Below are 143,782 nucleotides of genomic sequence, written 5' to 3'. Positions count from 1 at the left end.
GGGTCACTTGCCTTTCTCCAACGAAAATCTACTCTTACTGCTCTTCAGCTTTTGCTCACTTGGAATTATTGATCTTCAATCTTCAAACCGCGATCCTTCTACTCGGAACAATCATCGGGCAAACATACAAAGCAAACAAAAAGATAAAACTAAGAACATTACACCATAACAAAAGAAATGCTTTAAAAGAACGCACTAAAGGATAGGGCTCGCTGTTACTGTTACGACAGCCCAAGAAACACGGAAAACGGAGCTAAAACAGCAATTCTATGGGATAAACGGTGAGATCGAGGGAAAATCGTTTTACTGTTTACCCATAACAGAGATGAATCGTAGTGGCCGGAATTGAAATCGGAAGGAACAGCAGCGGCTTGTTCCATCCTGGGACCAGATGAAAAACATGCATGCAAGGTTGGGCATCTGTGCTTGCGGCAGGGAGGGTGCAGGCAACAGGGCACCTGGCAGGTGCAGGGCAGGCAACAGCGCCGGGCGCAGGGCAGGTGCAGGTGCACAGCATGCAGCACAGGAACGGCAGGGAAATCTGGGGCGCCTGCAGCACTGCGGCAGGGAGCAGGCGGCGCAGGAGGAAAAAGGAGGGGGCTAGGGCCGCCGGCGGCTTGAGCTTGCGCACGAAAAAAAAATAAACAGGGGCGGTGGTTATATAGGGATGGTAGAGAGTTCTTGGCTTGCGCACCAAGAAAAAAAAACGGGCCGGACCGCTGGTTTGGGCCGAATTTTTTTTCCTATTTTTCTTTTTATAAAAAGATTCAAACAAATCTGATTTGAATTTAAACTCCACGAATTCAAATTCAAATCGTACCACAAGCAATAAAACAATGCAAAGCGGCATGAATGCAAACAAACAATCTCATTTAGATTTAGAAAAACAACCAATTTTTTTATTTTTACTAAATTTCTTGTAAAGAAAATAAAATGTTTGCGAAAATTTTAAAATTATGAGAAAATTATTGTTTTATTTTTAATTTTAATCACATCCTGAAATCAAAAAAATTCAGGGTGTGACAGAACTACCCCCTTAAAAGAAATCTCGTCCCGAGATTCACAAGCTAGCAAGAGACAAAGGTTTAGGTGGGTAGCATCCGACACACATTAACTTTCTTCACGATCATTTGTTCTTACCATACATGCTCAAACGTGCTTCTTTATTCTCTGCAACTCACATCAAACACTTCATGGTTACTCAGTCTAATTTCTACTTTAACCATCCATTCTTTCCTCGGCTTCGTTGGCCCATCTGTTGAAGTAGTTCCCTTGTATCTTGATAAAGTGATTTGAATAGAGCTTGGTTGTTTTTTTTCTGGCTTGGAGTTTTGTATCACCTCTCAAGTCTTCATGTACTTCTGTCATTAATTATCATTTTCTTTTTCACACCAACTGGCGAGGTGTCCATCTTCTCCACACTTGAGGCAATATAGTCCGGGATCACGGGATCTAGTCTTCTTACGCTTTGTTGGACATCTATTAGCATAGTGGCCTTCTTTACTACCTACAGAACACATTCTCTTAGCATACTCATCCTGGCTTCCTCGCTTTGTGGAACATCTGCTGGCATAGTGACCCTTTTCACCATATTTAAAGCACACTACTCTTTTAACACGTCCATCCCGACTTTCTTTTTGCTCCATCTCCACTCTTTGTGGAATGGCTTGTGCGTCAGGATTCTTCTCGATAGACATGTCATATGGAGGTTGAACCACTTCAAGCTGTAGTTGGTTGGAACTGGGTTGAACACTTCTATCTGCCAATGGTTGTGGTAACTCCACCTTCTCTTGACTTGCTTTACTAATTTGTTTCTTGGACTGCTTGCTTCTTTTAGGATGAAACTCTTTCAAAGAGATAGTCCAATCGTCGAGGTTTATAGTCTGATTACTATCTCTACCTTGGACGACTTCTTCTAGGACTAGATCCTGGGCAGATAACTTTCTGTTGATCTCTGAATGGTAACGTTGTCTTTCTCCTGCTGTCATTAAGCTATCTTCTTGAAGACATAGACGACCATAATGCTCGCAACATTGGCACGTTCCCAGAGTCTTACTAATCTCATGTTGTTCCTCTATCTGTGGCTTTGGTGCTTCATAGTTTCTCTTACACTTTTCATTGTTCCATGCTTCAGCTACTTGCCTCTTCACTGGTCCAGTGGGGATGTCTGTCTTGGTCATCTCCATGTTATTCGAAGATGTTTTTGTAGATTGCATCCTTCCTTGTAGGACACGAGCTTGCATAGCTAATAGCTTCTCTTTATCAAACGCTGGCAGACCGGTTGGAACTTGATTATCACTGCTAACAGGGTTGTGGCTCCTACGAGAGGAGGCTTGCTCTGTAACATGCTGTTGGTTGTTGACCCTGATTGGAACCATTGCTTGTACTCCTTGAGTTTGTGCTAGAATGTTGATGTCTTCTTTCTCCTTTCTGCTGGGGCTCACCATCTGGTTGCGTGGTAGGGACAAGGTCAGTAGAGAGAAAGAAAAAGCGAGTATCAAGGTAACGTCCATATTATCATTTTCACAAACTCTTGGTGGTTGCAACTTAAATAAATCAAGGAGGAGGTGAGAAAGATATGGGGGTAACAGAAAGGAAAAGAGAGCATTCTTGTCTTCAGCCTCTTTCATTTGTCGATCATTGTAGATGAGTGTTGCCATAAACTTCCTTCTTGACATCCATTAAAGGATTAGGTAGAAAGACAGAGGATAACAAGGAGGGGGAGGTATAAAAGAAGAACCCATCTAGGCAACTGATGTCATTGTAGGTAGAAGACCCACAATACACCAACAATCATTACAAAGATACGAATCAGACAAGGCCATAAAAACAACATCATCATGCAAACACTGAATTCCACCAGTCAACACAATCAAAGACGATGCTAAACGTTGTTAATAGGGCTTCAAGGGGTACTCCTAAGCATGGTTATATCTTCTAGCTTCGTTGTTGATGACACATGCCTCCTTCAACTTGTTCAGCGTTGATTTCACCTTCATGATTGTAGTGGCAGTGAGAGTGTCATAACTTTGCTCAGGCTTGATTCTATGGTAGTGCTCTGAATTCTTCATCCAACATGAACAGAAATATGAGCAGGTGGTATTATTTCCAATTCAACTCGACTCCTTATGATGAACTAGCAGCTCTATTCTTAAGATGACTTGGATCTCAGATGACTTGGACAGGCATTAGTATACATGGCACGTATCATCTAATTTTCTTGAATCAGGAAAGATACTTTGGAATCAAAAATCAAGGGATGATTCCAGAGCGGTATTGTTATTATTATTATTATTTTGGAAAGAAGAGGCACAATGTGAAAACTGAGCACATTGTAAACAAATTAAAAGAAAACAGGCTCAAGAAAGATAAGTTAAAAGAAATTCAAGGATCGAAATTGTATAATCATACATCAAGGAGGATTAAAATCAAGGAGTGATCCAGAAGGGGAAATTAGACCGACCAGAATTGAGGGTCTAACATTTGCGAAATAAAGATGTGCAATTGAAAATAGAGTCAGGTGAGGAAGGGGAGTTATCAAGGCTGATTTAGAAATGAAAATGGTCAAGGAGTGAGAATGTTCACCAAAGAGGTCAAGGGTAAAGTAGGAATTGCTTTTGTGACAAAATAGATCTTAGGAAGCGACCATTGCTGTCTAGGCTTACGTCCTACAGTCGATACAGCTCTGATACCACTTCTGTCACACCCGGTTTTAAGGACAAAACCGAATGCATAGCTATATGTATGCCAGAATCAAGTTTCATACATATAGAGACATCATAAGTGAATAATCAGTAACAGTATCACATAAAAGAGAATTAAAACAAATAAAAGACTATCAGAGTTATACAGCTTATCCTGGAAACGAAGGCTCCAAACTTCACAGGCAATCGACTGGGGGTTGCGTACGCCTAGAACTCAGCATCATCTTCAAAATACTCCACAACAACTTTCCCTTCTGAGCAGCAGTAAGCAAGGGTGAGTACACTTATGGTTGGTACTCAGCAAGGCCACAAGAAATAACCAGAATGTGATTTATATCCATCTTTAAGTTTATTAATCATGTGAGGGTCCAAGCCGCTCTTGACCGTGAGCACGGCTAACCGGTTAGTTTTAACTCTGCAGAGGTTGTACACTTTCACCACAATTCGCGTAAAAGTTCCGAAGAACTTTGAACCCAACCACGCATATGTGCTGATCAGGCACAATACCACACTTCCGAGGTGTGATTGCATAGGGACGCTACGAGGCCTTTACAAAGATTCCCTAACCCATGACAATCCGCTAAGGTTTCAAGCCAAAGCGGTCATAACACTGTCCTAATGAGGTGGTACCTTGCCAAAGGACCATTAAACAATACCAATTGCCCCAAGAGGACCGAGCTATATCCCGTCGATGCATCCCCTCTTACCCTTTCGGTAAGACTGTCACAAGCTAGAGTCTCTAATTAATTAGCCAAGACCTGAGCCATATAGTATTGTGGTTGTACGGTTTTCTTGGGTGGTTCTCCATGTTCCAATTAAATCAAGTACTCTTGTATATAAGCATAGATAGAAAGATGGTTAGGGTCACTTGCCTTTCTCCAACGAAAATCTACTCTTATTGCTCTTCAGCTTTTGCTCACTTGGAATTCTTGATCTTCAATCTTCAAACCGCGATCCTTCTACTCGGAACAATCATCGGGCAAACATACAAAGCAAACAAAAAGATACAACTAAGAACATTACACCATAACAAAAGAAATGCTTTAAAAGAATGCACTAAAGGATAGGGCTCGCTGTTACTGTTACGACAGCCCAAGAAACACGGAAAACGGAGCTAAAACGGCAATTCTATGGGATAAACGGTGAGATCGAGGGAAAATCGTTTTACTGTTTACCCATAACAGAGATGAATCGTAGTGGCCGGAATTGAAACCGGAAGGAACAGCAGTGGCTTGTTCCATCCTGGGACCAGATGAAAAACATGCATGCAAGGTTGGGCATCTGTGCTTGCGGCAGGGAGGGTGCAGGCAACAGCGCCGGGCGCAGGGCAGGTGCAGGTGCACAGCATGCTGCACAGGAACGGCAGGGAAATCTGGGGCGCCTGCAGCACTGCGGCAGGGAGCAGGCGGCGCAGGAGGAAAAAGGAGGGGGCTAGGGCCGGCGGCGGCTTGAGCTTGCGCCCGAAAAAAAATAAACAGGGGCGGTGGTTATATAGGGATGGTAGAGAGTTCTTGGCTTGCGCACCAAGAAAAAAAAACGGGCCGGACCGCTGGTTTGGGCCGAATTTTTTTTCCTATTTTTCTTTTTATAAAAAGATTCAACCAAATCTGATTTGAATTTAAACTCCACGAATTCAAATTCAAATCGTACCACAAGCAATAAAACAATGCAAAGCGGCATGAATGCAAACAAACAATCTCATTTAGATTTAGAAAAACAACCAATTTTTTTATTTTTACTAAATTTCCTGTAAAGAAAATAAAATGTTTGCGAAAATTTTAAAATTATGAGAAAATTATTGTTTTATTTTTAATTTTAATCACATCCTGAAATAAAAAAAAATTCAGGGTGTGACATTGCCTAAGGGTGGTTAAAACCTGCCATAGTTGCCAAATCAATGGCAACTTCGAGCACCAACCACCGATTGCTCTTCATCCAACGGTCCCCTCATGGCCGTTTGATGCATGGGGCATTGAGTTCATCAGCCCCATCGACCCCCCTTCATCATCAGGTCACTGATTCATCCTTGCTACAGCGGACTACTTCTCTAAGTGGGGGGAAGATGTAGCATTGAGCAAGGTGAAGAGTGACAATGCCATCAACTTTCTAGAGCGACACATCATATACCGCTTCGGAGTTCCACATCGCATCATCTCTGACAATGCCAAGGCCCAGGTCAAGTAAGATGCATAGGTTTATGGAGAAATACAAGATCAAGTGGAACTATTCCACCGGCTACTATCCTCAAGCAAACAGGATGATCGAGGTGTTAAACAAGACGCTCGGCAAGATCCTAAAGAAGATGGTGCACAGACATAGAAGAGATTGGCATGACCGCCTCTTTGAAGATCTATGGGCAAACCGCGTCATGGTCTGTACCCCAACTCAAGCCACCATACTCAGCCACCATACTCTCTTGTTTGTTTTTTGATGGGGCTACTCTCTTGTTTTTGGTGTGAAGTAGTTTTGGCCCTGGAGATCCAGCTACCGTCACTACGTGTGGCTCTTTGTGATGGTCTCACTCAAGATGAACAGATCCGGCGTCATTTTCAGGAGCTCTATTCCCTAGAAGAGGTGCATCTCCATGCCGTACAAGACTTGGATCTGTATCAGCAAAACATGGCCCGACCTTACTCCACTGATGGCATTTCCTTGGACAAGAGATCCTTGACGGGATATGTCAGGATGATGGCGACATTTGAAAGGACCGCACCCTCTTTATCTCTTCTCTTCTCCACAGCTTGCTCCAGTAGAGTTTTCACTTCTGCTATATGCTTCTCTAGCTTGTTGGCACTGACGCACTGCGAGTTGACAACATCATTGCAAGTGCTAAGGTACTGAGAGTAGGTTCCCTCGCGCTCTAGGAGTCCTACCTTGTGTTGCCTAGCAGATTTCGCAAGTTGTTCATACTCTGAATCTTGCTTCACATACTCCACAGCCTGTGTTGAAGCTTGCTATAACTAAGAGGCAGCCTTCATGCGCACGGAATCCAGGGCCTCGTGTCCCACCAGCCCGCATTGTATCTCATCACAGTATTCAATTAAGGCGGCGTCTAGCTTCTCCAAGTGCAAGTGCGCCTTCTTTTCAACCAGATTGGCGGGTTCCACAGTAGTGGAAGTGCCCTCCAGGCATGTCGCTATGGCCCCCAGACAGGAAATGAGCTGGCCCAAACTCTCCAGACACACTCCCTTGTAATTATGCACACAATAAGGGACGTACATCTAGATGCGGCATGCAGCAATCTCCTTGTCAATGGATCTTCTTTCAGGAGGTGCTGAATATCCTTTAGCTCAATGTGGATGCCGAGCACAAGGAAGTGTTCACGCTTTGACCTAGTTAGAAGATCAAGAGCGAGATACTACTCAGCCCTGGCTTGGGGACGAGTGTGGTTGGCGAGGCATTGCGGACGCTTGAGGTCTAGCTACAAGATACGTGCGTCTGCTTTGATTTTGATCCCCTCGCTTCTCCGCAACTTGCTCCACCAGAGCCATCACTTCGGCTATATGCTTCTCTAGCTTGTCGGCACTGACACGCCGCGAGTTGACATCATCATTGCAGGTGTTCAGGTGTTGAGAATAGGTGTCCTCTTGCTCTAGGAGTTTCGCCTCGCATCGCCTTGCGGACTTCGCCAGTTGTTCATATTCTATGGCCTGTGCTAAAACTTTCTGCAACTCGGATGCAGCCTCCAAGCACGCGGAATACATGGCCTCGTGTCCCATCAACCTGTGTTGTATATCATCATTGGCTTCAAAGCAGCATCCAGCTTCTTCAAGTATGAGTGCCCCTCCTCTTAGCCGGATTGGCAGGTCCCTCGGCAGTGGAAGTGCCCTCTAGGCATGTTGCCAAGGCCTCCAGATGGGAGATAAGCTGGCTAAAACTCTTTGGGCATGTTCCCTTGTAATTACGCACCCAATAAGGGACGTACATCCTGATGCGGCGTGCAGCAATCTCCTTGTCAATGGGATCTTCTTTCAGCAAGCGCTGAATATTCTTCAGCTCAATGTGGATGCCGCGCACATTGAGGATTTCATGATCTGACTCGGCTGGAAGATCAAAAGGGAGATGCTCCTCAGCCTTGGATTGGGGATGAACGAGCTCGGCAAGGCACTATGGACGCTTAATCCCGTCTCTTCTCCGCAGGTTGCTCCATTAGAGCCTTCACTTGTGCTATATGCTTCTCTAGCTTGTCGGCACTCACGCGCTGTGAGTTGATGGCATCATGGCAGTTGTTTAAGTGTTGAGAGTAGGTGTCCTCTTGCTCCAGGAGTTCCACCTCATGCCACCTTGCAGACTTCACCAGTTGTTCATATTTTGCAGCCTGTGCTGAAACTTTCTGCAACTCGGAGGCAGCCTTCAAGCACGCAGAATCCATGGCGTCGCATCCCATCAACACGCATTGTATATCATCATTGGGTTTGACAAAAGCAGCATCCAACTTCTTCAAGTATGAGCGCGCCTCCGCTTCAGCCGGATTCGCAGGTCCCTCCGTAGTGGAAGTGCCCTCTAGGCGTGTCACCAAGGCCTCTAGACAGGAAATGAGCTGGCTCAAACTCTCTGGGTAGGCTCCCTTGTAATTACACACCCTATAGGGGACATACATCCTAATGCGGCGTGCAACAATCTCCTTGTCAATGGGATCTTCTTTTAGGAGGCTCTGAATATCCTTTAGCTCAATGTGGATGCCACGCAGAAGGAAGCGTTCACGCTCCGAGTCAGCTGGATGATCCAGAGCGAGATACTCCTCAGCCTTGGCTTGGGGATGAGTGTGGTCAGCGAGGCACTGCAGACGCTTGAGGTCTAGCTCCGAGATATGTGCATTTGCTTTGGTCTTGATCCCCTCTCTTCTCGACAGCTTGCTCCACCAGAGCCTTCATTTCTGCTATATGCTTCTCTAGATTGTTGGCACTGACATGCTACGAGTTCACAGTGTCATTGCAGCTGTTTAGGTGTTGGGAGTGGGTGTCCTCTTGCTCTAGGAGTTTTGCCTCACGCCGCCTTGCGGACTTCGCCAATTGTTCATATTCTACAGCCTGTGTCGAAACATTCTGCAACTCAGAGGCAGCCTTCAAGAATGCGGAATACATGGCCTCACGTCTCATCAGCTCGTGTTGTATATCATCATTGGCTTCGACAAAAGCAACATCCAACTTCTTCAAGTATGAGCGCGCCTCCTCTTTAGCCGAATTGGTAGGTTCCTCAGCAGTGGAAGTGCCCTCTAGATGTGTTGCCAAGGCCTCCAGACATGAGATGAGCTGCCTCAAACTCTCTGGGCACGCTCCCTTGTAATTATGCACCCAATGGGGGACGTACATCCTGATGTGGCGTGCAGCAATCTGCTTGTCAATGAGATCTTCTTTCAGGAGGCGGTGAATATCCTTCAGCTCGATGTGGATGCCATGCGCATTGAGGTGTTTAGGCTCTGACTTGGCTGGAAGATCAAGAGGGAGATGCTCCTCAGCCCTAGCTTGGGGTCGAACGAGCTTGGCGAGGCACTACAGATGCTTGAGGACTAGCTCCGAGATACATGCGTCGGCTTTGGTCCTGATCCCATCACTTAACCGCAGCTTGCTCCATCAGAGCCTTCACTTCTACTATATGCTTCTCTAGCTTGTCGGCACTGACGCGCTGTGAGTTGATATTGTCATCGCAGGTGTTCAGGTGTTGAGAGTAGGTGTCCTCTTGGTCCAGGAGTTCCGCCTCGCACCACCTTGCGGACTTCACCAGTTGTTCATATTCTACAGCTTGTGCTAAAACTTTCTGCAACTTGGATGCAGCCTTCAAGCATGCGGAATCCATGGCCACGCGTCCCATCAACCTGCGTTGTATATCATCATTGGCTTCGACAAAAGCAGCATCTGGCTTCTTCAAGTATGAGCACCCCTCTTCTTAGCCGGATTGGCAGGTCCCTCACCAGTGGAAGTGCCCTCTAGGCATGTTGCCAAGGCCTCCAGACGGGAGATGAGCTGGCTCAAACTCTTTGGGCATGTACCCTTGTAATTACACACCTAATCGGGGACGCATATCCTGATGCGGCGTGTAGCAATATCCTTGTCAATGGGATCTTCTTTCAAGAGGCGCTGAATATCCTTCAGCTCGATGTGAATGCCGCACGCATTGAGGCGTTCATGCTCTGACTCGGCTCGAAGATCAAGAGGGAGATGCTCCTCAGCCCTAGCATGGAGTCGAACGAGCTCAGCGAGGCACTACAGACGCTTGAGGACTAGCTCCGAGATACGTGCATCGGCTTTGGTCTTGATCCCATCACTTAACCACAGCTTGCTCCACTAGAGCCTTCACTTCTACTATATGCTTCTCTAGCCTGTCGGCACTGACGCGCTGCGAGTTGACAATGTCATTGTAGGTGTTCAGGTGTTGAGAGTAGGTGTCCTCTTGCTCAAGGAGTTGTGCCTCGGGCCGCCTTGCGGACTTAGCAGACTTCGCCAGTAGTTCATATTCTGCAGCCTGTGCCAAAACTTTCTGCAACTCGGAGGTAGCCTTCAAAAGTGCAGAATACATGGCCTCGCATCCCATCAACCCGCATTGTATATCATCATTGGCTTCGACAAAAGCAACATCCAGCTTCTTCAAGTATGACCGTGCCTCCTCTTGAGCCGGATTGGTAAGTCCCTCAGCAGTGGAAGTGCCCTCTAGATGTGTCGCCAAAGCCTCCAGATGGGAGATGAGCTAGCTCAAACTCTCTGGGCACGCTCCCTTGTAATTACACACCCAATAGTGGACGTACATCCTGATGCGGCATGCAGCAATCTCCTTGTCCATGGGATCTTCTTTCAGGAGGAGCTGAACATCCTTTGCCTCGATGTGGATGTCGCACGCATTGAGGCGTTCATGCTCTGACTCGGCTGGAAGATCAAGAGGGATATGCTCCTCAGCCCTAGATTGGGGATGAACGAGCTTGACAAGGCCCTATGGACGCTTGAGGACTAGCTCCGAGATACATGCGTCGGCTTTGGTCTTAATCGCGTCTCTTCTCCGCAGCTTGCTCCACTAGAGCCATCACTTCTGCTATATGCTTCTACAGCTTGTTGGCACTGACGCGCTGCGAGTTGACGGCGTCATGGCAGTTGTTTAGGTGTTGTGAGTAGGTGTCCTCTTGCTCCAGGAGTTCCGCCTCGTGCCATCTTGCGGGCTTCACTAGTTGTTTATATTTTGCGGCCTGTGCTGAAACTTTCTGCAACTTGGAGGCAGCCTTCAAGCACGTGGAATCCATGGCCTCGCGTCCCATCAACCCGCGTTGTATATCATCATTGGCTTCGAAAAAACAACATCTAGCTTCTTCAAGTATGAGCGCGCCTCCACTTCAGCCGGATTGGCAGGTCCCACAGCAGTGGAAGTGCCCTCTAGGCGTGTCGCGAAGGCCTCCAGATGGGATATGAGCTGGCTTAAACTCTCTAGGTAGGCTCCCTTGTAATTACACACCCAATAGGGGACATACATCCTAATGCGGCGTGCAGCAATTTCCTTGTCAATGGGATCTGCTTTCAGGAGGCTCTGAATATCCTTTAGCTCAACGTGGATGCCTTGCAGAAGGAAGAGTTCACACTTCGAGTCCGTTGGACAATCCAGAGCGAGATACTCCTCAGCCTTGGCTTGGGGACGAGTGTGGTCGGCGAGGCACTACAGACGCTTGAGGTCTAGCTCCGAGATATGTGTGTTTGCTTTGGTCTTGATCCCCTCTCTTCTCGACAGCTTGCTCCACCAGAGCCTTCACTTCTGCTACATGCTTCTCTAGCTTGTCGGCACTGATGCGCTGCAAGTTCACAGCGTCACTGCAGGTGTTCAGGTGTTGGGAGTGGGTGTCCTCTGCTCTAGGAGTTACGCCTTGCGGACTTCGCCCGTTGTTCATATTCTACAGCCTGTGTCGAAACTTTCTGGAACTCGGAGGCAGCCTTCAAGAACGCAGAATACATGGCCTCGCATCCCATCAACTTGCGTTGTATATCGTCATTGGCTTCAACAAAAGCAACATCCAACTTCTTCAAGTACGAGCGTGCTTCCTCTTCAGCCGAATTGGTAGTTTCCTTAGCAGTGGAAGAGCCCTCTAGGCGTGTCGCCAAGGCCTCTAGACGGGAGATGAGCTGGCTCAAACTCTTTGGGCATGTACCCTTGTAATTACACACCTAATAGGGGATGTATATCCTGATGCGGCGTGCAGCAATCTCCTTGTCAATGGGATCTTCTTTCAGGAGGCGCTGAACATCCCTCAGCTCAATGTGAATGCCGCGCGCATTGAGGCGTTCATACTCTGACTTGGCTAGAAGATCAAGAGGGAGATGCTCCTCAGCCCTAGCTTGGGGTCGAACGAGCTCGGCGAGGCACTACAGATGCTTGAGGACTAGCTCCGAGATATGTGCATCGGCTTTGGTCTTGATCCCATAACTTAACTGCATCTTGCTCCACTAGAGCCTTCACTTCTACGATATGCTTCTCTAGCTTGTCGGCACTGATGCACTGCGAGTTGACAGTGTCATTCAGGTGTTCAGGTGTTGAGAGTAGGTGTCCTCTTGCTCCAGGAGTTGTGCCTTGGGCCGCCTTGCGGACTTCGCCAAACTTCGCCAGTTGTTCATATTCTGCAGCTTGTGCCAAAACTTTCTGCAACTCGGAGGCAGCCTTCAAAAGCGCAGAATACATGACCTCGCATCCCATCAAGCCGCGTTGTATATCATCATTGGCTTCGACAAAAGCAACATCCAGCTTCTTCAAGTATGAGCGCGCCTCCTCTTCAGCCAGATTGGTAGGTCCCTCAGCAGTGGAAGTGCCCTCTAGACGTGTCGCCAAGGCCTCCAGATGGGAGATGAGCTAGCTCAAACTCTCTGGGCACGCTCCCTTGTAATTGCACACCCAATAGGGGACGTACGTCCTGATGCGGCGTGCAGCAATCTCCTTGCCAATGGGATCTTCTTTCAGGAGGCGCTGAATATCCTTCAGCTCGATGTGAATGCCGCGCGCATTGAGGCATTCATGATCTGACTCGGCTAGAAGATCAAGAGGGAGATGCTCCTCAGCCCTGGATTGGAGACGAACGAGCTCGGCGAGGCACCGCAGACACTTGAGGACTAGCTCTGAGATACGTGCGTCGGCTTTGGTCTTGAACTCCTTGGATCGCTCCAGGAGCATCTGCACGTCCTGTTCCTTTGTTCTCTCAAGCTCGGAGGGAGAAACCGGCCAGCCATCAACGTTCTTGTTAACTGCAGAGTTAATAGATACATAAGCAAGCTAAAACTCTACGGAAGAGATAGAAACGAGTAGATTTGAATATTTTCCAACCTTTGTTATTTCCTGCCTCACCACCTAGTTGTGCAGGCGATCTCCCTCCGGAAGGCTCCTTGGTTGGAGCAGACGCTTGACAAGGAAGACTCGCCACGCTGCTGGCAGGAGGAGCAGGAGCCTCAGAGACATGAGTTGGGGCCGACGAAAGTGCTGGCCGCTGTCAAAGGCGCCACAATTGAGGCCGAAGATGGGGCCAAAACCTGAAGCTGGCCTGCGCCACCACGGACTTGTGAATCTCGGGCGGCATCCAGGTACAACATTAAGTCATCCAATGAACCATTGTCTGAAAATAAGTGCTCGGGCAGCTCAAAGATGGACACGAGGCTATCCAAAGTCACATCCTCGGGCCGCTTATAGAGAGTACATAAAAGGAATTCACTCCCAAAATCCTACAAAGAAAAGGGATTACGAGACGACACTTACATCTGAGCAAAGTGGAAGATGGTCAAAGTTAGGCAACCCGTTCATCCCTGCTGGCTGGGCGGCTTTATCCTGAATAAAAAAAATGCAATTAGGAAGGATGCATGGCAGTGTGGTGCTCCTCCGTTCAGATCACATTAGCTCAGAAGTGAGTTACCTTCCGTACGGCCGCATGCCCGCATGTGTCTGGTAGGTGTACTGAAGTTTCCGAAGGGTTCAGCTTGATGGATATGCCAGGGAACGAGGAGGCAAAAAATCTAGGCGGTGCAACCAATGCATCTTCCTGAGATTTAGTAGGGTGCGTAAGTTTAGACGAACCCTCAGGTGACTGGCTGGTAGATTCATTGTATCACGAGCACCTCCACCGCTGCTCGCTTTCTTCCCCTTCTTCCTCGAAGGAGCTTCTGTTGGGGACGACGGTCCAGATGACTCATAGTTGAGTATGTTCTCATCAGCTATCATCATAACACCCTGATTGGGCAGATTGCCGTTCCACCGGCTACCAGGAGCACTCCTGTCGTTGCGCGCCCTCCTCCAGCTTGCATGTGCGTCCTCCTTGTCACTGCTCATCCTCGTCCTCGTCACTGCTCATGGTGAGGCGCATGCGCGTCCTCCTTGCCGGAACCTCTCGGGCGCGATGATGATGGGACATTCACCTTCAACTCTGGCGGGCTCCTGGCCGCGCCGATTGGCGCGCGCGTCCCGGCATCACGATCGCATCAGCTTGAAGAACCTTGATCTTCGCGGTCACCATATGGGACCTCCCTGAACGGGGCCTCTTAGCACGCCAATCCATCTCACATTCGTTGTTATTGCGAGCCATCAATGCAAGTCTTGCAACGGAAAGCAGAGGAGAAATCAGCCGATAAATAAAAAAAAAATGAGGGAGATGAAACGGAAGCTCGAGTTGGCTTGCCTGTTGACGGGACATCGGCGGAGGCCTGACCTAACTTCCTTGTCGATGAAAACGTAAATCTCAAGCTCAGCCTAAAATGCAAGCAACGGAAAGATTGTGCCATCGGTGGGATCTATGGGTACTGCGGGGCTGTATATATAACCGGCGAGTCCACATAGATTACAGCACTCCAAAAACTGTGTATATTTCGTCGATGCGTCGGACGTTACCGATTCTTCACCAATTCGAGTTCGGGTCATGTTGTTTGATCGTGTGTCCATGACCGACATCCTCACCACGTTCGGCCTCGACGGGGTCAGAGCATCTTCAAGAGTTTCCAATCTTACTTTCCCATCTTTATTTTTTTGGAAAAAGAGAAAAAAAAACCCTCTCCAATAGTTCCCTATTCTAGTTCTCCATCTCCTAACAATTCGCAAATCCTCCTCTGCCATGTGTAAAAATAGCTCGCCATCGCTCCTCCTGATCGCCCCTCCCAGCCGTGACGCCGAGACAGGGACGGCAGTCCACTCGCCGCCGGTGACCTCGCCGGCGATGAGGCCCAGTTCCATAGCAACCCTGCACAACGACCAAACTCCTCCGACGTCCTCTCCACCTCTCCTCCTTCCTGCGATGACCCACAGCGGCTAACTCTATGGCTGACAGCGACCAAGGCTCTGCTCGCGACGCCCAGTCATATCGAGGTCTTTCGGCCTCAAGCCCCCGCCTAAAAACCAACACAACCACCAGATTCAGCCACGGCCATCAGTCAGGCCTCCTGGAGAGCTGGAGCTCAAGCTCCACGGCAAACCTCCATGGCCGCGGCGGTAAGCTGCGGCGAGGGTCGCATTCTGGCAACCTGAGGCACGGAACCTCCTGGATGAGATCCCCTAACACCATATATGCCTTCTACTCTCCCCTTCAAATCACCCAGAACAGCATCCAAGCACGGGGAAGATCCTTCTCGATCACCAGCAGCCCAAGGAAGGAGACAACCGTGAACTCGGAGCTGCGGTGGTGGATTTAACTGAGGAAGGGCTCAAATGGATTGGTCGTGATCTTGCAAGGCGGCATATGCGAGGAATTGGTCGGAGGTTAAGCAATGGCGACGAATTTCGCCGGAGAAGACAGCTCGGGAAAAAGGGGAAGAATGACGGGAGGGAGTCAGATTTGGATGAGCTCGGGGTCAATTTGTTATTTTAGAGTAAAAATAGGGAATTATTGGAGATGGACTCTTTTTTTCCTCCCTATATCTATTTGGATATAGTTGGCAAACAAGAAGTTTTGGGAAGAAAAGATTGGAAACTTTTGGAGATGCTCTCACGAGACGCGTCGGAGGTCTTCTTGGAGTGCGTCGGGCGCCTGGTTCACGCGCTCAGGGGGCTCGGCATCATCTCCTTCACGTCCATCGCCAACCCAGACGTGCAGTATGTCAACTTCCAGTTCTATGCGTACGCCGCCAACACAATAACGGTGCCGCAGCTTTTGGGACAGACCTGGCCAGCGGCGGGCTCGGGCCTGGGAAGGGGTTCTTCCGGGCACGCTACGCAGGCAGGGCAGTCCATGCCGGCAGCCGTCCCTCGCCACGCACGCGTTCATTGTAGGGAATAAAAAATTATCAAAAGTTATGGATAAATAGGATTAACGCGATATATCGGACCAAATTCAAAATAAATTCAAATTGTTTCAAAAAAATTCATAGAATTTGACTTGAAACTATTTCTAAGCTATTAAACATCACTTGTTAATAGATAAAAATAAAAATAAAAATTATGAGTGCGGGATGAATTTGAGCCGTCTGTGTAGAATCAGGATAAATAGAAAAAAAATTGACTGATATCTAATTTTATCCGACCTTGAGCATAGGAGGGATGTATCGGAAATTTATTCTCGCCGCAGTATACCTACTTGGACGCCAACAACAGCAACATAAGATTGGCTGATCCTTGGGGAGTCGCGTACCCCGCGGGGCCGCCGATGTTGATGCCGCTATGCCCCCTCCCCCGCAGCAGGCGGCGGTCAGTCCTGCCGTCGGGAGCATGTCATTGGCATCCTTTGCGCGGGGATGACGTCGTCACGGTAGCCAGAGGGCACGGCGTAGTCCATGTGCCAGAGGGCTAGACGAAGAAAGAATAGAGGAACAAAAGAGAGAGGAAGAGAGACACAGACGTGTAGGGTCAGGGGTAAATCCGTCTTTCCACACCTCTGTTAACAACGTATATATGAAAAAAGTGATGGAATAACACTAAAGGTATAAACCAAAATTTCTTTGGTACTAGAAGAATTTACTCAAGGATCAATCGATATCTGATCAGGTGAGTCCTTGCTTCTCTCTCTCCTGTTTTATGAACATAGGATGACGACGATGCCTGACTGAAATTCAAACATTTTGCGGGATAAAAAAACAGAGACGACGCCTGAGAGATTCTAACTCTCGCAGGAAAACCCCGTGTAGTTAGCAGGCACACGTGACAGATTCTAACTCTCGCGGGAAAACCCCATGTACTTAGCAGGCACACACGTACATTGGGATTACAACTCGTAATTACCAAAGCTTTGATCTCTGCTACAAAACACGTGAAAGGTTATGGTACAACACAGCAATGAACCCAAACCAACCATGATGATCCCATAACACACGGAACGTTGTCTTCAGAGTTTCAGGTTCCGTGCGAGTACTCCTACTAAGGGAGTCTGTTTTTAGAATCTTTGACGGAACAAAACTGCAGCTCTGAAGTTTGCTTCAGGTTCTTATACTTTGGAAGGCAGGTGCAGGGCGATCACTGATTCCGTTGCATATGAAAGAACTAGTGAAATGTTTCCTTCCATTGCCACTCAGCCGGATTCAGAGTTCAGACTTCAGTGCATATGAAATGATATATGTGCGGAGATTTGTAAAGGGAAAGGATGAGCATCAGGGCAAGAAGATGCCATCTTCCACTAAGGCCCGCCTGTCTACTTCACTTTGGTCTAAGGAAAAGGAAGAAGATTCGTCTTGTGAGTGCACATGCTTTAAGAAAATCAGATATGATCAATAAATACATAACATAGCTAAAGCCTATCTCACGGTGAAGAAAATCTCTGCGCACTTTATTTCATTTAATTTCTTTTACCTCTGCAGCAACGTTGTCTTTTGCTAAAGTGGCAAGACGGACACAGCAGGACAGAACAGATGACCCATGCGTTGCTTTGAGAAAAAAGAAGGTTCCTTTAGTTGGTGCAAGGATGAAAGCAAAAGGCATTATGCCTAATTAAAAAACGCAGGTAAAGGGTATTCTCCACCCCGCTTTTGCAAGAGCTTCCATTGTCATAGAGCTGCTTGCAGCAATTGGCCTGAGGTGTAGGACAGGCCCCAGTGGGCTTGTGTGTCTCTCTCGTCCATTATTTGCCTCCCCTGCGTACCATCAGGCTCTCCGTCCTCCCCCACGACAGCAGCGACTTCTAGTCAATCAAGCTCGATCGGCGACGAGCTGCGGGCAGCCTGACCCGGCGAGGAAGTTCCATACCCGACCAGCATCGACCTGTGAGTGTCATCTCGCTATCTGTTGTTCTTTACAACTCTGCACGACACTGCTTATTGCTGCCCGCGAGGCTGTACTGAGGAACATACACAAAAATCTCAATCCTTGCACTCGATTATTTAGGGGCAAAAAACCATGGAAGTCGTGACGGGGGCTCTGCCAAGCGTCATCACAAAGCTCGCTGGTCTAGCCGCCGGGGAGTACAATCTGCAGAAGGGGCTGAAGGGGGAGATCAAGTTCCTGCAAGAAGAGCTTGAGAGCATGAAGGCTGCGCTGGAGGACATCTCCAGGACTCCGGCAGAGCAGCTTCCCAATAATGACAAGATCTGGTCCAGGAATGTGAGGGAGCTATCCTATGACATAGAGGATAGCATTGACACGTTCATGGTGCAATGCAAGGATAAAGGGCTTGGCAAACAGCACGGGCTAAAAAAGGTCATTGATAGGAGCCTCCACTTGTTGATGCAGCCAAAGGTTCGCCATAAGATTGCCAAAGAAGTCAGAGAGATCAAGAGCCGCGTCATGGAGGTGCACGAGCGGCGGCGCAGGTACGAGGTCAACCTTGGTGTTGATAAACCTGTTACTGTTGACCCTCGTTTATTCACTCAGTACACTGAGATGAAAGAGCTTGTTGGAATTGAAGAGGCAAGGGATGAGTTCATCAATAATTTTTTGACACAAGGGAATAACGTTCCCATGAAGCAAGGGAAGACCGTTTCAATTTTTGGATTTGGAGGCCTGGGAAAGACAACTCTTGCTAATGCAGTTTTTGAAAAGATTAGAGCACAATTCGATTGTTGTGCTTTTGTTTCTGTGTCTCAAACTCCTGACTTGAAGAGATTATTCAAGGGCTTACTCAATGATTTTCGCAAGAGCATTAATGAAGAAATATTGGATGAGAGTCGACTCATAAAAGTACTCAGAGAATTCCTTCAGGACAGAAGGTACGAAAGCACTCCTTTCGCCAATTTATACATATGAAGTTTTTTAGCCACTGATAATTTACACCCTCTGTTCACAATACTCCATTCATCAATTATACACATGAAGTACAAGTCTACATGTGGTTAATGAAATGTTTACATGTGGTTAATGAAATGATCATGCACTCTTGCAAAAAAAGAAAAGAAATGTTCATGCACGGCTGCATTAAATGGTAGAACACCACCACTTAAGCTTTATCACATCATTATTAAGTGCAAATAATTCCCTGACTGGACTACATTTTGTTTTGGCAAAGATTCTGAGTGGACTTATTTTGTTCACGGACTTGCCAATCCAGCTACTCCCTAGCTATTTTAATTTAGTTTAATCATTAAATCTCCAGTAGTGTTCCATGACAGTTAGCTTAATTTGCATCTAGCTGGTATATGAACAATATTAGAACATTTTTCCATCCTAAAATCACAAGTTTTTTTTCTAATAACTTGTGATATGTTTAGGTATATCGTTGTTGTTGATGACATATGGGATATCTCAGTTTGGAAAAGGATTAGATGTGCTTTGCCTGATAATGATGTTGGATACACAATTATTACAACTACCCGTATTGCTGATGTTGCTGAACAAGCTGGCGGTGCTTACAAGCTGAAACCCCTTTCTTCAAACAATTCTCGAAAACTATTTTTTAGAAGAATATTTGGTAATGAAAATAAAGACAACAATGAAGAAATAGAAAAATGTCCTGATGATGAACTTGCGGAAGTATCTGACAGAATACTAAAGAAATGTGCTGGTGTGCCCTTAGCAATTATTACAATGGCTAGCTTGCTAGCTTGCAAAGCAAGAAATAAACTGGAGTGGTACGAGGTGTACAACTCTGTTGGTACTGGCATGGAAAACAATATGGTTTTGGAGAATATGAGAAAGATTTTGTCTTTTAGCTATTATGAGCTGCCATGCCATCTAAGGACTTGCTTGTTATATTTAAGCATGTTTCCTGAAGATTTTGAAATTGACAAGGAACGTTTGATAAGAATGTGGATAGCTGAAGGTTTTGTCCAATGGGAAAAACAGGGGAAGAGTCTATTTGAACTAGGAGAGTTTTACTTCAACGAGCTCATAAACAGAAGTATGATCCAACCAATACAAGATCCATCTGGCATGATAAATAGTTGTCGCATACATGATATGGTGCTCGATCTTATCCGTTCCTTGTCAAGTGAAGAAAATTTTGTTACTGTACTAAGTGATATGGATAGAACATCTCCATCAAATATGATTCGGAGGTTGTCCATTCAAAATGCCAGGAAAAGTCACGTGATGGTTCAAGCTACTAGAAACTTGTTGCAACATGCAAGGTCAGTTGTTATCTTCCCATCTGCCATTGCTCAAGTGCCGGCTGCTGGCAGCTGCCGAGTTTTACGTGTACTGGATTTGGAGCATTGCAATCTTTCCCATACTGATAGCCTTAAGTACCTTGGAAATTTATACCAGTTGAGGTACTTGAGACTATATTATACGCATATTTCTCAGCTCCCGGAAGAAATAGGAAACCTGCAGTTTCTACAAACATTGGATGTGAGGAGCAATCCTATTTCCATCTTGCCTTGGAGAGTTGTCCAGCTAAGAAATTTGATGTGCCTAGACATTAACGTGTCTACAAGAGTGCCAAATGGAATCGGAAACCTAACATGCCTTGAGCAGCTGTCATGGTTATACATTGATGGCTCCACCATAAATATTATAGAAGAGTTGGGCCAGCTAACTGAACTGAGGCAGCTGTGTATTCAATTGGACAAGTGGAATGACAAGTTGTTGGAGTGCCTACACAAGTTACAAAAGATCATGGATCTAGTTATCACAGTCCATCCTGGTCAACGCAGCATCGGTGGATTGGATAGCTGGGTCGCCCCTCGACATCTCCATGAATTGACTACACTAGATGGCTGTTGGTTTTTAACACTGCCGGCTTGGGTGAATCCATCACTTGTTCCGGTTCTCACCTGCCTATTCATCGCCGTGAGAGAGCTACATCAGGGCGACCTCGACATCCTCGGCAGGTTGCCAGCTCTCCGGTCTCTATGTCTGAGGGTGAAACATAAGAAACTCGGAATCCTTGATGGATTTGTTGTTGGTGCTGGTGCGTTCCCGTACCTTGTATACTGTTACTTCTTGCGATTTGTATGGCCAGTGGTATTTCAACAAGGAGCTATGCCAAGGCTCAGAGAGCTTGAGCTGCGGCCATTGTTTTATGTGCGGGAGGCAAGAGGCACTGCCAGCAACGATGGTGGTTTCGACATGGGCCTTGGGAACCTGCCATCGCTGCAGTCGATCATCGCTGAAGTCCGATGTGAAGGCGCTGGCAAGGAGGAGGCTGAGCAAGCCAAGGCTGCGCTGACGCATGCAGCTGAAATGCATCCCAATCATCCCTACCATAACATATATATTGAATGAGAAGGTGCGTTATCTCCTGTACTTATTCCTTGCTGCTCCCATCTCTGTTTCTTCTAAACTTAATTTGCGTTTATTTTTTGCGGGTTTATTTCCTCAGATTCAGATGATGGATCCTGGACTGACAGTGCTAAAGGTATATGAAAGTAATCGGTGCTCGTAGCCTAAGAGCGGGAGTGGGTGAATTAGGCAAACTTAAAAACTTTAACCTTTGGTTCTAACTAGAATTGCACAACATATAAACTAGATCATACTATCTATATGTGCAACTATGGTTCAACTAGTGTGAACCTCTCATCCCAAAACAAATTTTGCAACCTATAGCCAATCCTAACTTGATGCTACTCTAAGAAAGTAGAGCACACAAATTGCAATTATGAAATACGGAAATGTAAAGTAAGGGATGAGGGGAAGTAAACTCTTGACACAAGGATTTATCACGTGGTATCATTCGGCACTAAACCACCACTAGTCCATGTTGTTGAAGCACTCAACAAGGGTATCGCTTTCCGGCCACCAAGTCCCTTCCGGGGACCCCTTGACGTGCCACAAAGTCTAGACCAACAAGGCTCACGCCAACTTCCCCGGTCACCTTGATCCCGCTTTCGACTAAGAAGTTTCTCCACGAAGGATGGAGTTTTCACGTCCCCCACACATGATCGTCGACACCACTCCACACCAAGCCGGAGGGTCGAAGACTAGTCAGTGAGTATCCATGACTCTAAGGGGCTGGCACACCAAGATACAATTTGTGGTTCACTTCTAGAACCAGCCACAAGGCAACTACACCTTGCACACTCAGTCAATCTTGTGCTAGTCTAGTACTCGCTCTCACTCACAAAGCATGTGTTAAACCTAAGAATTTGATGAATGGGCTCTTGAATGGATTGGAGAACTTCTTCAGTATGTGGGTAGCTTCACATAAGCTCCAGCAACCTCAAATGACCCGAGGTGAGGTCTTATAGGCTAGAGATCCACTCATAGCTGTTACTAGCCGTTATGCCAAAAAGGCATATTGTGTCGGTTAAATCGGTCACACGATTTAACTAGTCACACTGATCCTTCTACTAGCCGTTGAGTTGATTGTTGGGTTCCAACTGCCTTCATCTGCTGATATCATTGCACCAACGCGTGTACCAATGCACCATTGATTCTGAAGACTTTGTCCCTCGACCTTAGGACAATGCTAGCACCATTGCACTAATGCTTCTTATTGCACCTTCTTATTGCACCATCAGTTTAATCAGTGCTACTGTCATTAATTTCTTCACTTGATCTCCATTTGCACTATCCAATGCACCGATCAGTTCAATTTCTGACCCGTCAGTTTAACCGATCGTGTTGACCTTTCCAGCTCTTGATCGTAGTTGCAACTTCCATTGTACCGTTTCGGTCATCTTTCACACCGTCGGTCCAACCGACGTATGTATGTATTCATACTGCATTTTGTCCATAGGATTTAGAAATCGTACAACTATGAGGTCACAAATATTGTTAGTCCCATTGATTATGTTGTCACACAATTACCAAAATCACAGACTATGACCTAATGGGATCATGTTTCTTACAGTATATATGCCAGCCTGACTCCTGTTGTTGGATATAGGCCCCTTTTCCTCGTTATCTTAGTTTCGTATATTTGTCTCATAGATAGGAAATTCTTATTTTAAAATAATGGCCCTCCCCTGTTGCCAGCCTGCCTCTAGTTGTTCTTTCCCCATTCCCGCTTTATTTTTCTTATAATCTTAATTCCGTTTTGATTTCTGTCTTAGATTCAGATGGTGAACAATGAAGCAGAGAAAGGATTTGAGTTAACGCCAATGATTAGTTGCTCGTAGATGACAAGTTCCTCTGCTTCGCCACATCTGCAGAGATTAGATTGCTCACCCATGGACAGTACCGAACAACTCAAACCAGTTTCCCATGAAAATGTCACATGTGTGGGTTAGATTTGGTTGGTTAAGCCTTGTGCACGCTTGGACCTGGATGTCTTCCTAGCCGGCTAAATTTTACTCCTTTTTTGCAGTACTAATAACTTTGCTCTCCGACATCAATAATGCGGTGCATGGGGAAGGCAGCGCAATGTGCCAGCCTCAGGAGCCTGCAAACCTTGTATTGTAGGATCTGCTGGTGTTAAGTGCTGCAGCTTGATCTCTTGTGGCCCTCAAAAGCAAAATCTTTAGCTTAGTATTTGTCCTACCGCTTGTTCATATTATTCTTCACGAGTGTTGCCTATGTGATGAAAAAGGTCAAGAAGTTATTTTGCGTAATCTTCCAGTGAGATGTCAGAGAGCATAGGTGTCATTATGCATGCTCGCTCGTTCTCTCTCTTTCTAATACTAGTGGAGACGTACGTGCCACAAACATGTGTTTAAATATTATTTAAAATAATTGGATTAATTACATCAAACAACTGCTGAAAATTAAGCTTGTTTATTAATAATTTTTTTCCTTTGATGTAAGTCTATATGTATAAATAACAAATATCTTTACTCGTGGGCACGGCTGTCCGCTCGACAATATAGAAAACTTAAATATATTTATCAATATCCGTGTTCCATATCGAGTGGAATATCTTCTCGAGTGTTCAAGGCGCTCTTATTAAATGTACATTTCAAGGCTTCAATTAGAAACCATTTTATGAGAATCCCTGAATCCCGTTGAGAATGAAAAATATTAACGGGACAAGAAACGTTGAGTGATAATGGAGAATATCTAATAGATTGTACTAACCACACGGAGCATTTCGGTGTCACTGGTGCAAAAGCCACAACCGTGATCAGGTCCACTTGGGATCCATGCGTTATTGAAATGGCTTCATCCATGGTCATGAAGAAGGTGTACCAAACCATCCTGTCCTAGCTTTTCTTCTCTATCTCTTTCTCTACTACTACTAACAATTTGGAGGAATATATGGTTGTTTTATTTTTCTGTGAACCGTGACTCCCCGTGTAGTTATTTATACTCAAGGAGCCGTATGCAACCAATGGCCATCATTTGAATAGCTGATTGCCCGGTAAAATATTTTCAAATGGATAGAATTGTTAGGATATCAGGATCGACTAGGATGTAGATCGAACTGGAGAAACTCACTTTTTGTGGGTGAAACTCCTCTTTGCCACGATCCGTGGCGCCGCCGTAGAGGTTGACGAGGAGGCGCCGGAGTTGGAGAAGAGGCAGCGACGTCCCTGTGCAGAGGCACCGGCGTCGTGGTGCAGTGGTGGCGGCAGTGGAGCATCCCGTCGCTGTCAAAGCTCCCTTGATCGGTTAGGGTTTCTAGGTGAGGTGTGGCGGCTCCAGTGAACCTCGTATCTTGAGCCTTGGCCCCCACCTACTATTTATTGCGTTGTGCGACGGGGGCCCACCAGCCTCGTCTTGGGCTGGGCCCCCGATCAGGGCGTGAGGTCAAGGGACCAGTTGGCCCAACGGCCAACTGGTGGAGATCAATTCCATCATTCTCCCCCTTGATCTCCTCTTATACTTTCATCTTTACATTTTTTACTTCTTTTCATATTTCATCACAAATTAATGCATAGAGCAGTTTCATCGTCACGGTCGGTTGCCGATAGACTCAACGGCTACAATACATATCTCTGTTCTGAAATAGATACTTTAACTTTGGGGCCCTTTATTGTCCGGAAAGTATAGGCTATACCATAAACCCATGTCGACTGTGTGTTTTCTGTACACACTGGGCGGCAAGCCTTTAATAAGTGGATCCACAAACACATGTCTGTCATTCTTTTACTCAATGCATTTCAACATAATTCCGGACTTTCTCCTTTACAACGTATAACTTTGTGTCAATGTGTTTGGCACCACACTTGACTCGTTGTCATAGGAGCAAACTACTTAAATGGTTATCGCTGTTGTCAACCATTATCAAATTCCGGGTACATGTTCCCTTAACCATTTTGCCTGTCCCTCGGCCTCGTATCATGCTATACAATGTCTTTGCATCACATTGATGTTAATTGTTTTATTTTGGAGATTTTCCACACAAAAACTCCAAGTGTGAAAATTAGCGACAATTGTGGATTTCGCTATATATTTCACAAGCTCTACTTTTGTACTCAGAACCCTTTGAGAGCACTAGTTATTTCTTTCTCAGCATGAGGCCGATATTCTCAATTTCATTCCAGTGATCTATATCTGGATTGAACTTTTGCCAAAATAACCTGGATACACAAAAAATGTCAGGGTAAATTCTTTTCTTGCGCGCTTATAATGCTTTCAGCAGCTGAAGCATTTGGAACTATTTCCATTTCACATTGGTTCCTGGAACACTAAGGTTCCCAAAACTATTACCCTTGACGATAGGAACAGGCGTAGGTTTATTCATATGCATACTTCATTTCTTTAGAATCTTTTCCAAGTATGCCTTTGTTGTAACCAAAATACCCCTTCCTTTTTATCTTGATGAGTTTCAATTTGTAGAATAAAAACCCATCACTGAGATCAAAATTTGAGGACAATAGTTCTTTATCTATAACAATATATTAACACCACCACTAAAAGGCAGGATGTTATCTTCATTAAGGCATGGAAATTAGATTCCCTATTCTTTAACTTTTTCCTTAAAAGCTATTGTCCTCCTCAATCTTTGGAAAACCCAAAATTTGATACAATTTCATTTAAACTTTAGATGCCACCATCTCGTGGCTTTCTTTAATCCATAAACGAATTTACTATTGTGGTATCACGTATGTTCTTTCTTCTCTTTGACTAAAACTTTTGTCATAAATTTTGCTTTATATCTTTCAACATTCCTTCTGGAGTCACATTGCATTTTGTAGGTCCATTATAACCTACTGTGATGGCTCTTTCAGGAATCACATCATTTTCCATAGACTTAACCCATGGTATTCTCGTGACTTCCTCAAATGAGGTGGAATCGACCTCCATTTGATTTTCTTTACTTTGTATAGGAATGATGTTGCTCCTTTTTGCCAAATGGCAATGGACTAATGAGATCCTGTATAACAAGATCATTCTTTATTTTATTCATTTTCTTTAAGAGCTAACAACATGTGTTGTATACAACATCAGCACATATGAGAAACTCATTGTACTTGAATCATCGAAGTGGACACCGTTCCTACTTCTCTTCAAGTCTTAGATATCTACATACTGTGCTCCCCCAGATTTCGCCATCTTTTATAAAAATGGTGTATCAATAAATCTCTTTGTTTGGGTTCCATCTATTAAAAACTTCATATGTGCTCTGTAAGCACAATCTTACTATCTTTGAAGGTCGTCCAGTATGAATGCTGGAATTTAGCTGTTTCTTTACATAGGGGTATTAGCTTAGTGACCGTTGTACTCCCCCTGACTGTCACATTCATTCTTTAATAGATCATCTCTTGCTTTTAATGCATATTACAGGGGAGTATCTTTCTAAACTGTCTCATATTTCTCCCCCTCGAAATGTGGCTTGAACTTTTCTACCACAATTTCGAAAACTATTCACAACTTTCGTGAATGAGGAAACTTTTTATTACCTACTTCATCCACATGATTACGGCATGCAGACTCAAGTAATTTATTACTTCGTATGGGAGTACCTTTAACTCATTTTACTTTGAGAACTCAATAGAGTCCTTTATTCGATATAGTAGTACTTTTTCCTCATTTCACTTCACGAACTCAACAGAGTCCTTTGCTACCAGTACTTTAGCAAGTCACGCTCGCATATCTTTCTCATCTTGAGGTTCGTATGTAACTTTCTATTCTTCTTAAACTCGTTGAGTGCTTAATCACTGTGACACAATAGAAGTGCCGGATCAATTCTAGAATAGCAAAGCTACTCCAAACTTTTCTCCCAGTGTGGGATAAACCAGTACATGGGTCATCACAACTTTCTCCCACCATGCAGGATTAGTATTATGCCAACTTTACCCCGTCATGCGGGTATTATTTCATACTTTTTCCAGACAAAAAAGTCAGGATCGGTTCATATCAAATTCAGAAATAAATCTGAATAATCCATGACATACATGCTTAATCCGACGTTGGTCAAATTAAACATGTATGACTTATCACAACTTTGAACGAACTCAAAATGAATTCTACTTGATGGAGAGTACATAAGAGACATTTCTCAAAACAATCTCTTATTGCTCTATCTTCTTTTCTTTGGATCAATATCCATAAGTATTTTTCTTTTCAAGATATTCTTTAAAGAGAATATTCTCTCTTGTGATGACCTTCCTTCTTTATGAGTCGCAAGTACTCAGTTCATTTTCTTGTCCCTTCAAGAAGGACTACATACAAATCTTTGTCTGGAAAAACAACAACTAAAACTTTAAGTTCTATTCTATATCACCGTTGGGCAGAAATAGAATAATCTTTTACATTAATACCATATCACCGTTGGGCAGAAACGAAATTAACGTATGAAAATCTCAATAACTTTAAAACCATATATCTGCTCCTCAAAATTAAATTCTCCCGTTGGTTCGAATTTAATTAGAGGATAATCAATTTTATTGCAGTGCAAACTAGAAAATACATTTCTCTAGTTTGAGAGCAATTCTTTAGCTATTATCTGAAATGGTCACTTTGATGCAACATTTACTAGAGACCTTAAACTTCAAGGTATGATTGATGAAAAAATATAAAATTATTATCATCAACGTTGGTCAGAAAATAATAAAACCATAATTAACTTTAAATTTCTCTTCCATGAGAAATATCTTTGTGATTCTAGTAATGCTCAACTTTGAGACTTCAAATGGCATAAAATGCCAAAACTTTACTTTGACTTTAAACAGCAGAAGCTTTTCTATCTTTTACCCACAGGGAAAAACTCATTTAAGCTTTTAAAACTATTCTTCCAATTAAATCTTCTCGTTGGTTCCGATTTAATTGAAAGATAACATCACTGTAGCAGCATAAAAACTCTTTTTTCTTTATAGATACAGTACTTTGTACTCATTTTCTCTCTAGACAATTTATCTCGTTGGTTCAAAATTGAATTGAGATAACTGTACAAAACTTACTCAAAGTAAGCTCTTTAATCATGCTCTTAAAATTTAATTTTCCCGTTGATTCTAATTAAATTAAAGAGCAACAATATAAACTTTGCAGCGGAAACATGAAGGAATTTCTATTTTCAGAAGCAATACTGTGATCTTTTATCTCTAAACAATAAACACGTTGGTGCAAAATTGAATAGGGATCAAATTATAAAGTAATTCATTCAAAATTCTATAGAAAATGTTTCTGAAAAATAGAAAAAACATTGAAAGTCATCACTGTGGAGACGGCCCAGCCGCAAATTGTAACACCCGGTTTATAAAAGAACATAAACCGAGCAATCATATACGTGCCAGGATCAAGTCACACGTATATACAACAGAATGAACAGTATATCATAGCACATATCACGTAAAAAGACATAATAAAGCGAATACGAATGTTATTTATTACAATAATGACAAAAATGTCTGATACAGCGGAAGCGAAGTACAAAATACGATAAAGCTCTCCGAAGCTGAAGCAGGGCGCCACAGGGACGTCGACTGGGAGACGAACACCTAGAAGTCCTCGTAGTCCTGGTAGCACTGGACGAACTCCCTCGTGTCGGCAGGAACTGAGCAGCAGTAGCGTAGCCAAGAGGAAAAAGTAGAGAAGAGGCAAGAGTGAGTACACAACTTGTACTCAACAAGTATAACACAAACTATGAGGCTCTAGGCTGGCTGACTCAACTGCATTAGCTTTTAAGTGTTGGCAAAATTTTATTAAAGCTATTTACTACGAGTTGATGAATTACCATTAACCCAGTTACATAGTTATTAATCAAGTTTAATCATGTAAATACTGAGAAACCAAACCAAAACCAAACCACCAAGGTAACCCCGAGAAGCACCTCCCTCGTCGGAAGGAGATAACTTCACTAATCAAAAGGAGGATCTGGGCCGCTCATAACCGTGAGCACGGCTAGTATACCAGTTTTACACTCTGCAGAGGTTGCACATCTTTACCCACAAGTCGTGAGCTACGCCAGAGGTTCATCACACTTCCTTAGGTGAGATGACTAGCGACTCACTACGAGGCCGTTACAAAGAATCTCGTTGGTAAGGCGTAACCGCGAGAGATAGGTCAGCGACGATGGGGCCCACCTCCGGGGGTACAAGCACAGGAGCGCAATCCAAGCACAGACCAGCCGGAGGAGCAGGGACCATTGAAGCTTACTACTCTTGCCCATCAGGTAAGTTACTCCAAACCAAAAAGACCTAATTAGTAAGCCAAGTCTATCCCATTCTAGCCTTGTGGTAGCGCTGTTGTCCCAGGTTGTCGCTCTATGAACCGGTCCTTATGGAGAGTGGTCAACCAGGCAGTAAGCACCGTGCTGGCCCCCTAAACCATGTTTCTAAAAAAACCATCTTTTAACGAGACGTGAGCCACTCAAGCCACACAGAGTGCCACTCTCAGAATTAAGTTCAAGTAAACCATTAATCAATTTAATTAAAAAGGACCAAAGTGTGTTATAGCGCAGCAACCTAGCACAACTAACCAAAATGCAACCCAAAGGTATATTTAAAGGATATAAACTGGCTAGGAAATCCTTAAAGGCATACAGTATTAAAATGCAGTATGAAAATGTATTTAAAAGTGATGGGTTGTTCATGTTATACTTGCCTTCCTCGTACTGCTCCTGCTGCTGCTCAAAGTGCTCGGAAGACGGCTGCTCCTGGTACTGGTACTGGGGCTCCTCAGATGGATCAACGTCTACTCACGAACACATGGCCAAAACAAAGCACAACAATAAGCATACAAGCAAATACTCACAAAAACTAAGAAACAGTACATCAATACATAAAAACAGCACACTAAACTAGTCTAAAACTATTCTACGCGTTACAACGATCGCGTGGACATAAAGAACGCTAAAAACGGAGCTAAAACGCATAAACTAGGCCAAAAACAAGTTCTAGGGGCTTATTTGTAAGAAAACTGAAGTTTCAGGGGCTTTTCTGCTAAAACCGAGGGCTATAACATAATTAAAGGATAAACCTAGGGTCTAACGTGTAAAAACAGCAGCTATGGACGGCGGGTTCTATTTCCAGAAAGGCCAGGGGGCTGCGTGTTAAAAACAGGACCTAACTGAGATTATTTTTGAATAGAGGTGGACTGCGGGTTGATATCAAGAAAACCGAGGGGCTCTTTAACAAAAGCGCCAAGCGAACCGGTACGTTTGGATCCAGGCCGTTGGATTTCGATCTGGTGGTCCAGATCGGATCGGGTTGGGTTCTAATCGCAGGCGTACATCCCTGATCGGACGGATCTGGTGGCTTGGGCGCGCGGGGCGGCGGCGCGGCTCGCCGGCGACTCTGCCCCACGGCGGCGCTGTGCCGGAGAAGACCGAACTCGGTCTTCCCGGGGTGGATTCGAGCGGCGCCTGGGTCGGGAAGCATCTGCGCCACACGGGTGATCCACTGGTAGCTCTAGCGGGCCTCGGGAAAGCCTGGAACGGCAGTTCGTCAACTATGGCGGCACGGCGGTGGTGGAAAGCACTAGCTAACGTGGCCGGTGCACCTAGGGTACGTCACACGTGAAGACATCTAGTGCAACAGAAAGGAGAAGCCGAGGGGATGCTCACCAGGCTTGGAAACGGGCTGTGGCGTGACGTAGCGGAGCCGGCGGCGAGACTCGGCAGTGGGTCACGGCGGCGTAGAGGTCCTGCTCCGGCGGCAAGATGCGGCGTGGAACTGGGGCTGTGGTGGCGGCTGCGGATGAGGATTAGGGTACCAGGGATTGCGACGTAGGTGATTAAAAGGAGCCGGGCCGGAGATCTCGGCGTGCGCGCCCAGGATAGGAAGTTCGGCGAGATTCCCGGCCGGGGATCTCGGCCGTGCGGGCGGGACCGTTGCGCTGCGGAGGGGAAAGGGCTGGCAAGCGGGCCCGGCTGGTCAGTGGGAGCGGCGTGGCGCGGGCGCTCGGCGGAGGGAGGCACTGGCAGGTGGGCCGGCGCATCAGGCGGGTGACGCGCGAGTTGGGCTGCGGGAGGAGGGCGCGTGCGGGTTGTGCTGAGCGTGGGAGCGTCTTGGGCCGGGAAGCGGGGAGCGGGCGTGGGAGTGGGCCGAAGGGGGTTGAGCCGGTTGGGCCGCGCGGGGAGAGGCTAGGCCGCCTTGGGCTGGGCTCGGGAAAAAGGGAAGGGGGAAGTGATGGGCCGGACTGGGTTGGGTTTTGGGTTTTGCCTTTTCTAATTCTCTCTCACTTCTATTTCTAATTCAAACAAGTTTGAATTCAAATAAAAGTTTGAATTCAAACCACACTCAATTAAAAGTATGCACCAGCATGAATGCAACACTAAAATTAAACCTATGATAAATTTTAATTACTTAAGCAACAAAATTGAATTAAATGCCATACTAAACACAATAAATCTTAGAAATTTAAATAAAGCCAATTAAATTTATTGATAAATGCTGAAATTTAAAATTAGGGTGTTACACAAATGCGGCCCACGGCCCGTCACAGCACTTCCTCGCGCGGGCCAAAAGCTCCCTTCCGTGGCCCAGCAGACGCTGCGCCCACTCGGCTCGGCTAGGGCAGTGCATCGCGGCCCGTTCTGCACGCGCGCCCGGCACAGTCAGCCCGGCAGTGCCCGGTCAGCTCCTTTGGACGAGATCTGAACCGTTGATTACGATCGGACGGCTCTCCACTCTTTTCGCTGGATCAAAATGTGGCGGCCCGACCACACCGTCCAAATCCCTAGTCATTTCTTTTCCTCCTCCCCGTCTTTCTCGGACCCGATCGGCGGCGCCGCAGCCGGCGGCTCTCTCGTCGGCGCGCCGCCAAGTCCGGCCACCGGCATGGCTGTGCCGTGGTTGTGCGCAAGAGCCCGGCGCCTTCCCTTCTCTTTCTGTCCACCCCCCTTTCTGCCGCGTCACTCGGAGCGGTGGTGGCCGATTCGGCTCACCGGAGGAGGCGGCGGCGCTGGTGCAGATCCCCTCGCCGGCGCGCGTGCTCGCTCGAGTGCGGGCGTGCCGCCGTCGAGCGGGCTTGCATCGGTGCCCAAGCCCGCATGTGGAGCAGCGGCTCGGGTCTTCTTCCCCCAACGCGGAGGCGATGTCACACCGGCGAGCCGACGCTTTGGCTTTTCTTTCCGCGCACCACGGCTGGCAGTGGAGCAGCAGCAGGTGCGTGCCCTCTGTTCTTTCTTTGTTAGGGTTAGTGATTGCTTTCAGCTTTCAACTTCGATTCGAAATCGAGTTGCATCTTGTTCTGTCTCTGTTTCTGTCGATTCGCAAACGAATCCTTTCCAAATCGATCTACTCGATAGATCGGCTCTGGTACCATTGTTAGGATATCAGGGTCGACTAGGATGTAGATCGAACTGGAGAAACTCACTTTTTGTGGGTGAAACTCCTCTTTGCCACGATCCGTGGCGCCGCCGTAGAGGTTGACGAGGTGGCGCCGGAGTTGGAGAAGAGGTCGTGGACGGCGACGTCCCTGTGCAGAGGCACAGGCGTCGTGGTGCAGTGGTGGCGGCAGTGGAGCATCCCGTCGCTGGCAACGCTCCCTTGATCGGTTAGGGTTTCTAGGTGAGGTGTGGCGGCTCCAGTGAACCTCGTATCTTGAGCCTTGGCCCCCACCTACTATTTATTGCGTTGTGCGACGGGGGCCCACCAGCCTCGTCTTGAGCTGGGCCCCGATCAGGGCGTGAGGTCAAGGGACCAGTTGGCCCAACGGCCAACTGGTGGAGATCAATTCCATCAAGAATCACTATTATCGATATTGACCCCCTACATTGTCAGATTAGCAGGATTGATTGGCCAATCAATTTTTTTCCTAATTGAGTAGAGTGGAAGGTTTGGATCTATTCAAAACCGGTCAATTACTTTCCTTGCAAATTCGTAACACATTATTGCCTTCTATTTGCAATGGCCGGCCAACATATATATAATAATCTACTTGGATGAGAAAATGGAATACCTTCCTTTTGCAATGGCTGCCCAACATATAGCACAGGAATTAAAAAATGTATCTTTCCTACCTTTCCATCTATTATCATTGCATGGAATATTTAGAAGGTTAACATGAACTTATTCCCCCTGCATCCATTTATAACAATATATCTCTACTAATAACAATATAACGAGAAATATGTGGTTGCTCTATTTTTGTATGAACGTGGCTCCCTGTGTGGGTATTTATACTCAGGGAGCCGCATGCATGCAACCAGAAGCCATCATATGGATAGTTGTTTGGCCAGCAAAAATATTTTCAAATGGATGGGATCATTATTATAGAAGATACAACTTTTTTAGTATAGAGATAAGATAGTATAGGCCAACTGATGTAGCATTTGATTGCAACTAGGATGCCTGCTCTGTTTCAGTGTGCAATGAGAATAAGAGATTACTGGATAGTAGTGACTCCCCATGCTCTGTTTCCGTGTGCTGTATTCTGAGGATTACTCTACTCTGCAGAACATGGTGCCGAAACATGAATGTCAGGTCAGGGGTGCCAGGTGTGCGGTCATCCTTAGTTCTAGCGAAGAACGCCCAGGTGCGTCCACGATCAATCGACCAACCGGCACCAGTGTGCTCTGTTCATCTCATCTCATCTGTAATTATTGACGCATGGATAATTGGATGACCCCCTATGCTCTGTTTCCGTGTGCTCTGTTCTGTGCATATCTCTGCTCCGACCAACCGGCTGTCGGAAATATTCGTCAGGAGCGAACTGCCTGCATTATCCTTGCACGACCGCATTCTATCTTCGTCGCCCTGGTCCGTCGTGCAGGCCGAGTCTGCGTGAACTCATGAAAGCAAAAATCTTCCGGGCGGGTTGGCGATGAACATGTGCGAAGAACGGCTTCATAGTAGTATCGCTGAATCCAGCAGAGTTTCTTACGGATACTGTTTATTTCCTCCACGGCTGAGCATCCTGAGATGATATAAGGTTGGTGGTTATGGAGTATGAAGGCCTGACCTTCGTCACCGTCTGCGGCGCCGGGCACGAGGTTCCCCTTGCTCGATCTTTCTCTCTCTCATTTTGTTCTATGAACAGAGGAGGACGATGCCTGAGAAACAGAGACGATGCCTGAGAGATTCGAACTCTAGTGGGGAAACCCCATGTACTTAGCAGGCACATGCCTTGACCACTCAGTCAAAGCGTCAGTGAGCTCACGTTTAAGGCACACCCTCCCATCCTCTCCTGCCGACCCCGGCTCCGGCATCCTCATCGCACTGCAGGACCTCTGCTTCTGCAAGACCATGTCTGAGCTGTAGGAGGCAGTTCTCCCCGCCGGCTGCTGGCTGCCGGAGCCGCATGATGGCGAGGTTCATCTGTGTTCATTGATTCTTCACTACACATCAAGGTACGGGCACCCAAACCTGATGACGACGCCATGGAGACCCAGGGCAGCGGCTCGTTGATGAAGCCATCAAGTGATTCTGTCTTCTTTTCCTCGTCTGCCTTTTGAAATGTGGTATAGTTGTGCACGGTAAGAAATGGCCGATCTGTTGTTCAGAGATTCAGAACTGAGCTCGGCACAATAGTAAGGAGCGTACAATGGGATTACTTCCCCGTAATTACCAAAGGTTATTGCTCTATTGCCGGCATTCCCCTCTGTCTTATCAATTATCCTTTTGCTATTTTATCCTCCATATATTTCAGATATGTTCATTTGACAACTTCATCTTTTGGTACATTGATTATCTATTTGCTGAACAATTTTAGGTAATTCTATAATGTTGGTACTTAATTATGTGTTGTGAATCTACAACTTAAACTGTTAAAGAATAAGCTTCCCTCTAACTTTATAAAACGGACAAATAACCCCCCTAGAATAACTCCAAGTGGTTTATGAAGTAATTTTTGCTAATTTAGCTTTCCTCTCTCTCTCACTAACATGTGAACCCCACCTGTCATCACCCACCTCGACTCCCTACTCTTCTTCCCGTTCCCTCCACCTCCGGCCAGCGATGCAGCTCCACTCCCTACTCCTCTTCCTGCTCCCCCCTCTTCCCGCAGCTTGTAGCCCCCGCACCGTCCCTGCAGCCCCCGAGGCCCCGCGTGGCTCCGCACCACGCGCCTGTTCATCCATGTCCTTGAATAGCCGGGTTACTTTCATAAAATCTTTTGGGTAGCATGTTTAGTTGCTGAACAATAGTTATTGGTGGTTTATGAAAGCAATAGTTGACACTTGACACTACTTTATACCTTTTGGAACAATATAATGAATTGGTAAAGTTAATTAAAATCAACCATGGAACAACCACCCGGAAAAATAGCGCAACCACAAGAACTATATGGCTTTGGTCTTGGCTGATGAATTAGACTTCTCTTGCTTGTTAGTAGCTTACCGGAGGGCGCATGGGGGGTAGGGTGCTGTGATAAGAGGTTCGTTGCTTGCCAAGGGTGCATTCTTTTGTTTGTTTTTTGGTCACGCCTTGGGGGAGGTTCACTCACGCAGCTGTTGAAACCTTAGCAGGCTACTACTGGTTAGAGAGTCTTTGTAAAGGCCTCGTAGTGAATCCCTACCACTCACCTCGGAAGTGTTTAAGGGCCTTGCAAACCCGAGCATCAAAGAAGACACGACTTGTGGGTAAAGTGTGTAACCTCTGCAGAGTGAAAACTGATATATCAGTCATGCTCGCGGTCAAAAGCAGCTCGGGCCCTCACATGTCTACTTAATTGAAACCATTACTTTAATTCAGTTATTTAATGTTCCAAGAGAATTGTTTATTCAGATATCTATTTCTTTTTCATAAATGTGGGATTGTTTCATATATAAATAGTGAATAGCTCTTAATATTCAACTATTAATTAAAAGGTGTAAGCATCTAGGCCCTCAAGATATGTTTCGGTGATTAATGACAATCATTAATGTGACTAATAAGTTAGTGCAGCGTAAAGAAACTATTTCACTCATTGGATCATGTGGTTTTGAGGCTCCAAATTTTCATCACTCAAAAAGGCGATTCCGTTATTCAAATTTTTATATCAAGACTAAGGATCCTTCTAGTCCTAAGTGTCGTAAGGTGGAGAAGGACACTTAGGTTAGTATAGGATTTTATAGTTTTATAGAGATCGCACTACTAAGAGGGGCTAAGGCCAAGTAACTTGAGCATAGGACATGGTCCATCAAAATGGATGCACATATTGGTCACTCAGGTTCTTGGAAGCTCAAACAAGTGGTATTCAACTCATATCTCAATTAAGAATGGATTTCATACAAGACTCAAATCAAAACAAGCAAAATCAGGAAAAAGTCTTATCACCGGTTTAACCGATGACTCCAATATTCTATACGTCGGTTAAATGCAGTTACTGAAGCCTGGACACAGAGTTCACCGGATAAACCGATGATATTTGAAAATTAACGTCTGTGCAGTTGTCCAGAACGTTGGTTTTTCGGGGGTTTCTGAAGCTTATACTCACCGGTTAAACCGACGATGGATTTGAGCTTACGTCAGTGTAGTTGTCTAGAGACTTGGTTTTTTAGTTGATCAGAGGACAACTACATTCACCAGTTGAACCGATGATACATCAGTTAATCTGTCCAAACAGTAACGGCTAGTTTTTCAAATGGGCAGATTACATTCATCGGTTGAACCGACGATGACTGTTGGAGGACCGTCGGTTTAACCGGTGTTATGTACTATTTCTAGCAGCTTTTCTCCAACGGCTCTATTCATGGTTGCTGCCTATATATACCCCTCCAATGGGTCATTCACTTAACTCTTGACACTCCGAAGCATTCATATACACATTCTATAGTTGAGAGCCAACTTGAGCTTCAAATTCACATACATTGTTCAAAGCAATCATCCAAGAAGCAAAAGGTAGGGACTTGAGTAGAGAGAAGCTGTGTGCATCCGTTCTTGGTGATCAGTTCTTGCTCAAGTGAAGGCCGAAGCTTGTTACTCTTGGTGATTGGTATCACCTAGGCGATCTTGGTGATCGGGGGTGATTCTCTCGGAGCTTGCCAAGGATTGTGGGAGCCCGGAGAAGAAGAAGTTGTACGTGGCTTGAGCTCCACCACGCCGGGACGGCGAACAGAGACTCTTAGTGAGCACCCTCGTCTTGGTAACTTGGGAGGTGACAAGACTCTTTATGAGTGTCACAACATGGATTAGGGGTGTGTGCCAACACATCGATACCACGGGAAAAAATCCGGTCGTCTCTTGCACTCTCTTTACATTCAACCATTTACATTCTTGCTATATTTTCATGTGCTTGATATTAGAGATCATAGCTTAGCTCTACCTGGCTTAGTATCTATCTAGACTTAGCTTTGTAGCTTTGGTAGAGAAGTTTTTGCTAGACCGGTTAGGTGAATTGTGGCCTTCTATTTTTGCATAGGCTAAGGTTGTTTAAATACCACTTTAGAAATTGAAAAAGGCTCAATTCACCCCCCCCTCTTGTGCCATCGATCCTTACAATTGGTATCAGAGCCTCGTTGCTCATTAGATCATTAAGCCTCACCGCTTAGAGCAATGGCACGGATGAGTGGTTCACCCCCTCACTTCGAGGGAAAGAACTTTGCTTATTGGAAGGTGTGCATGGGCGCATATTTAGATGTTATTTCTCCCGAAGTGTGGTTGGCAACCAAGATCGGGTTCACCGGAAACCTCACTCAAGAACAATTAAAACGGAATGCAAAAGCTAGAAATGTCATCTTTGAAGCCATTAGTGAGGAGGTCTTTGCTAGAGTAAACGGCATAGATCTAGCATGTGATATTTGGAAAGAGCTCATAGAAATTCATGAAGGCTCCACCAAAGTTAGAGAGCAAAAATATCACATGCTTAGAGCTAAATATGATACTTTTAAAATGTTAGCTTATGAAAATTGCAATGAAATGTATTCTCGCTTGAATGTCATTGTCAAGGACATTAATGCACTTGATGTGTCCAAAATTGACAGTGGCGCCATCAATCGCAAGATCCTCATGCTCCATCCGAAGCCAAAATACAACATTATCAATGCAATGCTTCAAAAGGAAGATATTGAGAAGATGGAAGTGGGAGAGCTTGTGGGCGAAATCCGCGCCCATGAGATGGGGATCCTTGGTATGAGCGAAGAGCCAACCACAAGCAAGTCAATTGCTCTCAAAACTAAAGTGAACAAGTCCCGCAAGCTCAAGATGATCAAGCAAGAATCAAGCTCAAGTGATGAAGGAGATGGTCATCATGAAAGCACATCCGAGGATGAAGATGATGACGGAGAACTTGCTCTCATAATGAGAAAGTTCACACGCTTGAGCAACAAGATCAACAAGAAGGGTTACAATTTTGACCCTAAAAGAAGGATGTTCCGTCCAAGGAGAGATGACAAGAACAAGGCATGCTACAATTGTGGTGAAAAAGGCCACATCTCCCCAAATTGTCCCAAACCGGACAAAAGAAAGAAGGATAGCAAGATCGAGCATCGCCATGATTCAAGCGATGATGAAGAAGAAAAGAAGATCAAGCACAAGAACTTTGGAAGAAAGAAGAGCCATGACAAGTGGATGTAAGGTACTCAATCATGAGAGGACAAGTGGAGAAGGAAATTGGGAGATGCAAAAGCAATCAAAAGGAGGGGATAATATGCCAAGATAAAGGAAATAGAGAAAAGTAGCATCAAAGATTCAGTAAATGAAGAATGAATAAGAATAAACATCAAGGAAGTCAAGGATATGGTAAAATAATAAAAAAAATTATCAAAGCAGAACTTAGATAAATCAAGTAGAGAGAAGAATGACACGGGGTTACAAAAAGGAAAAAGAGTGTTCTTGACTCCGGCTTGTTTCCTATGTCGACAACTGTAGATATTTGTAGGTTTCTACTATTAAGGTCGGTGTTGCCTTTAGTTTCTCCTTCTGACGTCCTCCAGTGGATTGGGTAGAAAGACGGCGGATAACAAGGAGGTGGGAGGTACAAAAAGGGGAACCCAACTAGACAACTGGTGTCATTGTAGGTAGATAACCCACAATACACCAACAATCAATACAAAGAGGCGAATCAGGCAAGGTTCATAAAGACAAACATCATCACGCAAACACAGAATTCCACCAGTCAGCACACAGTCAAGGAACGATGCTAAACATTGTTAATAGGGTTTCAAAGTGTACTCCTAAGCATGGTTATCTCTTCCAGCTTCAGCGTTGATGGCACGTGCCTCCTTCATCTTGTTTAGTGTTGACTCCTCCTGATGAACTAGCAGTTCCATTCTTCAGAAGATTTTGACAAGTATGATTATATGGGATATGGATCATCTAAATATTTTGAATCAAAACAGATACTTTGGGATCAAAAGTCAAGGGATGAATCCAAAGTGGCATTTATTTGGAAGGAAAGGAGAGGCATTTTTTTAAAGAAAAAATCAAGGAGCAAATATCACCAGCACATGAGAAGGAAGTCGGCTGGATAAATCGAGGGAGATGTATCATCAAAATCAAGAAGTGATCCAGGAAGAAAAAGAAACAAGGGTTGGGGGTGTGGGGAAACAAGAAGGGTAATTGACCAAGGGTCAAGTATCAAAAGGAAAATTAACAAGGAGAGAGTAGGTCAGTATACAAAGATTGAGGATTTTACATTTGCAAACAAGAAGCGCAAATGAAAAGAAGGTCAGATGAGAAATGTGAGTTATCAAGGTTGATTGAGAATAGAAAAAGGTTAAGAAGTGAGAATATTTCACCAAACAGGTCAAGAATAAAGTAGAAATTATTTTTACAATAAAATATACTATAGGAAGCGACAATTGCTATCTAGGCTTACGTCCTACAGTCGATATAGCTCTGATACCACTTCTGTCACACCCGATTTTAAGGATAAAACCGAATGCATAACTATATATATGCTATGATCAAGTTTCATACATATAGAGACATCATAAGTGAATAATCAATAACAGTATTATGAAAAAGAGAATTATAACAACTAAAACACTATCAGAGTTATACAGCTTATCCTGGAAACGAAGAATTCAAACTTCACAGGCAATCGACCGGGGGTTGCGTACGCCTAGAACTCAGCATCACCTTCGAAAGACTTCACACCAACTTTCTGTTCTGAGCAACAGTAAGAAAGGGTGAGTACACTTATGGTTGGTACTCATCAAGACCACAAGAAATAACCAGAATATGATTTAAGTCAATCTTTAAATTAAATTAATCATGTGAGGGTCCAAGCCGCTCTTGACCGTGAGCACGGCTGATATATCAGTTTTCACTCTGCAGAGGTTGTACACTTTCACCACAATTCGCGTAAAAGTTCCGAAGAACTTTGAACCCAACCACATTGTGCTTGCTAGGCACAATACCACACTTCCGATGTGTGATTGCATAGGGACGCTACGAGGCCTTTACAATGATTCCCTAACCTATGCCAATCCGCTAAGGTTTCAAGCCAAAGCGGTCATAACCCTCCCTAATGAGGCGGTACCTTAGCCAAGGACCATACACAAAATCAAAGCCTCAAGAGGACTGAGCTATACCACGACGATGCATCCCATCTTGCCCTTCCGGTAAGATTGTCATAAGCTAGAGTTTCTAATTAATCAGCCAAGACCAGAGCCATATAGTATTGTGGTTGTACTATTTTCTTGGGTGGTTCTCCTTGTTCCAATTAACACAAAGTATTCTTGTAAATAAACATAGATAGAAGTATGGTTAGAGTCACTTGCCTTTCTCCAACGAAAAGTTACTCTTACTGCTCTTCAGCTATTGCTCACTTGGAAATCTTGATTCTTCAAACTTCGAACAACGATCCTTCTACTCGGAGCAATCAACGAGCAACCATACAAAGCAAACAACAAGTACAACTAAGAACAATACACCAATACAAAAGAAAGGCTTTAAAAGAGCGTACTAAAAGATAAGGCTCGCTGCTACGATTACGAGAATGCAAGAAACGCTAAAAACGGAACTAAAGTTATAAGCTAGATTTATAATATAACAGAAAGAAACTATAAGCTAGATTTATATTATAACAAGTTATATAAAAGACACATTTAAGTGATATTTAATCAAATTAATATTAATTAATGAAAACCGGTGTAGAACCCTAATTTACTTTTAATTAGAAAAGCCAGTTTCAATAGTTATTAATCAAATTAACTCTAAATTTATTTTAATTATAAACCATATGTAAAATTATTTAAAAGAAATATCGTACATTATATTAACTCATATTATATTTTTATTTGCAAAGGCGAAGTAGAACTTAGTGCAAATTTTATATGTGATTGTCTATATATATAAATTATACTAATAAACTATTAATTAGAAAGAAACTTGTGAGAACATCTAAACATACAGCTTTATATGATTCGTGTGGATCTAACAAATTAAATTACAAACATATTTGAGTTCATATTAATCAAGTTAACACCAATTATAAAAACCGAAGTAAAGACTTAATTCGACTTTAATTGAAAACACTAGATGAGAGAGCATTAATCAAATTAATTCTATATTTATTTTTAAAACAAGAACTATGATACAAAAGCTCTACTAAATGATAGCTTATGCTAAAACAAAACTAACGCGGCAAGAACGGGTCAAAACGGATCTAAAACGCGGAAACTATGAGCTAAACAAGGATGCAGGGACCTAAACGCGATAGAATAGCATATTTCAGGGACCAGATTGTAAAAACTCAGTTTCCTCCATTGATGGCGGACAGAAGGTCATTGGGGGCAAAATTCCCGGTGATTTAGGGCATGAGAGAGAGCGAGTAGCAGGGGAATTGAAAGAGGATGACGAGGGAGTTCCGTTTTACCACTTACCCATGGCAGAGATGCATCGAAACGGCCGGAATCGAAGCCGGAAGGGGAGGTGACTTCTCTGTTCAAGTCTGATTCGTACCTGGTACTGCTCGACGATGGGACTCGGTGCACCAGGCGAGCAGACCTGGCAATACTAGCATCAGGTGACGTGCGCAGGGGAAAGAAGGCACGACTGCAGGGCTGGACGGCGGCGCTCCTGTCCTTTGTGACTAGAAGGGCGCAGGTGCAGAGGCAAGTGCGGCGGCGCTCCTGATGTCTCTCACGAGTAGGAGGGGGCGTGCGGCTCTGTTCACAGAAGACGATCAGAGGCAGCAGCATCCAGAGGCGGTGGCGCAGAGCTTCACGGGGACGACGCAACCGGGGCTCGGGGCGACCTACCGAAGGGGGCGAGGCGTGGCCGGAGGCCTGCGCGCTCGTCTCCCTGCTGGCAGCGTGCGCTTGGGAGAGGGACGGCGCAGCGTAGGGTACGGATGCTCGATCTCCTCATTTTATAGGGTGTGTGGCTGCCTGGGCTTCAGCTCGGGTTGGGCCGGCCAGGTGCGCAAACTCGGCCCAAAGAAAAAAAAAAGCTGCACGCGAAGAGAGGAGAGGCAATGGGGTTGAATTTTTTTATTTTTATATTATTTTTTTTCGATTTATAAAAAATATACGTCATTATATTTTTTTTAAATATGTCACCCTGCTGCCGTTTCGTTTGGCGGTAAGAAGATACCGCCGGATGAACCGGCGGTAAGTTTCTTGGCCCACGGCCCATCAAACATACCGCCGTTTCATCCGGCGGTAGCTATCTACCGCCGGATGAACTGGCGGTAAGTACTACCGCCGGGATACAGCGCGGCTATAGCCGGCTGTAGCCGGACTGTAGATGGCCAGATACCTACCGCCGTTTGAAACGGCGGTAGGTATTCGCACATTTTGTTTTTAATTATTTTATATGCTCTCACTGCTGTAATTAATTGTTTAATTATTTTATAGGCTGTCTGAACTGTAATTATTTTCTTTACGTTTAGAGATATTTCAGAAAATAATAGAGATAGCGGAGGTTAGGGAAATATTTTTAAAAAATTAATACAAATTAGATTTAACTCTAATAGAATGTGAAAATATATTTTTATGAGATATTCATGAGTTTCGATTACGATTTCGATGTCCTGTCACCTTGCATCAGATTCTTCTACACCCCCACTATAATTAAAAATGTGGGAGGACCTACCGCCGTTTGAAATAGCGATAGACATGCATGAACCATGTCTATAGACCAAATAGCTCCATCTATAAATAGAACATCGCCCCATCTCATACGAAGTCACTAGCCATCCCCGCACTACCACCATGTCTTTCTCTAGTTGTACCTACATTCCGTGGAACAAGATTAGAGAACCTGTGCCTCAAGGAGTGCAGGTTTCAATGTGCTTCTGCGGTTCGTTGTGCAAGCTGATGGAGTCCAATGTTTTGCGCGATGACTTCGGCAGGAGGTTCTTCATGTGTGAGAACTACGAGTATGATCCGCCAAAGCGCTACGGCAAGGACAAAGCGAAGATATCACCTCGCCCTATCTAGTTTGCGCCTTCGGAGTTTAGTAAGTTAATTCTAACTCGGCTTGGAAATAGAGTCCACCACCTCTTTGTGATTTCATATAGTGGCTGGACACGGAGCAATCGACCGAAGCTAAGGAACATGTTGAGCGCGAAGCAAGGTGGGCTGTGGAAAGATGGCAGCGAATGCTGCAAGAGGAAAAAAAGGAGGAGAAGCACAAGAAAGATAAAGAAGAGATCCAGAAGAGGTTCGCAGATGTGGAATGTCGGCAGGCAGAGGAGCGTGAAGCTGATAGGGAGAGGAAGCGAGAGAGGGCCCGCCATGCGAAGGAGGCGGGGCCCGAGGCTATTAGGAAGGGGAAGTATCCTCGGTGCACTCAGTAGATGACTATCATGTAATGTTCGAATTTCATATTCCCTAAGGCATGTTAGGTATAGATGGAACACGACGTTAGCGTGTTCGATGTACATGCCAGAGCAATTGTTTTTGTAATTTGAATGTCTAATTAATCTGCATTGTGTACTTTCTACTACAAGTACCCATTTCATAAAACATGAGCTACAACTAGATTTTTCAGAAGCATTGCTCTACAAATAAACTTTTCAGACCCACGTGATGACAACTCCATGGGGATATATCGACCAGTACACACAATAAAAACAAACAAAACAATCACCGTTCATATATTGAACACAAATAAAATAGTGGTCCACACAATTCAACGCACACAACACATGACATGGCATGTCAGGACCTGTTGCAAGCTATGGTAACGAGGTCCAAAACTAAACCTAACATGCCTTAGGTAATTCGAACAAACATTATATTATTTATTCAGACGGAGCAGTACAACATCAATCATTCACGGGCAGTACCCTTATCACGTCCCGCCATGTCTGCTTTTGCACGCTCGCATTTGCGTAAATCTTCATTCACCTTCTTCAACCACTCCATATATTGCTGATCACGACGAGTGATCCACGTGTCAATCCACTCATGGAAATGACACCAATGAGTATGCGTGTCATCACCAGCGTACTTTTGCAAACAAGAAACGATTCAAAATTATTAAAAATAATAAATGCATATTTACAAATTAATTTATACCTGTGATGTTGCACCTCTTTTTTGGACTTCCTCGATATTCTTGCAACGCCAATACCTCTGGCCAAAAGTCTCGTAATCACGAGATATGTTCGGAACACAACACATTTGGCAATAGCAATTGGGTGGCTCTACACCTTTCGGCCATACCTTGCAATCTGTAATACATCTATTGGGATCGTTAGGAGAGGGTCCTAAATTAGCCTCCATTTCCCGACGGAAAGCTACCCGGGAGATTGAGGAGCTCATAGCTGTTTGTTTGGGCTAATTAAAAAAAGTGGAACCTTAATTGCAAGTCTGTGCTCTCGGCAACCACAAGGTGGTCTTTTATACACGCAGGGCTGCCTGCATCGTCTAAGCACTTTGAACTCAGATATTATCTCTCATAGCTCCACAGTCGTCCACGCTTCTACACTCGCACGCTCCACAACGCACACTCATTGCACTTTAAACAACAACAGGACCTCTCACTGCTCCTACCTTCAGTACTCGCACGCTCCACAGGGATCACTGCTACCACTTTAAACACGGACACGACCTCTCGTTCCTGACTTGTACCCTCGCACGCTCAACACGGCTCACTCATCCCACTTTAAACAATGACACGATGTCTCACTGCTCATGACTTCACCACTTCCACGCTCCACAACGCTCGCTGGTATCCCATCGAGCATACTATCGCACTAACCTAATCGTCGTACTGTCACTGCATCGACCTACTTGTGATTATTGCACTGCCCCGACACATCCCATCGCCTGGAACACTACACGGCACCGGCCTAATCGTGACAATGTAAACCATAGGAATTACATCATAACACAACGTTAATGAAACACACAGCAGAAATGCAGTGGCATGGCAGAACCCGTTGCAACTTCGGTAAACAGATTATGAACTAAGCATACACGCCTTAGGTAATTTAAAAAAAACACAACAAATACAATGATATAGCATGTCACTAGCACTAGGTAGTCCTAATAGCCGTACCCCCACGTAGCAAACTGCGTTGAGCCTTCTCTGCAGTATCCACCCATTGTAGGTGGTGCAGGCGGTGGTGCCAGAGGGGCAGGGCCCTTCTTCTTGTGACAAGGGCAGTTGCAGTAAGGAATAGTGCATGGTTCATCCTGTGAAGCGGCAGCATTGCTGGTATCATCATCTTCGTCGTCTTTGTTACTCTCGCTCACTTCCTTGTAATGGTTCACCTTGCACTCCAGATCAAAGATCTTTATCTGGAGGTACTCGATGAACTCCTGAACTGAATCAATTGGTGCAGGATCGACCCACCTGGTAAAACCATAGTTTTCTGGAGCATCTGAAGACTGCAAAACAAATTTCATGTAAGGTGTCTCAATGAAGATAAAGAAATAAAACAACCGAGTATTACCCATGCGTGTGGGCATTCGAAGAAACGCCGACCGCCATCCATCCCGTCGGTGCACATCTGCACTAAGCAATCCTCACCATGTCTGCATTTTGGCCACGGTTCTCTACGGTTATCGTATTGTCAAAGAGGAGTTTCATTGGTAAATTCACTCTTGTGCTGTGGCGGAAACTCAAACACTAGTTCCGGAAAGGAATCAGGTCCAAGAGGCCCCTCCCATATTATGGGGTCTCCCTTTCTTCCCCCTTTTCCTTTCCCAAAACCGTAGTAATTCTTCACGCTAGACCCACCTCCAGAATTGGGTATACAATGAGCTTTGGTGTTTGATTGCTGCTGGGAATTCACAAACTTCGGAGTTTTTATAGGCGCACAAAGGTCTGATACCCGAAGTGTGGAGTGTAAATGCACCTGAAAAGCCTACAGTACTCGCACGATCCACAGTGCTCACTCCTACCACTTTAAACACGGACACGACCTCTCGTTGCTCTTGACTTGTACCCTCGCACGCTCAACACCGCTCACTCCTCCCACATTAAACAACGACACGACGTCTCACTGCTCATGACTTCAGCACTTGCACGCTCCACAGCGCTCACTGGTATCGCATCGAGTGTATTATCGCACGAACCTAATCGTCGTACTGTCACTGCATCGACCTACTCGTGATTATTGCACTGCCCCGACACATCTGTAAGCATCTAGGTCCTCAAGGTATGTTTCGGTGATTAATGACAACCATTATTGTGTCTAATGAGTTTGTGCAGCTTAATAGATCATTATCGCTCATTTGGTCATATGTCAAAAGAGGCCCCTCAATTTCGGTTATTCAAAAAAAAAGGCGATCTCGGTATTCAACTTATATATGTCAAGGCTAAGGATCTTTCTAGTCCTAAGTGTCACAAGGTTGAGAAGGACACTTAGGTTAGTATAGGTTTTATAGTTTTGTAGTGATCGCACTATTAAGAGGGGTTAAGGCTAAGTAACTTGAGCATGGACATGGTCACTTAAAAATGGATGCACACTATGGTCACTCAGGTTTTTAGAAGTTCAAATAAGTGGTTCTCAAACTATATCTCAAGAATATTTGGATTTCATTCAAGACTCAAATCAGAAAATACAAAATCAGAAAAAGTCTATACACCGGTTTAACCGACGCTCTAAATTTTCTATACGTCGGTTAAACGAAGTCAGCAGGGTCTGGACAATTCAATACACCGGTTAAACCGACGCGTTTGAATTTAACGTCGGTGCATTAGTCCAGAGTTGGTTTTTCCAGGGTATTTCAAGTTCTATACACCGGTTAAACCAACGATGTTTGAATCAAGACGTCGGTGCAATTGACCAGTGAGATGGTTTTTCAAAGGAATTCAGAAGTTGTACTCACCGGTTAAACCGACGGTAGGTTTGAGTTAACATCGGTGCAGTTGTCCAGAGACTTGGTTTTTCAGTTGATCAGTGGACAACTACACTCACTGGTTAAACCGATGATACGTCGGTTAATCTGCCCAAGTTGTAACGGCTAGTTTTCAGAAAGGGCAGTTTACATTCATCGGTTAAACCGACGCTGGCTATTGGAGGATCGTCGGATTAACCGGCGCTACGCAGTTTTCTGGCAGCTTTTTTCCAACGGCTCTATTCGTGTGAGCTGCCTATATATACCCCTCCAATGGGTCATTTTGCTACTCTTGACACCAGGCAACATCCATACACTCATACTATAGTCAAGAGCCACCTTGAGCTTCATCATTCACATACTTGTGCATTCAATCAATCAAGAAGCAAGATTAAGGACTTGAGTAGAGAGAAACTAGTGTGCATCCGTTCTTGGTGATCGGTTCTTGCTCAAGTGAAGGCCTTAGCTTGTTACTCTTGGTGATTGGCATCACCTAGGCGATCTTGGTGATCGAGGTGTTTCTCACGGAGCTTGCCAAGGATTGTGGGAGCCCGGAGAAGAAGATTGTACGTGGCTTGATCTCCACCACGCCGGGATGGTGAACGGAGACTCTTAGTGAGCGCCCTCGTCTCGGTGACTTGGGAGGTGACAAGACTCTTTGTGAGTGTCACAACGTGGATTAGGGGTGTGTGCCAACACATCGATACCACGGAAAAAAATCCGGTCGTCTCTTGTTCACTCTCTTTATTCAAGCATTTTCTTTCATGCAATTTACTCATGTGCTTGACTTAGAGATCATAACTTAGCTCTACCTTGCTAGGCTTTACTTTGTCTTATCTCTCTTAGCTTGTGTAGGTAGCTTAGTTATCCGGTTGGTGAATTGGTGCCCTACTAGCATTGCATAGGTTAAGGTTGCTTTACTTTGTTTTAGAAATCGAAAAAGGCCCAATTCACCCCCCTCTTGGTCCATCGATCCTTACAATTGGTATCAGAGCCTCGTTGCTCATTTGGATCATTAGGCTTCACCGCCTAGAGCTATGGCCAAGATGGGTGGTTCGCCGCCTCATTTCGAGGGCAAGAACTTTGCCTATTGGAAAGTTCGCATGGCCGCATATCTTGATGCGATTGCCCCCGAAGTGTGGTTGGCCACTAAGACCGGGTTCACCGGAACTCCCACCACCGAACAATTAAAATGGAATGCCAAGGCTAGAAATGCAATTTTCGAAGCTATTAGTGAGGAAGTCTTTGCTAGAGTTAATGGCATGGACTTAGCAAGTGATATTTGGAAGGAGCTCATTGAAATTCATGAAGGCTCCACTAAAGTTCGTGAGAAAAATATCACTTGTTTAGAGCTAAGTATGATTCTTTTAAAATGCTAGCTCATGAAAATTGCAATGATATGTACTCCCGCTTGAATGTCATTGTCAAGGACATTAATGCACTTGAAATATCCAAAATTGACAGTGCCTCCATCAATCGCAAGATTCTCATGCTCCTCCCGAAGCCAAAGTATAACATCATCAATGCTATGCTTCAAAAGGAGAATCTTGACACAATGGAAGTGGGAGAACTTGTGGGCGAAATTCGCGCTCATGAAATGAGTATCCTTGGTATGTCCGAAGAGCCAACTTCAAGCAAATCAATTGCTCTAAAGACCAAGGCAAGCAAATCCCGCAAGCTCAAAATGATCAAGCAAGATTCAAGCTCAAGCAATGAAGAAGATGATCATCATGAAAGCTCATCCGATGTTGAAGATGATGGAGAACTTGCTCTCATGATGAGAAAGTTCACACGCTTGAATGACAAGATCAATAAGAAGGGTTTCAACTTTGACTCTAAAAAGGGAATGTTCTGGCCAATGGATGTCAAGAACAAAATTTGCTATAATTGTGGAGAAAAAGGTCACATCCGTCCAAATTGCCCCAAGCCGGACAAAAGAAATAAGGATAACAAGAGCAAGCATCGCCATGATTCAAGCGATGCTGAAGAAGAAGAAAGGAAAAACAAAAACAAGAGAGTTGGGAAGAAAAAGAGCCACGACAAGAAGACCAAGCTCTTCCCAAAGAAGAAAGGGCACACCAAGAGAAGCTTCTTGGTGGAAAAACAAGAGTGGGTGACCGATGTCTCATCAAGCGAAGAGTCAAGTGATGAAGAAGACATAGTCACCATCGCCCTCACAAATGAAAAACCATCACTACCTCCACCTCCAATGTGCCTCATGGCCAAAGGTAACTCTAAGGTATGTGAGAGTGAAGATGATAGTGATGATGAGCTTGACCCTAATGAGTTTGCTAACCTCATTAATGAGTATACATCCGTCATCAAGAGGGAAAAGGGCAAAGTCAAGGTTCTTGAGAGCACTCGTGCCAAGTTAGAGCTTGCCCACTCCGATTTGCTTGGCAAGTACAATGACTTGCTCAAAAAGCACAATGAGTCACTTGTACTTGCTAAGCAAGTTGAAGAGAGCCACAAAAAACTTAAACAAGAGCATAGGGAGTTGGCTCACAAGTATCATGAACTTGAATTTGCCTATGAAGCAATTGACCCAAGTCTTGAGAACTTTGCTCATGAAACTATTGAGAAGGTCAATGCTTCTACTTCATGTGATGACCTACTCATTAATGCAAATGCTACTAATGCTTTTCCCGAGCTTGCGCCTTCTAGGGAAAAGGAATTGATGGATCAAGTTGCAAGCCTCAAGAGTAGTGTGGAGAAGCTCTCAAGAGGAGAATACATCCACAAGGAGATTCTCTTCAACAATGCCCGTGACTATGGCAAGAGAGGTCTTGGTTCATTTCCGGAGCCAAACGTAGCTACTACTCCTTCTCCGGAGATCAAGATTAGCTTCATCAAGGAAGTTGGATCATATTGCCAACATTGCCAAGTCACCGGGGACCACACTAGGGAGTGCACTTTACCATCACGTCCTCTTCCTAACTTACCCAAGAATTACTCTTCAATGTTTCAAAATAACCATTTTCTCTTGAGTAAAGTGAAGGGCAAGGTGAAGGCCAAATTCATTGGCAAACTCACTAAGGAGTCGAACAAGAAGCTCCCCAAGCAACTTTGGGTCCCAAAAGCTCTTGTCACACATGTGCAAGGCCCAAAGCTTGTTTGGGTTCCTAAAACTCAAAAGTGAATTCTCATGTGTGTAGGTGAACTACAAAGCCGGAGGAAAACATTGGGTACTTGATAGTGGTTGCTCTCAACATATGACCGGCAATGATAGCATGTTCAGCTCCCTTGAAGACCCCGGCGATCATGAACATGTCACCTATGGTGATAACTCAAGGGGAAAAGTTTTAGGTTTGGGTAGAATAGCTATCTCTAAAGATTTATCTATCTCTAATGTCTTGTTTGTAGAAGCACTTAGTTTTAATCTTATTTCTATTGCTCAATTGTGTGATCTTGGACTAACGTGTACCTTTGACAAGAATGGTGTTGTAGTAACTCTTGAAGAAGACAAGTCAATGGTATTCACGGGGTTTAGGCATGGCAACATCTATTTAGTGGACTTCTCTTCAAAGCAAACAAGTACCATGACATGCCTCTTCACTAAGTCTTCTCTTGGGTGGCTTTGGCATAGAAGAATTGCTCATATTGGCATGAGCAACCTCAAGAAAGCCCACAAGAGAGGGATGATCACCGGCTTGAAGGATGTCACATTTGACAAGAACAAATTGTGCAAAGCATGTCAAGCCGGGAAGCAAGTAACAACACATCATCCCATCAAGACGATGTTGTCTACCTCCAAGCCGCTCGAGCTTCTACACATGGATCTCTTTGGTCCAACTACATACAAGAGCATTGGTGGTAACCTCTATTGCCTAGTAATTGTTGATGATTATTCACGTTACACTTGGGTCATGTTCCTAGGCGATAAGGGTGAAACTCCGGAACTCTTCAAGACATTTGCAAGAAGAGCTCAAAGGGAGTACAACTCCCCAATTGTGAAGATCCGGAGTGACAACGGCACCGAGTTCAAAAATATGAAGATTGAAGAATGGTGCGATGAAGAGGGCATCAAGCATGAGTTTTCCGCCACCTACACGCCTCAACAAAATGGAGTGGTGGAAAGAAAGAACAAGACACTCATCACCCTAGCTAGAGCAATGTTGGATGATTATGGCACGTTCGAGAAGTTTTGGGTGGAAGCAATCAACACGGCGTGTCATGCATCCAACCGAGTATATCCTCACCGACTCCTCAAGAAAACTCCATATGAGCTCATCACCGAGAAGAAACCAAATATATCCTACTTTCGAGTCTTTGGGTGCAAATGCTTCATCTATAAGAAGAAAAGGCTCGGTAAGTTTGAAAGTAGATGTGATGAAGGTTTCTTTCTTGGTTATGCATCAAACTCCAAAGCATATAGAGTATTCAATCAAACCTCCGGGTTAGTTGAAGAAACATGTGATGTGGAGTTTGATGAATCTAATGGCTCCCAAGAGGAGGTAGTTGGCTATGAAAATGTAGGTGATGAGGAGATTGATGAAGCTTTGAAAAATATGTCCATTGGGGATATCAAGCCGGAAGAGGTACATGAAGGCAATGATCAAGGGGGAGGACCTTCCTCATCTACACCAAGTACCTCCACGGCGCCCCAAGTGGATGAAGATCAAGAAAAAGATGATCCACTACCTCAAGAAGATGTGCCAACTTCAACACCCCAAGTCCAAGAACAAGAAGAGCAAAATGTTCCACCACAAGCACAAGTCACCCATGATCCACCCCAACAAGCATCCACGCAAATACCGCTAGTGAAGCATGGTCGCATCTCCAAGGATCATCCAATTGGTCAAATCATTGGTAGTCCTTCCAAGGGAGTAAGAACTCGCTCTAAACATGCTTCATTTTGCGAACATCACTCGTTTGTTTCTTGTATTGAACCCACAAGCATAGAGGAAGCGCTTGAGGACTCGGATTGGGTGATGGCCATGCAAGAAGAATTGAACAACTTCACCCGCAATGAAGTTTGGGTCCTCGAAGCTCCTCCGAAAGACAAGAACATCATCGGCACCAAGTGGGTCTTTCGAAACAAGCAAGATGAACATGGGGTGGTGATACGCAACAAAGCAAGACTTTTGGCAAAAGGGTTCTCTCAAGTCGAAGGTTTGGATTTTGGTGAAACTTTTGCTCCGGTCGCAAGACTTGAAGCTATCCGTATGCTTCTTGCTTACTCTTCACATCATAACATTAAGTTGTATCAAATGGATGTGAAAAGTGCATTCTTAAATGGCGTTATTAACGAACTTGTTTATGTTGAGCAACCTCCCGAGTTTGAAGATCCGAGGAATCCTAACCATGTTTATAGGTTGCACAAGGCACTCTATGGGCTCAAACAAGCTCCAAGGGCTTGGTATGAGAGGCTTCGTGACTTCCTAATCATGCAAGGCTTCAAGATCGGGAGGGTGGACACCACTTTGTTCACAAAAGACGTCAACGGGGATCTTTTCATTTGTCAAATTTATGTTGACGATATTATCTTTGGCTCAACTAATGATTTACTAAGCCATGAGTTTGCTACCATGATGTCTAGGGAATTCGAGATGTCCATGATTGGCGAATTGACCTTCTTCCTTGGTTTTCAAGTCAAATAAATGAAGGAAGGAACATTCATCCATCAAGAAAAGTATACTAAAGATATCTTGAAGAAGTTCAAGATGGATGAGTGCAAGCCAATCAAGACTCCCATGGCAACCAATGGGCATCTTGACTTGGATGTGGACGGTAAACCGGTTGATCAATCCCTCTATCGTTCTATGATAGGGTCTTTGCTTTACCTTACCGCATCTAGGCCCGATATAATGTTTAGTGTGTGCTTGTGTGCCCGCTTTCAAGCTAACCCAAAGGAGTCACACCTTTCGGCTGTGAATAGGATCCTTCAGTATCTCAAGTACACCCCTAGCATAGGCTTGTGGTACCCCAAAGGCGCTAGTTTAGATCTCTTGGGATACTCGGATTCGGATTTTGCCGGAAGCCGTGTGGATCGCAAGAGTACCTCCGGGGGTTGCCACTTGCTTGGGCGTTCTCTAGTTTCTTGGTCGAGTAAGAAGCAAAATTCCGTGGCTTTGTCCACCGTGGAAGCGGAATATATAGCTGCCGGTGCATGTTGTGCCCAAATCCTATATATGAAGCAAACCCTTTTGGACTTTGATGTGAAACTAGATAGGATCCCACTCCTTTGTGACAATGAAAGTGCCGTAAAAATTGCCAAAAATCCGGTTCAACACTCTCGCACAAAGCACATTGATATTCGCCATCACTTCTTGCGTGATCACGAAGCCAAAGGAGACATATCTCTCCAAGGTGTGAGATCCGAGGAGCAATTGGCGGATATATTCACAAAACCTTTAGATGAGAGTACTTTTGTTAGGCTAAGAAATGAGCTTAATGTGTTAGATGCGGCAAACGTCATGTAAAGTTGTCATGTCATATAAGAAAATGCATACATATAGGACACTTGTCTAACCATGGTAAGATAGTGATGAGCGAGGGTCTAGCTAGAGGTGGTGGTCCACTTGTTTTCCTCTAGGCTTGTAGAAAGGCTCATCATGAAGAAGCTTCCCGTGGGTTCAAACTTGACAAGTAGATTTTAATTTCTTGTTATGCATTTCTTGTCATATAGATGTGCACTTCATGTTTACTTTACTTTCGCATGTGGTTGTAGCTTGCATTATCATTGCATGCGTAAGGGTCACAAAGGAGATCACTTGATGAAAATGAGACTTGTTTCATATACAAGATCTTAATTCATGAAAAGTGAAAAGAGCAAAGTGTTAGGTACGTTATTGCCTAGTGAGTCATGTCATAATGAGTTTGAAGCTCTCTATCTTCAATATTCCTATGACAAGGCTCATACATTTTATTTGGCGCTTTGTCTCTCTTGCGGCTTTTCCTTGTGTTTGAAAAGAAAATTATTTAAGCATGTGTGCTATCCTATTTATTTTGAGGGGAAAAGTCGCCTATGCAAGTCCATTAACTTGAGTTTATTTGAGTTTTATAAGTTTATTGGACTTAGCATAGAAGAGTGAGCTGAGTGTGGGGTTTTTGGCTTCACCGGTTAAACCGACGTTCAAAGGATCTATACCCATCGGTTTAACCGGCGTTACTAAGTTGTGGCTCAGCTCAGTCAAGTTTCAGGCGTTCAACCGACGTATACAAAAGCGGAGCATCGGATCAACCGGCGATCATTAATACAGATCAGACCTAGCAATCAACCGGCGTTTTGATCAATCAACCGACGAGTTCACTTTTGGCTTCATCGGTTCAACCGGCGTTCAGTTTCAGATCTGCAGGAGTCTCGGGTGAACTGCACCGACGCAATCAACTGGCGCTCAAACCCTAGGCGTCGGATCGACCGGCGTTAAGGAAAATCGCGGGCCCACCTGTCATATATGTCTCTTGCCCGCGCTGCCGGCCTCTGTTTCCCTTCTCCCTTCACACCGCCGCCGCCCGACTCGATCCATCTCACGCCGCCGCCGCTCCGCAGCCGCCTCCACTCAGCCATCACTCGCCGCCGCTCGCCTGCACGCCGAGCCGCCGCCGCCGCGCTCCTTGCTCGCCGCCACCGTCGCCAACTGCCGTTCCAAGCCGCCAACGCGCGCCCTCGCGCTCGCCCAGCGCCGCCCGTGCGCACCTGCTCCGCCCTCGCGCGCCTCCGTGCTCCAGCGCCGCCGTGCTCCACGCCTCCATGCCATCCACGCCGCAGACCCACGCCGCAGCCGCAACCCCACGCCGCAGCCGCATCCGCTGCATCTTCTCGCCAGGCCTCGCTAAGTGCTCGACAAATTGCCTGTTCGAGATGGGTCGCGAGAAGAGAAAGGGAAAGGAAGTTGTGGTCGAGAAGCCTACTCACAAGCAGACTCGTGCAGAGAAGGAGGCCGAGAGGGCCGAGATGGTGGCCAAGGCCGCCGAGGAGCAGGCATCAGGCCGTGCTCGTCCGTTCCAGATCAGGGAGGACCCCAGAGGCAGAGGCAGAGGCAGAGGCAGGGGGATGGGCAGAGTCAGAGGTGCCAGGGCCACCAGAGCCGCGACAGCAGCAGCAGCGACAGATTCAGATGGTTCTGACTCAGAGGCAGCACAGTCAGAGGGGCAGAGTTCTCCACAGCAGTCGTCTGAGGGAGGTTCCCCGCCAGCGACAGAGCGTCGCACTGGACCGAGGACTCGGGGAGGACACCAGCCACAGGAGCCCCGCAGGTCCGCAGCAGCAGCAGCAGCTCGCAGAGCTGAGGCCCTAGAGGCCGAGCGCGCAGTGTTCCGTATGGACACTATTGTGCGTCTGGAGCCAGGTGTGATGCTCCAGAACTTGACCCGAGCCAATGCGGCCAAGGTCAAGAGGCTCAGGTGGAGTGTTGAGGAGGAGGTCTGGTTCCCAGTGACCCGAGACAGCAGAGTCGACAGGAGTTTCTGGACTCTGCTACAGGCCAGCTTCTACGAGACTTTCCAGCGGAGGGGCCACCGGATCTTCCCGCACAGGGTTCTTGACTGGGTCTCACTGAGGACAGCCGCAGGGGGAGCAGATGTGAGAGCACACTTCGCTCACTTCAGAGGACTGCCCAGGCTGCTAGAGATGGAGCAGAACCGTTATATCGAGGACTGGGTCAGAGTGTTCTACGCCACAGATTGGATAGCTCCCGAGCGCAGAGCCGTGCACTTCATGTTTGGAGGGCAGGACTTTGGTTTGTCGAGGGCGACCATTGCTGGTATACTTGGAGTTGACCTGGTCGACGTCTCACTGCACGAGAGGGTTTACGGGGACTCAGATCCACCCCGCAGGGCGATGGTTGGCGGGATTGCTCCTTCTCACGAGGCGATCTCTCAGTGTTTCCGCCAGCCGTTCCCAGCTTCTTACGCCAGAGTGCCGAGCTTGCTGACTCCAGAGGCATACGCTGATCACATGGCACTCCGGAGGACTCTGTTACCGAGGAGTGGCTACCCAGAGGGGTTCACAGGTTTGCAGCAGCTCTTGCTCCTACACATCCTCACTCACGAGCCATTTGATATAGTTGACTTTATTCTGGCTGAGATCGAGGATGTGATCACTGATGGGATGGGTGTGGTGCGACAGTTTCCTTATGCGCACTGGATCAGTTACATATGCTCTATGATAGTGCCAGCAGAGTCACCCATCAGCGCCCCTTACCGTCACGACGAGGCTCCCAGGTTCCCTGTCTACCGACCCACAGCTCCACAGGACAGGAGGAGGGGCAGACACGCAGATAGAGCAGCGATGGCTCGACTGTCACCGGAGGTTCAGGCATGAGTGGCAGAGGAGGATGAGGCACTCCTGGCAGCCGAGGCACAGCTTCCCGGGGGAGATGATGAGATTCACTGGTCTGAGCTTGAGTCAGACTCCTCCGAGGACGTAGAGTACTTTCCTCCAGCTGCCCCAGCCAGTCACGACCACGAGGCAGGAGGGTCCGGAGAGCCAGCTCCTCCGACTTCAGCAGCTGCTACAGTCTCTGAGTCCCAGGTGACTCAGCCGTCCGAGCTCACTGCACTACTACAGCAGCTCGTGACTCAGCAGAGGGAGGACCGACTTGCTCAGGAGGAGGCCAGGAGAGCACATGAGGCTCAGATTGCAGCTATTCAGAGAGAGGCAGCCCGAGAGCGTGCAGCGACAGAGGAGCGTTTTGTCGGCCTCATTGACAGAGTTTCACAGAGGACAGACGCTCAGTTCCAGCAGATGCAGCAGGGCATGATGGCGATGTTCGGGATGATCTCATAGCTTTACTCTGACACCGGACTCGCCCCACAGCAGCAGCAGCCCGGACTTCAGGGTGTAGGAGCACCTCAGCTTGCAGTCACACCAGCTCCTCCTCCTCCAGCCCCTACTGCTGCTCCAGCTACTACAGCGACACCAGAGATCACGTTCTCGATGTCCGCACTCTTTGGATCTGCCGGTCGTTCGCTCTTTTCACCACTGCCAGCGACCACACTCTTTCAGGACTCACCGTCAGCCGTTCAGTTGGTCGCCCTCCCTACCTCACCTCAGGCAGCACCTTCAGGGGGAGGAGCAGTAGAGGAGTCCCTGCTTCCACAGTCGACGCAGCCAGCAGCCTCAGCGGTCACTTCTTCAGATATTGATACTTCTTCTGCTGACCCGGTTACGACTTCTACGGATCCTCTACCTGGCAGTGCCAGCACGAGAGCCTCCACGACAGTCACTCCCCCAGTGAGCTCAGACCCAGACCAGCAGCTTCCGTCTGTCACCGAGGGTGAGGGTTCTCCGTCCGACGACGACGACGACGACGACGACCCGGACCGCTTCCTCGCCGTACCACGACAGCACGACCCGTAGCTCGCCTTTTGGTGCTTTGATGCCAAAGGGGGAGAGGTGTTAGGGGGAGGCCACAGAGTTAGGGGGAGGGTAGAGCTAGAGAGAGCTAGTAGTTATCAGGATTTTGATTCTTTGTATCACATTTGGTGTTAATTCATGGATATGTACATTTGTCGCTTGAGTATGCCGTTCTTTGAGACATATCTATGGATTTCGTTTGAGCCGTTGAGTTCTTTGGTCCTGCTTTCGAGTTTGCTTGTGTTTATCCTGTTTTATCTTTCTCGCTCTCTCGTTTTTTTTATGTTTGTGTTGTCATCAATCACCAAAAAGGGGGAGATTGTAAGCATCTAGGCCCTCAAGGTATGTTTCGGTGATTAATGACAACCATTATTGTGTCTAATGAGTTTGTGCAGCTTAATAGATCATTATCGCTCATTTGGTCATATGTCAAAAGAGGCCCCTCAATTTCGGTTATTCAAAAAAAAAAGGCGATCTCGGTATTCAACTTATATATGTCAAGGCTAAGGATCTTTCTAGTCCTAAGTGTCACAAGGTTGAGAAGGACACTTAGGTTAGTATAGGTTTTATAGTTTTGTAGTGATCGCACTATTAAGAGGGGTTAAGGGTAAGTAACTTGAGCATGGACATGGTCACTTAAAAATGGATGCACACTATGGTCACTCAGATTTCTAGAAGTTCAAATAAGTGGTTCTCAAACTATATCTCAAGAATATTTGGATTTCATTCAAGACTTAAATCAGAAAAGACAAAATCAGAAAAAGTCTATACACCGGTTTAACCGACGCTCTAAATTTTCTATACGTCGGTTAAACGAAGTCAGCAGGGTCTGAACAATTCAATACACCGGTTAAACCGACGCGTTTGAATTTAACGTCGGTGCATTAGTCCAGAGTTGGTTTTTCCAGGATATTTCAAATTCTATACACCGGTTAAACCGACGATGTTTGAATCAAGACGTCGGTGCAATTGACCAGTGAGATGGTTTTTCAAAGGAATTCAGAAGTTGTACTCACCGGTTAAACCGACGGTAGGTTTGAGTTAACATCGGTGCAGTTGTCCAGAGACTTGGTTTTTCAGTTGATCAGTGGACAACTACACTCACCGGTTAAACCGATGATACGTCGGTTAATCTGCCCAAGTTGTAACGGCTAGTTTTCAGAAAGGGCAGTTTACATTCATCGGTTAAACCGACGCTGGCTATTGGAGGATCGTCGGATTAACCGGTGCTACGCAGTTTTCTGGCAGCTTTTCTCTAACGGCTCTATTCGTGTGAGCTGCCTATATATACCCCTCCAATGGGTCATTTTGCTACTCTTAACACCAGGCAACATCCATACACTCATACTATAGTCAAGAGCCACCTTGAGCTTCATCATTCACATACTTGTGCATTCAATCAATCAAGAAGCAAGATTAAGGACTTGAGTAGAGAGAAGCTAGTGTGCATCCGTTCTTGGTGATCGGTTCAAGTGAAGGCCTTAGCTTGTTACTCTTGGTGATTGGCATCACCTAGGCGATCTTGGTGATCGAGGTGTTTCTCACGGAGCTTGCCAAGGATTGTGGGAGCCCGGAGAAGAAGATTGTACGTGGCTTGATCTCCACCACGCCGGGATGGTGAACGGAGACTCTTAGTGAGCGCCCTCGTCTCGGTGACTTGGGAGGTGACAAGACTCTTTGTGAGTGTCACAACGTGGATTAGGGGTGTGTGCCAACACATCGATACCACGGAAAAAAATCTGGTCGTCTCTTGTTCACTCTCTTTATTCAAGCATTTTCTTTCATGCAATTTACTCATGTACTTGACTTAGAGATCATAACTTAGCTCTACCTTGCTAGGCTTTACTTTGTCTTATCTCTCTTAGCTTGTGTAGGTAGCTTAGTTATCCGGTTGGTGAATTGGTGCCCTACTAGCATTGCATAGGTTAAGGTTGCTTTACTTTGTTTTAGAAATTGAAAAAGGCCCAATTCACCCCCCCTCTTGGTCCATCGATCCTTACAACATCCCATCGCCCGGGACACTGCACGGCACCGGCCTAATCGTCATAATTTCACTGCACGGACACATACCATCCCCCGAAACACTGCACCGGCCTACTCATCATAATGGTACGTAATGGACACATCCCATCATAGTCTGCACAGGCCTACATAACATAGTATGACGGAACAAAGTAATTACCAAGCTACAACCTGTAAACTAGATGCGTCTGCGCTTGCCCCCTCTCCTCCTGCCACGTCGCTCTACAGCCTGGGCCGCTCTAGTGTGGTGCTGCGAGTACGTCAGTGGATCCGGTGGGATGGTCTCGCGAGTGGACCGACGACCCTGCTCAGGAATAGGCGTCTGCTCCACCTGACTGTAGTCCTGCGTCGCGAGTGGGGCACCCCCCAGCTGTGAAGTGCCGACGACCTTCTGCGTCGGTGCAGAAGAGAAGAACGTGTTCACCCACTCCATCTGCGCGAGGTCGTCCACCTCCTGAATCTCCTCATCGTCGTCTGTCCCTCCCACCTGCCGGTACTCTGATTCACAAACCTCCATCCATCAATGTTCGATTAAGTATGTACTTGTTATCGCAAATTAACAACTCGTCTTAGACGTACCTAAATCATGTATTGGACGACGAAGAGACGAAGATCCGGCGCCGTACGGATCTATCGACAGAAACAACGACGTGCCGGGCGCTACACGAATAAGAAGTACAAGTTAATGAATAAAGTTTTACATGATACGGTATTGTAAGTGACACGAGGTTATAGTACGATTTACCTGCCGAGTACAAATGTGCCGGCCGCGGCACGTACGTGGGCCGAACTGCAGAACCCGAAGGTGTCGCCATCGTGTCAGGTGGCGGTGGCGGTGGACCTGACTGCGCCGCAAGTGCAGACCGGGCACAGGCACCAGCCCCGAACTGCGAGGTGGGAGGAAGGTGTCGTCCTCACGACAGGTCACGGCTCGTCGAAACCGCTTGCACATGTCGACGATCTTCTGCAGCGTGCTCTGGTGCTGCGCGGACGTCATGTCATGGTACTAGCCCATGCTCGACGAAGCCTCGGACTCAATCGCTCATATGACATCGTACTGAACCGAGAAAGTAGTAACATCATATGCAATCAGTTTTGTAGACTGCAAAATCAATCAGAGAAACGTACCGCTATGGCGAAGTTCTGGTCTCGAACTACGGGGTATGTCTCGGACACCCTTGCGGCCTCGATCCGAGCATCTGGTGGAACGTGCACGACACGTGTGCGCGTCCTCGGCAGGTACCACCATAGGTAGTCCGCGAATGCCTCGTCACTGTGCGGCCGATCCTCGAAAACGACGTCATCGAGGGCCGCAGCCCAAGAGTCGACGTAAGGACGGACCTTGTCGGCCCACCGCGAGCCTGGTGGCTGGCCCTGACGTGTCCACCTATAATACAAACTTGAGCGATTCAATGCTAAATGGTAGGTTATAAAAAAAAGATGAATTATTAACAGAACTATTTATTCGGTACCTATGGACGTGGGCCTCCACTGAGTGCACAATCGGGACCGGGGTCTGCTGGTAGAGACCGAACTGCCTCATGACCCAGTTCACGTGGTACTCCTCGACGTGGATGTCGTAAAGGATCGGCTTCCTTGTCATCCAGTACTCGTGATCTCGCAGGCATAAGGAAGAAAGACCGCTCGGTGCCTGGGCGTAAATGTCGGCTGCAGTGTACGGAGTCCACCTCACGTCCGTGTCCACAAGAGCGTCAAACTGTCCCACGAAGTCGTGGTACGACTTCCTCGTCTGCACGCCGACCCAAGAAGGCTGCATAACGAAAAAATATGTTAACTGCTAAATCGTACAGTTGTGAAGGCATGTAACAATAAGTAAAACAAACGATATAACGTACCCTCCTGAGGCACCATAACGAACCCATCGTAAGTTTGTCAATGTCGTCGTGGTCTGCGGATAGCTGGACGTACGGCTCGAGGTCCATCTCTGGCCTACCGACGAGAAAGCGCTCGTACGACCAGAGCTGTAACAGTAGAGGACACCCAACAAAAATGGGCTCCTCTGCTGAGACCTTCGTCACGCCCGTGCAAAGACCCCTGTAAGTCGCTGCCAAAACGGCATAACCCCAGATGTACTGTGGGACCTCGTGAAGTGGAGCATCAGCTATCGACCTCGCCAAAGGAATGAGCTGTTTGGGGCACGAGTCACCCTGGGAGCTGCAGAACATGACCCAGCCGAACAGCCACAGTAAGTAGGCCTCGAAGTGCCTGGCAACCGTAAAGTTGTCTGCGTCTGCCCTCATGTAGTCCGCCTTCAAAATGGTACGAGTCGTCAATGCAAATATGTACGAATATAAGTACGGAAAGATTCAACATTTATGTACTCACACTGAACTGTAGGAGCCACCTCTTTATCGGTCCGTGTGCGTGGTTCACAGGCAAGGGCCGGTACGGCAACGCTAGCTCGTTGCGCTGAACCCCGGCGAACCGAGCCAAAAGGTCGTCGCACCACGAGAGTCCCACGTCCTCTGCACCCACGGCTTGTCCAGCACATGGCAAGTCTAGAAGCATCGCCACGTCCTGAAGAGTAGTGGTCATCTCACCGACCGGGAGGTGAAATGTGTGCGTCTCCGGACTCCAACGGTCGAGAAGTGCCGCGAGGAGGGACATGTCAAACTGAAACCGTGGAGCCCTGTCCCTAGGTCGACGTGCAGGGTCAGCCATATCTCCCTCCACAAGTCGCGCAATCGGGAGAAGACCTGAAGCGCGTAGCCTGCATCGCGAAAATGAAACATCAAGTTAGAACAAACAGTTACGGAAACAATTAAAATATGTGACAAATGTAACCCGTACCTAGGAACCCAGCGACGGTGTATCGGCATCGTCGACATGGGCACACGAGCCCGAAACGTCCCTAAGCTTATGCCACGGACCGCAGACATGTATAACCGGTGGCGCTTGTCGACGAGAGCATCGAGCAACTCAGGGGTGGCTCCTTCCTCGTGCGGCATACCTGTATAATAAGATTTATTAGAAAAAATTTCAGAACATAAATAACAATATTAAGCATAATAACATTAAGTAATACAACAAATAATTAATAAAATACTAAATAAAACATAACATAATAAACTAATAAATGATGCACAACAAATTACATATCATATAACTTCAATTTACAATTACAGCAACAAAGTTGAACATACGTTTGCACCACATATTACAACAAATATTCGTACGCCAAGACGAAATCAGTTTACGACATATTAGTTCTTAATATTACATAATTTAACATCGAACATGATTCAATAGCGAATGACACAGATGCCAATCGTCATCGATCACATAAGGCCATCGTTGTTCGGACGGCGGCCACGACGACCCGTTGCCTGCGTTGCCGGATTTGGAGCAACTTCTGATGGGCCCGCTCCATCTGTGCGGCCACCATAACTCAATGCCGTACAATCCTTGTACGTATGACTCGTCTCATGGCACTTCGAGCAGATGTAGACGTCTTGACCAGCCTCCGATCGATCCATGTTATTTCTAATGCGTTTCTTCTTGCGTCGGCCCACCCCTTGAAACATTTCTGGATCTGGATCTGGATCCGGAATGTAAGTTGCATTGTGTCCAGGATCAGTTATGAAGTCTCTCAGGATGCGGAACCCATAAATCTCATGCCTCCAAGTCATCCAAATAGTTTCCTTCATGAAGTAATTTGAGACATACATACGAGGTTGTAGTCCACCAGCTTCAAAACAGACAGCAATGACATGTGTGCACGGCAGGTGCAGCAGCTTTGGCTTATGACATGAGCAAATACAAGCATCAGGACGGAGAACACACTCCTGCACATGCTTCTCACGCCGGCCCCCCATTCGGCCTTTGTCCCTACACATCACCTCGTACCAACGTTCCATAGAGCCAACTGGAGTCACCCGACGTAAACGGGCCTTTTTGAAAGCTTCCTCCATATACTCCGTAACCTTATATCTGTAAACTTTGCGATTATCGACCATATCTTTCTGTGCCATAGCGTAACGGTCCCTAAAGTACTCGCAAGTGCGATACAAGAAGAACTCCATGATCCCAACAAGTGGCAATGATCTTACACCATGCAGCACCCAATTGTATACCTCGGGTAGGTTCGTAGTCATTAAACCATACCTAGCATCTCCTTCATCAAACAGTAAAGCCCATTTCTCTTTTGGTTCGTGCTCAATCCACTCCGAGAATGTCTTAATTGCCCTTCTCCTTTTGCGCCTGACATTCGGACCGTCCAAGCCCACGTCTTCAAGTGAGACCTGGTCGTCCTCCTCTGTATTGACAGATCTCTTCGCTAGCTCCGCCGTTTGCTTTTTTGTTAGCTCATCCAATTTTTTCCATAGGAAGTTGAATTTCCTTTCCTGATTATGGCTGCATAACCGCTTGAATAGCTTCATAAGGGTTTTGTTCTTGAACTGGCTATGAAAGTTTGCCCCCATATGCCTCATGCACCACCTACTCTTTAGGCCCGGCCAAAGTGCAGTCCTACTACGCTCAGTAGAACCATTCTGTATGTCATCGATTGCTTGTAATATACCCTTGTGCCGATGATGAATCAAACACACGTTCTCTACATCTTTGACAATCATCTGCTTCACCCACTGCTAAAACCAATACCAAGTATCCCCTGATTCTTTCTCCACAAAGGCAATTGCCAAAGGCAACAATTGTCTGTTACCATCAGCTGCAACAGCTGTGAGGATTCTGCCTTTATACCTTCCTGTCAAAAATGTCTCATCTATACAAATGACTGGCCGACAGTGCGGAAATGCCTCAATGCAAGCGCCCAAGGCCAAGAACGACCATTGGAGTACCTGCTTTCCAGGCTTCTGGGCACATGGATACGTTTTCAAGTCATAGTAGCTACCAGGATTTCTAAGACATATAGTGTGCAGCAATGCCGGCATATTGTGATACGAAGCTTCATACGTCCCCCACCTCATCTGTAGCGCTTTCTGTTTCGCTCTGTAAGCTTTGTTGTAGCTAATTTTATATTTAAACTCCTCCTCAACAGCACAAATGATTGACTTAGGTTCATAACTAGGATTGTCCACGATCAAAGGGTACATGTAGTTAGCTATGAAACATGCACTGAGGTTGTGGTGCTGTGGTTCTAATTGCTCAAGCAGGCATGTGTGCTCCACAATTTTTTTGACCTCCTAGAAATCCTGCCACTTGCCCATATAAGCGTACACCCTGAAAGTACATTCGCTTCTCACACAACGCACGTCATATGTTTTCGGACTGCTCTTGACAACTTTGAACTGTCTTTGCAAAGAGAGAGTCGACCAACGTTTTATAGCTTCCTTCATATTGTCACTATTGGCATACACCGAACCGATGCATACCTCATTTTGCCTATACACCCAAGGGACCGCTTCACCTTCATTTACACTTAATTTTGAAAAATCATACCCGGACCAGTTGTGTGGGACATGATAATCATCGTCGTCATCATCATCATCCAAGGAGTCATCATTCATTGCATTGTGCTGTTGTTCACCCTCCCTCTGAAACTCTTCAACTATCTCTGGAATGTTTTCCCCTTCATCAGCCTGACCAGTTGCTTGACGAGGTTCGTGTGCAGCATGTCTATCATCTTCTAAAATCTCGAGTTCACCACCTTCTTCATGAGGTTCATGCATCATTTCGGTTTCTTCCGATACTATATCTCCCTGCCCTTCATGATCTCCACCCGCTTCAGTTTTAAAACTAATCTTCCCGAATGCTTGAACAAACAACACAAGCGATAAGCCTCGACTACTACTTATATTGACATAGTTCCTCCAGTTTTGCGTCCCTTCAAACGGCAATAGCTCCCAAAATATTGGTTCCCTTCGACTGACCACTGCCATGACAGAGATCTCATGTTCATCTCGACTAAGGCCGAAAGCTTTAAATAGCCAATTGGATATTGAAATCCAAGTCCTCTCTCTAGCTCGGGGTACTTTTTTTGTGATCGAGCTAAACTCTGACAAATCTACCCCTTCAGGACCATATCTAACTTCTCCTGACCCATAAAACACTTGAAAATACAAATCATCTGACATGCCTGCGAATATTTACGATAATAATTACTCGTCCTTAGAATTTAATCAATGCTAAAAAATATTGCTGCTATTTTTACATCTATCTTAATTGTTTCTCTACAATTTCTATTACTGACAACAATTTCTGTTTTTATGTAATATAATATCAATTAATAATATTTTTATGAGACTAATATGTCTGTTTGAACTCATTAATATTTTCAATTATATTCGTATGTAAACTAATATTTTCAATTACATGTTCTACAATTTTGTATCAAAATAACTTATTTTCAAATCACTAATATTTATTAAAACTATTTCTACACCTAAAAGTATATTCAAATCACTAATATTTCTAATCCTAATCTACCAACTATTATTACTAAAATTAAATTTTAAAATTTACATGCGATCCGAGTGTCGGTAACAACCTTCCGCCGGATGAACCGGCGGCTGGGTGACATTTTTGAAAAAAAAAATATCACGACATATTTTTTTGATAAATCGAAAAAAAATAATATAAAAATAAAAAAACTCCAATCGGGTTAGACTGGAGACAACGAGTTAATGTTCATGTGGGCCAAAGTGACTTCGATCATGGACTGAAAAATGATAGAAGGAAAGGTAACGAACTTTAGAACTGAACGGGACAACTTCTTGATAACACCAACTTGGTGAAGGAAGATGATCGACGGTGATCGTCGGTCAGCTAGCTTCGATGGGCTATTAATCTTCAGAAAGGAAAAGCAAAAGGCGAAACAAAGGTGCTCGTTTCGGTACATCAACGAGAAGCTTTGAGGTTTGTGTTTTATCAACGGAAACACGACAAACAACGAGATCAAGGTGACGGCCAAGATCAAGCTTGCACGTGACACGATTTAAATCCAATCCGAGAAGATTAAAGAAAGGATTTTATTTATCCAAATTATATTTTTAGGCTTAAAATCAATCTAGAAAAGTCTAGATAAATCTTTTAATCCATAAAATAATATATCTTGAAGATCCGGAAAATTCCAGGAGATAATTCAGAACACGTGAAGTCCAAACGAAATACTCCGAGCTCATGAAAAGGATTTTAGAACCTTCCAATAAATGGATTTAGCTCTAGCGAAAATGAGAATCAACGCCGGCAAGATTTGGAAAAATTCTCGAAAACTCTAAAGATGGATAAACTCTTTCTAAAAGATACTCACAATCCAAAATTAAATATTTTAGAGTGTGACAGTTGTAGAGCTCGACGAGATCTAAAACTTTATAGTTTACAATTTTTTCATTTGAGCTCATTTGCCTATATTGAAATATATTGGAAAACAGTTAAAGAAACACACTTGCGACGTCATCGATCCAAAACTTTAAAATGGAGCTCTCCCATTGGTCCAAACATCATGAGCCGGATCATCCCCCTCTCTCTTCCAAGTCAAAGCCGCTGGCCTCCTCCTCTCTCTCTCTCTCATCTCTCTCATTCTCTCTCTCTCTCTCTATCTCTCTGCCTCCTCCTCGATGACGGCGATGTGGGTGGCAGCGGCGGCGGCGGGCCCCAGGCCGGCGAGAGCTCCTCCCCGGCCCTCCCCCTCCACCTCCCTCTCGCGGCTCCTCTCCTCCCTCCTCCGCTCACCCCTCACCGGAATAGATCGACTGTTTAGGAGGGGCGGCGGGGCGAGGAGCGGCGACCGCGGCCAGCTAGCAGGAGCTCCAGCCTCGGATGTCTCTCTCTCTCTTTCTCATCCCCACCCCTCGTCTCCACCCTGGCCACCCCTCCCTCTCCTCCACCTGGCTCGGCGCAGCGTGCACGCGATGGCAGAGCAGAGCAGCTCGCAGCGCGGCAGCGCGCGAGTGGAAGAGGAGCAGCGGTGGCGCGCGGGTGCGACGCGGGTGGGCGGAGCGGCCCGCGGTGCGTGCGGGCAAGCCAGAGCAGTGCGGCGCGGACCAGGGGCCGGCGCGGCCATGCGGAGGTAGAGTGGCGCGGCGCGGATCCGGGCGGCGGGCGGCTTGGCGACGCGGGCCAACGAGGAGGACCAGCAGCATGGTAGGGCAGCAGCGGTGGCAGGCTGGTGGCGGCAGCAGCGGCCGGCCGGTGGGGGCAGCGGCGGCCAACTGGTGGGGCTGACGGATTTTTTTGTTTTTTTATATTTTTCAAAAGTGTTTGCCGAGTGCACAACGAAAAGCACTCGGCAAAGTTCTCTTTGCTGGCTCCTGAGGCACACGACAAACGTGCTGGATCCCGTAGTATATATAATTGGTTGCTCGATTTATTCCTTCAAAATTGGGCGTGACAGAAAAGTTACAACTGGAATAGATTATTTCCTAAAATGGTAAGGCCATACCATAGAGCTATATTACGGCAAGCCGAAATACGGCCGAGTCTTAATTAATTTACCTTGCTTGGACAGTTATTACTTAACACTGTGCATCCAGCTTCTCCACCGAACTTAATTAGCGCCGGCACATCCGGTCACGCCCACGCTGTGCGCTCCCTACTGGGCATCGCACTCCATGTGGCCACCGGTAGGCCTGCTACGTTTGTGATAAACACTAGAGAGTGGGGAGGGTTGATTTCTAACAATATTTTGTTGAAAGTGTACCTTGACATCGTCATCGTGTTAGGTTCAGATTACAAGCGTGGCAACTGACAATACGGCACTGGCAGCGGCATCGTCTGAGGTGGTAGCGTGCGATGGCCATTTTTTTTTTGTTTAGGATGAGTTGGCCAACGCGGATACAGCCATGCCCGACAATATTTTTTTCAAGTCGCAAGAGCAACGAGGACTGGTTGGACTGGTTCTGCATATATAATAGCTAGCTCAAGCAACACCACTATAGATGGCCAAACGTGCAGCCCGGCCCAACCCGGTACTAACACTATTCGGCACGACACTACTCGACACTAAGCCGTACTCGTTCTGTGTCGTGCCGGCTCCTTGGCCTAGGCACTGTATGACTAGGGTTTAGTCGTGCCGTGCCAGCCCACCGGCATGAGTAGCCCACGGTGTCGTGCCGGCCCGTCGCCCGCCGAACTCCACTACCGTTGTGTCGCCGTCGCTTTAGGTCAAGGGTTTGAGAGAGCTAGCGGCTGGCTGTTTGAGAGTGGTGGGCTAGCGGCTGGCTGTAAGAGGAAGAAGAGAGACTAGGGTTTAAAAGATATGGGAGGTATATATATGAGTCGTTGTGGGCTGAACCCGTGCTAGCACCGTGTCGGCCGTTAGTCATGTCGTGCTTGTGCTGGCACTGCGTGCTGGGGTTTCGACCCACGCACTGCACTACGGCCGTGCTGTGCTGGCACTGACACTAAACCTACCGTGTCGGATCATGCCGCCTATTTGGCCATCTATAAACATGACCATTCAACTCCACAACGCCACAACTGGTCACAGCTCTCGAAAGCGCAATTGTTTGCGTAGCTTTTATTATGTTGTGCTTAGCTTGCCGTTGTTTGCCCCCCTCCCCAGTTCAGACCTAGATCCGCCAGGTGCGCAACAACGTGCTTACACCCATTGGCCAGAATTTTTCTTTTCCTCTCAGCAGGAGCCACGAGGCCTGGTTCTCCTCAAAAACTAACTTGAGCACCGCCGTTCAACTCCGCACGCCATTACTGTCCGCAGCTCACACATGCACACACCAACTTGCTCCTTGCGCCCAGAGCCAGATCCTCCGGCCATGGAGGTTGTCATGGGGGCACTGCCCAGCCTCATCCCGAAGCTCACTGATCTAGTCGCCGGCGAGTACGGTCTGCAAAAGGAGGTAAAGGGGGGGATCATCTTCCTCCAGGCTGAGCTTGAGAGCATGCAAGGCGCCCTCGAGAAGATCTCCAAGATGCCAGCAGACAAGCTTGATGACCAGGACAAGATCTGGGCAAGGAAAGTGAGGGAGATGTCCTACGACATAGAGGACACTATCGACACATACATGGTGCGATGCAAGGCGGGGAGGAAGCCGGTCGAACAGCATGGTTTCAAGGAAGCTATTGACCGGACACTCAAATGGTTCAGGCAGCCCATGATCCGCCGTAAGATAGCAAAGGAAATCAGAGAAATCAAGAGCCATGTCGAAGAGGTAGCCATGCGGCGTGATCGGTATAAGGTCAACACTGATTTTGCGAAGCCTGTGACCATCGATCCTCGGTTACTATTTGCTCAGTATGAGATGACACAGCTTGTTGGCATTGATGAGGCGAGAGAAGAGGTAATCCAGATACTAATGGAAGACAATGAAGTGTCCAAGCAGCAGGGCAAGATAGTTTCCATTGTCGGGTTTGAAGGCTTGGGAAAGACTACTCTTGCCGATGTGGTGTACAAAAAGATTAGAGCACAATTTGATTGCTCAGCTTTTGTTTCTGTATCTCAGACACCTGACCTCAAGAAACTATACAAGGAGTTGCTATATGGACTTGGCAAGAGAATCGATGAAGAAACATTGGATGAGAGGTGGCTCATAGAAGCACTTAGAGAATTCCTTGAAGACAAAAGGTACGAAATAAAGCACTCCTTTCATCAATTTGTGCATATAAAGTTTTTTTAGCTAATGATAATTTACACACTCCGTTCACAATAATTCTCCATTCGTCAATTATACATAGGAAGTATAAGGCTGCCTATGGTTAATTAAATGTTCATGAATGGCTCCTATTAAATGGCAAAACAAAACCACTTGACATTTATCACATCATTATTACGTGCAAATAGTTTCCTAGATGGACTTCTTTTTGTTTTGGCAAGCATTCCGAGTGGACTTATTTTATTTATCCACGAACTTGCTAAATCAGCTACTCTGTAGATATTTTAGTTTAATCATTTCGATCTTTAGTAGTGTTCCATTTAGCTTAATTTGCATACAGCTGGAATATGAACAATATTAGAACTTTTTTCCTTCCAAATAACGTGTGGTATGTGTAGGCACTTTGTTGTTGATGATGACATATGGGATATGTCAATCTATAAAATGATTAGATGTGCTTTGCCTGATAATGATGTTGAATACACTATTCTTACAACTATCCATATTCCTGATGTCGTTTAACAAGCTGGTAGTGCTTACAATACGAAACACCTTTCTTTGAATAACTCCCTAATATTACTTTATAGAAGAACAGTTGGTATTGGAAACAGAGACTTGAGTTGTTTTGGCACTCATTCTGAGTGGACTTATTTTGTCCACAGACTTGCTAATCCAGCTGCTCTCTAGCTGTTTTAATTTAACCATTAAATCATTAGTAGTGGTCCAGTTAGCTTGATTTGCATAAAGCAAGTATATGAACAATATTAGAAAAAAATTTCATCCTAAAACCAAGAGCTTTTTTTCTAATAACTTGTGATATATGTAGGTATTTTGTTGTGTTGACGACATATGGGATATCTCAGTTTGGAATATGATTAGATGGGCTTTGCCTAATAATGATGTTGGATATACTATTATTACAACTACCCGTATTTCTGATGTTGCTGAACAAGCTGGTGGTGCTTACAAGCTGAAACCCCTTTCTCCAAACAACTCTCAGAAACTATTTTTTAGAAGAATATTTGGTAATGAAAACAAAGGCAATGATGAAGAAACAGAAAAATGTCCAGATGAGGAGCTGGCCGAAGTATCTGATAGAATACTAAAGAAATGTGCTGGTGTGCCCTTAGCAATTATTACGATGGCTAGTTTGCTAGCTTGCAAAGCAAGAAATAAACTGGAGTGGTATGAGGTGTATAACTCTGTTGGTACTGGTATGGAAAACAATATGAATGTGGAGAATATGAGAAAGATTTTGTCTTTTAGCTATTATGAGCTGCCATGCCATATAAGGACTTGCTTGTTATATTTAAGCATATTTCCTGAAGATTTTGTGATTGACAAGGACCAATTGATAAGAATGTGGATAGCTGAAGGTTTTATTCAATGCGAAAAACAGGGGAAAAGTCTAATTGAACTCGGAGAGAGTTACTTGCATGAGCTCATAAATAGAAGTATGATCCAGCTAATACACGACTCATCTACTGGCATGCTAGATAGTTGTCGCATACATGACATGGTGCTCGATCTTATCCGTTCCCTGTCAGGTGAAGAAAACTTTGTTACTGTACTAAGTGATATGGATAGTACATCTCCATCAAATACGATTCGGAGGTTGTCCCTTCAAAATGGCAATAAAAGTCATGTAATTGCTCAAGATACTAGGAGCTTGTTGCAACATGCAAGGTCAGTTGTTATCTTCCCATCTGCCGTTGCTCAAGTGCTGGCTCTTGGTAGCTGCCGAGTTTTACGTGTACTGGATTTATGGGATTGCAACCTTTCACAAACTAATAGCATTAAGTTCCTTGGAAATTTATATCAGTTAAGGTACTTGAAACTACATGGTACGCAAATTTCTCAGCTCCCGGAAGAAATGGGAAACCTGCAATTTCTACAAACATTGGACGTAACGTTCAATGATATCTCCAGCTTGCCTTCAAGTGTTGTCCAGCTAAGAAATTTGATGTGCCTAGACATTGACTATGATACAACAGTGCCAAATGGAATCAGAAACCTAACATGCCTTGAGCAGCTGTCAACGTTACACATTGATGACTCCACCATAAACATTATAGAGGAGTTGGGCCGGCTAACTGAACTGAGGCTGCTGCGTATTTCATTGGAGGAGTGGAATGATAAGCTGTTGGAGTGCCTACGCAAGCTACAAAAGATCCAGGAACTAGATATCTGCATTGGTTATGTTGTACGCAACATCTGTGTATTGGATGCCTGGGTCGCTCCTCGACATCTCCGTTTGTTGGATATAACAGGCATCTGGTTTTCTACACTGCCGGCTTGGGTGAATCCATCGCTAATTCCGAATCTCACCTTTTTATGCATCATCGTGAGGGAGCTACATCAGGTGGATCTCGAAATCCTCGGGAGCTAGGTTGCCAGCTCTCCACACTCTAAAGCTATGAAGGTGGACAATAAGAACCTGGGAATCCTTGAGGGATTCGTCGTTGGTGCTGGTTCGTTCCTGTGCCTTGTAAAATGTTACTTCCGGCAATTTGTATGGCCAGTGGTGTTTCAAAAAGGAGCTATGCCAAAGCTCAGAGTGCTTAACCTCGGACCGTTGTTTTATGTGCGGGAGGGAAGAGGCACTGCCAGCAATAATGGTGGTCTCGACTTGGGCCTGGGGAACCTACCATCGCTGCAGAGGGTGATTGTTGGTTTACAATGTGAAGGCGCTAGCAAGGAGGAGGCGGAGCAAGCCAAGGCTATGCTGACGCGTGCTGCTGAAATGCATCCCATTTCTTCTAGACTTAATTGTGTTGGTTTTTCCCGCGCCTGTGCCACCATGGCCCTAGCTGTTCTTTCTCCCGTTATTCTAACATATCTTTTCCGCTTTATTTTCTTCTAACCTTAATTTCATTTCTGTTTCTGTTTAGGTTGAGATGACGAATAACTTATCCGCGCCAATGATAAATTGCTGGCACATGACAAGTTCCTCTGCTCCGCCACATCTGCAGAGATTAAATTGCTTTGTGCACGCTTGGAACCTAGAGATCTTCCTGGCTGGCTGGCTAAATTTAATTTAGGCCTTGTTTAGATGCGTAAAGTTTTGAATGCAAAATACTGTAGCATTTCGTTTGTATTTGGTAATTATTGTCCCGCCATGGGTTAACTAGGCTCAAAAGATTCATCTCGCAAATTATAGACAAACTGTGTAATTAGTTATTTTATTTAGCTACATTTAATACTTCATATAAAAATTCGATGTGATGGGAAATCTTATAAAATTTTAAAATTTTGAAGGCATCTAAACAAGGCCTTAGCCCATTTTCTTCAGTACCGTAATGTCGCCGACATCAATCATGCAGTGCACGGAAAAGGCAGCGCAATGTGTTGTCCACAGGAGGAGCCTGCAATTTTTTGGAACAAGGAATCTTGCCTGCATAGTATATTAAATAAAGTCTATTTGCAAAATCTTTTCACAGATGAGTTTAATTTGACGAGACGAATCTAATGAACCTAACTAAGCCAAATTCACTATAGTGATGCTACAGTAACTATCCACTAATCATGGATTAATATACCTTGTTAGAATCGTCTTGCAAAGTAGCTCTAAGATTCTACAATTAGTTTTGTGATTATACTTTATTTAATACTCTAAAAGGTAAGATTCTTTGATCCAAAATTTTGGATCTGGACATCCAAACAGGACCCAAAACGCAATGGTATTCCGGTGAGAGTCAGGCCTAGATGTCATGCAAGGGTATCCTATTGGAGGTTGTGTTCCTGTTGAGTGCAGTGATCCACTTCCATGATGCTCGAGGCTCTCTAGCTTTTATTATGCTGTATTTGGCCTGCCGTTTGTTTGTACAAATCTTCTGGAGTCTACCTATGTTTGACGAAGAGGAACAAGAAGTATTTTTTGGGTTATATTTGCATCTCGTGGCCTTGATCGTCATGTGTGCCGGTGAGATGTCAGAGCATAGATGCCAGTGTGCCTGGTCGCATGCTCTGTTTCGGGGATAGAGGCGTGCCATGGAGCCGTCCCTTTGGCGCCGATGACTCCTCCCAGGCCCCGCTCGTCGATGATGGACGGTCGCTTGGGCTCTCATCTAGAGAGAGCCGAACCATCCTTCCGAGCTCCAAATATTCGATTCACAAAATTTCAAGATATAATCTGGCACCTTAATCGACTTTTTCTTCATGAATTAGTTTTCTTTTAACCAAAATTGTGCCTTGAACGGAAATTTGCTCCTACCCCTAAGAAATAGTATATTGGATGAGAAAGGGTATGTGAAGAGGAATCAGGTGCCTCCCGAAAAATTAAAATGAAGTCTCTTTTAAGGGCCTGTCCAATTTAGTATCTTGACTAATGCTTAGAAATTGTTTAGGGACTGTTCTCTGTATAAATAAACATGTTGAATTTAGTGCTTCAATAGTGTGAAAAAATCATAAATTTTATAATAGTATTAGGAGCAGTACATGTTATATCCTTATAGCAAAAATTTATTATTTATTTTTAGAGCTATGTTATAATGATCGTAAAGTACCAGAGGGTATTTCAGGTACTTTTCCCTTGAATTTTTCCTGACCGTTGATCTATGAAAAATTAAATTAAATTAGTATTCGGTCCCAGTCTTATTCTAACTTTTTCTACTTTTAACATGTTAACTTTTTCTAAAAAAACTAATGCTTCAAATTTAAATGTCGTTGCACCATGGATCTTGCTTATAGGGGTTTGGAAATTTAGTTGATAGATGATTATTCTACAATATTTGTTAAAACGTTTTCAGATTTAAAAAAAATCCACGATTCCGGTTTCTTTGTCGTCATCAGTTCCAGACACAGTTCAAGCCTTCAAGGGATCGATTCAAGTCAACGGCGCCAGCCAGCGAGCTCCGGCTTCGATTCAAGCGAGCGGCGGGGCGGCCGGTCCGCCGAAGAGCAGCTGCGCGATACGCACCGGCGGCGACTGGTAAACTCCTAATTCGCTCTTGCTCCCGTTCTTTGTGCCAATCAAGCTCGAGTTCGTAATAAAGCCATGATTTTTGAGAGAGAGAGAGAGCAGCAGCAGCAGCAGCACTCAACTCCACACGCCATTGCTCGCCCTCTCGCAGGGACGGATTCATGGAGGTCGTGATGGGGTTGCTGTTGAGGCTCATCCTCAAGGTCGGGGATCTGCTCGTCGGCGAGTACAAGCTGCAGAGAGGGGTCAAGGGGGAGATCATGTTCCTCCACCCTGAGCTCGAGAGCATGCAGGGGGCGCTCAAGGAGATTGCCACTGCTCCTCCGAACCAGCTCTGCGAGCAGGACAAGATCTGGGCCAGCGAGGTGCGGGAGCTCTGCTACGACATCGAGGACAGCATCGATACCTTCGTGGTGCGTTGCACGGGCGGCGCGCCGGCAGGGCCGCCGGACGGCATGTGGGCGTTCATCAGTCGGAGCCTGGATCTGCTGACGAGGCTCCGGATCCGCCGTCAGGTCGCCGCCGACATCCGAGACATCAAGAGGCGTGTGGTTGAGGCCGGCGAGCGGCGCAAGAGGTACAGGGTCGATATGGCTAGGCCTGCTGCTGCTGTCGATCCTCGTTTGTTGGCGCATTACAGGAAGGAGACAGAGCTTGTTGGGATTGATGAGGCTAGAGATGAGGTGATCAGCATTCTGATGGAAAGGGATGATCAGGTGGCCAACCAGCATGGCAAGGGGGTTTCCATTGTTGGATTTGGGGGCTCGGAAAGACGACCCTTGCTAATGCAGTGTATGAAAAGCTCAAGGAAAATTTTGATTGCTGGGCGTTTGTTTCGGTGTCTCAAACTCCTGGCATGAGGAAATTTTTCATATTTTTTGCATAGTTTTTACGTTGCGTTAGCCTGTTGTTTGTTAGCCTAGCTTGTTTGCCTTGATCGTCATGTGTGCCGGTGAGACGTCAGAGCATAGTTGCCAGTGTGCATGGTCGCCGTTCTCTTTCTTTCTAATGAATATAGGCCAACTGATGTAGCATTTCATTGCTCTGATTCAGTGTGCTCTGTTATGCGCATAACTCTGCTCCACAAACAAGAGTAGCTTCACCTACGCCTGACGGCAACGCTCGTCAGACGCGAGGTGCCTGCATTCTCCCTGCCGCCAGGTGCCTGCATTCTCCCTGCCGCCGCCTCCATGGTCTCCTCCGATCACGACCGCATGCTGAAGAACGCCGAGGGCCGCGTCCAGGATCGATCAAACTAAAGCCACGTACGTCGCAAGTTCTCCTTACAGCCTAAATCCTAAATCACCACCTTTTGATATATGTAACGATATGTGGAGGCTTACTAACCATGTTTTACAACACTGGTAGATTCAAAATTTTGATTTGGAGACATGTTCCATTGACACGGTTATAAGACCAGTAGAGATATCATCATCTATCTATCTATTATATTATTAAAGGAGTGTTAAAAGAAGCCACCACGTTCGCCGAGAGGGTCTAGAAATTCAAACATTAATCTAAAAAAGAGAAGAATTTGCACCGTTGGATTTTATGAAGATCTAACGGTTCAAACTAACACAAGAGTTCATATCAAATACGATTAATAAAAAGCTAATTTCGGATTTAAAAAATTAAGGAAAATTAAGACATGGCAAAGAGTCCATGCTGAATACTATTAGTAAATAGTTTAATTCGGAATTTAAAAAAATAAGGAAATTAGGGCTTAATCAAAGAGTCCATGTTGAATACAATTACTAAATAGGAAAATTCTGAATTATCATATTAAAAAAATAGCATTACCACTAGATAAAAAAAAGAAGAATTTGCACCGTTGGATTTTATGAAGATCTAATAGTTCAAACTAACTCAAGAGTTCATATCAAATACGATTAATAAATAGCTAATTTCAGATTTAAAAAATTAAGGAAAATTAAGACATGGCAAAGAGTCCATGCTGAATACTATTAGTAAATAGTTTAATTCGGAATTTAAAAAAATAAGGAAATTAGGGCTTAATCAAAGAGTCCATGTTGAATACAATTACTAAATAGGAAAATTCTGAATTATCAAATTAAAAAAATAGCATTACCATTAGATAAAAATTAATATTAGCTGAATAGATAAATTTAAAATTAAAAGTATAAATTCTATTATATTATTAAGGGAGTGTTAAAACAAACCACCACGTTCGTCGAGAGGGTTTAGAAATTCCTACGTTATTCTATGACTGTCCAACTGTTGTTAGTTGACTAATTTTTTAGTATGTCATATTGTTAGTATCTGTTAAAAGTTTTGCAAACGGATTATGCGTTCTGGACGATTGAAGAAGAGGGGGGCATGTGTAATACGTGAGCTTGATGGGAAAACATATGTTTTAGAATTAATCTGAACTGTTAATACCTCTTTGCAAAGAGATAATGTTGACTTGAATTCCTAGCAACTACTGGTAGCTAGCAGCACGGTGGTCGCTGGCAACAGGCTGGCAGAGGGAGCCTCCGACGTGATGTGCCCCCGGTGTCGTGGCACTGCCCCGACGTGAAGGGATGTCGAAGATGGATGGACGGACGATTTCGTGATGATGATGGTTTAATTCGGAATTTAAAAAAATAAAGAAATTAGGGCTTAATCAAAGAGTCCATGCTGAATACAATTACTAAATAGGAAAATTCTGAATTATCAAATTAAAAAAAATAGCATTACCACTAGATAAAAATTAATATTAGCTGAATAGCTAAATTTAAAATTAAAAGTATAAATTCTATTATATTATTAAGGGAGTGTTAAAACAAACCACCACGTTCGTCGAGAGGGTCTAAAAATTCCTACGTTATTCTATGACTGTCCAACTGTTGTCAGTTGACTAATTTTTTAGTATGTCATATTGTTAGTACCTGTTAAAAGTTTTGCAAACGGATTATGCGTTCTGGACGATTGAAGAAGAGGGGGGCATGTGTAATACGTGAGCTTGATGGGAAAATATATGTTTTAGAATTAATCTGAACTGTTAATACCTCTTTGCAAAGAGATAATGTTGACTTGAATTCCTAGCAACTACTGGTAGCTAGCAGCACGGTGGTCGCTGGCAACAGGCTGGCAGAGGGAGCCTCCAACGCGATGTGCCCCCGGTGTCGTGGCACTGCCCCGACGTGAAGGGATGTCGAAGATGGACGGACGGACGATTTCGTGATGATGATGGTTTAATTCGGAATTTAAAAATATAAGGAAATTAGGGCTTAATCAAAGAGTCCATGTTGAATACAATTACTAAATAGGAAAATTCTGAATTATCAAATTAAAAAAAATAGCATTACCACTAGATAAAAATTAATATTAGCTGAACAGCTAAATTTAAAATTAAAAGTATAAATTCTATTATATTATTAAGGGAGTGTTAAAACAAACCACCACGTTCGTCGAGAGGGTCTAGAAATTCCTACGTTATTCTATGACTGTCCAACTGTTGTCAGTTGACTAATTTTTTAGTATGTCATATTGTTAGTACCTGTTAAAAGTTTTGCAAACGGATTATGCGTTCTGGACGATTGAAGAAGAGGGGGGCATGTGTAATACGTGAGCTTGATGGGAAAACATATGTTTTAGAATTAATCTAAACTGTTAATACCTCTTTGCAAAGAGATAATGTTGACTTGAATTCCTAGCAACTACTGGTAGCTAGCAGCACGGTGGTCGCTGGCAACAGGCTGGCAGAGGGAGCCTCCGACGCGATGTGCCCCCGGTGTCGTGGCACTGCCCCGACGTGAAGGGATGTCGAAGATGGATGGACGGACGATTTCGTGATGATGATGGAGTAAAGAAACGCGATGAGATGTCAAATACGATTAATAAATAGCCAATTTCGAATTTAAAAAATTAAAAAAAATACATGACAAAGAGTCCATACCAAATACGATTAGTAAATATAGCTTAATTTGGAATTAAAAAATAAGGAAATTAGGACTTAACCAAAGAGTCCATGTTGAATACAATTACTAAATAAGCAAATTCAAAATTAAAAAATTAAAAAAATTAGCATTGGCACACGACAAAAAAATTATTATTAGCCAAATAGCTAAATTTAAAATTAAAAGTATAAAAAATTGGCATCAAATATGATTAATAAATAGATAAATGCAAGAACTAGAATAAAAAATTATTGTTGATATGTGTAGTGATTATGAATCATATTAAGAAGAAAAATAGCTAAATAAATAGTATCAAATGCAATAATAAAAATCCAAGTTTGAGTTTCACGGCAAATAAAGTTAATAAATACTCCAAATTAATGAAGATCTAAATAGTATTTGTGTATAGGATTTACACCATTCGATTTAATGAAGATCTAACGATCTAAATTGGACAAAAGAGTCCATGTCCAATTTAATGAGATGCAATATTTTAAACTACCAAAAAGTGTCTGTATCCAATTAAAGTTAAATACAGGGTCCGCATGACATAAAAACTCATGTTACTATCTATGTCTCGCATTAACCTTCCTTAAAGATGCAAAAAAAAAAATGGCAGCAGCATAAGCGTGACAACACGACCATAGTTGTATTGTATTGGTACTATTGAAAGGGATAATTGCTTTGAAAAATCTTTGGAACGCCCTGCACTACGACATGCAGTACATGCAGCTGCATGAAGCACACTGGATTCTACTCAAAATCATTGCCGAACTCAATCAATCCATTTCTTCTGGAGCAACCAAACGTCAAGATAGGGACGAAAAAATAATGATGATGCGCAGAGTTTCACATATTGCAATCTATTGCAAGACCATTGGCACCTTATGATTGTAAGTGTGGGCCAATGAATATGCAGACGAATTAATGTGAGAGAAATATCCGCTAAAGAACCAATACTTTCTCCAAACAAGAATTATCATCATAAATATTGCATATTCTTGAACAACTTTAGTTATACAAACTAATCTGATGGTGGTCCACAAAGAATTATGATTCTATGGGCATATAATAGTTCCATACAAGTAATAATCATTGGGATAAAGGGTAAAGCACCGAAACCTACAAATAAATGTGACTATTATTAGCTCAATCTAAATAGATGCATGGGAAAAATCAAGGAGTTAGTCATGTGAGGAATCAAATAGCATAGATAATTATTAACATTATTATCTCCATCTAATCTTCTATAAGTACACACTAGGCATGGAACACAAATGTGATCGATACCTCTAAAGAAGTATAGAGAAAGAGAAGAGAAAAAGATAAAGAAGCACCAAGATTGAACGGGTAAGGAAAGTAGAAAAAGGAGAATAGAAAAAGAAGGCAGGAAAAATGAGAAAATGAGGGCAAAAGAAAAGGACAAAAGTGAATTTATTGGTTTAGTCTATAAATAATATCATTAGAATGAGAAAAATATTAAATTATAGTCATGTCCCGTTGGACATTTGACATCTTTCATATATTCATGAAAAAATAGAAGAAGCGGTTCTACCAAACGGTTTTCAAAACAGCTCTATATCCATAAAAAAAACTGCTCCATCAAAGAAGCCACAACTGAAATTATTTTAGCCACAGATACAGGGCTGAAGCCCTGCTAATCTATCTCAAAGTCGATTGCCTACAGTACAAAATCAAATGATTCAAACAAATGTACGTTGTCGATGCTCCTCTTCGCTCAGAAAAAAAACCCTGAGGCACAATACTAAACAGAAAACTTCTCCATTGGATGCATCAGATGCGATACACACTAATCGATTTCAAATATACCGAGCAACAAAATAGAAGACAGAGAAATCAATAAAAATTGCTAGAGAAAATGAAAAATAAAGAAAAGAGTTAGAAACAACAACAAAGATATATATGGAACTATCTATCACCGAGATGACAAAACTCTAAAGTAGACCAATATATGCAGTCATATGGGCTAAAAATAAATAAATTGTGCAGAGTGGGAAAAATAATAATAGGTTCGGTTAAATAAAAAATTTAAAACATATATGCATTAACATAGCACGTATATATAAGTTTTGCATAACATTTATTTACCAAAGCCAGCAGGAGGCCTCAACTTATTTTTTAACATAACTTTTTTTGTCTAATCTATGATCATTTTTATTTCGCTCCGATGATGAGTTAGGTCTAGATCTGCTAGATGCTACTTAAGTACTCTAACAACTACACTAGATATATTTTCGCTAAATATTAATCAAAATATTGCAAGATACAAATCGAACTCCAACATCTAAGTTACAGATTGTTGGCAAACATAACTATCAAATACATATAAATATATTTCATAATTATAAAAAACTTTATATGAATACAATTATGTAAAATTTGCTCCGTATTCAAGGTGATCCAAAATTGAATTCAATCCTCAAATTTAGATTTTGCAGGTTTAAGCACTAAAATATGCAACTATAATATAGAATAAAGCAACATAAAAAGTGATGATTGATATGAACTCCTATGCATAGAAAGCTGCAAGTAGTATAATATTCAACAAGAGCAAATGAGAGGTAAATAAATTACAAAATACATCTCTTCTGTCAATGTAAATATTTTTAAAGAATTAAATAAAAAACTAGCTACCCGCGCTATTAGCGCGGGCCACCTTGCTAGTTATATTAATAAAGGAGTGTTAAAAGAAGCCACCACGTTCGCCGAGAGGGTCTAGAAATTCCCACGTTAATCTGAAAAAGAGAAGAATTTGTACCGTCGGATTTTATGAAGATCTAACGGTCTAAATTAATTAAAAGAGTCCATATTAAATTTAGAGGTGTAGAAATTCCCACGTTAATCTAAAAAAGAGAAGGATTTGCACCATCGGATTCTATTAAAATCTAACGGTCTAAATTAATTAGAAGAGTCCATATTAAATTTAGGGGTCTAGAAATTCACACGTTAAACTAAAAAGAGAAGGATTTGCACCGTCGAATTTTATGAAGATCTAACAGTTCATAATAATCATAAAAATCCATGTTAATTCAATAAAGATGCAGCGAGAGCTGTCTTCTACGTGCGGGGATGTGTTTCCAGGTGGCCGGGAGGTTGCTTCAGTGCTTCGCAGGACGGCTCGCTTGATCTGGTGGGAGGCATGTGTGCATCACACTGTTTCACACTGGTGCCACAAAACCACGCGAGAGGACGACGGCGTTGCAGCGGCGAGCTAATAAGGCAGACGGGAACGGGAGGATGCACGCGGCATGTGTGCATCATGCATTCATGTGTGCATCTGCACGCTTGCCGCCCTGAAGAACAAGCCCAGCTGCGGCAGTGAGCGGGATTGGATTGATTGCCGAGAGCCCGAGACACACACGGACGGGCCGCACGCGCGGGCAACAAGAGTTCATGCAGCCGCAGCACAGCAGTAGGCAGTCCCAGTATGGCGGATGCAGCAAAACAATGGAGGGGCCTAAGCTCCTCCCTCCTCCTCAATCTCTCCATTTTTTCTTATGGTTGATGTGAAATCCGGTCAACACATCGAATGCGCTAGATCGTGCCGGTCGCGAACGGACCGAATCATCGTGAGGCTGCGCAGACCGGTTTAGCAACCCTGTCAAATCGGATTCCTCGGGTTTGGCCTAGATCGATCGTTTGATAGGGGATAACTACCACGCTTATGTGATAGAGGATGGTTAAGTTTACTTATAAACCAGTAAAAGGATAACTAACACACTTACGTGATGAAAAATAACTACAATTATTAAAATATTTCATATGCCATAACATATTATGTACCTATGTGTACTTGGAAAGAGACCGGTCAATAAATAAAATAAAGGTATATGACTCGGAGAGGAAAAGCAACATAACCTGGCTTGGCTTAACACAATTATTAAAATATTTCATATTCTATAGCATATACATATGTGTACTTGAAAAAGGTACCGATCAATAAATAAAATTATAGGACTCGGATAAGAAAAAAGTTCCAGCCAAGTAAATAAATAGATGACCAACTAGCATATTTCAAACAACAACATAACCTATGAGGCATTTTGCACATCTTGATCGCTTGCGTTCCTGCGCCAGGTTGTTTTGATTTCTTTCTCGGCCGATACTCCACTTGCCAAGAATTCAAGTCGCTCGCTGCACATCCCAGCCGGAGCCGTGGCGTGTCCTAGCCGGAGCCGCCGTGCTGTTGCTGCAGCCTTGTGGGCAAACGCCGCACGACATGACCGGAGCAGCTGCTCCAATCACACGCCAACAAAAAACATGAGCCTGCAGCCGACAGGATAACCCTGAGAGGACTCGGGCAGTCAAGCTACACAGTGAATTTCTCCATGAAGGGCATCCGATGCGGAAAATGCTAACCGATTTCAAATGTATGGATAAAGAAAATGTGAGAGGGAAAAATCAGCAGAAATAGCTGGAGAAATTAGAAGTCCAAGAAAAATATTAGAGACACCTGCAAAACACACCTGGAAATATCCATTGCTAATATGACACAACTCTAAAGTGGGCTAATTTATGTCATGAGATGAGCCAAGAAAAATAAAACAAAAATCAAAGTGAAAAAAAAACAGGTCTGGCCCAAATAAAAAACTTTATCCATCTGAACTTCTTAAAGAAACATTTATACATTAATATACCATATATATAAAAGATTTATGCAAAGAAAGGCTAAATAAAGATTCAAAATATTATAAGGCATAAATTAAAGTCCAACAAGCAAGTTAAAAGTTGTAGCCTTCTGCAACATCACTACCACATTTATATAAATATTTATTTAATAACTACATATTAAAAAACTTTGTAAAAGAAAAAAATGTATTCAAGGTGACCACATCTTACAATTAACCATCGGACTTACATGCTAAAAAATGCACCGATATTCAAGGCGATCCAATATTAAAATCAATCTCCAAATTTAGACATTAAAAGGTATATGAGAATATGCCAAAGGGATATAGAAAAAAATGAAAATTCAATATCATTCCGTAAAGAAAAATTATAAAAAACTAGCTACCCGCGCTATTAGCGCGGGCCACCTTGCTAGTTATCTTAATACAATAGTATTAAAAGAAGCAACCACGTTCGCCGAGAAGGTCTTAAAATTCCCACGTTAATCTAAAAAAGAGAAGAACCTACACCGTTAGATTTTATGAAGATCTGACGATCTATATTATTCTAAAGAATTTATATCATATAAAAATCAATATTGGATAAAAATTATGTATTTCCTATTAGACTCGAACTCCATTAAGAAAACATCACATCAATTAGACTCTGACTCCATTAAGGAAACATCACATCTTAAGTACATGCATGTCCGTTTATAGTTACAACAAAGTTTGAGTACGGTTTGTGGCTAAAGTTTGTGCACCATTTGTGTCTAGAATAAGAAAATAAGGAAACGTCACATCATAACACGTATGTTTATGGAAACAAAACTTTTGGTTGGATTTTATTTCTCCTCCAGCATTGCATCTGCTGATTTGCATCCATAGAAGATTAATTATTTTTATCTGCGATCGATTTAGAATATGAATAAAGTTTTATTCATCACACTTAAAATTCTCCAATTGCCTGGACATTGATGCTTGGTTCAGTTGATGGTGGCTGCCTAGGCGGCAAGCATTCCTTGATCTAGAGAGGTGCCCCTAGGCTTGCAGGATGCCTGAGGCTAGAGACCGGGCACGAGGGGTGGTAGTAGTTGGCACTTAGCAGCATGGTGGTGGCTAAAGCGCCGCCAAAGTCATCACGAGCTACTCTCATATGTATCCCATGCGCGTTCTCGAGAGAACGACGATAGTTGCAAGCGGCCAGGATAGGTACAAGTTTCAATAGGGGAGGAAGATCATTGGACTAGCAAGAGGGCAATAAATAGAGGTGAAGACGAGCCTTGGCCATCGCCCATCTATCGGACCATCCAAGTGATTTAGATTTTTTTGTCACTATATAAAAGAAGCTACCATGTTCGACTGATCAAACATGCCACAAGCTGTATGCAGCTGCTAGTTGCAACGCGACCTAAGCATCGGGAATAATCTTTTATGCTCTACAATCCGCAATGGATGAGACTATTAGACAGACGCCTCGGCCACGCTGTAAAAAATGCAATTAACTTCTAGCTTGCATGGGCGATGATTGACGACATCTTCTGTGAGGTGAGGAGGTGAGGACAAGAATGTTGGCCGCATACAGCCTGAGCTCGGTGGTGACCAATTAAAAGTTGCATGTCAGGGAGTGCAGAATATAACAAATCAATTGTTGGCCGAGTCTGAAAGAAACAATGGTTGCTTTCTTAGGAGAGGAGCTAACCACAACATAGAGAAAGCTAATAAGGTTGAGGTTGAATCCATCGGCATCTTTAACCCAAGAAACTAACAGGCAGTTACATGATGATGGATAATTGCATGAAATAGAGTCAGAGGCAGCGACACGGCTTGCTTTTTGCATTTTTTGCAGGGTTAGCAAAAGAAGGAGAAGGGATGAGGGTGCTAGCGCTAGAGAAGGGAGGAATTAGCAAGTTTGGCAACATGAGAGTGGGAAGGACACAAAATCGAGTCGCAATATGATGTATTAGTTATTATCAAGCAAACTTCTGGCAAGGCGCAGTTGATAGTCACAATGAAGCTATGCAGTTAAGGATCGGTACGCACAATGTAGGAGCTAATTAAGTGTGGCAATCTATTCTTCAAAGTCGCATGTTTGCGATGAGATATTGATCTATATATGTTGAAGAAAAACTCCATCAAGAAAATTAGAGATTAGACAACACTTAATTATTGCAAAGCGTAATTGGGTGACAGGGGAAGCATAAACTGTGGACATCATATGTGTCCGGCTGGACCAAGTGCACCATACAAATTTCTTTTGAAAACAACCTTACAACATATATTGTAGGTGTAGCAGTCTTACAGAAAGGTCCTCCAAAGTGGAGCTAATTATGAACCAGGCCTAAACGACTAGACACACGCGAACACGTCCACTCACCGCAGAAGTGAGAACCTAGAGGAATTCACGAGCGAGCTACAAAAAATAGTCTTCGCCTCCATGAAGCTCACCGACAAAAGCCACCAGAGGCATCGGAGTCCGAAGGAACTCATAATGATGCTTGGAGCTATAGGACGGAGAAGCCTACCCAGGAGTTTGAAGAGGAAGAATACTTCGTTGATGAAGACCAAAACCGGTGACCTAAGGGCGTAGAGGAAAGAGATGCCAACATGTAGAAAGTAGAATCATCAAATCCAAGGAAAGTTTTGAAATGCAACAAACGACAAAGGTCCACAGGAACCCAGAAAGAAAAAAGCTCAAAGCTGCTTCAATAGAAAAGATAGCGGGGTAAGATGAGAAACAAACTGGAGCTACCAAAAAAAATTAGCAAGCAAAGACCACTTAGATTCACTCTGAAGAACAGAAGCAAATCCACAGCACAAGCCAGAAAATCTACCGTGACTCTAACCAAAACAAAATCTAAAGTAACCAGATCAGTAGAAACCTGGAAGCAAGAGAGAGTAGGGGAAAAAGAGGAAGGAGGAAGATGAAGAGCTGAACTAGGGAGCGAGGAAACAAAGGAAGAGGGATGAGATTAGGTCAAGCAGAGCGAGATGAAGAAGAGGGAGGGAAGGAACCTTTAATCGAGCTCACCCTGCAGCCATCGTAGCAAGCCACAACGATGAGGGCACTAGCGGCACCAGCAATAGCCACAACTGGTGGGATGGGGGGGAGGGGGCAAGGGCCTATCCAAGCATAACAAACTACAGATAGTATACACTAAGAGAAAGGAGGCTGGCCCACCTCCCTCTCATCGGCAGGCTGGGAGCGATGGGATCTCTATGAGCTACAGTAGAATGGGATGGGAGACGATAAGATTAGGGGAAGCTTCGGAAGCTCGCTTGATATTCGGATGGGCATCGGGTAAGGCATTGCTTACAAAACGATTGTGGTTTAGTGATGATAAAAATTTAAGATCCTACAATATCTATATCCTTTTACCAAATACTCATAAACACTTCGGTCAATATGAATAAATAAATTGATCTATAAGAAAATATTTAAGCTCATTAGATCTTGAAATTAGACATATATGAACTACAAATAGATCCATTAATCGTACAAATCTAGACTATACAAAATAGAGCATACGGAAGAGTACAACAAATAAATATAAACATGTTTTAAATGTTAAGAGGATTTAGGAATTACAAAGTTAGTTGAAAAGTAAAAGAACATATAGCGCTAAGTTTTATGATGATTTAGTGGTTTTATTAACTTGTGACATTACCTTGGTATTGATTTATGTTGGTATTATAACTTTGATGGTCTCAGAATTTACTTGATCCGGAAACAACAACAACAAAATTGAATTAATTAATTTTAATTTTTTTTTAAAAAAAATATAAATATTAGTACGAAAATTCTAGATACCCGTGCTATTTGCGCGGGCCACCTTGCTAGTTTTCTCGAATAACAAAGCGTGCATAAGCATGTCTACTCTTTATCGAAAAAACTAAACATGTCTACTTCGGCTTCCCCTGCCAGTAGCATTCTATATAGTCATCATTACACATAGCAGTAACGGATCAAACAAAAAAAATTATAAGAACAAGTGGACTGGGGACGGTTCGATATGTCAAGGGCCCATCAGTATCACATCACAGTCGACAGGGACTAGCAGAGAAATTGCATTGCATTCATCTATCAGGCTGTCGCTCAATTAGCTAGAGAACGATGGTACCCAAAGACCTGGACCTCGTGCCTGGGCAAGCAGATGAGGCAGAATTTAATGCCCTCATTAGGTGAAACGTGCCATCGGGTTACAGTCGCCATGGGCCACGAACACGACGGGGTTCTACAGTCCACATCTGCAGTGCCGGCGAGCAGTGATAAGAGCAAGCAATCCATAGAACAATTGGACGGGAAAGGTTTGAAGCAAGCCATATCCAACAGACCTTGATCTTGACCTCCTAGTCGTCCTGGACAAGCAGCGGGGCTCTTCCTCCTCTCATTTCCTTTCTCCCGCATCTACCACTGCATTTACCTTCCCCCTCATCCCATCGGGCTCTTCCACCTCTTCCAAGGCAGCAGCGACTTCTAGTTAATCACGCATCAACAAGTGAGTCGCCGATCTGCTGGCAGCCTGATCCGGCGAGGAGCCTCCATTCGTGACCAGCATCGACCAGTAAGTCTCAGCTCGCTAACTCTTATTCTTTACAACTCTGCACGGCACTGCTTATTGGTATTGGCAAGGCTGTGGGGCACACCAACACCCAAAAATCTCAATCCTTGCACTAGTTTATTTAGGGGTCATCCTTGGTGTTGATAAACCTGTTACTGTTGACCCTCGTTTATTCACTCAGTACACGGAGATGAAAGAGCTTGTTGGAATTGAAGAGGCAAGGGATGAGTTCATCAATAAATTTTTGACACAAGGGAATAACGTTCCCATGAAGCAAGGAAAGACCGTTTCAATTTTTGGATTTGGAGGCCTGGGAAAGACAACTCTTGCTAATGCAGTTTATGAAAAGATTAGAGCACAATTCGATTGTTGTGCTTTTGTTTCTGTGTCTCAAACTCCTGACTTGAAGAGATTATTCAAGGGCTTACTCAATGATTTTGGCGAGAGCATTAATGAAGAAATATTGGATGAGAGTCGACTCATAAAAGTACTCAGAGAATTCCTTCAGGACAAAAGGTACGAAAGCACTCCTTTCGCCAATTTATACATATGAAGTTTTTTAGCCACTGATAATTTACACCCTCTGTTCACAATACTCCATTCATCAATTATACACATGAACTACAAGTCTACATGTGGTTAATGAAATGTTTACATGTGGTTAATGAAATGTTCATGCACTCTCGCAAAAAAAAAGAAGAAATGTTCTTGCACGGCCGCATTAAATGGTAGAACACCACCACTTAAGCTTTATCACATCATTATTAAGTGCAAATAATTCCCTGACTGGACTACATTTTGTTTTGGCAAAGATTCTGAGTGGACTTATTTTGTTCACGGACTTGCCAATCCAGCTACTCCCTAGCTATTTTAATTTAGTTTAATCATTAAATCTCCAGTAGTGTTCCATGCCAGTTAGCTTAATTTGCATCTAGCTTGTATATGAACAATATTAGAATATTTTTCCATCCTAAAATCGCAAGTTTTTTTTTCTAATAACTTGTGATATGTTTAGGTATATCGTTGTTGTTGATGACATATGGGATATCTCAGTTTGGAAAAGGATTAGATGTGCTTTGCCTGATAATGATGTTGGATACACAATTATTACAACTACCCGTATTGCTGATGTTGCTGAACAAGCTGGCGGTGCTTACAAGCTGAAACCCCTTTCTTCAAACAACTCTCGGAAGCTATTTTTTAGAAGAATATTTGGTAACAAAAACAAAGACAGCAATAAAGAAATAGAAAAATGTCCTGATGATGAACTTGCAGAAGTATCTGGCAGAATACTAAAGAAATGTGCTGGTGTGCCCTTAGCAATTATTACAATGGCTAGCTTGCTAGCTTGCAAAGCAAGAAATAAACTGGAGTGGTACGAGGTGTACAACTCTGTTGGTACTGGCATGGAAAACAATATGGATGTGGAGAATATGTGAAAGATATTGTCTTTCAGCTATTATGAGCTGCCATGCCATCTAAGGACTTGCTTGTTATATTTAAGCATGTTTCCTGAAGATTCTGAAATTGTCAAGGAACGCTTGATAAGAATGTGGATAGCTGAAGGTTTTATCCAATGTGAAAAACAGGGGAAGAATCCATTTGAAATAGGAGAGTTTTACTTCAACGAGCTCATAAACAGAAGTATGATCCAATCGATATATAACTCACTCACTGGCATGATATATAGTTGTCGCATTCATGATATGGTGCTCGATCTTATCCGTTCCTTTTCATGTGAAGAAAACTTTGTTACCATACTAAGTGATATGGATAGCACATCTCCATCGAGTACGATTCGGAGGTTGTCCCTTCAAAATGGCAAGAAAAGTCACGTGATGGCTCAGGCTACGAGAAACTTGTCGCAACGTGCAAGGACAGTTGTTATCTTCCCACCAGCAGTTGCTCAAGTGCCGGCTGCTGGCAGCTGCCGATTTTTACGTGTACTGGATTTGGAGCATTGCAACTTTTCACATACTGATAGCCTTAAGTACCTTGGAAATTTATACCAGTTGAGGTACTTAAGACTATATTCTATGCATATTTCTCAGCTCCCTGAAGAAATAGGAAACCTGCAGTTTCTACAAACATTGGATGTGAGGAGCAATCCTATTTCCATCTTGCCTTCAAGTGTTGTCGAGCTAAGAAATTTGATGTGCCTAGACATTGATGAGACTACAAGAGTGCCAAATGGAATTGGAAACCTAACATGCCTTGAACAGCTATCACTGTTACGTATTGATGGGTCCACCATAAACATTATAGAGGAGTTGTGCCAGCTAACTGAACTGAGGCGGCTGTGGATTAAATTGGACGAGTGGAACGACAAGCTGTTGGGGTGCCTACACAAGTTACAAAAGATCCAGGAACTACATATAAAAGTCCATCGTTGGCCACGCAACATCGGTGGATTGGATGCCTGGGTCGCTCCTCGACATCTCCGTTTGTTGAATACAGAAGACATCTGTTGGTTTTCTACACTGCCGACTTGGGTGAATCCATCGTTTGTTCCGGTTCTCACCTGGCTACAGATTGCCGTGAGGGAGCTACATCAGGTGGATCTCGACATCCTCGGGAGGTTGCCAGCTCTCCGCTTTCTACGGCTGATGGTGGACAATAAGAACCTGGGAATCCTTCAGGGGTTAATTGTTAGTCCTGGTTCGTTCCCGTGCCTTGAATTCTGTTACTTCTTGAAATTTGTATGGCCAGTGGTGTTTCAAAAAGGAGCTATGCCAAGGCTCACATCGCTTAGCCTCTGGTGGTTGTTTTATGCGCGGGAGGCAAGAGGAATTGGCAGCAGCGATGGTGGTCTCGACTTGGGCCTGGGGAACCTGCCATCGCTGCAGGACGTCAAGGCTATGCTCCGATGTGAAGGCGCTAGCAAGGAGGAGGCGGAGCAAGCCAAGGCTGCGCTGACGCATGCAGCTAAAATGCATCCCAATCATCCCAGACATCATATAGATGTATATTGATTGTGAAGGTGCGCTAGCTCCTGTCCTTATTCCTTGCGTTAGTTTTTTCCCAGTGCCATTTTTTCCCGCTTTGTTTTATTACAAATTTACAATCTTAATTGAAGATGAAGGTGGGTTAGCACCTGTTGTTATTCCTTGCTACTCCCCTTCTACATTTCTTCTAAACTTAATTGCGTTGGTTTTTTTCGTGCCCTGTTGCCAGACGGGCTCTAGTTGTCCCCCCCTCCTCAGTCCTAAATTTCCCCTCTTCATCTTCTTCTAATCTTATTTTTTTCGACTTCTGTCTCAGATTCAGATGATGAATAACGAACCGGATAAAAGATTTGAGTTAATGCAAATGATAAGTTGCTGGTGGAGCTTCGTCACATTTGCAGAGATTAGATTGCTCACCCGTGGACAGTACCAAATAACTCGAACCTGTATGTAGTGATGTTATCTACTCAGTTTCCCATGGAAATGCCACGTCTGTGGGTTAGATTTGGTTAGTTAACAACTATTACGATGTCTGGCTTCTGCACACTTGGAACCTGGAGGCCTTCCTAGACGGCTCAATTTTACTCCCTTTTTTGCAGTACTGATGTTGCTCTCTGGCATCAGTAATGCGGGGCGTGGGGAAGGCAGTGCAATATGCCGGCCCAAGGAGCCTGCAAACCAAAATCTTTTGCTTATTTTCTGCGTTGTGTTTGTCCTGCCGCTCGTTCCTATTATTCTTCACGAGTGTTGCTTATGTGACGAAAAAGGTCAAGTAGTTATTTTGCGTGAGACTTCAGAGCATCGGTGCCGGAATGCATGGTTTTTTTGAGGGGTCAGGAATGCATGGTCGATCGCTCTGTTTCTTTCTAATACAGGGCAACTGATGTAGCATTTCATTGCAACTAAGTGCAACTAAGACGCCTGCTCTGCTCTGTTTTGGTGCGCGACGAGAATATGAGATCACTAGATAGTAGTGGTTCCCATGCTCTGTTTCGTTGTGCTCTGTTCTGAGGATTTCTCTAGACTGCAGAACATGGTGCCCAAACATGAATGTCAGGTCAGCGGTGCCAGGTGTGCGGTCACCTTCTAGTTCTAGCAAAGATCGCCCATTGCTTATTTTCTGCATTGTGCTCTGTTCATCTCATCTCATCTGTTATTATTGATGCATTGCATGGATAATTTGATGACCCCCTATGCTCTCTTTCCATGTGCATATCTCTGCTCCGACCAACCGGCTGCCGGCAACACTCGTCAGGAGCGAACTGCATGTATTATCATCCTTGCTGATTAGCTTCTCTCTCACTTACATGTGGGTCCCACCTAATCATCACCCACCTCTACTCCCTGCTCTTCTTCTTCCTGTATTATCATCCTTGCTGATTAGCTTCTCTCTCACTTACACGTGGGTCCCACCTGTCATCACCCACCTCTACTCCCTGGGCCGGCGAAGTCAAGGGATGTATATGATGTGGAGAACACATGCATCAAGCCAATTAATAGCTTGGAGGAGCCAAGATTGATCAGCAATATAATTCAGCCAAGATTGCAATCTGTGCTGTGTTATTCGACGGATCGCAAAATTAAAGATAGTTGCCACGATCGAGCATATTTAATTTAATTGTGCTATATATTATTAGTTAATCAATCGCAACAGAGATGACCACCAGATGCCACCGGCGGCGCTCACCGGCGGCACGGACATGTGCACGTCGAGCTCCACCATCACGTACCCCTCGGACACCACCAGCTCGACCATCCTCCACGTCAGGTAGCCGGCGGTGCGCCGGAGCCGGCCCGTGCCGCCGAACACCGCGGCCTCCGCCTTGTCGTCGTAGACCCCGACGCGGCCGGCCACGGAGAAGGTGCTGCCGCTGTACGGCCTCGCGGTGAGCGCGACGGTGACGGCGACGGCAAGCACCTCCTCGTGCTGGGAGGCCAGCATGTAGGTGCCCTGCGCCCGGCCGACGGCCCGCGCGCCGGCGTCGGGCTCCTCCGTCACCACATCGTCGATCGCCGCCGTGTCGCCGAAGTAGGCGCCCCGCTCAACGTCGTGCGGCGGCCCGACGCCGTGGATGAGGTGGATGGCCGTCGTCCCCGGCCCGCGCATCACGTCGTGCATGTACAGCCGCAGGTGCACCGGCTGCGGGCGGCCGGACTCGGCGGCGAGCAGGAAAGCCACGGCGGTGGCAAGCAGGAAAGCCGCGCCGGCGACGGCGATGAGCTGCTTTGCGGAGGAGCTGGGGGCAATTGTGAGAGCTTGGGACTCAGCGAGCTGTCTCGATCGACCGTCTTGCTTATAGCCGGCCGGAGCGATCGAGGAGACATAAAGTAAGACAACGTGCATTACGTGTTGTCATACTCTGGCTGTTTCTTATTAACTAGTTTAATACAACGTGCATCACGTGTTGTCATACTCTGGCTGTTTCTTATTAACTAGTTTAGATGCACATGCGACAGGCACGTAAATTAAAAAACCTAATTAGATGTTAACTTAAAATATATTTATTTAAATAATTAAAGTAATATTGAAAATAAATTTCAAAATATGTACCATGATAAATATTATCGATACAAATTCAATGAAACAGGTATAATTAAGAACAAAACTGTGGACGATTAAAATTGGCATTAGACAATACAGACCGTTCTGACAGGTGCGCCCTAGCGCTCAGCTGGTTGGCTGCTGGCGGACTGACTACAGCGTCTGACCGGTAGGGTCGACCGGTCTGACCGGTCCAAGTGGAATTCGAGTACAACTAGGGATTTTAATATATTTAAATCTTCTGATAGGATTTCTTACGGGATAAATCCACCCCAACCTGTAAATATAAAGGGTCACGGCCAATTAGGGTATCCAATCGATCAAAAACAAAAACTTTTATCTTTTTTACTTTCTTTTTGCCCTAACTTTTTTCCCATCTACTATCTGTTGTTCCTCCTTCGTCTCTACGTCGATTGAGGGCGTTCTAGGTGGCCTGCCGACCCTAGAACAACCCTGCGTGCGCCTGCCCCGACGGGTCCTTCCCAGACGACATTCGTTGGTTTCGCCGCCGGCCTGCCCGGCGACAACCGGTCTGACCGGTATACTCGACCGGTCTGACCGGTCTGAGCATCGGTACTGTGTTGTGCCGTCGCTCGCTGCGTGTTCTAACGCTTTGGTGTGTTGGCCCTAATTCTGCGCCAACATACTTTTTGGCGACTCCGCTAGAGAAAAGAAAAAATAAATCGGTTGCCATGACCGGTATTCCTAAACCTAGTGAAGTTGATGCTGCCAATATTTGAAGACCGAATGTTCAACAACTTCTAGCCGAGCATCAGAAGATTCTTGATGACATCCAGAAGAAGATAAGAGAAGAGAAGGAAAAGGAGATCCAGAGGCTAGAAGAAGAAGCCATGAACCAGTACATCTCGCACTTCGCCATCGACCGACAAGGAAAGGTCACGACGGATGCCGCCTTCGATGCTTCACAATTTGAGGTAAAATTCGATGAGAACAACATCATGTCATTAATTCTGAAGTAGTTAATGCTATAGATAATGTTATTTCTTCTCATATGAATAATAAGTTGAAATTTATTGGTCAAAATATGCATGATATGTTTGATGATCGCTTTAGCCGAATTGAAATGAATCTTGGTATGAAGTCTGTCGGTAATAATGCATGTACATCTAATACCGATAAGACAATGCATGGTTCGGCAATTCTAACTAATAATGTTATTGTGACTAATTTGGCTAATCAGCGAAACTGAATTAATTATAATGCATCAACTAATGCCAATCTGCCATATGGGTCAGCAAATTCATTGCGACATTCTACACCGCCGAACTTTGCTCAACCTAATAATACACCGATCACTAATCGGCTTAACGCCGATGATGTTGGATCAGGTAGTATTAAAGAGGAGGTGATTAATATATTTCGGCAAACTTTTGGCATAGAGCCTAAAGCAAAATGCCGATCTTATCAAAGACCATACCCTGAGAATTACGATTATGTTGCATATCCTCAAGGGTTTAAAATTCCTGAATTTGTTAAATTCACTGGTGATGATAGTAGAACTACATTGGAGCATATTGATCAATTTATTATATAATATGGTGAAGCTAGCACTAATGATATTTACAAATTAAGGTTATTTTCTTTATCTCTATCGGGTGCTGCATTTACTTGGTTTATTTCATTGCTACCCAATTCAGTTTTCACTTTTGCTGATTTAGAGCAAAAATTTCATGATTATTTCTTTAGTGGTGAAACTGAATTGAAATTGTCACATCTTACATCGGTTAAGCAAAAGATACATGAAGGTGTTTCTGAGTATATTAGAAGATTTAGAGATACTAGAAACCGATGCTATAGTTTGACAATTTCTGATAGAGATTTAGCTGATTTAGTTTTTGCTAGTTTATTTGATTTTCATAAAGCAAAGCTAGAGGGACAAGAATTTGTAGATGTTAGTCAAGTCTTACAAAAAGCTCTTTTTAATGAAAGCCGAGCTAAACAGGCTAGAGATTCACAAAAGTCCAATGAAAAGCCTAATCGTCCTGTTTATGTGCTTGGGTGTGATTCCAATTGTTCGGACGATGAAGGTAAAGGTATTTATACCACTGAATTTGTTTGGCCCTCCAATGATAAACCTTGCGTTTGCGGTTCTCTTAAGCCGATTCATAAAGATCGGCAAGAAAGATTTACTTTTGATGTATCCAAATGTGAGAGAATATTTAATGAATTATATAAGAATGGATACATCAAGATGTCGCATGCCATACCGCCGCTTGAAGAATTAAAGCGGCGAGCTTATTGCAAATTTCATAATACTTTCTCTCATGCGACTAATAGTTGCAATGTACTTCGGAGGCAAATTTAATCGGCTGTTAATGAAGGCTGAATAATTGTTTCACACATGAAGGTGGATCAGAATCCCTTTTCTGCACATACACATATGTTTGAATTGAGTAATCCTAAAGTGTTAATTCGGCCAAATCATGCCGAATTGGCAAAAGGAAAGAATATAATTATTGGTTAAGAGAGATCTGAGCTTTCGAAATCTTACCAGGAAGCTCCAGCAAAGAAGGTCCCTAAAGATTCATTGAAGAATTCAACGCTCGGGGGGGGCAAGAAAAGGACAAAGGCGCCAGGTCTGCTCAGACCGGTCTGACCGGTCGCTCTAGGAGTTCTGGAAAAAATTCCAGAAACAGTAAAGAAAAAGAAAAGTCGAGTTTTAAAGAACTCTTGGCCAAATATGAGAAGAAAGAGGTCGTCCAGAAACAGAGGGGACGGCCAGATAGAACCAAGGATACAAAGCCATCATCGTCTCAAGAGGAATCGAGTTTAAGTCAAGGTAATTTATTTAATGAACCGATTGCTTCATGGTATTGCTGGTATCCTTGTTATATGCCCTTGGATTATAGTAGGATGCACATGCATTCTTATTATATTCATTATCCTCCTATATATTCAAGTTTTGCTTCACAAAGACCGATTAGCGATAATCTGATAAAAAAGAACATTGATTGCAGTAAAGAGTGTGAAAAGAGCATAAAACAATATTCAAAATATCTACAGCCGAGGTAGTGTCCCTCAGGCTTGTCTCATACCCAAAAGAGGAGGCTGCAATGGATGCGCAAGGAGTCCATAGAACAGCAAGCAGAGATTGTACCAGCAAGGTCAGCAACCATGAAGCAGGTATGGAGGCCTAAGCAAATTGTTTCGTCACCAGTTTGAAGAAGAAGCAAGATATGGCTGATAAATTGTTATTGCCCTTAGCATAAATAATGGCCGATATATTCATCGCCCTTAGACAATTTTGTTCCAGAAGAGTGTTCTTTGGCACGCAAGCTTTGCCAAAGAACAGGGGGCCATATGTTGACGACCAAAATTGGCATTAGACAATACAGACCGGTCTGACCGGTGCGCCCTAGCGGTCTGACCGGTCAGACGCTGTAGTTGGTCCGGCAGCAGCCGACCGGTCTGATCGGTAGGGTCGGTCCAAGTGGAATCCGAGTACAACTAGAGATTTTAATAGATTTAGATCTTGTAATAGGATTTTTTGCGGGATAAATTCACCCCACCCTATAAATATAAAGGGTCACGGCTGATTAGGGTATCCAATCGATCAAATATAAAAACTTTTATTTTTTTTACTTTCTTTTTGCCCTAGCTTTTTCCCATCTACTATCTGATGTTCCTCCTTCGTCTCTACGTCGATTGAGGGCGTTCTATGTGGTCTGCCGACCGTGGAACAATCTTGCGTGCGCCTGCCCCGACAGGTCCTTTCCGGGCAACGTTCGTTGGTTTCGCCGCCGGCCTGCCCGGCGACAACCGGTCTGACCGGTATACCCGACTGGTCTGAGAATCGGTGCTGTGTTGTGCTGTCGCTCGCTGCGCGTTCTAGCGCTTTGGTGTGTTGGCCCTAGTTCTGCACCAACAAAAACTATATGCATTCTTTCTCCTAGCCAAATTGAGCTGAACACTTGTCTCGGGTACGGCGACGAACCGGTCGTCATCTCCTGTGAATTTCAATTTGCAATGAAATGGAGTCATTTGATAGATGGTGGCTTCAGATTGATACCTTACGGCAGCATGCGTTCGCCAGATGTTGCTGTAGAACAGTGAGCTGTAGATGCTGCCTCTCACTGTAGATGCTGCCGCCGCCGCCGCCCCTGATGGCGCCGCAGACGGCCGGGGGCCATTGTGAGGATGAGCTAGCTAGCTTGGGACTGAGAGCGATCGATCTGTTGGAGTACTGGTAGCTGGAGTGTCTCGATCGTCCGCCTTGCTTACAGCCGGCCGGAGCGAGGTGACATAAAGTAAGGTACCGTGCATCATGTGTTGTCGCAATATATATACTCTGTTTGTTTTTATTAATATATGAATGAATGTCATATATCTGTACATATATAATGTATGTACTCCCTCTGTTTTCAAATATATGACTTTTAGAACAAGAAATTTTTATTTCTTGTTCTAAACATATATTAAAATAACACTTTCGTTCTAAATTATAAGACATTTCCAGAATCTTGAAGAGTCAAAACAATCTCAAGGTTGACCAAGATTATAGAGAGAAATATAAAGATTTATGATATCAACTTATTGTACTATGAAAATATAATTAATAAAAAAATCTAATAGTATTTAGTTTATATAATAAATATCATTATTCTACTATATAAATTTGGTCAAACATAAAAAATTTTGACTCTCCAAGATTGTTGGAATGCCTTATAATTTGGAACGGAGGGAGTAGTATGTTTGAGTGTCATATATTTACACTCTAGCTTTAGAAGAAAATGGCATATAGTATTAAAAAACGGAGATGGTACGAGTTTGGGTGCTTTGATGTAGAGGCAGGCTCGAATATGATTTCATTATCTGAAAAAATGAGTTTGGCTGCTGCCTATACAGGTATACATGATCTTACATTTTGCTATACTTTCATATAAATTGCTTGTGCGGTACACTTGTACTCCCTCCTTTCACTTTTATAAGGCGCGCATGTATATCAAGATTTCAATATTCAAACTTTGCAATCTTTGACCAACAATTTAACTATTAATTTTTACTTTTACAATATAAATTTTATATGATTGGATTGATATATTTTACTAATATAAGTTTATAACAATAAGTGATATAATATATGATAAATCAATAGTCAATATATTATTTGAAAGATCGTGCCATATTATACTATAAGTTATAAAAGTGGAAGGAGAAAGTATAAAGTGGAAGGAGGAGTACTTGCCTTTGCTGCAACTTGCATAGAGACAAATACTTTGGTTCACCACGATCGGCCCCATTGCATTAATTATCAGCTACAACAGGCAAGTTAGAGCATCTCTAACAGTTTTTTCAAATCACATTAGCTAAATTCTATTTAGCTAACCATTTAACTAGTTATTTAGCTATCCAAAGAGTGGAAAATCCAACAGCTTCTTCATTCATCCCCCTCCACTCCATAACCTTCTCACACTGACAAATGGGCCCCCATCCATCTCCTCCGCATCCTCCACCTCCTGCCGGCCGCATCCTCCCACCCAGGGGAGCTCGCACCGGAGCTTCGTCCGCCCATCGCCGGAGCTCCGCCCGCTCAAGGGAGCTCGCGCCGGAGCTTCGCCCGCCCATCAACCGGAGCTCCCCCCCCCCCCCCCCCCCCCGCGCCAAGGGGAGCTCGCGCCGGAGCTCCGCCCGCCCAGGGGAGCCCGCGCCGGATCTCTGCCCGCCCATTGCCGGAGCTCCGCCCACCCAGGGGAGCTCGCTCGGGATCTCCGCCCGCCCAGTAGGGAGGCGCGGCGGCCGGTGGAGCTCGCAGTCCACGAGCAGGGGAGCGCGGCGGTGGCCCGAGCGGGGAGGCGCGGCGGCCGGCGAAGCTCGAGGCGGGAGTGAGGCGAGGTCGCCGGCGGGGCCGGCCTAGCGGGATGGAGGCGGGGCTGGCGGCGTGCATGGTGCGGTGCGTCGGGACCGGCGATGGGCATGACGGGGCTGGCGGCAGGCATGGCAGGGCCGGCGCGGTGCGGTCGGGAGGGGAGAGTGTGGGCCCAGATGGAGATAGCGAAGCCATCTGTCGAGGTAAAAATAGATCACGAGGAGCGCGGGATGCCTATCCAGATGAAGAAGATAGACAAATAAAGAAACTGTTGGATCTCGTTTTTACTCTTGTTTAGCTATTTTTAGCTATCCAATTTCATTTAGAGAAGCTGTTGGAGTTGCTCTTAGGTGAGATGTCAGTGCAGCAGGGTACTACATTTTGGGTACGGATATGCTCATGGGGATAATCAGATAAAGATGCTGGTCCTTGGTCGTACGTGCAGTAGCTGCTAATTATTGTCATTACTCGTGATTAGAGAGTGAAATGTAGAAAAACTCTTGGACAGTTATTGTGTTTCCTTCTGCCATTAGTCTATTGCCAACCCTTAGGAGCTTCCGAGTTCTACGTGTACTGGACTTACAAGGTTGTGATCTTTCACAAGGTTACAGCCTCAAGTATGTTGAGAAGTTATTTCACTTGAGGTACCTGGGATTAGGTGACACACGCATTGCTCAGCTCCATGAAGAAATATGGAACATACGATTTCTACAAACACTGGACCTGATGGGCACCAGTATCTGTAGCTTGCCATCAACTGTTGTTCAGCTCAGACATTTGATGTGTCTCTACATCGAGTCATACACAAGATTGCCAAATGGTATTGGGAGCCTAACAAGCCTTGAGGAGCTGCTATTCTTACGCATCGACGACGACGACTCCATCGCAGACATCACAGATGAGTTAGGCCAGCTTACAGGACTGAGGGTGCTGAGTATTGCTCTCTTCAGCAATTGGAATGACAAGCTGGTGGAGTGCCTATGCAAGCTGCGAAAGATCCAAAATCTCTATATCGAGGTCCGCAATGGTCGCCGGAACATCGGTGGATTGGATGCCTGGGTAGCCCCTCGACATCTCCGCATGCTGAACACAAGATGGAGCTGCTGGTTCTCAACTGTGCAAACGTGGGTGAACCCGTTGCTCCTCCCGGACCTCTCCTTCCTATCTATCGCCGTGAGGGAGCTAGAACAGGCTGATCTAGACATCCTCGGAAAGTTGCCAGCTCTCCGGTATCTTGATCTGGAGGTAGACCATGAGGATCTCGGAATCCTTGGAGGATTTGTTGTCGGTGCTGGTTCGTTCCCATGCCTGGTACGCTCCGGGTTCGGGGGATTTGTAGGGCCCGTAGTGTTTGAGCATGGGGCAATGCCGAGCCTCAAAACCCTTCACGTCCAATTCGCTGTGAGGGAGGCGAGAGAAATCCCCAGCAGCGATGGTGGTTTTGGCAAGGGACTGGGAAACCTGCCATCGCTCCAGGATGTCTGGGTTTACTTGAATTTTGAAGGCGCTAGCAATGAGGAAGTGAAGGATTTGAAGGTTGTGTTGAGACACTCGGTTGAAATCAATACCAATCATCCCAGGCTCCACATATACTGATGAACTAGTTGAACTTGACATGCGGATTGAATATAAAGCTAAGGTGCGTGATCCTCGGCCATTTTTTTCCCTCCTTTCATCTTTTCACGTTTCATGTGACCTCATTTTCTTCTGCTTTTCCTCAGTTGATGGACTGAAACTGAAAGACAGGAGAAACTGCTGAAAATGGACAGGAGAAAATATTTGTAAACATGCCTATCCCCAGACGAAGAGGTGAACACACACTGGCTCCGTTTGTTCCCTCTTACTTCATTGACATTATTTTCTTTTTCTTCTGCCTCGGTTTCTGATGAAGAATGAAGAAGTCAGGACCTTATAAAGTGAAAGTCGCTAGCTACCTCGCTCTCCTGTTCCCCTTTCTCCTACCATTAATTTGGCCTGTTCGTCTAAACAAAAATAAAACATCCTCTGTTCTTATCTCAGGTTATCCATCCCAATTAGGAAAAAAATTCCATGGGGACGGTCCCCAAATAGCAGCCTGTGAGGACGCGCTCTGGATGGTCGACGCGTGATCGGACGCGCACCGGTCGCTGCGCTCGCAGAGCTTGGCATCCCTCGCCTCGCTCGGCTCACGCTGCTCCCTGTCTTTGCTCCAGCCGAGCAAGGGTCTTGGAGCGCCCCCCACCGGCCACCAGCCGCCGTAGGTTGTCTGTCGCCGCCGCTGCATCCCGCAGCTCCGGCAAGATCCTCTGCGTATTGAGGAAACGCTAGTAACTGAGGAGGCACGTGTTGAAGACGAGTTGAGGCTCACGATTCAGAAAAGCTTCCGCAACAATTTGATGGTGGTGATGTTTGAGTTCGGCGGTCACTTGGAAGCCACTAGTACAACATAGCCGGGCTACTCGTGCTTCCCCTTCCATTCGCTCAATCTGATTTCATCAATCCTTGAAAACTCCAACAGAATCTGGGGGCTCCAACGAACGAGTTGTGGCGGCGGACGATAGGCCTGCAGGCCTGCGGCGGTGGATGAAGGGACGGATGGGCACCGGCAAACGGGGTTCCCCGAAGACGCCTCAGGCCCCTGGCTCGGCTTCAGCGAAACTTGGGGTCCGGTTATTGGGGTAGCCACACGTGTCAGCCATCTGAGATGGGTCCTCAGGCCAGCTCCAGTGTGGCTGTAAAAGCGAACCGTGAGCAAAAACAGCGAACCATGCACACTGCAGGATTCGAATGCTCGTGTCAGAAGCTAAAATCGAACTCCAAACATGGTTCGAACACAACAAAGTAAAATAATCATAAAGCTGCTCAAATGTGCATGAGGGCAATGCTGCGCTGACAGGAAGGACATCTAGCAGGTAAAATAAATGTGTTTTTTATTTAATGTGGGGGCTATAGATGGCCATTTGGCCCGATACCCATGGGGCCCGAAGCCCGGCCCATATTAGACCGACCCGAGCACGGCACAGGCCCGAATATTATTGGGCTCGGGCCGGCACGGGCACGATAGCCGGGCCGTGCTTGGGCCTCAATCCTGGCCCATGGACACGTCCAAGCACGGCCCGAAAAAACCGGCCCGATCGGCCCGATGGGCGGCACGGCGGCCTAGGCACGGCCCACGGCCCACTCCCTAGGCCAGGCCAGCAAAAGAGCCGTTGGAGGCGCTGCCGGCCCAGCCCAGCGGAGCGGGTATGTAAGGGGCGCCAGCCTCCATTCGCTCGCCCCCGACCTCCATTCGCTCGCCCCGCCCGCCCCCGACCCCTCTCGGCCTCTCCGCTCCCCTCGCGGCCTCGCCTAACCCCAACCCTAGATTGAGCCTCTCCGCTCCCCTCCCGTCTCCATCTCGATCTGACCGTCTTCTCCAACTCCGGTCGCCGGCTCGCCGCCGTTGGCCGTCCACTCTACCCTCTTCTCTTTGTTTTCCTCCCTACTTTTGCATCTTCACCGGTCGACTCGCTTTCTCAACTCAAATCCGTCCCCAAACCCGGTCATCCCTCTATAAATCTCGTAGATCCGGCCGTCCTCGATCTCGCCGGCGTCCTTGGTGCTCCGGATCTGGTAAGTCCCTAAACCCTAACATGTTTTTTCAGTTTTTTTGATTTCTTTCTCCTGTTCTGATCTTTTTGACCTCTCTGCGCAGTTGCTTGGTCGATGCAAAGCCGTTGGGGTACCTGAGGGGGCTGGATCTGGGGTCTTTGGACCCTAACCGGCAGCTCGGTTCCCTCGGTTTTGCCGGCCGACGCGAAGCCGTGACGCGCCGAAGGCCTGGCGTGCGGCCTGCCCTCCAGGCCATGGACGACGACGAGGGCCACACCATCAACGATGAGTTGCGGATGATGGGCCTGGAGGGGGAAGACGAGGACGGTATGGAGGAGGAACGGGATGAGCTTTTTGGTCGGCATGGTAATGTGGAAGTAATCATGCCCCCTCCCCCTCCCGTTGGTGTTGGTGGTGCCGGTGCGGGTGCTGATGCTGGTGTAGGTGCCGGTGCTGGTGCCGGTGCTGATACTGGCGCTGGTGGCACTAGTGGTGCAGCTGACGGTGCCGCGCCGGACTCTGTCAGCCACGCCGGCGAGAAGCGGGGACGGCCCTGCACCTCCAAGGTGTGGGACGAGTACGAGAAGCTCTTCAAGCAGATCAATGGTAAGACCGTCAGGTATGGAGCCAAGTGCCTTCACTGCAAATCCATCCTTTCTGGCTTTTCCAGTAGCGGCACTAGCCATCTTAGTCAGCATCTTCTAACTTGCCGTAGTAAGAAAAAGAAGTCTGGTGCTCAGTCAATTCTTAGTTTTGATGCTGACGGTAGTGTGGTTTCCTGGGAGTACAGTCCTGATGTGGCTCGTACTCAATTGTGCCGTTTGATTGCAAAGCTTGATCTGCCTCTAGAGTTTGGTGAAACAAATGAGTTTAAAGAGTACATTCAGACTGCTCATAACCCTAGATTTACTCCTGTTAGTAGACAGACTACTACTAGAGATATTGCCAAGTACTTTAGTGAACGCCTTGATGATCTTGTGAAGTACTTAAGCTCTAATTCTGTTAGCTCTGTTGGTCTTACCTCTGATATATGGTCTGGTAATGCTAAGGAAGATTACCTTAGTGTGGTTTGTCATTATGTTAATTCTGATTGGCAACTAGAAAAGAGAGTGTTGGGTCTCAGCCTTATTGATGTCAGTCACAGTGGTGACAACATTGCTGAGCGTGTGCACACTGTGATCTCAGACTTTGGCTTGACTAATAAGGTGTTCTCTATCACTCTAGATAATGCTTCTGCTAATGCCTCTGCTATGGAAGCACTGACACTTTTAATTAGAGGTTATATTGGTGATGAATACTTGCATCAGAGATGTGCATGCCATATAATTAATTTGATTGTTAAGTCTGGCTTGAAAAGGTTTAAACCTTACTTGGAAGCATTTAGGACTGCTATTTCATTTGTGAACTCTTCTAACTAGCGCATTGCTGCTTATAAGTCCTACTGTATTGCTGTGGGTGTGAGACCTAGAAAATTTCAATTAGACATGGATGTGAGGTGGAACTCCACCTATCTCATGCTTAAGCATCTTGTTCCTCACAAGCAAACATTTGGTGTTTTCATCCAAACCCAGTACCCCAGAGCAGAAGGTACTCCTTATCTCTTAACTGATGGACATTGGTATGTTGCTGAAAAAATTCTAGAGTTCTTTGAACTATTTTATGATTCTACTGTTGTCTTATTTGGTGTTTACTATCCCACTGCTCCACTTATATTGTATAATCTCATTGAAATTGCTGGACAACTTAAAAATTATGAAAATGACAGAATGCTTAGAGATGTGGTAATTCCTATGAAATCTAAATACCTTAAGTACTGGAATGACATACCTCTGCTTTATTCCATTGCATTCATCATGGATCCTAGAGCTAAAATAAAAGGTTTTAGCAATGCTCTCAGGCTGCTCTCTAGTTTAACTGGTACTGACTATTCTGCTTATTTTACCTCTGTGAGAGCTGCTATGTCTGACATGTTTGGCAAGTATGAAAGCAAGTTTGGTTCTATTAGATTGGCAAGGCCTACACATAAACCTTCTACTGGTAAGAGAAAAGCTCAATGGGGTAAGATCTTTGGTGATGGTTCTACTTCTACTACTTCTCCTGGGTCTGGTCTTGGCAGTGTTGGTACTGGTGGCTCTTTTACTGTTCCTCTTGGTAGAATGACATCTGCAAGTGCTTTGCTGCAAGCAGCAAGCACTGGTGGTACATATGATATTTCTTCTGAACTTACTGCCTACCTAGATAGTGACACTGTCAACCAGTTTTGATGATGATTTCAACATCTTGACCTGGTGGCATGAGCACAAACAGTCTTATCCAGTACTTTCTATCTTAGCTAAGGATGTTTTAACTGTGCCTGTTTCTACCATCTCTTCAGAATCTACATTTAGTCTAACTGGCAGGATCATAGAGGAGAGGATGCGTCAGTTGAAGCCAGAGATGGTAGAAATGCTCACATGCATCAAAGACTGGGAGGCTGCAGATGAAAGAGCTCAGCACATGGTGGAGGATGGAGACCTGCAGGCAGCTTATGAAGATCAGTACCTTGATGAAACTCCAGCACAAGCTGCTGTGTAATAGGATAGTTTATTTGCACTGTATGACTATGAGGTTAACTTAACACTGGAACTTGAACTTAATGGGCTGGGTTGTACTCTTTTTTCCTATCTAGGGTTTTCTCACGAGGTGTGAGTTTTTATCTAGATAGGTTTTTAATGAGGCAGTCATTGCACAAAACAGCTCATCCTTGATATTTTGTTGATTTCTATCATTTTTTGTTACTCGAGATGAATCGATCTGTTGAATGAGTCATGTTGCGATTTTAGTGCCTAGCCTCGTGCCTGGGCACTTGGGCGGCACGGCACGGCCCGAAAGGGTTTAGTGTCGTGCCTGGGCCTCAAGTCCGGCACGCTGGGCGGCACGGCATGGCACGAAAGTCTTTTCGTGCCCAGGAGTGCCGTGCCTAGTCGTGCCGTGCCTGGGCCGGGTCGTGTCGTGCCGCCCATTTGGCCATCTATAGTGGGGGCCAATAAAATGATGTTTACACTGTGGCCAGCGAACCATGCAGTGCCAACCGAATACTGTACTTTCGGTTCGAATCGGACACTAGAGCTGGCCTCATGGACAGCCGCCCTTCCTCTTCCACTTTGCCATTCACTTTCCCTTGCTGTTCTGGTGCTGCCGCCGTCGCCGCTTACTCCGGAGACTCTTCTCCTACCAACGTTCCGGCATATGGTTCAAGACTGTGCTGTAAGAAAATGCCGATTTTCTTCTTCACCTTGCATTTTCCTGTTCTTTTCTTGGTTTCCCCATATCTTGGCTGTTTCTGTTACTTTGTAAGCCTCATAGGTATCCCCTTCTTTATACCTAGGATTCGTTGAGTAATCTGGACTTTGTCCTATGACCTGATCCACATTGTGGCTAAACCCTGCAACAAAGCACCTAAATCCTATGACCTGATCCACAATCCGCCATGGATAGTCTCCCTTCACACATTGGATTTTTGGCTTATTTATGCAGGCTATATTTTCATCATTTAATTACTGCTTCTCTTTGCATTTTCTTTCCCAAAAATGATAAAATCCTCTCCCACAATGCTATTAACTCACATGTCACATCCTCTGTTCCTTTAATTTCATCATATTATTCTAATTATGACCACCTGCATCACATGTTAACTCATGTATTAACAGCAACATCTACTTTGCAAATTATCAGGATACATACTGAAATATTAGCCTTCTGGATTTAAAATTTTCTTCCTCAACATACGTCATCTTCCTGATACATTCTCTACCAATACTTCTCTACCAAAGACCGCAAATTCCAAAAGCCCAAAGACACCTAGGAAATATGTCCAAGATAACTTACATTTTTCCTCTCCTTACAAAAAACCAAAAAAAATTAAATGCTACTATTTAATACACAAGCAACAACCACCCTAAAATTTATATTCCATGATTGCAGGGACAAATGAAGTCATCAGTGATATGCATTTTTATACCAATATGCAGGAGTGATCTTCAGACTCAAGCAATGATGTCCCAATATCAAAGTAGGGAATAGTATCCAACACCTCCTGTACTTACAAGTGAACTTATCACTTGACAATACTATACTACTATGAAGCCAAAGTACACTCTATTAGCATTTAGGAAAACCTCTATGACCTTAGTATTTTAATATCCTGCACTGCCATATTTATTTCCCATGATCTCGACTGCTAGCTAATGACTATGAAATTGAACTTTACTGATATAAAATTAAATATGACACACCAAAATGAAAAAAATACAAACCTATGCAATTATAGTTATGACTATGACTAAAAGAAAAATTCATATAAACTTTGATGTTCATATTACATCGTGTTCTTATTTCGTACTCATCTCTTTCATCTAGATCCTGTGCGTCTCTATGTATCTTCCATGGTCAAGTTGTAATATTGATGTAAAATAGCTATCAGTAAACAACTAAACACAATGTGATGAATACCGTCTGTATCTTTGAACAAAAACAAGTACGACCACTCCAGGCATTAATAATTTAACATAGCTACCCAACATATAAAAAAAACACAAAGACCCATACCATGTTAAAAAAAACAGCCCCATAAGAGTACTAATTTTGTTGACCCTGCGCACTCAGGGGTGCACGCAAATTACTCGTATATATATCATGGATTGGATGATTGGGACGCATTTCAGCTGCATACGCCAGCGCAGCCATGACTACCACCAGCAACTTATCATTAGCGTTAACTCAAATCCTTTCTCCAGTTCGTTATTCGCCATCTGAATCTGAGACATAAATCGAAACAACATTAAGACTAGAAGAAAATAAAGAGGGAAACATCATTTAGGAGAATGGGGGAATGAACAACTAGACCCAGGCTGGCAACAGGGCATGAAAAAACGAACACTATTAATTTTAGAATAAGAATTTTGCTGTTTATGAGATAAATATACGAGACTAAGAGTCTAAGATTAGGAAGATAAATATCGAACAACAGGAGTCAGGCTGGCATATATACCTTCAGCAATGTCAATCCAGGACCAGGACCAATCATCCGAATCTGAGGAAATAAACCAGGAAAAAAATAAATGCAAATTAAGTTTAGAAAAAATGGAGAAGGGGGGTAGCAATTCATCTTCAATTAAGATTGTACGAAAACAAAGCGGGGGGAAATGGCACAGGGTTGGGAAAAACGAACGCAAGGAATAACTACTATATATAGGAGCTACCGCACCTTCATATATATATACTATATCATGGTGGGGACGATTGGCATGCATTTTCGCTGCATGCCTCAATGCAGCCTTGGCTTGCACCGCCTCCTCCATGCGCACATCGGAGCTCAGCCGCGACCCTCTGCAGCGATGGCAGGTTCCCCAGGCCCAAGTCGAGACCACCATTGCTACTAGCAATTCCTCTTTCCTCCCGCACATAAAACAACGGCCAGAGGCGAAGCCCTTTGAGCCTTGGCATAGCTCCTTTTTGAAACACTACTGGCCAAACAAATCGCGAGAACTGACAGAATACAAGGCATGGGAACGAACCAGCACCAACAACGAATCCCTGAAGGATCCCGAGGTTCTTATTGTCCACCTCCAGTTCTAGAGAGCGGAGAGCTGGCAATCTCCCGAGGATGTCGAGGTCGACCTGATGTAGCTCCCTCACCCCGATGGATAGGTAGGTGATATCCGAAACAAGCGAAGGATTCACCCAAGCCGGCAGTGTAGAAAACCAACAGGTGTGTCCTGTAACCAACCGACAGAGATGTCGAGGAGCGACCCAGGCATCCAATCCACCAATGCTGCGTTGACCTGTAGGACGGACTAGGATACTTAGTTTCTTGATCTTTTGTAGCTTGCGTAGGCTCTCCAACAACTTATCATTCCACTCGTCCAATAGAATGCACAACTGCCTCAATTCAGTTAGCTGGCCCAACTCCTCTATAATGTTTATGGTGGAGTCATCAATGTATAACACTATAACCGTGACAGCTGTTCAAGGCATGTTAGGTTTCCAATTCCATTTGGCAATCTTGTTATCTCGTCAATCTCTAGGAACATCAAATTTCTTAGCTGGACAACACTTGAAGGCAAGCTTGAAATATTATTGCAGTCTATGGCCAATGTTTGTAGAAATTGCAGGTTCCCTATTTCATCTGGGAGCTGAGAAATACTTGTCCCACTTAGTCCCAAGTACCTCAAGTGATATAGATTCTCAAGGTACTTAAGGCTATTTGTTTGGGAAAGATTGCAATCCTCTAAATCCAATACCCGTAAAACTCGACATCTGTCAACAGCCGGCACTTGAGGAATGTCAGATGGAAAGATAACAACTGACCTTGCACATTGCAACAGGCTCCTTGTAGCTTGAGACATTATGTGACTTTTGTTGCCATTCTGAAGGGACAACCTCCGAATCATATTTGATGAAGATGTGCTATCCATATCATTTAATACAGTAACAAAATTTTGTTCACATGACAAGGAACAGATAAGATCGAGCACCATATCATGTATGCGACAACTTTTTGCCAAGCCAGTAAATGAGATTTGTGTCGGTTGGATCATACTTCTGTTTATGAGCTCGTTGAAGTAAATCTCTCCTAGTTCAAAAAGATTCTTCCCCTGTTTTTCACATTGGATAAAACCTTCAGCTATCCACATTCTTATCAAACGGTCCTTGTCAATTTCAAAATCTTCAGGAAACATGCTTAAATATAACAAACAACTCCTTAGATGGCATGGCAGATCATAATAGCTCAAAGACAAAATCTTTCTCATATTCTCCACATCCATATTGTTTTCCATGCCAGTACCAATAGAGTTGTACACCTCATACCACTCCAGTTTATTTCTTGCTTTGCAAGCTAGCAAACTAGCCATTGTAATAATTGCTAAGGGCACACCAGCACATTTCTTTAGTATTCTGTCAGATACTTCTGCCAGTTCATCATCAGGACATATTTCTATTTCTTCATTGTTGTCTTTGTTTTTGTTACCAAATATTCTTCTAAAAAATAGCTTCCGAGAGTTGTTCAAAGAAAGGGGTTTCAACTTGTGAACACCACCGGCTTGTTCAGCAACATCAATAATACGGGTAGTTGTAATAATTGTGTATCCAACATCATTATCAGGCAAAGCACATCTAATCCTTTTCCAAACTGAGATATCCCATATGTCATCAACAACAACGAAATACCTACACAAATCACAAGTTATTAGAAAAAACTAGTGATTTTAGGATGGAAAAATGTTCTAATATTGTTCATATACCAGCTAGATGCAAATTAAGCTAACTAGCATGGACCACTACTGATGATTTAATGATTAAACTTAAATAGCTAGGGAGCAGCTGCAATGGCAAATCCGTGAACAAAATAGGTCCACTCAGAATCTTTGCAAGTCCGTGTAAGTGTTGTGTGATTCGTACCTTTTCGTCTGAAGGAATTTTCTGACTTGATCGATGAGCTGCCTCTCATCCAATGTTTCATCATTGACATTCTTCCCAAGTTCATAGAGCAATCCCTTGAAAATTTTCCTCATGTGAGGAGTTTGAGACACCGAAACAAATGCCCAGCAATCGAAATTTTCCTTGAGCTTTTCATACACTGCATTAGCAAGGGTCGTCTTTCCCAGCCCCCCAAATCCAACAATGGAAACTATCTTGCCATGCTGGTCATCCCCTTCCATGAGAATGCTGATCACCTCATCCCTTGCCTCATCAATCCCAACAAGCTCTGTTGCCTCCTTGTAATGAGCCAACAAACGAGGATCGACAGCAGCAGGCCTAGCCACATCGATCCTGTACCTCTCGCGCCGCTCGCCGGCCTCCACGACACGTCTCTTGATGTCTCTGATGTCGGCAGCAACCTGACGGCGGATCCGGAGCCTTGTCAGCAAATCCAGGCTCCTATGGATGAACCCCCTCATACCATCCGGCCCTGACAGCGCGCCGCCCGTGCAGCGCACCACGAAGGTGTCGATGCTGTCCTCGATGTCGTAGCAGAGCTCCCGCACCTCGCTGGCCCAGATCTTGTCCTGCTTGTCGAGCTGGTCCGGCGGAGCAGTGGCTATCTCCTCGAGGGCTGCCTGCATGCTCTCGAGCTCAGGTTGGAGGAACATGATCTCCCCCTTCACCCCCTTCTGCAGCTTGTACTCGCCGACGAGCAGACCCCCAACCTTGCGGATGAGCATTGGCAGAAACCCCATGGCGATCTCCATGAATCCGTCCCTACGAGAGGGCGAGCAATGGCGTGTGCAGTTAAATGGTGCTTCTCTCAGAAACAAAACATGCATGGCTTTATTACAAATACAAACTCGAACTTGATTGGCACAAAGAACAGGAGCAAGAGCGAACTAGGAGTTTACCTGTCGCCGCCGGTGCGTATCGCGCAGCTGCTCTTCGGCGGACCGGCCGGCCGCTACTCGCTTGAATCCATGCCGGAGCTCGTTGGCTCAGGCTGCCACCGTTGACTTGGAACAGGACCAAGTTGGATCCCTCGAAGGCTTGAACTGTGTCTGGAACTGACGACAAAGAAAGGTGCGGCCAAAACATATCCATGAGGAGCTAGTCGTGGAATTTTTTTTGAAGGCCCTTAGGCAAGCAAAAAAAATAAGGGTGGGTTGAACTAATTTTTAGTATCAAAATTACTTTGCAATATATGTGTAGCTCATAAAATATAACAATCGTGTAATAAAAAATTAAAAACAATAACAATTATGATTATTTCAAACAAAAATATAATGCTTATGGTGGTTGCGTCCGTTGTCCGTTGTCCTTGTCATTGCCGGTCGTCGAGTGAGGAGCGAATTAAATCGGCGTCGCCGTATTCTCTCCTTAGCCAGAACCTAGAATAATGTGAGCACGTTGGCAGGGTGCTAGGGCTGCGGCGGCGGCAGGAAACGAAAACGAAACCTCAAAACGTGCATGTACTCCTCCGATGGTTAGGTTACAAGCCGAAAGACTTCCGTGTGGTTGTATGTCATGGCTAAGGGTGGTAAAGGGTCTCAAATTTTAGCCTAGATAATTTAAGGACCGGGCCGTAAAAGATTCTATATATTATCTTATTCAATTTTGACCCAAAAATATATAAGGATCAAGTTGAATCATGAAGAGAATATAGATCAAGTTGGATCGTGTCTTCCGACGTGGCACTTGGCGGAGGCTGTACACATCCTGACATCGGTTAGTCACGCCAGAGTGTGCGAGAGGGTTTGACCGGTTTAGCCTCAAAACTAGGAACGCGGCTGGTGCGGCTGGATAGCGGTGATGGAGGACACGTGGAGCGATCGCGAAGCTTGCGTTGAGGCGAAGTAAAGTTGTGATGGCGGCGTATCTTCCCGTATTGAAGATTGCCACCTCCGGTAACGGGGGCGAAGGTTCCGGACCGGTCTAGGTAGTCGAAGTGGCCACCTTCGATCACTCTTTACGGCTCTTGTAGCCATATATTTCTATCTTGATCTCTTGTTTTAGGACAGAACCCAAAGACGGTCGAAGGTCTGGAAAGAGCTTTGGGAGTAGCTTGAGGTCCCTTGTGGTCTCCGACTCCGACAACAAGGGCCATGCGAAAATACAAAATAGCCACAAGATCAAGGAGCCGGATGATCACCTTCAGGGGAGCAGGGGGCTCCACTCGAAGCGTAATAGAGAAAGGAACACGTGAAAAAGAGTGGATTGAAGGTCTGGGTATCCTTCAAGTACGCTCGAGAAATGTGACCTAGTAATAGTATCCAATTTGTATACTCCAAATCACTGTACCTAAAATCTAGAATATTTCCTATTGCGTGTGAGCAGGTAGAGGATATTTCCAAAACCATATAACAGAGGTTGTGAGTATAAATACCGCTCCCATTTATCTTGTAAAGGGTGATTCTTATGGAATATACCATGTTCTTACATTCCATTCACTTTCGAGTTGTTCTACTCTACTCCTCTGTATTTGGATATCGTAACTTAAATCCCAACAACCCAGAGGTCTGATAAAAAGTTGGATGGTTTTAATCCTATAAGATATTTGAGTTGTGCGCTTCATGTAAGAGTTTTTTTTTGTCCAGCATCTATATATACTACAACTGAATTTTATTTTTAAATTTGTTGGGTTTTGATGATGGGTTGAAGTTTCGGAAGTTTTGTTGTTCTTGGCGCTTGTCCCTCGCGAGGGAGTAGGCGGCGCCGGCAGCCAGCGCACACTTTGCTAGCGCCCAGGAGGGTAAGCGGTTTTTTCTTTTTTACATTTTTTAAAAATAAAAATTTCAAAAATATATGTCCGTTTTGAAATATTTCAAAAATACCCCCCGGTCGCCCCCCCATAGGGCGACAGGTAAGTGTATTTTTTTTTCAAATTCGCAATGAGGTCCCTGGAAGAAAAAAAAGGCCATGTCGCCCCCCCAACGGGCGATAAGGGCCTGTCGCCCCCGCCTCGGGCGACCGCTGGGCCCAGCGCGCGCCCCGGCCCACGGGCGCAGCAGGGGGCCTGTCGCCCCCCCCCCCCCCCCCCGCGGGCGACAGGGGGGGCTTGTCCCCCCCCCCCACGGGCGACCGGGGTATCCCCCTATAAAAGCACCAACCCTCCCCTTCCCTCCTCATTTGAGCCCGAAAATTCCACCAAAAATCCAGAAAAAAAGAGAGGAGCGAGGAGAAGGAAAGCGGCGAAGCCCTGCCGGATTCAGCACTTGTGATCTGCAGGTTAGTACATTTAGTTTATATATTGTTATATTTAAGTACTACGTATTTAAATATGAGTAATTTAAGTAGGGGTGAGTAATTTAATTTAATTAGTGTCATAGTAGAACCATTTAAGTAGGAGTTCAATGATACTTTAGTTTGTAGTTACGTAGTAGTAAATTAGTTTAGAAAATTAGTTCTACGCATTTATTATTACAATTGCAGTACTATTAGAGACGTGTTTATAAATTAATTATGATTTAGAATAGAATTTGGCATATGCAGTATAGAATTTGAGTGTCATCACGTAGTTATGAATACTTATACGTTGTAGTTGAATTTCATACTTAGTTTTTACGGATTATTGAATAAGTTAGTGAAGTAAAGAGTATAACTCGATAAGTATTATGTGATATACATATATGTCGAGCAAGATGCAGTTTCAAGTATTTTATGGTGAATACAATGTTATGTATGGGCCAAATGGAGTAGATCTTTCTGCCTTTAAGCGCACATCTAGCGGCATAGATAAACCTCTGGAAAGGAGTTTTGGTTCCATATGTAAGTGGCTGCAGCATGGGTTCCATGTTGATCCGTTGACACATGTGATTACTGTCCAGTCTCTTGTTAATTGGGAGGGAGAAAGTGAATTATGGGAATTGATGATGATACACAGCACTGATGACTGGCAGAAGTACATGCAAGCAGCTCTAGAGCGTGGGTGGCCTCTGGCCATTCTTGTTCAAATTCGGGAGAAGACAGAAAATGAAATCCAACATTGTGCAGATCAAGGAACTCCGGGTATTCGAAGAGAGACTAATTATGTTGAGCAAGATGAGTCAGAAGAGTCAGAGAACCAAAACATGGGACCACAGGGCGTTGCTGATGAGGGAGAGAGGATACATAGCATTGTGGATGAGATGGAGGCAGAAGATCAAACCGCAATAAAGATGGAAGAATATGAGGGCTCATCTGATGACGAGCAGTATTAGGCATGCAGGTATCCTGCAATCAATACTGAAATTGCAACGTGGAACTGCGACAACGCCTCCATTGTGGCCCGATGTCCAAAACAGGTGGTGCATTAGGCATATGGGTGCAAACTTCTATGAGCACTTCAAGAACAAGGATCTTAAGAACCTGTTTAAGAGGTTGTGCACCCAAAATCAACAGAGAAAATTCAATGCATTATGGCAGATGCTTGATCAGTTGACTGCAGAGCTAGTGAAGGAAAGGGCATCAGGAGCAGGCACGAGTCAGGCTGCAGAGGCTAGGGATTCAATTGAGAAGCCATTTTCACACTGGATTCGAGGTGCACCTAAGGAGAAATGGTCATTCCTTTATGATACCAATGGAATACGGTACGGTATTCAGACAACGAACCATGCAGAGTGTTTCAATATGGTTATGTGTTCTTGTCGTGCCTTTCCTCTTGTCGGAATTGTTGAGTTCATCGTGTATGGGTGCATGAAGTATTTCAGAGAGCGTTACACGGCTGCAAGCATAAACATCAGCAACCCCCAAATTCAGTTTTGCAAAAGAGTGACACAATATATGCAAGAGAAGATTGAAAAGGCCAAATTGCACCGCGTCATATCGACAGGTACAATAGAGCATAGATTTGAGGTTCTATGCAAGAATAGAAGTGGTCGTGGTATCCGTAGAGATAGGGTGGTACAGGAGAGTTTGATTACAGTTGATGGCAAAGCCTTCTGCTCCTGCATGAAGCCTAAGTTATTGCATTTGCCATGCTCCCATCTCATTGCGGCATGTGCAGAGTCTGCGTTGCAACCAGGAGTATTTGTTTCACCGTACTTCAGCAAGGAAGCAGCTGTATCCACCTGGGGACATGAGGTATACGGGATTGGAATTGTGGGGCCTTTCACTCAGGATAATGAGAATAAGATGTTTATTCCTGATCCAGCCACTAAGAAAGGCAAAGGCCGTCGTCAGACACGTCGTATTCGGAATGGTATGGACGAGTCGGAAGCAAGCAAAGCACAAAAGCGTTGCAGCCAATGTGGAGCATTGGGTCACAACTACAAGAAATGTCCTCAGAATGCACTTCACGATGCTGCTGACGTCGGTCCTTCCGGAAATCCCAGAGATGGAGCACCTCCTAGGTTCAGACGAGTATCGGCGAGAATTGCTCGTGGAAGGCATTCGGTGTCATGATCCACAATTGTATTTTATTATTTGTAATATGTAGTAATGAAATATTGCAGGTATGTAATGAACTATTATTGTACCTATGTGTCCAGTTTGTATGAAATATATATTTACCTATGTGTTCTCATATATTTTTGAATGTAGGTATGGAGATGGACTCCTTGCTAGACCCAGTGATCGACTCGACCCACAGGTCTCACTTTGCAGCTGTTGAGCACCGAGCCCTAGAGGTGCTACGTCCTCATCCACCCGGGGAGGCGATCTCTATACACCACGATTGGTGTGACCGGTATGTAATGAAATATTATTGTTTATCACTTATGTATTCGTCGGTATTCCTTTGTTTCGACATTTTTGTTTATTTTTAGGTTACGTGAGGCCAGTCTACTGACTCTGAGCCGTCTTGTCGAGGTTGGGCCTATTCAGCTCGACCGATCCCTCCTGACGGCGCTCGTCGACAGATGGAGGCCGGAGACACACACGTTCCACCTCCCGTGTGGGGAGATGACTCCTACACTGCAGGACGTGGCCTACCTCCTCGGCCTCCCTATCGTCGGGGAGGCTGTAGGTCCGCGTGTGGTGGCGGCCTCGTGGAAGGATGAGCTGGAGGCCCGTTTTGCAGTGGTTGACCGCGTGGAGGAAGCAGGTCCGATCGTTTGGGCAGCGCCAGGAGTTTCCGGTGCCCACCGCGTTGGAGCGTGTCAGTCGCCAAGACCACAGGTAATTATGAATGAAATTGGCTCATACATTCGTGTCGAATCTAACGATTCTTCGTGGTCCACTCTGTAGGTTGTCAAGGAGTGGCTTGCCGTGCTCTGATGATTGGATCACCAAGATCCAGCCGTGGGTGGACCAATGGGAACAGGCAGACGAGCACTTGGTCCATCCAACAGGACCACACACAGACAGCTCCTTTAGGGCTTACCTCACCTAGTACTTACCCCGGACTCGGGCTCGTCTGGTTTTTGTTGACACTCACACGCAACCACACCAGGCGAGGCCTCAGGATGGCTATGGCCGGCACCACGTGGAGGCACTAGCTGGCGCGGTGAGTCTCTTGATCATATTTGCATATATATATATATATATATTTGCATATATATATATATATATATATATATATATATATATGTACCTTTACTGAATTGATGCAGCTTCGCCTTTGCAACATGATGGAGACGGACTGCTCGACTTACTTGACGAGGGTACGTGCCGGATCCCCAATGACCCAGTTTGAGCAGACAGAGGCATGGTCGAGGCAGCGTGATCAGTTGCGTCAGGTAGTGCACAACTTCGGAAGCCGTGTGCAGTACGAAGACAGCCACGGGTCGTCTCAGGCCTCGTCGTCGTTCCCGTGTCCGTCGACCATGCACGGGCCGACGTCGCAGTTCTTCCCAAGTGCAGGTAACGTACATATCTCTTTAAAATTACATCAAGTGTTCCTACATATTTACTAATATCACATACAGGATACGATCCAGCTACTGCGTTCGGCCATACTGGAATGTTTAGAGGGACAGCACCAGTTGGCAGACCGTATCCAGGGATGGTACCGGGGCCACAGATACCAGCCTACACAGGTTAGTTTATGTTTCGTATTTCGGTTTCTACATGTCATGACAAAATATACGAGCGTACGCTAACATCCACATTTTTTGCGTAGAATTCTACCCCCATGCGGGTGCCGGACCTTCTTCTTCCTCCTTTCGACCAGATAACGAGACCTTCACCTTAGACGACTTCGACAGCTTGAGTCCAGAAGAGCCTGCCACGCAAGGTGACCCCGATGTCTTGGGGTATTCACAGCTAGGAGGAGCACCACTTGGGATCTCTCAGCAGCAGACACCACAGCCCCTTGCGCGTCCTGAGCGACAGGTGAGGTCTCCGGATGTTCTCACCTACTCCGAGGGTCATGTCCGTGCCCAGCAGAGGGCTAAGAGGGTCCGACGCCCTAGGGGTGGTTAGATGTATATGATGTTTGTATCTCTGATGTTTATTTGTAATGAGATAGCTGTGGACCGCTTATTTGTATCCGATGTTTATGATTGTGGTAGTTTACTTGTCATTTATTTCTATAGATACTATTGATGTGAATTTATTATGTTTGTGGGTTCCATAATGCTCGTGAAATAAGGGAAGTTCTTGCGATTTTTTCCCGTGATTTAATGAAGGAAAAGTTAGGTGCGGTAGGAGTTAGCGGCCGAGATCCTGCCGGCGATGATGACGACTACACGCTCGAATAGCTCAAAATAGGAACCATAGTGTATCTAGCTGCGAGTACGAGATCACAGGTTGCCACTGCTCAGCACGGCGATCACGGGTTTCCCAAATGTGGCATTCTTTGCCCAGACATACGTGACCCAATAGCAGTGTCCTTCCACCATTTCAAAAAGTACGCAATTCGGCAGAGTTTCGCCGTTTTTCTTCTTCTCACCCCTCTCTTTTTTCCTGAATTTTTATGCTCAAATGATAAAGGGAATGGCGGCATATGGCAGGCTCAAATGACAAAGAGATTCATACAGGCCTCTGTCGCCCCATGGGTGGGCGACAGGCCCCTGTCGCCCGAGGGGTGGGCGACAGGCCCCTGTCGCCCGTTGGGGGGCGACAGGGCCTTTTTTTTCTAGGGATCTCATTGCGAATTTGAAAAAAAAATACACTTAAGGCCTGTCGCCCTATGGGGGGGCGACCGGGGGGTATTTTTGAAATATTTCAAAATAGACATATATTTTTGAAATTTTTATTTTTAAAAAATGTAAAAAAGAAAAAACCGCGGAGGGTAAGCAGGCCACCGCATGGGGCAGCAGGCCAACAGGCCGAGCGGCGGCAGGCGACCCACAAGGCTCGCAGTGGCCTGTGAGCGGGGCAAGGCAGTGGGCCTTTGCACCGGGCAAGCAGGCCGCCAGAGGCGAGCCGGCCCACGTTAGGCAGGCGAGTGGCCTGCCTTAAGCGGGCAGCCCGAGCAGGAGCAGGCCGGGTCTGCAGCAGCTTGTAGTCTAATGGTAGTACGGTCTAGTGGGACGCTACCCACTAGTGTTCAAATCCTGATGCTCGCATCTTTTTCTGGGATTTTTCTAAGATTTACCGGTGTTACACGTTAAGTGGTAAGCGACGTTCCCGTCGACGACGAGGCGCCAGTGGTGACTTCGGGAATCTTCAGATCTGCCGGTGCTCAGTCCTTCGGAGGTGCTCATATGTGTAGGATTTGCGTACGTGTATGCATAGGGTGTGAGTGTGCGTGCGTGTTGTGGGCGTCTTCGTTGTACTGTGTGATTCTAAAAAAACTTGTTATTTAATAAAAGAAAAAAGTACTCTTTACCTCTCTCAATTATAAAACCGGATATGGTTGCTCCATCAACTCTTCAAAACTGGACAAATGACCTCCCTGGTGGTCCTGGTGGTTTCTCTAAGTGGTTTTTCTATTTTCCTTTTATATTTATTTTGGTTGAATATTTAAAAAATATAATAAATCATAAAATAATCATAACATATAAAATCCATTTTGCTGATTTATACGTGAGTAGATCTATGCACGAACATGTGATATGGTATACTTTAGCAAAAAAAATTTGTTGTAGCAATGGTTTCCATTGTCCAGATATGGTGAAATTTTTATAGTGGCTTAATTATTATATACTTGAACTGTAGTAAAAAATTCATACTCATTGGATCAATGTATACCTGAATAATAGTTAATTATTTCTCTTGGTGCATTTTCTTGTTTCTTTTATATTTATTTCAGCTAAATCTTTAAAAAAATATTTTAAATTATAAAAAACATAAAATAGAAAATAAATTTTGTTGGACTCCACATGAGTAGATCTATGCAGTGAACATATAATATGGTATATTTTAGTATAAAGTTTTTGCTGTAGCTTTATATGTATACTTTTCGGTAATTAATTCATAGCTACAGTTTTCATACTCAAATAATGGTAAATTTTTTATGGTGAGATAATCATTGCATGATTTAACTTTACTAAAAATATCTTACTCATTGGATCATGTATGCCTGAGTTATAGATTTATCTAGGCTTACCTACAGATTTATCTAAACAAATCTAAACTCATCCATACATAATTCAATATGCATGAAATTTTTACTACTCCTCAAGCGTATAATGATTACCCACCTTAAAATTTCACGATAATTGGACGACAAAGACTATAGCTATGAATTAATAACAAAAAAGTATATATCTAAAGTTAAAACCAAAATTTTATACTAAATTGTACTATAATATTTGTTCACTGGATATTTTATATTTTTTATAATTTACCATATTTTTTTAAAGATTCAACCAAAGTAAACATAAAAGGAAAACAGTCAAGGACGTGATGTGTTCGGTTTTAAAGAGATGAGGGAGCAGTTATGCCCGGTTTTGCAGTTGATGGAGGAAAAACTGACTTTTGCGATAGTTGAGGAAGGTAAAGAGGACTTTTTCATTTAATAAATTCCTGCTCATTGGTAAGCTAATTGATTAGCATTCACTCTTGCTAATCACTGTTGGCTCTTTTGCATGCTTAATTAACTTGTGCTTATTAGTTTTTATAGCTAGTCTTTGCATGCTTAGTCAATTACTCCCTCCATTCTCAAATATAAGATATCCTGAGATTCAAAATTTATCCACAAATATAAGACATCATGAGTTGAGAGTTGATCCAATATTTTTATTGTGCATCATTTCCAAAAAAAATTAACAAAAAAACGTGGAAGCAACCATGTAGGAGAAGGTGCATGTGGGCAGGTGCATGAAAAAGGACATGCTACTTTAATTAACACATATTTAATTACCTAATACATTACTAAGGCTTAATAATTAGGGGTAGTAGAGTATTTTCTACATTGTCATAATCTATAAAAACTCTAGAATGCCTTATATTTGATGACGGAGGGAGTAAGCTTTTGTAGTGATTAGCTCTATTATTTTTTGTGAGACTCTTGATCAGCCTTTTGGTCAAACTTTGCTTCCGTTTGGTTATAAATTTTGCTAATCATTGTTGAATTGTTGCATGCTTAATGAAGAAAACTCTTTTGCAAGTTTATTTTTGAAAAAGCCTTTCCGACACTTTGGTAAATCAACTCTTCCGCTTCGTTGTTGTATTTTGCTCGAGTGGGCTGCTTTTCGCTTGCTTTCGCTTTGCATCGAATTTTTTCTAACTGATTCTAGAGTGAGCTTGTCGGAAATTGGCTTATGTCACTACGGGGGTTAGAATAAAACTATGTTGAATTGAATTGGGGACATAATTTTTGTTATCATTGAGGAGAATTTTTAAAGGCTTCTATGTACTCCACTCCCCATCTCTAATCATCCGTTCAGGTCCTATTCAACATAATTCGGTACCTTAATCAATCATTCGGCCACACATTTGGTTTGAACTCTTGTAATTCTTAATTATATATATCTTCAAATTAAAAAATCCACGATGAACTCCCTCTGTTAATGTTTTGGTAATTTTTTTGCCGCACCTTTCTTTGTCGTCATTTCCAACCACACGGTTCAGTTCAGGGATTCAGACTTGTGATGTTCCAAGTCAACGGCAGCGCCCAGCGAGCTCCGGCTTGGATTCAAGCGAGCGGCGGCGGCCGGTCCGCCGAAGAACAGCTGCGCGATACGCACCGGCGGTGACTGGTAAACTCCTAGTTCGCTCTTCCTCCCGTTCTTTGTGCCAATCATGTTCCAGTTCGTAATAAAGCCATGTTTTTTTTTCCTTAGAGCAGCACCATTCAACTCCAGACGCCATTGCTCGCCCTCTCGCAGAGACGGATTCATGGAGGTCGCGATGGGGTTGCTGTCGAGGCTCATCCTCAAGGTCGGGGATCTGCTCGTCGGCGAGTACAAGCTGCAGAGCGGGGTGAAGGGGGAGATCGTGTTCCTCCAACCTGAGCTCGAGAGCATGCAGGCAGCCCTCGAGGAGATAGCCACTGCTCCTCCCGACCAGCTCGGCGAGCAGGACAAGATCTGGGCCAGCGAGGTGCGGGAGCTCTGCTACGACATCGAGGACAGCATCGACACCTTCGTGGTGCGCTGCGCGGGCGGCGCGCCGGCAGGGCCGCCGGACGGCATGATGGGGTTCATCCAAAGGAGCCTGGATCTGCTGACGAGGCTCCGGATCCGGCGTCAGGTTGCTACCGACATCAGAGACATCAAGAGGCGTGTCATAGAGGCCGGCGGGCGGCGTCAGAGGTACAGGATCGATGTGGCTAGGCCTGCTGCTGTCGATCCTCGTTTGTTGGCTCATTACAAGAAAGCAACAGAGCTTGTTGGGATTGATGAGGCAAGAGATGAGGTGATCAGCATTCTGATGGAAGCGGATGATCAGGTGTCCAACCAGCATGGCAAGATAGTTTCCATTGTCGGATTTGGGGGGCTGGGAAAGACGACCCTTGCTAATGCAGGGAACAATTCGATTGCTGGGCGTTTGTTTCAGTGTCTCAAACTCCTGACATGAGGAAGTTTTTCAAGGGATTGCTCTATGAACTTGGGAAGAATGTCAATGATGAAACATTGGATGAGAGGCAGCTGATCGATCAAGTCAGGAAATTTCTTCAGATGAAAAGGTATTAAATGATCACACAACACTTACAGTTCATATATTTCACAATGTTATATCATAATGGTCATGCACAAAGGTCACATTGGCACTAATTCAATGAGTAATTAGTTTTCTTATTCTGATATGGTTTCTGTATTATGCGTGCAGGTATTTCATTGTTATTGATGACATATGGAATGTCTCAATTTGGCATATGATTAGATGTGCTTTGCCCGATAATATTTGTGGATATATAATTATCACAACTACCCGTATTTTCAAGGTAGCGGAACAAGTTGGTGGTGCATACAAGATGAAGCCCCTCTGTCTTGACAGTTCCAGAAAATTATTGTACAGAAGAATATTTGGCAATGATGAAAAATACAAATGTCCTGATGAACACCTTGCAGAAGTATCTGATAGGATTTTAAAGAAATGTGCTGGTGTACCATTAGCTATAATTACAATAGCTAGTTTGTTGGCTAATAGAGGAAGAAATAAAATGGAGTGGTATGAGGTGTGCAACTCTATTGGTACTGGACTGGAGTATGGTCTAGATATAGAGAATATGAGAAAGATTTTAGCGTACAGCTATTATGATCTGCCATCCCATCTACGGACTTGCTTATTATATTTAAGTGTGTTTCCAGAAGATTACATAATTGCAAAATTTCGACTGATATGGATGTGGATAGCTGAAGGTTTTGTGCAACATGAAGTTCAAGGGAAAGGCCTATATGAAATTGGAGAGTGTTATTTCAATGAGCTCATAAACAAAAGTTGATCCAACCCGTGTATGACAGGCTTGATGCCATAATAGAGGCTTGCCGTGTACATGATATGGTTCTTGATCTTGTCTGTTCCATTTCAACAACAACAACAACAACAACATAGCCTTTTTTCCCAAGCAAGTTGGGGTAGGCTAGAGATGAAACCCGAAAGAAATAAGTTCAAGGTTCAGGCACATTGATAGCTAGTCTCCAAGCGCTCCTATCCAAAGCTATCTCTTTAGAGATGTTCCAATCCTTAAGGTCTCTCTTAACCGACTCATCCCACGTCAGTTTAGGTCTACCTCTACCCCTCTTTACATTATCGACTAGCTCAAGGATCCCATTACGCACCGGCGCCTCAGGAGGCCTTCGTTGGACATGTCCAAACCATCTCAGCCGATGCTGAGTAAGTTTCTCCTCAATTGGTGCCACCCCGACCCTATCCCGAATAACTTCGTTCCGGACTCTATCCCTCCTTGTGTGCCCGCAAAACCACCGCAACATCCGCATCTCTGCTACACTCAGTTGCTGCACATGTCGTCTTTTTGTAGGCCAACATTCAGCACCGTATAATATCGCCGGACGAATTGCTGTCCTATAGAATTTGCCTTTTAGCTTTTGTGGCACCCTCTTGTCACAAAGGATGCCAGAAGCTTGCCGCCATTTCAACCAGCCAGCTGAAATTCTATGCCTAACATCTTCATCAATGTCGCCATCCTTTTGTAACACCGATCCTAAATACCGAAACGTATCCTTCTGGACCACCACTTGCCCATCTAGACTAACGTCTCCCCCCTCATGCCTAGTCGCGCTGAAATCGCACATCATGTACTCGGTCTTGGTCCTACTAAGTCTGAACCCTTTCGACTCTAACGTGCGTCTCCACAGCTCTAATTTCCTATTAACCCCTGCCCTACTCTCGTCAACTAGCACCACATCATCAGCAAAGAGCATACACCAAGGGATCTCACCTTGTATATCCCTTGTGATCTCATCCATCACTAAAGCAAATAAATAAGGGCTCAATGCTGACCCCTGGTGTAGGCCTATGTTAATAGGAAAGTCAGTGGTGTTGCCATCACATGTCCGGACAAACGTCGTCGCATCTTTGTACATATCCTTAATGAGGGTAATGTACTTGGTTGGGACTTTGTGCTTCTCCAAAGCCCACCACATGACATTTCTCGGTACTTTGTCATATGCCTTCTCAAGGTCAATGAAGACCATGTGCAAGTCCTTCTTCTGCTCCCTATATCTCTCCATCAATTGTCGTATTAAGAAAATCGCCTCCATGGTTGACCTTCCAGGCATGAACCCAAATTGGTTTTGGGTCACACTTGTCCCTCTTCTTAGGCGATGCTCGATGACCCTCTCCCAAAGCTTCATCGTATGGCTCATCAGCTTAATTCCACGGTAGTTAGTACAACTTTGAACATCGCCCTTGTTTTTGAAGATAGGTACTAATATACTTCTCCTCCATTCTTTCCGGCATCTTGTTTGACCGAAAAATGAGATTAAAAAGCTTAGTTAACCAAACTATTGCTCTATCTCCTAGGCATCTCCACACCTCAATGGGAATACCATCAGGACCCAACGCTTTACCTCTCTTCATCCTCTTCAAAGCCTCCCCGATCTCTACCTCCTGAATTCTCCTCACAAAACGTCTGTTGGTATCGTCAAAAGAGTCATCTAACTCAAGGGTAGGGCTCTCACTCTCCCCATTAAACAACTTGTCGAAGTACTCTCTCCATCTATCCATGATCTCATCATCCTTCACTAGCAGTCGATCTGTCCCATCCTTAATGCATTTGATTTGGTTGATGTCCCTTGTCTTCCGCTCGCGGATCCTAGCCATCCTATAAATGTCCTTTTCCCCTTCTTTCGTGCCTAGCCGCTGATACAGGTCATCATACGCCTTACCTTTTGCTACACTCACAGCTCGCTTTGCAACCCTCTTCGCTAATTTATAGCCCTCGATATTGGCTGCACTCTTGTCAAGATGGAGACGCTTGAAACACTCCTTCTTCTCCTTAATAGCCCTTTGCACCTCGTCGTTCCACCACCAGGTGTCTTTCCCCTCCTGTTTGCCTCCCTTACTCACGCCAAACACCTCTGAGGCCACCTTCCGAACACATGTTGCCATCTTTAGCCACATGTCATCTGCGTCTTCTCCTTCTTCCCAAGGCCCCTCACCTAGCATCTTTTCCTTAAACGCTTGTGCCGCTTCCCCTCTAAGCTTCCACCACTTTGTTCTCGCAATCTTGGTACATTTGTCCCGGTGGGCACGTACCCGAAGACGAAAGTCCGCCACCACAAGCTTGTGTTGAGGGACAACACACTCCCCAGGTATCACCTTACAATCTAAGCAATCACGTCTATCCTCCCTCCTAGTAAGGATAAAGTCGATCTGGCTCGAGTGTTGTCCACTACGAAACGTCACAAGATGGGATTCCCTCTTCTTAAACACGGTATTCGCTATCAACAAGTCGTAGGCTAACGCGAAGTTCAACACATCCTCCCCCTCTTGACTCCTGCTACCATACCCAAAACCCCCGTGCACTCGCTCGAACCCTACATTAGTCGCACCCACATGACCGTTGAGATCTCCTCCTATGAAGAGTTTCTCGCTGGTAGGCACGGTACTAACCATGCTATCTAGATCTTCCCAGAACTGCATCTTGGTGCTCTCACTAAGGCCTACCTGAGGGGCATATGCACTGATCACATTCAAAACCGAATCTCCAACTACCAACCGGATTAGGATAATCCGGTCGCCTTGCCTTCTAACCTCTACGACTCCATCCTTAAGGCTCCTATCAATCAAGATGCCTACACCATTCCTACCCGGAGTTGCTCCCGTGTACCAAAGCTTGAAGCCAGTATCCTCAACCTCCTTCGCCTTCTGGCCCTTCCATTTAGTCTCTTGAACGCATAGAATATTTACACGCCTCCTAATTGCTACATCAACTAGCTCTGTTCCATTTCAAGTGAAGAAAATTTTGTTACCATGTTAAACAATGAGCACAGCACATTTCAGGCAAAAAAGGTACGTAGGTTATTGCTTCAGAGCAACATGGTAGATCATGATATTCCTTGTGCTAGTATGAGCATGTAGCAAGTGAGTTCAGTTGTTGCCTTTTCACTAGCTTCTAATCTAATGCTCGCCCTTGGGAGCTTCAGAGTTTTGCGTGTACTGTATTTAGGCAATTGTTATCTTCCACAAGATTGTGATCTTAAGCATATTGGAAATTTAGTTCACTTGAGATACTTGGGATTAGGAAAGACATCTTGTGCTCAGCTCCCTGATGATGTTGGAAACCTGCGATATCTACAAACATTGGATTTAGTGGGAACTCATTTTGGTAGTTTACCATCAACTGTTGTTCAGCTAAGACATTTGAAGTTCCTATGTATTGACCAGCATACAATAGTGCCAAAAGGGATTGGAAGACTAACATCCCTTGAAGACCTCTCAACCTTGTACATATGTGACTCCACGAATATTACAGAAGAGCTATGCCATCTAACGGAATTCAGGGTGCTAGAAATTACTTTGCTCCCTGGAGGGAACGGCACCTTGGGGAAATCTCTGGTGATGTCCTTATGCAAGTTGAAAAAAATGCAGTCTAACTATCTGGGTCTCTGGTGGTGAATGCAACTTCGATGCATGGGTCGCTCCTCGACATCTCCGTAGCCTACAACTACAATGCTGCTGGTTCTCAAGGCTGCCAGATTGGATGGCTCCATCACTTGTGGACCTCACCATCATACAGATCTCTGTGAGGGAGCTGCATCAGGATGATCTCGAAATTCTCGGGAAGTTGCCAGCTCTCCGTCATCTGTATCTGATGTTGGACCATGAGAATCTAAAAATCCCTCGGAGATTTGTCATTGGTACTTCTTCATTCCCATGCCTTGTAGGATGCAGGTTGATGGGATTTTTAGGAGCCGTGATGTTCCAGCAAGGCGCTATGATGATGCTTACAAGCCTTGCCTTCACGTTCCATGCACGGGAAGTGAGAAATTACGAGCAGCGATGGTAGATTCAACTTGGGCTTGGAGAACCTGATGTCACTCCAGGATGTCCTCGTTTACTTCCGATCCAGAGGAGCCAGCGAGATGGAAGTGGAGGAGGCAAAGGCTGCACTAAGACATGCAGCGACTATGACATATGGGGTTGAATGTTATCTAGACCTGGTTGTTATCTTTTCTTGTTTCTTCTTTTCTGTTGGTTCATTAGCATTAATTTTCCTCTGTTTCTTTCTCACATTCAGATTGATATTGGTCTGGACAATAGATTTTTATTCTATAGATAGATGAATCCTGCACTTACATACTTAACACATGTAATTTGCCAAAAAATACTACTGATTACATCTTCTTGGTAGTAGGTGTTCTTTTTTTTAAACTCATTTGACCAAGGCAATGTTGCTTGTTGTATTTTGGTTATCCATGCCCACACCACAGACAGTACCGCACCATCCACTCAAGGTAGGCAAATGTGTTTTATAATCATGTCTCTATTTTAAAAACGGGAAAAGATTCTTGGGTGAACCTATTGTATCTTCTGCCAAAAGCTGACTTGATACTTATTATTGTCATGGGTGAAACTACATCATGCTGGTTCAATCCTAGCACGCTGATGAAACTACATCTTTATAGGCTGAAACTACATGCTAATGGTTCTCTACACTGCCTTATTGGACGAATCCCAGGCTTCTGGACCTATCTTGTATTTTGATCTCCATGAGGGAGCTCCAGCAGGATGATCTGGATACCTTTGGGAGGTTGCTAGCTCCCTGCAACCTGTATTTGAAGGTAGGCCTAGAAATGTCAAGATCCTTAGGGGCTCGTTTAGATAAAATTAAATCATTCCAATACATATGGATTGTAGCCAACAATGAACCAACTTTCCCCCAAATGCCTCCCAACAGACCTGGGAGATTTTTATTCAGTGAAGAGATATAGTAAGTAGTGATTCTTGTCATTACAAATTACTGCCATTTACTACCTGTGATTCTGTGACAAAAACCATCAATAGCTACCATCACAGCGGCGGTTCGATTCGGTGACTAAAACAGGATGATTCTGCAAATTGCAACCAGCAACACCTATTGATGCTTCCATTTGCAGGTTTGTGCTCCTGTTGAGTACAGTGGTTGGATTGTCCGGTTTCACACTTTCACTGGACTTCCTTTTCAGCTGCCAAGTGATTATGTATAGTTTGTTTTCTTGATGGTCCAAGGGAATAAAATCACTTGCTCAGCTTCTGCATGGTGCTCTGCTTGTAACGTTGGTCGGTTCATATGAAGCTTCAGAGAGTGCTGCCGCTTCGAGTGCAGAAGATGGGCAGAAAAGTTACTTGGAGTGGTTTGCAATTGCGATGAGTCGACGAGTTATCGGACCATACAGGTGACGTGATTTCGTTGCTGCTGCTGCAAGTAGGATTAACGGAGAAGCAGATATATTAGGAGAGCATTACAGGAAAGGGCCTATAAAATAAGTTTATTGATAAAAAAATGATTTTGCAACAAAAAAAAAAGAGAAATGGAAGAAAAAAATACGACGCCTGAGAGATTCGAACTCTCGCGGGGAAACCCCATGTACTTAGCAGGCACACGCCTTAACCACTCGGCCAAAGCGTCGCTGTATGCACGCTGCAATCTCACAGGTATATTTATCAGAAAACAGACAGAAGCAAAAGGCAATTTCAGATTTCACCATATTATTATTCAAACTATATATGCTCATATGGTCATAGAAAGTTGTAATTTAAGCAATAATCTCATACCGCCTTCGATGTTTACAGATGCTCTATACCACAATTCTATTTGTGTATCAGATCAATAAATGACCATACTGCTGCTTTGTAATCTTCTGTCTCATCTTCGTGTCATTCTCCTGAAATATGAATGGTTCAATTTGAAAATCTGTATCTTCTGATGAAACATTAGGTAGGGTCTACTAGTTCACCGAAAACTGGTTACTAATACATGGTAAGCACCTATGGCATGGTAAAGGAATGGTGTCCCATTCTAATTCTGATTAAAAGGTAAATTAGATGTAAAGGGTGGCGGAGGTTTACATTCACTATAAAATTATATAGTTTTACCCGAAGATAGCATATCCTCATGAAATTTACTAAAGTAAGACATATAGATTCAAAGCTACAATACATCCTTAATTACAACAAAATACATACATAGGATCCTAAGACGAACACAATTGCCTTTTACATTCACACAATAGGGACAGATGATCTTTGCTCCTCATCACAGATTCACCAAGTGTCCAAGTCCAAGTAGGTCGAAAATTCATCATCCCCCTCCATTAGAAAGAATAAGATTTGCTCAAAGGCCCCTAGATTTTTTCCCTTTCTCTCTACTCCCCTTTTTACAAATTCAGACCTCCAATCTCCACGCACCGCGCAACCATACCCTCCTCCCACATTCTTGCCATCATCTGTGATCAACGGCCAGGATTTGACAATCGAGCTCCACATGAAAGAAAGCATCCACGGCGCAACCGTGCATCACGGCGCGCCGCCGGCGGCGATCTCCTCCACCATCCGGGCCGCCTCCGCGACGCTCGGCCGGCACTCGGGCTCGGGCTTGGCGCAGTGGACGCCGACCCGGAGCAGCCTGACGGCGGCGTCCCCGCCGGCCGCGGCGATGGCCGGGTCGACGAGGTCCCGCTCGCCGCCCTCCGCCACGGCCCCCGCCGCCCAGTGCACGACGTCGGTGCCGCCGCGCGCGGTGTGGAGGTACTGCGACGGGAACCGTCCCGTGACGAGCTCGAGCAGCACGACGCCGAGGCAGTAGACGTCGGAGCGCGCCGACACGACGTCGCGCGTGGTGCCCTCCGGCGACCGGAACGCGAACATGGCCTGCGGCGCCTGCGCCGCGTTCACCAGCGGGAAGAAGCCGTAGTCCACCAGCCGGGGCTCCAGCTCCGCGTCCAGCAGCACGTTGCCCGACTTGAGGTTCCCGTGCGGCGGCGGCGGCGGCGGCGCGTCGAAGTCCGCGCCGTCCATGCTCACCAGCCGCCCCGCCGGGATCGCCAGCTTCTCGTGCAGGAACGCCAGCCCGCGCGCCACGCCGGCGGCGATCCTCACCCGCGCCGCCCAGTCCAGCACCACCCGGTTCGGGCTCTGGTCGCCTAATCATCCATCGATTAATTACTAATCAGCCACGTTAATTACAATTTGCGATTGGTTAATTAGATGACTAATCGAATGATTAATTACCGTGGAGCATGTAGAGGAGGCTGCCGCGGGGCATGTACTCGGAGACGATGAGCTTCTCCTCCTTGCGGTAATGGTAGCCGACGGGGGGGAGGACGTTGGGGTGGCGGAGCTCGCCGAGCATTTGGACGTGTTGCTCGAACTCGTCGCGGCCGACGCGGTTCATGTCGCGCATGCGCTTCACGGCGACGGTGACGCCGTTGCGCATGGCGGCCTTGTACGCCGACCCGAGGGTGCCGTTGCCGAGCACCTCGGCGGAGGCCTTCATCAGGTCCGGCAGGCCGAAGGCGGGGATGTCGTCGGCCAGGAGGACGAACTCGCCCATCCGCCGGCTGCCGGCGCCGCCGTGGCTGGACGACCCGCCGCCGGCCACGTCCACGGACACCATCTCGCCGGGCCGCGACCCTGCCGCCGCGGGCTTGTTCGTCGAGCCGCCCGCGCCGGCGTCGGCGTAGTAGTCATACGCCGACGCGGCGCTGTTCCGCTCGTCCTGCCGCAGCATCAACACCATGGCGCCGCTGACCAGCAGGATGACGAGCAGGATGATGCCGATGACCACGAACACGCTCGTCTCCTCCTGGACGGCCATGAAGTCCGCCGCCGTGGGCGGCGGCATGCTCGGCGGGGGCGCGGGCCCGGCGGCCACGCACACCGCGCTGTCGCTCCCCGGCGAGCCGCACAGGCCGGCGTTCCCCGCGAACGCCGACTTGTCGAAGCGCCTGGCGATGTCCGGCGGGATCGAGCCGGTGAGGCGATTGTGGGAGACGTTGAAGAGCTTGAGCGAGGCCGGCAGCTTGGGCGGGACGGGCCCGTCGATCTGGTTGCGGTCGAGGTGGAGCTCGATGAGGCGCGGCGCGGCGGCGATGGCGGCCGCCGGCAGCGGGCCCGTGAGGTTGTTGCCGTCGAGGTAGAGCTTCTTGAGCCACCGCATGTTGACGAACACGTCGGCGGGGAGCGGCCCGGAGAAGGCGTTGAAGGAGAGGTAGAGCGCGCGGAGGCTGCGCACGGCGCCGAGGCTCGCCGGCAGCGGGCCGGAGAAGTTGTTGTGCTTGAGGTTGATGGAGTGGAGGCCCGGGAGCTTGGCCACGGCGCCGAAGTCGAAGGAGCCCGACAGGTTCATGTGCGTCAGCCGGAGGCCGGCGAGGTTGCCGTCGAAGCACTGGACGCCGGGCCAGGGGCTCCTGGCGTCGCACGGCGGCGACGGCGAGGACGCCGACCACGCCTCCAGCCTGCCGGTCGGGTCCGAGAAGGACTGCTTGAGCCGGAGGAGCGCCGCCGCGTCGGCGCCATCCTCGGCGAGGACGGCGGGGAGGGGGAGGAGGGCGAGGAGAGGGAGGAGCAGCCGGAAGGCGAGGAGGGCGACCATGACCGGGTGTGGTGGTGGTCAGAGCCCCGTCCTCCGCCTTTCTTCCAGCTCTCTTCTCGGATGGATGATCCCTGCCTTTCGTGGCGACGCGTCGCCCTGGCTTTTGTCGTCAACGCCTCTTCTGCTGCTCCAGTGGTTGCGCAGGAGGTTTCCGGAACCAAAAATAGGCCGGGTGCCGCGGCGACCGACCGACGGAGAAGATGATGATGGTGAAGGTGATGATCCAATGCCACAATCTGCTGTTCCAGCTTCTTGAGATCAGGTGTGCAATGGGATGCAATGAAGGCTGGGTAGCAGCAGAGGATGGCCGAGCCTAAACGGCTAAACCTCTGCCCCTCCCAGCCAGGTAAAATGGCTCCTGGTTCTGTAGATGGGACTAAATATAGTCTGGATGTAAAATAAGCAGTGATCAAATTAGTAAAACTGAAAACAGGTCCCTGATCATTGCTGCATTGCATGTGTACAACATGCTATAAATCAGATGCAGACTTACCATTTCGCCTTCGGGAAAATGAGGCAGAGGTAATGTCTGAAAAATGTTTACCTTCGTTTAGAAATTCCTAGCCACATGCATTTTTGTTCCGGTAAACAACGATGAATGGGCTTTTACAGCAAACAAAATCGTTCCTGGAAGAATGACAGGTGGTTTAATCTGTATAACCCCAGAAATATTATTTCGATCTCAGAAAGGATACATGCAGTGAATAATTTCTTGCTGTGAACACTACAAACATTGCTACCAATCTGAAAAGAAAAAAAACACTACAAACATTGCTACCAATCTGAAAAGAAAAAAAGAATTAAGCACCAGATACACTATCACCAATCCTCCTAAAACTAGCACAAAAGTTTCAACGTCCAAACTCCACTTTGTTATATGTACACACATCATCCATCAGCACCCAGCCTGAGCTACCTTCAGTCCTGAGTAACCTAACCTATATATACCGCGACTGCCTTGAATTTTGGAAGAGCTCGGCGATGAACTCCAAGTTAAACGCAGTCATCTCTGGTATTCTATAGTAGATGAGACAAAGAGCTATGCAGCACATAAGTGCATAGATCCCACATGCTCCACCGAGCCCGATGGTACTCAGCATCACAGGGAAGCAGTAGGCTGAAAGCAGCCCTCCGAACCAGAAGGAAAGAGAACAAAAGCTCAAGCAGGTTGCACGGGCTTTGGTTGGGAACATCTCGGAGCAGAGAACATTGGGTATCGGCCCCAAACCGATGACGTAGGAGCAGAAGCAAATGGTTAATGCGAGGTGGAAGAGGATGGCACGCTCCAATGATCCCATATCCACCAGGGTGGACAAAGACATAACACTCAATGATAATATCAGGATTGGAGTGGTTCCCAGTATAAGAGCCCTGCACAAATGTAGACACAGATTAATATGTGCATTCCTTAGGGATGTACTAATGTAAATAATGTTTTCTTGACTAAAAAATGAATGTTTTCCTCAAAATTCACAATCACTATGTGACAAACTTGCTGCTCAAAACGTTGGCAAAATGAAACACTTGTACAAAATTTCAACAACAATTTTATAGGGTTCTCAATGCAAATGAATCTCAGAAGCAAATGCTGGAATCAAAACTATGCAAATGTCAGAGAAGTATTGGGAGTTCAAAAATCATACAACATATAAAGGTGATCCACTAAGGCAGCCACAAGCTATACTGTGATGTATGCATAGACGTTTTTCTCTTGGTCTTGTGGATGCATTTCTTCTAATTGTAAACTGACATTATTTTGTTGTCTCAGAGTTTACCTTCTCCCGCAGACATCCATCAGCAGCATTGCAGCAGTTATACAAGGGAGCATCAGCAAAGCATTAAGGGCACTTATGAGAATTGATGTTGAATGAGGAGAAAGTCCAATGTCTGAAAACAAACTAACCACTCCAACCTGTTTAAGTATTTCAGGAGTGTAGCGGAGAAGCATACTGATCCCTGCTGACTGTATTTTTGAGAGAGAAAACAGGAAACAAGCAAATAGAACCTTGTCAGCAGACTAACTAGCATTATATTAGTTGCCATTACAAAAGGATTGTGAACTGAATTCCATGCTGAATTTTGGACAAAAGCTACAAGTGACATAGAAACATACCTGCTGAAGAGCTTGAAGTAACATGCCATAGCACAAGGCATACCTGATTCCCGGCTGAAGAAGCATGCGCCATTTAGACTTCATATCAGCTGTTTCAGATAGCCGGATGATTCGATATCTGTATGGATGTCTCCTTGAGTTTTCCATATACCGATACGCAGGCTGGTAAGGCAATGCCATCCCACTGGTTTCTTCATCTTCTTCTTCAATGTCATGATCATGTAAAGATGACATAAACTCTTGTGTAAATGCTGAAGTACCATGCCTTCTTAAATATGAAGAGCTCCCCTCAGAAGTAAAAGATGTATTTGTATCATTAACTTCAACCCTTGCTGTCTGAGAAAGCAGAGAAGTCCGCAAACCATCTCCATTATTAGCTTCTCCAGCAGAATAAACCTCCCTAGGTTGTTGATCATTGCTATCATCCCTGTTCTCATTCATATGTTCATGTTCCAGAAAAGAAAAACTGTTGAAGACTGGGAAGAAAATATTCCTTCTGCTTCCTGTTGCTTCTGACATAGTCTCATGAATGCTTCCAAGAAGACCAACTAGTGGATCTGAAAGGTTCGAATACAAAGTATTCTGGGGCCAAATATGGCTAGAAATGAGTCCGGCTAAACTTTGACCCTGTTCAGTCTCAGTGGCTGTGTCCGAGATAAAGTCCACACTTTCCACAATAGTTTCTATTTCTCCTGCAGGTCTATGTGATGTCATGGCGCATTTGTGCTTCTTTAGACAAAATTATAAATGAACAAATAATCATTGGTTGGCTAGATTTACAAAAACATGACACCACGGTTAATGCAACATGCATAATTAAAGTGCCTCACAACCTATAGTCGTTATACAAATCCCCTTATTGACCTGTTCTATCTCTTATGTTAAGTGCATAGCTGTCAAATGCTCCTTATGTGTAATTTTACAGCAGACATGAAAAAAGGGACTGGATTGGCTTCCACTCAGATACTTGGATCTGAGAGCATGTAATAGACTACTAGTTACTTGCATAGTTATAATTTTTAACACTTTCTATATTAGGAGGTTCTTCAGTAATGTGTGAGGTTCAATTAGCATTTCCAAAGGCTATTTGAAAATCAGAAGATTATGCCTATTCATTTCTCATAGCTCTGGCTCCATGAACACCAAGCAAGGAAACAGGTGATGGTTAAAATCTTGGTTCATTATCCCATAATTTGACTCATAACAGTACTAATTCCAAAACTGTAAGTGTTTTGTATGTCATGCCGTCAGACATCAGTTGCAACTGTGCATTTATCTAGTCCTCATGACTGCATCTGTTTCCCTATGAATTCTGAACTAATCACCTTTGGATGAAAAACATGTGAATAAATCAGAAGCAGTTGGCAACTGGCAACATTCTCACCTGAAATATCATGCTTCTTCCCTCTAAGCCACTGCAGGGAAACTCTGGCCTCACTAAGCTTTCCATCATTTGCAAGCCACCTAGGTGACTCTGGCAAGTAGTACACTAACAAAGCCAAGTAGATGATGGAAGGAGCAAAGATTGCACCGATCATAATTCTCCACTTAGGTGAAGACATTAGTGTTAACCAGAATATCAGGCAATAGGAAAAGATAGTTCCTATGAAGAACATGAAATGTGGCATAGTTACTAGTAATCCCCTCAAATTTGGAGGAGATGTTTCGGATATATAAATAGGGACACAGGTGAAAACCAAACCACTTCCTGATCCAACAAATAACCTAGCTAGAAGTAGAATATAGATGTTAGGAGACCACAGCATCAGGAGACCACCAAACAATAATAGTAGAGATGAATGGACCAGTATAGCACGTCTTCCAAGCCAATCTAATAGTGATCCAGAGAATATTGTTATCACAATAGCCCCAAATGCTGATACTGATATGGTTATACCGTCAATAGAATGTCCATTCTCCAATTCAAATTCCTTTTCCATATGACGATTAGCCTCTGTCAGATGATAAAATCAAGGTTAGTATGACAAGATAGTTGAGTGTTCTATTGAAGATAATTAATCTATAATGACAAAAAGTAGCAGCAAAGGAAAAACATTACCTAACAATGCTGCAAAATCCCATCCAAGTAATGTATAACCAATTGAAACGACAACTGCAGAAAATACTGTTGACTTCATTTCATCAAGTACTATGGCCCTTCTTCAAATATTTTGTATACCTGAAAATATGAACATTTATGAGAAATACTTGATTAAAAATATAATCCTATCAAATTACTTTTTTGAAGGCAACAAATCGAACTTTTGCTCCCAGAATTAGACAAACAGCTACATGGTTGCAACCTGAATGCCAGTCCTCTATACATGGGTCTATACATATGCCAGTACAGTTACATTGCAATATATGAAACTCTTATTCGTTGTTATATTATTGGGTTAATCCATTAGTTATGTCATTAACTCCAGTGGATTTTTTATAGGAAACTACTTAGAAAGTCACTGAGAAAGCATATTTGGTTGGTACTGAGAAAGTCACTCTGAAAGGCAGCATTGAATGCAATAATAGAGGAATATATGTGAAAAAATATTTGGGCATTCTTCATTCTAGGGCTAAAATTGGGCTAATAGCTGTGTAAATATACTGCATAGGAGACAGTTAGTGGAGAAAAAAAAATTTGCATGTGAACTTTTTATTTATGGTAATCTACTCTCCTTCTTGTTTACAATGAATGACCCTTAACTCAAGAATGCTAATGTAAACATGGAAGATTTGCAGTTGATAGTAGCTGGTAAGAAGCCGTTGAACTGACTCACCCTGCCGAGCATGCCATGCAAAATGTGGGTAAATGGATATTTGTGGAGGTATGCCCAAAAAAAGGCAAGTAAAATGTGCAATCTCTGGTATAAACATTTTTGGAATGAGGTAAATTTTGTCTATTTATGGATGTACAGAGCGACTAATGTAGGGTGCGACTAATGTAGGGTTCGAGCGAGTGCACGGGGGTTTTGGGTATGGTAGCAGGAGTCAAGAGGGGGAGGATGTGTTGAACTTCGCGTTAGCCTACGACTTGTTGATAGCGAATACCGTGTTTAAGAAGAGAGAATCCCATCTTGTGACGTTTCGTAGTGGACAACACTCGAGCCAGATCGACTTTATCCTTACTAGGAGGGAGGATAGACGTGATTGCTTAGATTGTAAGCTGATACCTGGGGAGTGTGTTGTCCCTCAACACAAGCTTGTGGTGGCGGACTTTCGTCTTCGGGTACGTGTCCACCGGGACAAATGTGCCAAGATTGCGAGAACAAAGTGGTGGAAGCTTAAAGGGGAAGCGGCACAAGCGTTTAAGGAAAGGATGCTAAGTGAGGGGCCTTGGGAAGAAGGAGAAGACGCAAATGACATGTGGCTAAAGATAGCAACATGTGTTCGGAAGGTGGCCTCAGAGGTGTTTGGCGTGAGTAGGGGAGGCAAACAGGAGGCAAACAGGTGGTGGAATGACGAGGTGCAAAGGGCTATTAAGGAGAAGAAGGAGTGTTTCAAGCGCCTCTACCTTGACAAGAGTGCAGCCAACATCGAGGGCTATAAATTAGCGAAGAGGGTTGCAAAGCGAGCTGTGAGTGTAGCAAAGGGTAAGGCGTATGATGACCTGTATCAGTGGCTAGGCACGAAAGAAGGGGAGAAGGACATTTATAAGATGGCTAGGATCCGCGAGCGGAAGACAAGGGACATCAACCAAATCAAATGCATTAAGGATGGGACATCGACTGCTAGTGAAGGATGAGGAGATCATGGATAGATGGAGAGTGTACTTCGACAAGTTGTTTAATGGGGAGAGTGAGAGCCCTACCCTTGACTTAGATGACTCTTTTGACGATACAAACAGACGTTTTGTGAGGAGAATTCAGGAGGTAGAGATCGGGGAGGTTTTGAAGAGAATGAAGAGAGGTAAAGCGATGGGCCCTGATGGTATTCCCATTGAGGTGTGGAGATGCCTAGCAGATAGAGCAATAGTATGGTTAACTAAGTTTTTTAATCTCATTTTTCGGTCAAACAAGATGCCGGAAGAATGGAGGAGAAGTATATTAGTACCTATCTTCAAAAACAAGGGCGATATTCAAAGTTGTACTAACTACCGTGGGATTAAGCTGATGAGCCATACGATGAAGCTTTGGGAGAGGGTTATCGAGCATCGCTTAAGAAGAGTGACAAGTGTGACCCAAAACCAATTTGGGTTCATGCCTAGAAGGTCAACCATGGAGGCGATTTTCTTAATACGACAATTGATGGAGAGATATAGGGAGCAGAAGAAGGACTTGCACATGGTCTTCATTGACCTTGAGAAGGCATATGACAAATACCGAGAAATGTCATGTGATGAGCTTTGGAGAAGCACAAAGTCCCAACTAAGTACATTACCCTCATTAAGGATATGTACAAGGATGCGACGACGTTTGTCCGGACATGTGATGGCAACACCACTGACTTTCCTATTAACATAGGCCTACACCAGGGGTCAGCATTGAGCCCTTATTTATTTGCTTTAGTGATGGATGAGGTCACAAGGGATATACAAGGTGAGATCCCTTGGTGTATGCTCTTTGCTGATGATGTGGTGCTAGTTGACGAGAGTAGAGCAGGGGTTAATAGGAAGTTAGAGCTGTGGAGACGCACGTTAGAGTCGAAAGGGTTCAGACTTAGTAGGACCAAGACCGAGTACATGATGTGCGATTTCAGTGCGACTAGGCATGAGGGGGGAGACGTTAGTCTAGATGGGCAAGTGGTGGTCCAGAAGGATACTTTTCGGTATTTAGGATCGGTGCTACAAAAGGATGTCGACATTGATGAAGATGTTAGACATAGAATTTCAGCTGGCTGGTTGAAATGGCGGCAAGCTTCTGGCATCATTTGTGACAAGAGGGTGCCACAAAAGCTAAAAGGCAAATTCTATAGGACAGCAATTCGTCCGGCGATGTTATACGGTGCTGAATGTTGGCCTACAAAAAGACGACATGTGCAGCAACTGAGTGTAGCAGAGATGCGGATGTTGCGGTGGTTTTGCGGGCACACAAGGAGGGATAGAGTCCGGAACGAAGTTATTCGGGATAGGGTCGGGGTGGCACCAATTGAGGAGAAACTTACTCAGCATCGGCTGAGATGGTTTGGACATGTCCAACGAAGGCCTCCTGAGGTGCCGGTGCGTAATGGGGTTCTTGAGCGGGTCGATAATGTAAAGAGGGGTAGAGGTAGACCTAAAATGACGTGGGATAAATTGGTTAAGAGAGACCTTAAGGATTGGAATATCTCTAAAGAGATAGCTTTGGATAGGAGCGCTTGGAGACTAGCTATCAATGTGCCTGAACCTTGAACTTATTTTTTTCGGGTTTCATCTCTAGCCTACCCCAACTTGCTTGGGAAAAAATGCTATGTTGTTGTTGTTGTATGGATGTACAGAGCACCTCCTTTCCTGTCAGAAGTCAAAAGATGGAAGTACAGGACCCCCCAGACAATTAGTGGAAAGGCATGGCCTTCCAATAATAGGGGTTCGGTAAAAATCACTCCGCAATCAAGTAGCATTTCTAATTAATGTGCTACCAGCTGTACAGCAAATAGCAGCCATCAGTATTGTCCACAAAAAAAAAATGCTCTTAACCAGCTCCCATCTCTCCATGATTATAAGTGCATGGTCTTTACACCAAACAAGTCAATAGACAGCGCATTAAGACAGAACTTACCCAAAAAATAAAATCAAGTGTCCCGCCAAAGCTTGGGGGGGGGGGGGGGATTGAAACCTGTAACCGACGGTCCAGAAACGCCCAGGAAACCCAGTCCAAGCCATACAACTAGCGTTAGCCGCTCTGCTCATCTCGAACTTGTGCAGTTTTCCGCCCTTAACCTAAACCGCATGGCATGGCAAACCATGCCTCTGAGAGAGATTCTGGGGCTCCACAATCTCGTCCCATCAACGTCGGCGGAAGCGAACGGCGGCGCGACATGCACGAATCGACAAACAAACGTAACGGGCGCAGTGGGTGCCGATGTCCGGTACTCATGAAAACGTGTTGCGTTTTCCCCAATCCGAAGCAACCCCAGGCCATTACACGTCACAGAAATCTATCTAATATCAACATCGGCCAGCTAGTTCCACCAGTACAGGCAGAGGCAGCCCCCCAAAAGGCAGCCCATACCTGCATACAGTCCACGCCACGATGCAGGACCATTTCATCATCTACAGCACCAAGCCCAGTCTCGTACACCAATTTCGCTAATCATCTATAACCACATCCAACAACAGAAAAAAGAAAAAGGAAAGGTCGGAATTCTAGGCTGAAGGCACCCGCCGGCACCCAAACACACTAGCGCTGCCCGGCACGGACTGGGCAGCCGTCACCCCACTCGACCCCGCACTGGCCCGCGAGACACGGCAAGCGATTCCACTCCCGCGCGCCGCCGCGCCCCCACCCCTCCCCTCCCCTCCCCGCCGCACGAGCCGCGGAAGATCACCCCCGCGATCCTCCGACCCCCATCCCCCCACCCCGAAATGACGCGAGAAATCCTCACCTGCGGGCGCGCGGACCGACGGGGCGGAGCCGGCCGCGGGAGGCACGCGGTGGGGGCGGCGGCAGCGGCGGAGCCTGGTCGCCGCCGCGCGCCGGGCCGGTTGGAGAGGAGGGGCCGGGCCGGGAGGAGGCGCGACGGCGGCGGGGGTAGACCGGCGGTGATGATGATGATTAGATATTTAGATTAGCTGGAGCCTGGGGGTCCGGAACGGAAGAGAGAGAGAGAGAGAGAGGGGCATTAGTGAGCGCACGGCTCGGTCAGTTGGATCGGCCGGGCTGCGCCCCCGCCGTCCGTTGGCGGATCAACGGCCTGGAGAGGCCCAGCCGGTGGAGGCCTGGTCCTTGCCCATCACTTGCCCAAATCCCCGCGGGCTCGCTTGCCCACGAACAAATTTACTACCACTAGTCACAACGTGACAGCCGCGGTTAGCGTTGGGTACGACACGCGAGAAAGTACAATTAACAATGCTGCTGGCTAGAAATAGAATCAAGCCCATCGCTCTGTTGTCTTAGTATGTGTCTCTTGTTTCGCTTCCCGGACCTTTGTCTTGCTGGGCAGCGGACGCGCTTTAAAATACGTGAAACGCGTGCTGTAAAAGATATGAAATACTCTGTGCTTTGTTTAGGTGAAGTAAAGCGGGAAATCTTAGAGCATCTCCAAGAGTTCGCTAAACTGGTTTGGCATCATTGGTTTTTTGCAAAAACGAAAAAAAAACTTGCCTCCAACAGTTTTGCATTTTTTTTGTGAGAAAAGATGTATTTGATTAGAATAAGTTCTTGCACAGTACACCCTTTCTTGCAGAAAGGCCCTTGAAAGTAACAAAAATTACATAGAGACCCCCGCACACACTGTTTCTCTTCTTCCTCCACTGTCGGCACCGCTGAGCCTCCGCCGGCCAACGAGCAACGCTCATGGAGACCAAACCACCATTCTTCCCCAATCCAAAGCAGAGAGCGGACTCCACGCATTGGGAAGCTGCAAACAATCCACGATGAAAGAACCCAGCCATCAGCACCTCTACCTTGATCCCTCCTCCACCTTCTTCCGCCGCACCATAGTCCCCGAGGTCAACTCGGAGGCAGACGAAGAAGCAGCCAGCAGCAACAACAAAGAGGAACGAAGAAAGTCCGCAGCCGGCGACAAAGATGCCGACCGGGAAAGGAAAGCTCACAGGGGAGCACAGGGGCACCGTGGACGACGCCGACGAGCCAGAGAAGCCTCAGTAGCAGCACCATCCAAATTAAACCGGCTTAAATACACTAACCATCATCTTAATACTTAATCAAGTTACTGTGCACTTAAAACGGTGTAACCTGACAGGCTGTCGGGTAAAATCCCGATTAAACTACTGTACTCCAGGATCACAATTGCACTTAGACCCGTACGAAGACAAACATAGGTGATACCAGCATACAGAAAACCTCAAATTAATTTACAACACAAGTTTTACATAAAAGGCTCGAATACAAACGACAGACTTCAAAAGCACAGCGGAAGTTTAAAACTGAGCTCGAAATACAATACGATAACCACGACGATGATACAAGGTGAGCTCCACATCCTGCCCACCGATGTGATGCCAACCTGCCCGATCTTCACGGGGAAGACGGGGCCCACACGACGGTCCAACCCGGAGGAAGCGGCTGTCCAATCCAGGACGCACAGACCTCCTCGAAGTCAGCGGGGACACAATCTGCTAAAAAGGGTTACAACAACAACCCTGAGTATACTAATACTCAGCAAGGCTTACCCGACTTTGGGTATACTTAGCCCATACCTAGACATGCAAAGATTTCTGGCTCTGGAGTTCTTTTGCTGAAAGGCTACTAGCAGTGAATCCTTACTTTCAATATTTTAGCTCCATTTAGTACAGCGAGTATGAACTAAATTTGCCTAAACATCTAGAGCACACATGGTGGATCAGATTATTCTTCAGACAACAGGTACAACATTCCATCTTCACCTTCGATGCTTATTCCACTTCTTACTACGATGTGACGCAGTGACCAAGGTTCTCTTAACCGAGAGAGACGGCGAATCGATCCGATTTAACCTTGCAAGGTGGACCTAACTCACATGACACGCGTAAACCCCGTCGGGCCACACACGTCAACTGTTCCCATCATCACCCCGACGTCTGAATCATGCCTGCCAAAACCCGGGTGCAGGGTCCCTCACGGCGAACTTTCTGAGAACCCGGAGGCGACATACTATCCAACACCCGCCATCATTCCTCTCCCAGAGTAGCAGGTCGCGATTCAAAGTATCGTTGCAAATCAGGTAATTAGCTTACCAGTTTCGACTACCTCCTACTTCCGGCATGTGGTTAGTACTGTTCAAACTCGGTCATCAGGGCCAACAACGGTACGGTCCTCAATTGACACAGGCGGAAGGTCATGTTCTCATTTATTCCATATCCATATTCCAACTCATTTCCGCCCGGTCACCAATTCTTTTTACTCATCAACTCATATCGAAGCTATAGCTAAGGGATCAAGATCCTAAAACTCGCGAGTGATAGCAATCACTCGACTCCTACCGAAATCTTATTTAGCAGAGCATTTCTATTGACACCTGCCTACTAGTATAGGCCCACGGTACCTAGGGAAAACATGCATACTATGGTTCCATTCAACTCCTAAAACATAAATGCACAAATACTTAACTAATAACGTTGAATACTGAAAATAGAGGTTATGCTCCGGGGCTTGCCTTGCAGGTCAGCGAGATTAACGAAATCTTCTGGAGCGTGCTCAACGGCGTCCTCCTGCTGCTCTTCTGCTCGTGGCTCCTGGACCGGCTCAGCAACTAGCTCGTGGACAGCTTCGTTCGCGGCGTCTACACGAATAAAAATATGCCATGCAACCATTAGGACACAGCGCAAAATATGAGTGCTTATTGTGGCAGAACCGCCTAAATTATCCCGGCTCAAGTGCGCAGGCCATCACCATAAAGGCAACATTAGTTTAAACGCACTTCCAACGGAACAATTCTTGGTCTGTCGGGTAACGTCCCGATACAACCACCGATTCTCGGATCGAACAAGCATACCCCGCACGAAGGCGAGTCCAGAGATATTACAACCACGAATTTTACAACATAGGCAAGTTCAGTAGTGATTACAAAGCAGTTCAAACCATTATTACAAAACCAACTTAAGTAAAGCATTTATACAAACTATAAGTTAAGTTCAGAGTTTAAAACAGCGGAAGATAAAACATGACGGCTACAACACGTCGCAAAAGGACACCAGGCTAGCCCAAGCATGGTATCACTCGTCATAGTTAT

The 143,782-nt window shown here is 45.1% G+C and overlaps 8 protein-coding genes, 1 non-coding gene and 3 pseudogenes across 13 annotated transcripts; 7 read left to right on the top strand and 5 right to left on the bottom strand.

Moving 5' to 3' along the window:
• The first annotated feature begins 17,566 nt into the window (after window positions 1–17,566).
• On the top strand, window positions 17,567–23,495 carry LOC120644985 (disease resistance protein PIK6-NP-like). Of its 5 annotated transcripts, XR_005664034.1 has the most exons (6): window positions 17,567–17,827; window positions 17,949–18,769; window positions 19,268–21,225; window positions 21,319–21,354; window positions 22,991–23,156; window positions 23,245–23,495. XR_005664034.1 is itself a non-coding variant. In XM_039921726.1 (5 exons), the coding sequence occupies exons 2-3, from the start codon at window positions 17,961–17,963 to the stop codon at window positions 21,219–21,221; spliced, it is 2,763 nt and encodes a 920-aa protein (XP_039777660.1). In that variant the 5' UTR covers window positions 17,567–17,827; window positions 17,949–17,960; the 3' UTR covers window positions 21,222–21,225; window positions 21,319–21,354; window positions 23,245–23,495. The 5 variants fall into 5 exon arrangements, 4 of the variants coding, with proteins under 4 accessions (XP_039777660.1, XP_039777658.1, XP_039777659.1 ...); XM_039921726.1 differs by lacking the exon at window positions 22,991–23,156; XM_039921724.1 differs by having other exon boundaries at window positions 17,572–17,827; window positions 22,991–23,493.
• A 45,880-nt stretch (window positions 23,496–69,375) lies between these two features.
• On the top strand, window positions 69,376–73,355 carry LOC120644984 (annotated as a pseudogene).
• A 1,643-nt stretch (window positions 73,356–74,998) lies between these two features.
• On the top strand, window positions 74,999–76,178 carry LOC120644983 (disease resistance protein Pik-2-like). Its single transcript, XM_039921722.1, has 2 exons — window positions 74,999–75,142; window positions 75,285–76,178. Exon 2 carries the CDS (start codon window positions 75,295–75,297, stop codon window positions 75,991–75,993), a length of 699 nt encoding a protein of 232 aa, XP_039777656.1. The 5' UTR covers window positions 74,999–75,142; window positions 75,285–75,294; the 3' UTR covers window positions 75,994–76,178.
• Window positions 76,179–87,941: 11,763 nt separating this feature from the next.
• Window positions 87,942–92,102, top strand: LOC120644982 (disease resistance protein RGA5-like). The gene is made up of 4 exons (XM_039921721.1): window positions 87,942–88,228; window positions 88,407–88,741; window positions 89,241–91,205; window positions 91,487–92,102. The coding sequence occupies exons 2-3, from the start codon at window positions 88,416–88,418 to the stop codon at window positions 89,662–89,664; spliced, it is 750 nt and encodes a 249-aa protein (XP_039777655.1). The 5' UTR covers window positions 87,942–88,228; window positions 88,407–88,415; the 3' UTR covers window positions 89,665–91,205; window positions 91,487–92,102.
• A 624-nt stretch (window positions 92,103–92,726) lies between these two features.
• On the bottom strand, window positions 92,727–93,514 carry LOC120645870 (dirigent protein 3-like). The gene has a single exon (XM_039922593.1). It carries the CDS (start codon window positions 93,512–93,514, stop codon window positions 92,804–92,806), a length of 711 nt encoding a protein of 236 aa, XP_039778527.1. The 3' UTR covers window positions 92,727–92,803.
• A 6,099-nt stretch (window positions 93,515–99,613) lies between these two features.
• Window positions 99,614–102,454, top strand: LOC120644981. Its single transcript, XM_039921720.1, has 2 exons — window positions 99,614–101,178; window positions 101,261–102,454. The coding sequence occupies exon 1, from the start codon at window positions 100,266–100,268 to the stop codon at window positions 101,133–101,135; it is 870 nt and encodes a 289-aa protein (XP_039777654.1). The 5' UTR covers window positions 99,614–100,265; the 3' UTR covers window positions 101,136–101,178; window positions 101,261–102,454.
• Window positions 102,455–104,593: 2,139 nt separating this feature from the next.
• On the top strand, window positions 104,594–105,683 carry LOC120645869 (zinc finger BED domain-containing protein RICESLEEPER 1-like). The gene is made up of 2 exons (XM_039922592.1): window positions 104,594–105,308; window positions 105,484–105,683. Exons 1-2 carry the CDS (start codon window positions 104,594–104,596, stop codon window positions 105,681–105,683), a joined length of 915 nt encoding a protein of 304 aa, XP_039778526.1.
• A 1,744-nt stretch (window positions 105,684–107,427) lies between these two features.
• On the bottom strand, window positions 107,428–111,739 carry LOC120644980 (annotated as a pseudogene).
• Window positions 111,740–121,422: 9,683 nt separating this feature from the next.
• LOC120645868 lies at window positions 121,423–127,535 on the top strand (annotated as a pseudogene).
• A 1,284-nt stretch (window positions 127,536–128,819) lies between these two features.
• Window positions 128,820–128,901, bottom strand: TRNAS-GCU. The gene has a single exon. It is a non-coding gene; the product is annotated as a tRNA-Ser (tRNA).
• Window positions 128,902–129,382: 481 nt separating this feature from the next.
• Window positions 129,383–132,351, bottom strand: LOC120644978 (pollen receptor-like kinase 3). The gene is made up of 2 exons (XM_039921717.1): window positions 130,503–132,351; window positions 129,383–130,414 (listed from the first exon to the last, which is right to left on the bottom strand). The coding sequence occupies exons 1-2, from the start codon at window positions 131,863–131,865 to the stop codon at window positions 129,789–129,791; spliced, it is 1,989 nt and encodes a 662-aa protein (XP_039777651.1). The 5' UTR covers window positions 131,866–132,351; the 3' UTR covers window positions 129,383–129,788.
• A 150-nt stretch (window positions 132,352–132,501) lies between these two features.
• On the bottom strand, window positions 132,502–140,703 carry LOC120644979 (monosaccharide-sensing protein 2-like). Its single transcript, XM_039921718.1, has 6 exons — window positions 140,495–140,703; window positions 136,038–136,157; window positions 135,363–135,932; window positions 133,979–134,670; window positions 133,641–133,828; window positions 132,502–133,236 (listed from the first exon to the last, which is right to left on the bottom strand). Exons 2-6 carry the CDS (start codon window positions 136,114–136,116, stop codon window positions 132,804–132,806), a joined length of 1,962 nt encoding a protein of 653 aa, XP_039777652.1. The 5' UTR covers window positions 136,117–136,157; window positions 140,495–140,703; the 3' UTR covers window positions 132,502–132,803.
• Between the last annotated feature and the right edge of the window lie 3,079 nt (window positions 140,704–143,782).

The sequence above is a fragment of the Panicum virgatum genome, chromosome 8K (assembly GCF_016808335.1).
Source record: "Panicum virgatum strain AP13 chromosome 8K, P.virgatum_v5, whole genome shotgun sequence".
NCBI lineage: Eukaryota > Viridiplantae > Streptophyta > Magnoliopsida > Poales > Poaceae > Panicum > Panicum virgatum.
Note: the sequence above shows the minus strand (reverse complement) of the source record. Positions and strands in the feature narration are given on the sequence as shown.

Bases quoted from the DNA above. Each gene is read 5' to 3' on its own strand.
- LOC120644985 (XM_039921726.1), top strand. From the start codon at position 17,961: ATGGAAGTCGTGACGGGGGCTCTGCCAAGCGTCATCACAAAGCTCGCT. The intron at 18,770-19,267 runs GTACGAAAGCAC...TGATATGTTTAG, and splicing joins GAATTCCTTCAGGACAGAAG to GTATATCGTTGTTGTTGATG.
- LOC120644983 (XM_039921722.1), top strand. From the start codon at position 75,295: ATGGAGGTCGTGATGGGGTTGCTGTTGAGGCTCATCCTCAAGGTCGGG.
- LOC120644982 (XM_039921721.1), top strand. From the start codon at position 88,416: ATGAAAGAGCTTGTTGGAATTGAAGAGGCAAGGGATGAGTTCATCAAT. The intron at 88,742-89,240 runs GTACGAAAGCAC...TGATATGTTTAG, and splicing joins GAATTCCTTCAGGACAAAAG to GTATATCGTTGTTGTTGATG.
- LOC120645870 (XM_039922593.1), bottom strand. From the start codon at position 93,514: ATGCACGTTGTCTTACTTTATGTCTCCTCGATCGCTCCGGCCGGCTAT.
- LOC120644981 (XM_039921720.1), top strand. From the start codon at position 100,266: ATGGGCACCAGTATCTGTAGCTTGCCATCAACTGTTGTTCAGCTCAGA.
- LOC120645869 (XM_039922592.1), top strand. From the start codon at position 104,594: ATGGATGTGAGGTGGAACTCCACCTATCTCATGCTTAAGCATCTTGTT. The intron at 105,309-105,483 runs GTACATATGATA...CCATCTCTTCAG, and splicing joins GCAAGCAGCAAGCACTGGTG to AATCTACATTTAGTCTAACT.
- LOC120644978 (XM_039921717.1), bottom strand. From the start codon at position 131,865: ATGGTCGCCCTCCTCGCCTTCCGGCTGCTCCTCCCTCTCCTCGCCCTC. The intron at 130,415-130,502 runs GTAATTAATCAT...ATGGATGATTAG, and splicing joins CCTCCTCTACATGCTCCACG to GCGACCAGAGCCCGAACCGG.
- LOC120644979 (XM_039921718.1), bottom strand. From the start codon at position 136,116: ATGAAGTCAACAGTATTTTCTGCAGTTGTCGTTTCAATTGGTTATACA. The intron at 135,933-136,037 runs GTAATGTTTTTC...ATCATCTGACAG, and splicing joins GGATTTTGCAGCATTGTTAG to AGGCTAATCGTCATATGGAA. The intron at 134,671-135,362 runs GTGAGAATGTTG...ATAGACCTGCAG, and splicing joins GAAGAAGCATGATATTTCAG to GAGAAATAGAAACTATTGTG.